This window comes from Ranitomeya imitator, chromosome 3 (genome assembly GCF_032444005.1).
Source record: "Ranitomeya imitator isolate aRanImi1 chromosome 3, aRanImi1.pri, whole genome shotgun sequence".
NCBI classification, from domain to species: domain Eukaryota; kingdom Metazoa; phylum Chordata; class Amphibia; order Anura; family Dendrobatidae; genus Ranitomeya; species Ranitomeya imitator.
This window is the reverse complement of record NC_091284.1, coordinates 831,352,694-831,492,378: the sequence shown is the minus strand read 5'-3', so window position 1 is coordinate 831,492,378 and position 139,685 is coordinate 831,352,694. Positions and strand designations below refer to the sequence as shown.

The 139,685-nt window shown below is 45.6% G+C and overlaps 1 protein-coding gene across 1 annotated transcript; it reads right to left on the bottom strand.

The window, feature by feature from the left end:
* Window positions 1-18,295: 18,295 nt before the first annotated feature.
* Window positions 18,296-116,536, bottom strand: LOC138671368 (oocyte zinc finger protein XlCOF22-like). The gene is made up of 7 exons (XM_069759474.1): window positions 116,418-116,536; window positions 70,007-70,156; window positions 69,698-69,877; window positions 69,492-69,615; window positions 69,311-69,408; window positions 69,024-69,114; window positions 18,296-22,085 (listed from the first exon to the last, which is right to left on the bottom strand). The coding sequence occupies exons 2-7, from the start codon at window positions 70,082-70,084 to the stop codon at window positions 20,809-20,811; spliced, it is 1,848 nt and encodes a 615-aa protein (XP_069615575.1). The 5' UTR covers window positions 70,085-70,156; window positions 116,418-116,536; the 3' UTR covers window positions 18,296-20,808.
* Window positions 116,537-139,685: the final 23,149 nt, after the last annotated feature.

Below are 139,685 nucleotides of genomic sequence, written 5' to 3'. Positions count from 1 at the left end.
CCCATTAGATGCTCCACACATTGAGGCCCCATTAGATGCTCCACACATTAGGGGCCCCATAAGATGCTGTATGCAAATAGCTGGGTAAATAATCCAATAAAGTGTAAATAGAGAAATAGCAATTGGATCCTATTAAAACTTAACCTTTAATATATAAGGTAATATAAAACCTGGAGTCGTACAAAAAATGCAAAAAAAATGCACCACTAAAAGAGAAGAAAAAGGAAGGGGAAACCTAGTGACGTGTGCCCTATAAACCGTACACAGAAAGAGAGGACATACAAAGCAAACAAATATAGAGGATAAAATGACAGTACTATTGACCCTGCTGGAAAAAATATATATACAGGGGGATGATATAAATTGTACAGTACAAGTGTACCTATAAAAGGTGCGCACGGTGTAGCCCACACTGTTGTGTAAGGAGGCTTAATGCCAATTGTGCTTGTACTAGTATAGACACCAAGGAGTGTTATTATGCTATATACCAAAATGTACAGATAGGGGCTATACTGATGTCTGTCAGAGAACCGGGTTGCAGCCTTACACTATATCAAGGAGTGCCCCCTATATTTCACATTAGTGTCTCATTTGACATATATACCCCTTAAGCAGAACATAGTCCGCAGTGTTTAGACAATGGTACACTTATACATAGATGAACCTAGGCGTCTTATCATTACCTTATAGTAACTGTCAGATATAGCAGCTAGAGAGCGAGAGACTTCCAATGCCGTAAATAAACATAACCCCAATGCAAACACAGAACACACATTGTTCTGGAACCATGCTGTCTCATCAATAATTAATGAGCGTTCCTTTGTGGTTGATTTGCGGGCAAAATGTATGTAAATTCATTAGTATGCCGGCCAATTTTGGAGCCGCATATGTAGGAAGAAAAAAAGCCACAAATGTGGGTGGATCTCACCGCATATAGGAGAGGTACTATTGAGCCTGTAATCTCTCATGAGCGATGAGACAGGAACATGGAAGCCCCAGCTTAGCGTTTCATCGTGATCGAATCATCAGGGGAGGTTGATATATTACATCTGCCGCTCTTACCGGTCCCCCCCGTTCTGTGTAATTTCAAGGTTTGGAGCCATGGCGCGTCAGGGAGGCTCCGCCCCCAGCGTGTGACGCGTCCTAAGGTTCAGAGAACTATTACCGGTATCATCTGGAGCGCACATCCGGGTAGAGGAGCGCACGTATCCCAGGGAGGTGGAACGCAAGCGTTCCCCCATACCGGGACACGGCGCTCGTACGGACTATTAGCTTAATTGCTCCTATACCTTGATATTGGGGGACATTTTACATGTACTGGTGAGTATCAAAACAGCACATGTTGACCCCAAATTGTACCGTGCACACATTAGTGAATGTCAGAATATACATAACAGGCATTCTTATGTGCACTGGACATTAAAGACAAGACCGGTGCCATATAAAAGCGCCTATTCTTGTGCCCATATGGCATGATTCAGGTTAATACCCACATCTGATTGCGACACTTACAGAAGCAGTCAGTGGTACCAGGTACAGAATATTGTTGTTGGATACGGTCTGGATAAGGATACGAGATTCTGAGAGAGGGATGGTCATAGTCATGGCCATCATGGGAAATAGTAATTAAAAATACTGCAATTAAATATTCCATATGACCTGTGTACGGGACACCACAGTATAAAAGGGAAAGAAAAACGGATATAGGGAGTGAAAAAGGGGAAACCGACAGCCTATTTTAACCCTATATATGTAGTGGCCTATTCTATCTATGCCCTGCCTATCGCGGAGGTTGGCACCCTAAAGAAGAAACCTGCGCATATGGCGCCCCCACTCGACGACGGCTGTCCCAAACTATATACCCCTGTTATTCCCTAAAAAAGGGGGGGACAGATCTAGGATAGTTTAGTATATAATGCAGCCGTAGATACATCTCAAGTAGCTCACAAATATATCATTCCATACCTAAAAACTGTTCCCTGCCTGACGCGGGGGTTGGCACCCTAAATTCCTACGCCAAGGGCGCCCCCACTCCACGGCGGCTATCCCTGAAAAAACAGTGCCCTAGGGATACAAATGTCATGAATATATAGGGAACAAAAGGTGACATGGCTAAAGAAAGCAGCTATAGGGTTGTAACTCATTCATGCCCAAAGGTTGGACTGTCCTAAGAGTGAAGATCCATCTGCTTTCTTTCTGTAGGATCAGTTTATCCCAATCCCCTCCTCTTTCCGGTGGTATTATTTTATCTATCCCCACAAAAAAGATTTTTTTCGGGTTACCCTGATGAAAACGGTTCATGTGGGTTGCTACAGGGGTTTCTCTCTTGTTGGCAATGTCACGGAGATGCTCTCCAATTCTTTTTCGGAATTCTCTTTTGGTCTTCCCAACATATTCCAACCCACACTCACAGGTAGCTTTATATATAACCCCTTTTGTGCGACAGTTGATAAAATGTCGAATGGAGTAGGTGGTATTCGTGACATTGCTACGGAAGACTTTTGTGGATGTAATTGCGGCACAAGCTTTGCATCCCCCACACTTGTAGCAACCTTTCGTTTGATTCATCAGGGTAGGTCTATTTGCCGGCTGAAAATGGCTGTGAACCAATCTATCTGCTAATGACCTGCCTTTTTTGTAGGTAATTTGGGGATAAGTTGAGATATGTTTCTTAATATCTCTATCCATCTGGAGTATGGGCCAATGCTTGAATAAAATATTTCTTATGTCATCGACCCCATTGGAGAACCTAGTGATGAACCGAATTATGTTCTCCCCATCAGGTTTGTCTTTTGGTGTCAATAGTTGTCTTCTTTCTTTTTGGACCGACTCTTTATAGGCCTTTTTCAAAATCCCTTCCGGATAGCCCCTCTCTAAAAATCTTTTTTTAAGGTCATCTGCTTGTTCATGGAAGGAGTCCATATCGGAGCAATTCCTCCGTATTCTCAGATACTGCCCCTTCGGGATGCCTCTTTTGAATGGGATGGGATGATTACTTTCCCATCTGAGAAGAGAGTTTGTAGCTGTCTCTTTTCTGTGAGTCTTAGTTTTTATCTCACCGTCTGTCATCTTTTCAATACAGATATCCAAAAATGCTAGCTTTGTTGGACTGGTCTCATAGGTAAAATGTAAGCCTATATTGTTAATGTTCAGGCCCTCGACAAAGCTGCCAAAATCAGCAGCATCACCTCGCCAAATTACCAAAACATCATCGATGTACCTTAACCACAGAACTATCCTCTCGTCTGGGCGGTACACCGAATCGTTAAAGACCACTGTTTCCTCCCACCAGCCCAGGAGCAGGTTGGCATACGAAGGCGCACAAGGGCTGCCCATCGCGGTGCCCCTGAGCTGGTGGAAGTACTTGCGGTCGAAGAGAAATACATTTCTGGTCAAACAAAATTCCAGGGCTTCTAAAACAAACTTGTTATGTTTTTCAAATTGAATGCCTCTGGTACTTAGATAGTGGTTCACAGCCGTAAGACCCTTATCATGAGGGATGGATGAGTATAGTGCCTCTACATCTATACTTCCAAGTATCATGTCAGGGTCTAGGTAAATGCCGTCTAATTTGCCCAGAAGGTCTGTGGTGTCCCGTACAAAGGAATTCAAGGAAACAACAAAAGGTTTTAAAATCTCGTCTATGTATATACCCAATTTTTCCGTCAGGCTATTATTGCCTGAGACTATAGGTCTCCCTTTCAAGGGATTTGTACCCTTGTGGATCTTGGGAAGACAATAAAAAGTTGGAACCACAGGATTGTTGGGTGTCAAAAAATCTCTCTCGTCTCTACCTATCACACCATCACTGTACCCTTTTCCGATGATAGACTTCAGTTCATCCAGAAAATCACCCAAGGGGTTTCTGGTTAGAACACTATAGTCTTCCTTATTGTCCAGTAGCGAAAGGCATAGAGTATGGTAATTTGTTGTGTTCATAACCACAACATTACCCCCTTTGTCAGAGGGTTTTATGGTAACATAGTAACATAGTTAGTAAGGCCGAAAAAAGACATTTGTCCATCCAGTTCAGCCTATATTCCATCATAATAAATACCCAGATCTACGTCCTTCTACAGAACCTAATAATTGTATGATACAATATTCTTCTGCTCCAGGAAGACATCCAGGCCTCTCTTGAACCCCTCGACTGAGTTCGCCATCACCACCTCCTCAGGCAAGCAATTCCAGATTCTCACTGCCCTAACAGTAAAGAATCCTCTTCTATGTTGGTGGAAAAACCTTCTCTCCTCCAGACGCAAAGAATGCCCCCTTGTGCCCGTCACCTTCCTTGGTATAAACAGATCCTCAGCGAGATATTTGTATTGTCCCCTTATATACTTATACATGGTTATTAGATCGCCCCTCAGTCGTCTTTTTTCTAGACTAAATAATCCTAATTTCGCTAATCTATCTGGGTATTGTAGTTCTCCCATCCCCTTTATTAATTTTGTTGCCCTCCTTTGTACTCTCTCTAGTTCCATTATATCCTTCCTGAGCACCGGTGCCCAAAACTGGACACAGTACTCCATGTGCGGTCTAACTAGGGATTTGTACAGAGGCAGTATAATGCTCTCATCATGTGTATCCAGACCTCTTTTAATGCACCCCATGATCCTGTTTGCCTTGGCAGCTGCTGCCTGGCACTGGCTGCTCCAGGTAAGTTTATCATTAACTAGGATCCCCAAGTCCTTCTCCCTGTCAGATTTACCCAGTGGTTTCCCGTTCAGTGTGTAATGGTGATATTGATTCCCTCTTCCCATGTGTATAACCTTACATTTATCATTGTTAAACCTCATCTGCCACCTTTCAGCCCAAGTTTCCAACTTATCCAGATCCATCTGTAGCAGAATACTATCTTCTCTTGTATTAACTGCTTTACATAGTTTTGTATCATCTGCAAATATCGATATTTTACTGTGTAAACCTTCTACCAGATCATTAATGAATATGTTGAAGAGAACAGGTCCCAATACTGACCCCTGCGGTACCCCACTGGTCACAGCGACCCAGTTAGAGACTATACCATTTATAACCACCCTCTGCTTTCTATCACTAAGCCAGTTACTAACCCATTTACACACATTTTCCCCCAGACCAAGCATTCTCATTTTGTGTACCAACCTCTTGTGCGGCACGGTATCAAACGCTTTGGAAAAATCGAGATATACCACGTCCAATGACTCACCGTGGTCCAGTCTATAGCTTACCTCTTCATAAAAACTGATTAGATTGGTTTGACAGGAGCGATTTCTCATAAACCCATGCTGATATGGAGTTAAACAGTTATTCTCATTGAGATAATCCAGAATAACATCCCTCAGAAACCCTTCAAATATTTTACCAACAATAGAGGTTAGACTTACTGGCCTATAATTTCCAGGTTCACTTTTAGAGCCCTTTTTGAATATTGGCACCACATTTGCTATGCGCCAGTCCTGCGGAACAGACCCTGTCGCTATAGAGTCACTAAAAATAAGAAATAATGGTTTATCTATTACATTACTTAGTTCTCTTAGTACTCGTGGGTGTATGCCATCCGGACCCGGAGATTTATCTATTTTAATCTTATTTAGCCGGTTTCGCACCTCTTCTTGGGTTAGATTGGTGACCCTTAATATAGGGTTTTCATTGTTTCTTGGGATTTCACCTAGCATTTCATTTTCCACCGTGAATACCGTGGAGAAGAAGGTGTTTAATATGTTAGCTTTTTCCTCGTCATCTACAACCATTCTTTCCTCACTATTTTTTAAGGGGCCTACATTTTCAGTTTTTATTCTTTTACTATTGATATAGTTGAAGAACAGTTTGGGATTAGTTTTACTCTCCTTAGCAATGTGCTTCTCTGTTTCCTTTTTGGCAGCTTTAATTAGTTTTTTAGATAAAGTATTTTTCTCCCTATAGTTTTTTAGAGCTTCAATGGTGCCATCCTGCTTTAGTAGTGCAAATGCTTTCTTTTTACTGTTAATTGCCTGTCTTACTTCTTTGTTTAGCCACATTGGGTTTTTCCTATTTCTAGTCCTTTTATTCCCACAAGGTATAAACCGCTTACACTGCCTATTTAGGATGTTCTTAAACATTTCCCATTTATTATCTGTATTCTCATTTCTGAGGATATTGTCCCAGTCTACCAGATTAAGGGCATCTCTAAGCTGGTCAAACTTTGCCTTCCTAAAGTTCAATGTTTTTGTGACTCCCTGACAAGTCCCCCTAGTGAAAGACAGGTGAAACTGCACAATATTGTGGTCGCTATTTCCTAAATGCCCAACCACCTGCAGATTTGTTATTCTGTCAGGTCTATTAGATAGTATTAGGTCTAAAAGTGCTGCTCCTCTGGTTGGATTCTGCACCAATTGTGAAAGATAATTTTTCTTGGTTATTAGCAGAAACCTGTTGCCTTTATGGGTTTCACAGGTTTCTGTTTCCCAGTTAATATCCGGGTAGTTAAAGTCCCCCATAACCAGGACCTCATTATGGGTTGCAGCTTCATCTATCTGCTTTAGAAGTAGACTTTCCATGCTTTCTGTTATATTTGGGGGTTTGTAACAGACCCCAATGAGAATTTTGTTACCATTTTTCCCTCCATGAATTTCAACCCATATGGACTCGACATCCTCATTCCCTTCGCTAATATCCTCCCTTAAAGTGGACTTTAGACAAGACTTTACATAGAGACAAACCCCTCCTCCTCTCCGATTTTTACGATCCTTTCTAAACAGACTGTAACCCTGTAAGTTAACTGCCCAGTCATAGCTTTCATCTAACCATGTCTCGGTTATTCCCACTATGTCAAAGTTACCTGTAGATATTTCTGCTTCTAGTTCTTCCATCTTGTTTGTCAGGCTTCTGGCGTTTGCGAGCATGCAGTTTAGAGGATTTTGTTTTGTTCCAATCTCCTCACTGTGGATTGTTTTAGAAATGTTCTTACCTCCCTTCTGAGTATGTTTTCCTGGGTCGTCTTTGTTCGAGTCTAATGTTTTTCTTCCCGTCCCCTCTTCTTCTAGTTTAACGCCCTCCTGATGAGTGTAGCGAGTCTTCTGGCGAATGTGTGTTTCCCAGGTTTGTTGAGGTGTAGTCCGTCTCTGGCGAGGAGTCCATCATACCAGTAATTCACACCGTGGTCCAGGAATCCAAATCCTTGTTGTCTGCACCATCGTCTTAGCCAGTTGTTTGCATCAAGGATCCTGTTCCATCTCCTGGTGCCATGCCCGTCTACTGGAAGGATAGAAGAAAAAACTACCTGTGCATCCAGTTCCTTTACTTTCTTCCCCAACTCTTCAAAGTCCTTGCAGATTGTCGGTAGGTCCTTCCTTGCCGTGTCATTGGTGCCAACATGTATCAGAAGAAATGGGTGGACGTCCTTGGAGCTGAAGAGCTTTGGTATCCTATCGGTCACATCCTTGATCATCGCACCTGGAAGGCAGCATACTTCTCTTGCAGTTATGTCCGGTCTGCAGATGGCTGCTTCGGTGCCTCTCAGTAGTGAGTCTCCCACCACCACCACTCTTCGTTGCTTCTTGGCTGTACTTTTTGCTGTCACTTGTTGCTGTGTGCCCTTTTCTTTTTTGCTTGCTGGTATTGCTTCATTCTTAGGTGTGCCATCTTCATCCTCTACAAAGATTTGATATCGGTTCTTCAGTTGTGTGGTTGGTGATTTCTCCATGGTCTTCTTGCTTCTTTTGGTCACATGCTTCCACTCATCTGCTTTTGGAGGTTCTCTGACACTTTTTTCACCTTCTGTGACCAGTAGAGATGCTTCTGTTCTGTCTAGAAAGTCTTCATTCTCTTTGATGAGTTTCAAAGTTGCTATTCTTTCTTCCAGACCCCGCACCTTTTCTTCTAAAAGGGCCACTAGTCTACACTTCTGACAGGTGAAATTGGATTCTTCTTCTGGTCGATCTGTGAAAATGTAGCACATGCTGCAGCTCACCATGTAGGTTGTCACATCTGCCATGTTGCTCCTAGATCCTGCTGACTTGCTGTGTGTTTTCCTTCTTGTGTAATCTACTCAGCCAAGCTCTCTTGCAATAATGTCCTACAGGCAAAAATTCGGTTTGGTGATGCTTTCGAAGCAGCTGGTCCCGGCTGTACCCAACGATCTTCTAGCTTAGGGAGACTTCGCTTCTCCCAGAAGGCACCTGGAATATGCAAATTAGCCTCCTGAAGCTTGAATCCCTGGTTTGGTGATGCTTTCGAAGCAGCTGGTCCCGGCTGTACCCAACGATCTTCTAGCTTAGGGAGACTTCGCTTCTCCCAGAAGGCACCTGGAATATGCAAATTAGCCTCCTGAAGCTTGAATCCCTGGTTTGGTGATGCTTTCGAAGCAGCTGGTCCCGGCTGTACCCAACGATCTTCTAGCTTAGGGAGACTTCGCTTCTCCCAGAAGGCACCTGGAATATGCAAATTAGCCTCCTGAAGCTTGAATCCCTGGTTTGGTGATGCTTTCGAAGCAGCTGGTCCCGGCTGTACCCAACGATCTTCTAGCTTAGGGAGACTTCGCTTCTCCCAGAAGGCACCTGGAATATGCAAATTAGCCTCCTGAAGCTTGAATCCCTGGTTTGGTGATGCTTTCGAAGCAGCTGGTCCCGGCTGTACCCAACGATCTTCTAGCTTAGGGAGACTTCGCTTCTCCCAGAAGGCACCTGGAATATGCAAATTAGCCTCCTGAAGCTTGAATCCCTGGTTTGGTGATGCTTTCGAAGCAGCTGGTCCCGGCTGTACCCAACGATCTTCTAGCTTAGGGAGACTTCGCTTCTCCCAGAAGGCACCTGGAATATGCAAATTAGCCTCCTGAAGCTTGAATCCCTGGTTTGGTGATGCTTTCGAAGCAGCTGGTCCCGGCTGTACCCAACGATCTTCTAGCTTAGGGAGACTTCGCTTCTCCCAGAAGGCACCTGGAATATGCAAATTAGCCTCCTGAAGCTTGAATCCCTGGTTTGGTGATGCTTTCGAAGCAGCTGGTCCCGGCTGTACCCAACGATCTTCTAGCTTAGGGAGACTTCGCTTCTCCCAGAAGGCACCTGGAATATGCAAATTAGCCTCCTGAAGCTTGAATCCCTGGTTTGGTGATGCTTTCGAAGCAGCTGGTCCCGGCTGTACCCAACGATCTTCTAGCTTAGGGAGACTTCGCTTCTCCCAGAAGGCACCTGGAATATGCAAATTAGCCTCCTGAAGCTTGAATCCCTGGTTTGGTGATGCTTTCGAAGCAGCTGGTCCCGGCTGTACCCAACGATCTTCTAGCTTAGGGAGACTTCGCTTCTCCCAGAAGGCACCTGGAATATGCAAATTAGCCTCCTGAAGCTTGAATCCCTGGTAATGCTTTTATCTTGCTCCAGATTGCACAGGCATGCCATTTCGCCCCTGGACAAATTATGTGGATTTCTATGCGGCCTTTCAGGTAAATTCATGATATCATCAGTGACTAAATTAAGGAAGATGTCTATGGAACTCAGATCCCCAGTAGGTGGGGGCATCTTGGAACTCTTATTTTTTAACTTTGTAAATGGGCCCCTCCCATCCATGTTGGGATCTGCATCTCCTAAATGGAATAGAAGATGTACATCCTGTAATAAGTCATCAGTGATGCCTAGTTCCGCACATTGTTTTTTGTCCTCTCTGAGAAAGAATTTCTTCCATTTTAAACGTCTGACAAATAAATTGAGGTCCTTGATTACCTCAAATGAATCCATATCAGAGGTTGGTACAAAAGAAAGACCTTTACTCAATAAATTAGATTCGTCAGCACTTAGTGGTCTTGCAGATAGATTAATTACTTGCATATTTATGTGGGTGGATTGGAGCGGCTTCTTAGGGGGTAACTGAGGTCTAAAAAACCACTCTTAGGGGGGATCTCTTGTTGTTCCCTCGTCCCCAATTGTTCCCCCTTCCTTTACCTTTGCCCCTTCCCCTCTGTCCACTTGATCTAGCTTCACTATCAGAGACCTCTGCTTCTGAGGAGGAAATGTCTGTCTCAACTCTTCGTGGAAACTTATTTGTTGAAAAAGAGTATGCTTTATTTTCTTTAAATTCTTGTAAATCCCTTATATAGAACTTGTGTTTTTTATCTTTAAGGTAATATTGAAACCTTTCTATAGTATTTTGCAGTTGAGTTTCTTTTTTAGAAAAATCTGGTTCTGATACAAATTTTTTTGTTATTTCAATATGTTCTTTCAATGACTCATTTAAAGCATTGAGATTCAGTTTTTCCTCCTCAAGCAGAAGTCTCATTAGTCTTAGCGAGCTATCTGTTGCTTCTTTCTCCCACTTTGCCAATAAACCGGGATTTTTATAGCGATATCCCGGTGCCAAGGTGATTCTCAAATGTCTCGGGACAATGTTTGATTTTATATAATTTTCTAGGCTCTGTACTTCCCACCAGGAAGCTATTTGATCTTTGAAAACCATAAGATGCTCCACACATTATGGCCCCATTGGATGCTCCACACATTGAGGCCCCATTAGATGCTCCACACATTAGGGGCGCCATTAGATGCTCCACACATTATGGGCCCCATAAGATGCTCCACACATTATGGCCCCATTAGATGCTCCACACATTGAGGCCCCATGAGATGCTCCACACATTAGGGTCCCCATAAGATGCTCCACAGATTAGGGGCCCCATGAGATGCTCCACACATTAGGGGCCCCATAAGATGCTCCACACATTATGGCCCCATTAGATGCTCCACACATTAAGGGACCCCATGAGATGCTCCACACATTAGGGGCCCCATGAGATGCTCCACACATTAGGGGCCCCATAAGATGCTCCACACATTGTGGCCCCATTAGATGCTCCACACATTAGGGGCCCCCTAAAGTTGCTCCACACATTAGGGCCCCATAAGATGCTCCACATATTATGCCCCATACGATGCTCCAAACATTTGCCCCATTTGCTGTTGCTGCGATTAAAATAAAAAAAATCACATACTCACCTCTCTTCGCTCAGGCCCCCGGCACTTGCGATATTAACCTTCCACGTTCCACCGCTGTGCGCTGCTCTGTCTTCCATCCTGCGCACTGACTGTTCAGGCAGAGAAAGACCTTTACTCAATAAATTAGATTCGTCAGCACTTAGTGGTCTTGCAGATAGATTAATTACTTGCATATTTATGTGGGTGGATTGGAGCGGCTTCTTAGGGGGTAACTGAGGTCTAAAAAACCACTCTTGGGGGGGATCTCTTGTTGTTCCCTCGTCCCCAATTGTTCCCCCTTCCTTTACCTTTGCCCCTTGCCCCTTGACACTAATCGCTTCATCGCGCCCTCTGACCTGAACAGTCACAACCAGAGGACTGAAGACAGAGCAGCGCGCAGCGGTGGAACGTGGAAGGTGACTATCGCGCAATGCTCCCCCTCCCCTGATATACTCACCTGCTCCCATTGCGGTCCCTGGCAGTGTCTGTCAGATGGTCTCCGGGAGCCGGCGGCATCTTCCTGTGTTCAGCGGTCACATGGTGCATATTCATTACTTTAATGAGCGGTACCACGTGACCGCTGAACACAGGAAGAGCTGCCCGGAGACCATGGGACATGCAGGGACCGTGCCAGGAACAGGTGAGTATATCACAGCCGCCGCTCCCCCTCACCCGCTGACCCCACACCGACACTGATTTGAGTATAAGCCGAGAGGGTCACTTTCAGCCCAAAAAAGTGGGCTGAAAATCTCGGCTTATACTCGAGTATATATGGTATATTTATTATATGTTAGGAATTGCACAGAGGATTTTCTGGATATGATGTAATTTAAGAAACACCATGCAAACATGTATGCACTTTGTCACTTGAAAAGAAATTGGAGTGCTGCCTTCTTTTTTTTCTATTTGGTATGTATTTTGGGTAGATGATGTGGACCATTCTAACTAGGAGGCCAGGCACCCGCTGGTGAGCATTGTGCTGTTCTGTTCTATATATTCTGTTGTGCTGTTCTGTTCTATATATATATATATATATATATATATATATATATATATATATATATATATATATATACTGTGTGTATATATATATATATATATAGAGAGAGAGAGAGCAAAACATTGATCATTTCACACAAAACTCCAAAAATGGGCCAGACAAAAGTATTGCCACCCTCAGCCTAATACTTGGTTGCATAACCTTTAGCAAAAATAACTGCGACCAACCGCTTCCGGTAACCATCAATGAGTTTCTTACAATGCTCTGCTGGAATTTTAGACCATTCTTCTTTGGCAAACTGCTCCAGGTCCCTGATATTTGAAGGGTGCCTTCTCCAAACTGCCATTTTTAGATCTCTCCACAGGTGTTCTATGGGATTCAGGTCTGGACTCATTGCTGGCCACCTTAGAAGTCTCCAGTGCTTTCTCTCAAACCATTTTCTAGTGCTTTTTGAAGTGTGTTTTGGGTCATTGTCCTGCTGGAAGACCCATGACCTCTGAGGGAGACCCAGCTTTCTCACACTGGGCACTACATTATCCTGCAAAATTTGTTGGTAGTCTTCAGACTTCATAATGCCATGCACACGGTCAAGCAGTTGAGTGCCAGAGGCAGCAAAGCAACCCCAAAACATCAGGGAAACTCCACCATGTTTGACTGTAGGGACCGTGTTCTTTTCTTTGAATGCCTCTTTCTCCCGTAAACTCTATGTTGATGCCTTTGCCCAAAAAGCTCTACTTTTGTCTCATCTGACCAGAGAGCATCCTTCCAAAACGTTTTAGGCTTTTTCAGGGAAGTTTTGGCAAACTCCAACCTGGCTTTTTTATGTCTCGGGGTAAGAAGTGGGGTCTTCCTGGGTCTCCTACCATACAGTCCCTTTTCATTCAGACGCCGACGGATAGTACGGGTTGACACTGTTGTACCCTCGGACTGCAGGGCAGCTTGAACTTGTTTGGATGTTAGTGGTGGTTCTTTATCCAACATCCGCACAATCTTGCGTTGAAATCTCTTGTCAATTTTTCTTTTCCGTCCACATCTAGGGAGGTTAGCCACAGTGCCATGGGCTTTAAACTTCTTGATGACACTGCGCACGGTAGACACAGGAACATTCAGATCTTTGGAGATGGACTTGTAGCCTTGAGATTGCTCATGCTTCCTCACAATTTGGTTTCTCAAGTCCTCAGACAGTTCTTTGGTCTTCTTTCTTTTCTCCATGCTCAATGTGGTACACACAAGGACACAGGACAGAGGTTGAGTCAACTTTAATCCATGTCAACTGGCTGCAAGTATGATTTAGTTATTGCCAACACCTGTTAGGTGCCACAGGTAAGTTACAGGTGCTGTTAATTACACAAATTAGAGAAGCAGCACATGATTTTTCCAACAGTGCCAATACTTTTGTCCACCCCCTTTTTATATTTGGTGTGGAATTATATCCAATTTGGCTTTAGGACAATTCTTTTTTCTGTTTTTTTTTCATTTAAGACAAATTAAATGAAGATAATAACAAAGAATTTGTGCTTGCAATGATTTTCAGGAAGAAACTGAGTATTATCTGACAGAATTGCAGGGGTGTTAATACTTTTGGCCACAACTCTATGGCTATCTGTTATATATTTATAGGAGTATGTACCTTTTCTAGGGGTCTGTATTTTGGGGATGCACTATTTAGGTGCTCACTGTCTCCTTCCTTTCTTGCCACCCTGTTGGTGTCATTTGTACTCCGTTCTTCTTTGTGTATACACCTGTTTGGAGTATTCCACTTTATTCGCTATAGGTTTTGGTGAATTTAGATTGGCAGAGGGGGCTTCCTCTTTCGGCCCATGTAAAATCTGCTTATTTGACTTCTGTTTATAATGTACGAACATATATGATGAATGATCTAGAAACACCCTATATAAGCATCATCTGTAGAAATAAAGTGCAAAAACGATGCGGCCACCTGGAAGAGCCGTCAGCGAAACTTGTGTCGGGATTTCAGCCGGGGCATCCGCACTCCACACATTATCCTCTGACTGTTTTTCTTCATTTCTATGGATATCCGTCATAACAACAGGCTAGACTGACCAATCACTCTCTGCACTTTATTTTGTGGTGCGTCCACCTCCGACGCCTCCTACCTCGCATACGTCCACCTCAGACGCCTCCTACCTCGCATACGTCCACCTCCGACGCCACCTACCTCGCATACGTCCACCTCCGATGCCTCCTACCTTGCATACGTCCACCTCTGATGCCTCCTACCTCGCCTACGTCCATCTCTGATGCCTCTTACCTCACATACGTCCACCTCTGACGCCTCCTACCTCGCATATGTCCACCTCTGACGCCTCCTACCTCGCATATGTCCACCTGACATTTCCTACCTCACATACAGTGGGGGAAATAAATATTTGATCCCTTGCTGATTTTGTAAGTTTGTCCACTGACAAAGACATGAACAGTCTATAATTTTAAGGGTCGGTTAATTTTAACATTGAGAGATAGAATATCAAAAATAAAATCCAGGAAATCACATTTTATAAACTATATAAGTGTATTTGCATTTTGTAGTGAGAAATAAGTATTTGATCCCCTACCAAGCATTAAGAGTTCTGCCTCCTACAGGCCAGTTAGACGCTCCTAATCAGCTCGTTACCTGCATTACAGACAGCTGTCTTACGTAGTCACCATTATAAAAGACTCCTGTCCACAGACTCAATCACTCAGACTCTGGTCTTGCCCATGTTGCAGAGGTTAAAGAGCTTCACAAGGATATCAAGGACAAGATCATAGACCTGCACAAAGCTGGAATGGGCTACAAAACCCTGAGTAAGACACTGGATGAGAAGGAGACAATTGTTGGTGCAATAGTAAGAAAATGGAAGAAATACAAAATGACTGTCAATCGACATCGATCTGGGGCACCATGCAAAATCTCACCTTGTGGGGTATCCCTGATCATGAGGAAGGTGAGAGATCAGACTAAAACTATACGGGGGAACTGGTTAATGATCTCAAGGCAGCTGAGACCACAGTCATTAAGAAAACCATTAATAACACATTACGCCGAAAAGGCTTCAAATCCTGCAGTGCCCGCAAGGTCCCCCTACTCAAGAAGGTACATGTGCAGGGCAGTCTGAAGTTTGCCAATAAACACCTGGATGATTCTGTGAGTGACTGGGAGAAGGTGCTGTGGTCAGATGAAACAAAAATTGAGGTATTTGACATTAACTCAACTCGCCATGTTTGAAGGAAGAGAAATGCTGCCTATGACCCAAAGAACACCATCCCCACTGTCAAGCATGGAGGTGGAAACATTATGTTTTGGGGGTGTTTATCTGATAAGGGCACAGGACTACTTCACCGCATCAATGGGAGAATGGATGGAGCCATGGACTGTAAAATCCTGAGTGACAACCTCCTTCCCTCTGCCAGGACATTAAAAATGGGTCATGGCTGGGTCTTCCAGCAAGACAATGACCCAAAACATACAACCAAGGCAACAAAGGAATGGCTGAAAAAGAAGCACATTAAGGTCATGGAGTGGCCTAGCCAGTCTCCAGACCTTAATCCCATAGAAAACTTATGGAAGGAGTTGAAGTTCCGAGTCGCCAAGCGACAGGCTCAAAATCTTAATGATTTAGAGATGATCTGCAAAGAGGAGTGGAACAAAATTCCTCCTGACATGTGCGCAAACCTCATCGTCAACTACAAAAAATGTCTGACTGCTGTGCTTGCCAACAAGGGTTTTACCACCAAGTATTAAGTCTTGTTTGCCAGAGGGATCAAATACTTATTTTTCACTGCAAATAAATTTATATAATTTATACAAGGTAATTTCCTGGGTTTTATTTTTTATATTCTATCTCTATCTTACAAAATCAGCAAGGGATCAAAAACTTATTTCCACTACTGTACATCCACATGTGACACTTCCTACCTCAGATGCATGTAAATAAGCTGCGGAGACACCATCACGTGTTTCTCGACGCAAGCAGTGAATAGCCAGGCCTTTCCCCGGGAAGGAACAACCACGGGAAGGGCAGCATCCTATGAAGGAAAGCCACCTATGCCAAGCATGGTATCCATCCACAGACAGCTGTTTCGGGGTTTTGCCCCTCATCAGTGTGGAGTAGGAATCTGGCTATTAGGAGCAGTGCCTAGTAAAAAGGCTATAAAGGCACAGATGATTGGCCTCGGGGAGACCAAAACATCCAACACCGCGGAGACACCATCACGTGTTTCTCAACGCAGTGATTCCAGAACACTGCCCCCATCCCTTATGGGAAATATGCAGATGCATGTAAATAAGCTGTGGAGACACCATCACGTGTTTCTCGACGCAAGCAGTGAATAGCCAGGCCTTTCCCCGGGAAGGAACAACCACGGGAAGGGCAGCATCCTATGAAGGAAAGCCACCTATGCCAAGCATGGTATCCATCCACAGACAGCTGTTTCGGGGTTTTGCCCCTCATCAGTGTGGAGTAGGAATCTGGCTATTAGGAGCAGTGCCTAGTAAAAAGGCTATAAAGGCACAGATGATTGGCCTCGGGGAGACCAAAACATCCAACACCGCGGAGACACCATCACGTGTTTCTCAACGCAGTCTGTGGATGGATACCATGCTTGGCATAGGTGGCTTTCCTTCATAGGATGCTGCCCTTCCCGTGGTTGTTCCTTCCCGGGGAAAGGCCTGGCTATTCACTGCTTGCGTCGAGAAACACGTGATGGTGTCTCCGCAGCTTATTTACATCTGCATATTTCCCATAAGGGATGGGGGCAGTGTTCTGGAATCACTGCGTTGAGAAACACGTGATGGTGTCTCCGCGGTGTTAGATGTTTTGGTCTCCCCGAGGCCAATCATCTGTGCCTTTATAGCCTTTTTACTAGGCACTGCTCCTAATAGCCAGATTCCTACTCCACACTGATGAGGGGCAAAACCCCGAAACAGCTGTCTGTGGATGGATACCATGCTTGGCATAGGTGGCTTTCCTTCATAGGATGCTGCCCTTCCCGTGGCTGTTCCTTCCCGGGGAAAGGCCTGGCTATTCACTGCTTGCGTCGAGAAACACGTGATGGTGTCTCCGCAGCTTATTTACATGCATCTGCATATTTCCCATAAGGGATGGGGGCAGTGTTCTGGAATCACTGCGTTGAGAAACACGTGATGGTGTCTCCGCGGTGTTGGATGTTTTGGTCTCCCCGAGGCCAATCATCTGTGCCTTTATAGCCTTTTTACTAGGCACTGCTCCTAATAGCCAGATTCCTACTCCACACTGATGAGGGGCAAAACCCCGAAACAGCTGTCTGTGGATGGATACCATGCTTGGCATAGGTGGCTTTCCTTCATAGGATGCTGCCCTTCCCGTGGTTGTTCCTTCCCGGGGAAAGGCCTGGCTATTCACTGCTTGCGTCGAGAAACACGTGATGGTGTCTCCGCAGCTTATTTACATGCATCTGCATATTTCCCATAAGGGATGGGGGCAGTGTTCTGGAATCACTGCGTTGAGAAACACGTGATGGTGTCTCCGCGGTGTTGGATGTTTTGGTCTCCCCGAGGCCAATCATCTGTGCCTTTATAGCCTTTTTACTAGGCACTGCTCCTAATAGCCAGATTTCTACTCCACACTGATGAGGGGCAAAACCCCGAAACAGCTGTCTGTGGATGGATACCATGCTTGGCATAGGTGGCTTTCCTTCATAGGATGCTGCCCTTCCCGTGGTTGTTCCTTCCCGGGGAAAGGCCTGGCTATTCACTGCTTGCGTCGAGAAACACGTGATGGTGTCTCCGCAGCTTATTTACATGCATCTGCATATTTCCCATAAGGGATGGGGGCAGTGTTCTGGAATCACTGCGTTGAGAAACACGTGATGGTGTCTCCGCGGTGTTGGATGTTTTGGTCTCCCCGAGGCCAATCATCTGTGCCTTTATAGCCTTTTTACTAGGCACTGCTCCTAATAGCCAGATTCCTACTCCACACTGATGAGGGGCAAAACCCCGAAACAGCTGTCTGTGGATGGATACCATGCTTGGCATAGGTGGCTTTCCTTCATAGGATGCTGCCCTTCCCGTGGTTGTTCCTTCCCGGGGAAAGGCCTGGCTATTCACTGCTTGCGTCGAGAAACACGTGATGGTGTCTCCGCAGCTTATTTACATGCATCTGCATATTTCCCATAAGGGATGGGGGCAGTGTTCTGGAATCACTGCGTTGAGAAACACGTGATGGTGTCTCCGCGGTGTTGGATGTTTTGGTCTCCCCGAGGCCAATCATCTGTGCCTTTATTACTTCCTACCTCAGAGTCAGAGATCAGCCACAGCCCTGGCTTCCTATTGATGTTCAATATGCCTGCACTGAAGGCCGAGCAGTGAAGTTGGCACTGATTGGGTACAGGGCTCGTGTAATGAATCAGCCTCACGTGAGCACCGGGAATGCGAGCTCCGACACTGCTGAAATGTCACCAACATAGGATGGGAGTTTGAGTATTTTTATTTTAACAACACCAAACATGAGGAATGTCAAGGGGTTGTAGTAGTGAACAACAACTTTAAGAAGATAGAATTTTCGGTTCAAACATTTCCAATATTCTGAACATGAAAAAGGCTTCTCCCTTGTGTGACTTTTCTAATGTTTATTAAGAGTTGATTTCTAAGCAAAATGTTTCCCACATTAAGAATATACAAAGGTTTCTCCACAGTTTGACTGTTTTGGTGTTTTCTAGTTAAAACATTTCCAAAATTCTAAAACATCTAAAAAGACTTCTACCCTGTGTGAGTTTTCTGGTGATTAACAAGAATCTATTTCTGGTTAAAATATTTCCCACATTGTGAACATGAAAATGGTTTCTCCCCTGTGTGAGTTCTCTGATGTGTACCAAGAGCTGATCTCTGTAAAACATTTTTCACCTTCTGAACAGGAAAAAGGCTTCTCCCTTTTGTGAATTATTTGGTGCTTTCAAAATTTTCATTTCAGTGCAATACATTTTCCACATCTTAAATATGAAAAAGGCTTGTCCCGTGTGACTTTTCTGATGTTTATTAAGAAATGATTTTGATGCAAAACAGTTCCCACCTTAAGAATATAAAAAGGTTTATCCACTGTGTGACTGTTCTGGTGACTAAGTGGTGTTTTCATAGTAAATATAGTTTTTTCTGACTTGAACGCCCCGCCATTCACCAAGCTGTGATTTTAACCCCTTCATGACCTTGGGATTTTCCGTTTTTCCGTGTTCGTTTTTCGCTCCCCTCCTTCCCAGAGCCATAACTTTTTTATTTTCCCGTCAATTTGGCCATATGTGGGCTTATTTTTTGCAGGACGACTTGTACTTTTGAACGACATCATTGGTTTTACCATGTTGTGTATTAGAAAACGGGAAAAAAATTCCAAGTGCGGTGAAATTGCAAAAAAAGTGCAATCCCACACTTGTTTTTTGCTTGCCTTTTTTGCTAGGTTCACTAAATGCTAAAACTGACCTGACATTATGATTCTCCAGGTCATTACGAGTCCATAGACTCCTAACATGACTAGGTTATTTTTTATCTAAGTGGTGAAAACAAATTCAAAACTTTGCTAAAAAAAAAAACTGTGCCATTTTCCGATACTTGTAGCGTCTCCATTTTTCGTGATCTGGGGTCGGGTGAGGGCTTATTTTTTGCGTGCCGAGCTGGCGTTTTTAATGATAGCATTTTGGTGCAGATATGTTCTTTTGATCGCCCGTTATTGCATTTTAATTCAATGTCGTGGCGACTAAAAAAACGTAATTCTGGCATTTTGAATTTTTTTCTCGCTACGCCGTTTAGTGATCACGTTAATGATTTTTTTTATTGATAGATCGGGCGATTCTGAACGCGGCGATACCAAATATGTGTAGGTTCGATTTTTTTATTGATTTATTTTGAATGGGGTGAAAGGGGGGTGATTTAAACTTTTATATTTTTTTTATTTTTTTCACTTTTTTTCACTTTTTTTTTTAACTTTTGCCATGCTTCAATAGCCTCCATGGGAGGCTAGAAGCAGGCACAACACGATCGCCTCTGCTACATAGCAGCGATCTGCTGTTCGCTGCTATGTAGCAGAAAATCAGGTGTGCTGTGAGCGCCGACCACAGTGTGGCGCTCACAGCTACCGGCGATCAGTAAGCATAGAGGTCTCAAGGACCTATATGGTTACTATTCAGAAGCATTGCTGACCTCCGATCATGTGACGGGGGTTGGCGATGCGATCATTTCCGGCCGCCCGGCCGGAAGCGGTAGTTAAATGCCGCTGTCTCCGTTTGACAGCGGCATTTAACTAGTTAATATGCGCGGGCACATCGCGATTCTGCCCGCGCCTATTATGGGCACATGTCAGCTGTTCAAAACAGCTGACATGTCCCGCCGCAGCCCGCATCAAAGCAGGGGATCTGACCTCGGACGTACTATCCCGTCTGAGGTCAGAAAGGGATTAATTACATCCAAACACAGTTGGTTCCGAGCTTCCTATAAATGCAGGCTTTACCATGTTATTAGCCATAGGTAAATGTTCACACTAGGCAGACAGGTCAGGTACCCATCCGATCTGAGATTACCTTGACGTTTGGTGGATGGGCTCAAAATTTTTGGCCAAATCTTGTGCTAAGCATCTTATGTTTTTTCATAGATTTCACAAGCCATTATGCTATTCACATTTCATGCATCGCACATTTCCTTGCTTTAGTACAGTAAATTGAGTGCAGCCATTTATCTATTTGCTAAGTGGTGTTTTCATCACAAACCATTTTCCACATTCTGAATATGAAAGTGGTTTCTCCTCTGTGTGAGCTCCCTGATGTGTAACAAGAGTTGATGTCTCTAAAACAACAGGAAAAAAGCTTCTCCCCTGTGTGAGTTCTCTGATGTTTGATAAAGATTTGATTTCTCTGTAAAACATTTCCTTATTCTGAACATGAAAAAGGCTTCTCCCCTGTGTGGGTTCTCTGGTGCTCAACAAAATCTGATCTACAGGTAAAACCCTTCCCACATTCTGAACATGAAAATGGCTTCTCCCCCGTGTGGGTTCTAAGGTGTGCAACAACATGTGATTGCTGTTTAAAATGTTTCCCACATTCTGAACATGAAAAAGGCTTCACCCCTGTGTGTGTTCTTTGGTGCTTATCAAGATGGGCTTTAAATATAAAACATTTCCCACATTCTGAACAAGAAAAAGGCTTCTCCCCTGTGTGTGTTCTTTGGTGCTTATCAAGATGGGCTTTCCATATAAAACATTTCTCACATTCTGAACATGAAAAAGGCTTCTCCCCTGTATGGGTTCTCAGGTGCTTAACCAAATCAACTTTATGTTTAAAACATTTCTCGCATTCTGAACATGAAAAAGGCTTTTCCCCTGTGTGGGTTCTCTGGTGGATAACAATATGTGATTTACGGCTAAAACCCTTCCCACATTCTGAACATGAAAAAGGCTTTTCCCCTGTGTGGGTTCTCTGGTGTATAACAATTTGTGATTTACGGCTAAAACCCTTCCCGCATTCTGAACATAAAAATGGCTTCTCCCCTGTGTGAGTTAACAGGTGACTAACAAGCTGTTTTTTCTGGCCAAAACGTTTCTCACATTCTGAACATGAAAAAGGCTTCTCCCCTGTGTGAGTTCTCTGGTGCATAAAAAAATTTGATTTATCTGTAAAACATTTCCCGCATTCTGAACATAAAAATGGCTTCTCCCCTGTGTGAATTCTCTCGTGTCTTACAAGAGATGATTTCCCTGTAAAACATTTCCCACATTCTGAACATGAAAATGACTTCTTCTCTGTGTGAGATCTCTGGTGACTAACCAGATGTGATTTCTGTTTAAAACATTTTTCACACTTGGAACAAGAAAATGTATTCTCCGCTGTGTGAATTTTTTGATGTTCAAGAAAAGACTTTTCGAGGGGAAAATTATTTACATATTCAAAACGTGAAAATGGCTCATTTGTTTTAGGAGCGGCTTGTTTTTTCATGCTTATTTTGTGACTTAGATGTTTTTTAGTAGTCAGTAATGACTCAGAAGACAAGACCTGTCTAAAAGGATCAGATGACAGATCTTTGCTGTGAAGGGATGATGGTATATCTGGAGTAATGGCATTCACTTCAGTTGTATCCTGTGGGATCTCAATTTCTTCTGATTTAAAAATTGAAGATGTCAGCTGTCCCTCTGATCTTCTGGTAGAGTCATCTGCAAAGAAGACATTGAATTATTATTTAATATAAAATATCTTCAAATTTTATATTTTTCAATATTTCTAGTGTAAAAATGGCAAGTTGTGTTAAGAAACTGAATTATTTACCTAAACAATGACAGTTCACGGTCTAACAGAAAACCTCATAGGATAAACTAGTGGAGCGTGGTGTTCAACTGTTTATTCATTCTGCCTCCCAAATATGGAATGAAAAAGCCACCAAAAAAAGTTACGTGGGAGAAAATAATACCAATAAAAACTTTACTCATCTCAGAAAAAAACAAGCCTCCACTCATGTCCATCTTCTGTCAGTGCAAAAAATATAGTTACTTACCGATAACGGTATTTCTCTGAGCCCATGACGGCCCCACGGAGAGAGGGGATCCGCCCATCAAGGACAGGAAACCTACAGCTAAAAAGGTGGTACATCTCTATCCCGCATCAGTTTGTTTACAGAGCATGAAGGGAATATAAAATTTAAATCCCATTGCGGGGCCCTCCGTAAGGGTAGGGGGTCTACACCTTTCTGCCGCTTTAATGAACCTGGAAATCCAATTATTTCTTGCTAGGTTGTAGTTAAACAAAGCTCCCAAGGCCGCGACCTGGACTTTAAGGGTATTTGTGGCTAGACCTTTCTCTAACCCATTTTGTATGAACTCCAATATAGCTTTAAGCGGGACTCCCTCAGACACAGAGCCTAAAGGTACCTTCACACTAAACGATATTGCTAGCAATCCGTGACGTTGCAGCGTCCTCGCTAGCGATATCGTTTAGTTTGACACACAGCAGCGATCAGAATCCTGCTGTGATGTCGTTGGTCGGGGCTAGAGGGCCAGACCTTTCTTTGGTCGCTGGCTCTCCCGCTGACATCGCTGAATCGGCGTGTGTGACACCGATTCAGCGATGTCTTCGCTGGTAACCAGGGTAAACATCGGGTAACTAAGCGCAGGGCCGCGCTTACTAACCCGATGTTTACCCTGGATACCATCCTAAAAGTAAAAAAAACAAACAGTACATACTTACCCAACGCTGTCTGTCCTCCAGCGCTGTGCTCTGCACTCCTCCTGCTCTGGCTGTGAGCGTCGGTCAGCCGGAAAGCAGAGCGGTGACGTCACCGCTCTGCTTTCCGGCCGCTGTGCTCACAGCCAGTACAGGAGGAGTGCAGAGCACAGCGCTGGAGGACAGACGGCTGTAGGTAAGTATGTAGTGTTTGTTTTTTTTACTTTTAGGATGGTAACCAGGGTAAACATCAGGTTACTAAGCGCGGCCCTGCGCTTAGTTACCCGATGTTTACCCTGGCTACCTGCATCGTTGGTCGCTGGAGAGCTGTCTGTGTGACAGCTCTCCAGCGACCAAACAGCGACGCTGCAGCGATCCGGATCATTGTCGGTATCGCTGCAGCGTCGCTTAATGTGAAGGTGGCCTTAAGGATGAAAGGAATTTCTTCCAGACTTTACCATATTGCTTGGTAGTTGTTAGTTTCCTACTTTGTAGGAGGGTTGATACTAGGCCTTGTGAAAACCCCTTATCTCTTAGCAACCCCCTTTCAAATTCCAAGCTGTCATGTGTAGCCTTGCCACTTGTGGATGTGATACTGGTCTTTGGGAGAGAAGATTGGGCAGGTCTGGGAGTACCCACGGGTCAGAGATGGACATCCTCCTGACCCAGGATAACCAAATTCTTTTTGGCCAAAAAGAGGCTATTAACACTACCCGAGCTCTGTCTTCCCGTATCTTCCTCAGAACCGCTGGTATTAATGCGATTGGGGGGAAATACATAAGCTAGCCTGTAATTCCATGGAATTAGAAATACGTCTAATGGCGCTATGGAACTGAAGGTGTCCACCTTCCGGTTCAGATTGTTCGCGAACAGATCTATATCTGGCGTCCCCCATTTCTCTGCGATCTGACTGAACACCAACTGGTTCAACTCCCATTCTCCTTGTCTTAGAGGAGATCGACTCAGGAAGTCTGCCCTGAAATTGTCCACCCATTTATGTGAAGGGCCGACAAGGACCCTAGGCTGTCCTCGGCTATCTGGCAGATTGATTTTGTTACTTCCATTAGCGACTGGGAACGGGTACCCCCCTGGTGGTTCAAGTATGCTACTACCACTCTGTTGTCTGAGAATATCCTTACGTGATGACACTGAAGGGAGCACAGGAATTCTAAGTGCAAATTTCACCACTAGTAGTTCTTTCATATTGGAAGATACTGGTCTTGTCGTTCGACCAAGTCCCCTGAGCCACCAAAACGTTTAGGTGAGCCCCCCAGCCCATGGGGCTTGCGTCCGTGGTTACCACCTTCGATATTGGGACTACCCATGGGATGCCCAGGGCCAAATTGCTTTTACCCACCACTCTAGTGAGAGTGTTGTTTGACGAGAAACTGAACTGACTTTCTAAATTTCCTCCTAGAGAAATTTCCTCTGACAGGATCTGCCACTGAAGTTCCCTCGTGTGTAGCTGAGCTCACTGAACTGCAGGAATACATGCTGTCATGGACCCCAGGAGGGACATTCACGTATCGTAGAGATATAGAGGGGAGCTCCCTTGCCAGAGATACCAATCCCAACATTTTTTAAATTTTCCCTGGGGGTAGGCGGCACTCTTGATGAATGGAATCTAGCGTGATGCCCAGATATTCCAGAACCTGGCTTGGTATTAACTTGGATTTTTCTAGGTTCAGAAGCCGGCCCAAGTCTTTTAAGGAACTCATGACTTTCTCCAATTGGGTTTTGCAATGTTGGGGAGAATTGCCAATCACCAGGAAGTCGTCTAGGTATGGGACGATTAGAGTGTTTTGTTCTTTTAGGGGTGCCATGACTTCGGCTACTTGTTTGGTGAACACCCGGGGGGCTATGGGGAGTCCGAAGGAAAGAGCTGCAAATTGGAAATGTCTTATGACCCCCCTGATTTGGATTGCTACTGTAAGAAATTTCTGGAAGTCTCTGTGAATGGGGACGTGGTAATATGCGTCCTTTAAATCTAGTACTGCCATAAAACAGAGCGGAAACAACATTTTTACCAACGTTTTTATTGTTTCCATTTTGAATGGCTGCACTATTAGGTGTTTGTTTAGACCGTTTCTACTATATAATTGTCTAAGGGTCACTTCCGTCTGTCCTTCTGTCTGTCTCAGATATTCATTGGTCGCGGCCTCTGTCTGTCATGGAATCCAAGTCGCTGATTGGTCTCGTCAGCTGCCTGTCATGGCTGCCGTGACCAATCAGCGACGGCCACAGTCCGATTAGTCCCTCCCTACTCCCCTGCAGTCAGTGCCGCTCCATACTCCCCGCAGTCACCGCTCACACAGGGTTAATGCCAGCGGTAATGGACCGCGTTATGCCGCGGGTAACTCACTACGTTACCGCCGCTATTAATCCTGTGTCACCAAGTTATTACTATTGATACTGCCTATGCAGCGTCAATAGTAAAAACATCTAATGTTAAAAATAATAACAAAAATAAAAAATCATTATATACTCACCTTCCGCCGCCTTTCCTGCTCCTCGCGACGCTCCGGTGACCGTTCCATCAAAGCGGCAGGTTCCAGTGGCAAGGATGGTATGCGACAAGGACCTGCCATGATGTCACGGTCATGTGACCGCAACGTCATCACAGGTCCTGCGCTCATACCAACCCTGGGACCAGAAGCTGGACTGCAAGGGGCCCTCGGAAGGTGAGTATATGTTTATTTTTTTTTTAACCTGTGACATACGTCACTGGGCGATATAATACGTCACTGGGCAATATACTACGTCGCTGGGCAATATACTACGTGGCTGGGCAATATACTGCGTGGCTGGGCAATATACTACGTGGCTGGGCAATACACTACGTGGCTCTGTGCTGTATACTACGTGGCTGGGCAATATACTACGTGGCTGGGCAATATACTACGTGGCTCTGTGCTGTATATTACCTGGCTGGGCAATATACTACGTCGCTGGGCAATATACTACTTAACTGGGCAATACACTACGTGGCTGAGCAATATACTACATGGCTGGGCAATATACTACAACGTGGTTGGGCAATATACTACGTGGTTAGGCAATATACTACGACGTGGTTGGGCAATATACTACGTGGACATGCATATTCTAGAACAGGGGTCCCCAACTCCAGTCCTCAAGGCCCACCAACAGGTCATGTTTTCAGGATTTCCTTTGCATTGCACAGGTGATGCAATTATTACCTGAGCAAGACTAAGGAAATCCTGAAAACATGACATGTTGATGGGCCTTGAGGACTGGAGTTGGGGACCCCTGTTCTAGAATACCCGATGTGTTAGAATCGGGCTACCATCTAGTCTACTATATAATTGTCTAAGGGTCACTTCCGTCTTTCTGTCTGTCACGGATATTCATTGGTCACGGCCTCTGTCTGTCATGGAAAAACGCCCACGACCAATCAGCGACGCGCACAGTCCGGAAGAAAATGGCCGCTCCTTACTCCCCGCACTCACTGCCCGGCGCCCGCATACACCCCACTGTGTTATGACCTGGTGGTTAGGAGCACCCGGAATGACCTGATAATTAACCCTCATACAAGACGAGCTCTGGGATGTGGGAGCTCTGCTGACCGCAAGCTCTAATCCTATCACACACACTAAAAATAGCCGTGGAGCGCTCCTGACCAGACCTAGGCGCCTCGTCACAGCCTAAGAACTATCTAGCCCTAGAGATAGAAAATAAAGCCTACCTTGCCTCAGAGAAATTCCCCAAAGGTAAAGGAAGCCCCCCACATATATTGACTGTGAGTAAGATGAAAGTCACAAACGCAGAGATGAAACAGGTTTCAGCAAAGGAGGCCAGACTTACTAAATAGACAGAGGATAGGAAAGGTAACTTTGCGATCAGCACAAAAACCTACAAAAGACCACGCAGAGTGTGCAAAAAAGACCTCTGCACCGACTCACGGTGCGGAGGGGCCACTCTGCATCCCAGAGCTACCAGCTAGCAAGACAAAATCATGAAAACCAGCTGGACAAGAAAACAGAGAACAAAATAAGACTATAAGGAACTTAGCTTCTGCAGGAGAAGGCAGGTCACCAGAGAGATCCAGGAGCGAACTGAACGAAATGCAAAAACATTGACAGCTGGCATGGAGTAACGATCTGAGAGGAGTTAAATAGAGCAGCCAACCAAAGGATAACCCACGTCACCTGTGTAAGGAACCTCAGAAGCAGCAGCTTCACTCAAAGTCACCAGAGGGAGCCCATAGACAGAACTCGCCGAAGTACCATTCACGACCACAGGAGGGAGTTCGACAACAGAATTCACAACAGTACCCCCATCTTGAGGAGGGGTCACCGAACCCTCACCAGAGCCCTCAGGCCAATCAGGATGAGCCAAATGAAAGGCACGAACCAGATCGGCAGCATGAACATCAGAGGCAAAAACCCAGGAATTATCTTCCTGACCATAACCCTTCCACTTGACCAGGTACTGGAGTTTCCATCTCGAAACACGAGAATCCAAAATCTTCTCCACCACATACTCCAACTCCCCCTCGACCAACACCGGGGCAGGAGGATCAACGGAGGGAACCATAGGCGCCATGTATCTCCGCAACAACGACCTATGGAACACATTATGGATGGCAAAAGAAGCTGGAAGGTCCAAACGAAATGACACAGGATTAAGAACTTCAGAAATCTTGTATGGCCCAATGAAACGAGGCTTAAACTTAGGAGAGGAAACCTTCATAGGAACGTGACGAGATGACAACCAAACCAAATCCCCAACACGAAGTCGGGGACCAACACAACGCCGGTGGTTAGCGAAACGTTGAGCCTTCTCCTGGGACAATGTCAAATTGTCCACCACATGAGTCCAAATCTGCTGCAACCTGTCCAACACCGCATCCACACCAGGACAGTCCGAAGGCTCAACCTGCCCTGAAGTGAAACGAGGATGGAAACCAGAATTACAGAAAAAAGGAGAAACTAAAGTAGCCGAGCTGGCCCGATTATTAAGGGAGAACTCAGCCAAAGGCAAGAAGGACACCCAATCATCCTGATCAGCAGAAACAAAGCATCAGATATGCCTCCAAAGTGTGATTAGTTCGTTCGGTTTGGCCATTAGTCTGAGGATGGAAAGCTGAAGAAAAAGACAAATCAATGCCCATCTTAGCGCAAAAGGACCGCCAAAACCTCGAAACAAACTGGGAACCTCTGTCCGAGATGATGTTCTCTGGAATGCCATGCAAACGAACCACATGCTGGAAAAATAATGGCACCAAATCAGAGGAGGAAGGCAATTTAGACAAGGGTACCAAATGGACCATCTTAGAGAAGCGATCACAAACCACCCAAATGACCGACATCTTTTGAGAGACAGGGAGATCAGAAATAAAATCCATGGAAATATGCGTCCAGGGCCTCTTCGGGATCGGCAAGGGCAAAAGCAACCCACTGGCACGAGAACAGCAGGGTTTAGCCCGAGCACAAGTCCCACAGGACTGCACAAAAGAACGTACATCCCGTGACAAAGAAGGCCACCAAAAGGATCTAGCCACCAAATCTCTGGTACCAAAGATTCCAGGATGACCAGCCAACACTGAACAATGAATCTCAGAGATAACTCTACTAGTCCATCTATCAGGGACAATCAGTTTATCCGTAGGACAACGGTCAGGTCTATCAGCCTGAAACTTTTGCAGCACACGCCACAAATCAGGGGAAATGGCAGACAAAATTACCCCTTCTTTAAGAATACCCGCCGGCTCCGCAACACCCAGAGAGTCAGGCACAAAACTCCTTGACAGGGCATCAGCCTTCACATTCTTAGATCCCTGAAGGTATGAAACCACAAAATCAAAACGGGAGAAAAAGAGCGACCATCGAGCCTGTCTAGGATTCAACCGTTTGGCAGACTCGAGATAAGTCAAATTCTTGTGATCCGTCAAGACCACCACACGATGTTTAGCTCCTTCAAGCCAATGTCGCCACTCCTCGAATGCCCACTTCATGGCCAACAACTCCCGATTGCCCACATCATAATTGCGATCAGCAGGCGAGAATTTTCTAGAAAAGAAGGCACAAGGTTTCATCACCGAGCCATCAGAACTTCTTTGCGACAAAACAGCCCCTGCTCCAATTTCAGAAGCATCAACCTCAACCTGAAAAGGGAGCGAAACATCTGGCTGGCACAACACAGGGGCAGAAGCAAAACGACGCTTCAACTCCTGAAAAGCCTCTACAGCCGCCGAGGACCAATTGACCACATCAGCACCTTTCTTGATCAAATCAGTCAACGGTTTAGCAATACTGGAAAAATTAGCGATGAAGCGACGATAAAAATTAGCAAAGCCCAGGAACTTCTGTAAGCTCTTCACAGATGTCGGCTGAGTGCAATTGTAAATGGCCTGAACTTTAACAGGGTCCATCTCGATAGTAGAAGGGGAAAAAATGAAACCCAACAATGAAACCTTCTGAACTCCAAAGAGACACTTCGACCCCTTCACAAACAAGGAATTCGCACGAAGGACCTGGAACACCATTCTGACCTGCTTCACATGAGACTCCCAATCATCCGAAAAGACCAAAATGTCATCCAAATATACAACCATGAATCTATCCAGGTACTCTCGGAAGATGTCATGCATAAAGGACTGAAACACAGATGGAGCATTAGAAAGCCCGAATGGCAGAACCAGGTACTCAAAATGGCCCTCGGGCGTATTAAATGCCGTTTTCCATTCATCACCCTGTTTAATTCGCACAAGATTATACGCACCACGAAGATCTATCTTGGTGAACCAACTAGCCCCCTTAATCCGAGCAAATAAATCAGACAGCAGCGGCAAAGGATACTGAAATTTGACTGTGATCTTATTAAGAAGGCGGTAATCAATACAAGGTCTCAAAGAACCATCCTTCTTGGCCACAAAAAAGAACCCTGCTCCCAATGGTGACGACGACGGACGAATATGACCCTTCTCCAAGGATTCCTTTATATAACTCCGCATAGCGGCGTGCTCTGGCACAGATAAATTAAACAGACGGCCCTTAGGAAACTTACTACCAGGAATCAAATTAATAGCACAGTCGCAATCCCTATGAGGAGGTAGGGCACCAGATTTGGGCTCTTCAAATACATCCCGGTAATCTGATAAAAACTCAGGGACTTCAGAAGGAGTGGATGGCGAAATTGACAGCAATGGAACATCACCATGTACCCCCTGACAACCCCAGCTGGACACAGACATAGATTTCCAATCCAACACCGGATTATGGACCTGTAGCCATGGCTACCCCAAAACGACCACACCATGCAGATTATGCAACACCAAAAAGCGAATATCCTCCTGATGTGCAGGAGCCATGCACATGGTCAATTGAGTCCAGTACTGAGGCTTATTCTTGGCCAAAGGCGTAGCATCAATTCCTCTCAATGGAATAGGATACTGCAAGGGCTCCAAGAAAAAACCACAGCGCCTGGCAAACTCCAAGTCCATCAAATTCAGGGCAGCGCCTGAATCCACAAATGCCATTACAGAATAGGACTACAGAGAGCAAATCAGAGTAACGGACAAAAGAAATTTATACTGTACCGTACCAATGGTGGCAGATCTAGCGAACCGCTTAGTGCGCTTAGGACACTCGGAGATAGCATGAGTGGATTCACCACAGTAAAAACACAGCCCATTCCGACGTCTGTGTTCTTGCCGTTCAGCTCTGGTCAAAGTCCTATCACATTGCATAGGCTCAGGCCTATGCTCAGAGAATACCGCCATATGGTGCACAGCTTTGCGCTCACGCATGAGCCGATCGATCTGAATGGCCAAAGACATAGACTCATTCAGACCAGCAGGCGTGGGAAATCCCACCATGACATCCTTAAGGGCTTCAGAAAGACCCTTTCTGAAAATTGCCGCCAGGGCACATTCATTCCACTGAGTAAGCACAGACCATTTTCTAAACTTCTGACAGTACACCTCCGCTTCATCCTGTCCCTGACACAAAGCCAGCAAGATTTTCTCTGCCTGATCCACTGAATTTGGTTAATCATAAAGCAATCTGTCACGATATGGTATGAAATATCATAAGTAGTTCTCTTGCTAGCCTGCGTGGGCTAAGCCCCCCTTCTTGGAGTAACAGTTTGTAGCTGCCAATTCCTGGCTTTCCTTCTCAGAGAGTGTGGGCAGTTTTATGGCCGAACGGAATTTACGACCGGCATTTCCTGTGTAAGCTCTTGTTCAGCTTTAAGGGAAGTAGAAACTTCAAGGATCCATGAAAGATTCTTTGTTTAGTTGTTGTTAGATATTAGGCAAACGATTTAAGCTAGAAATACGAAAATATATATTCGTATTCTCATTCGGTGTATCTACCCATCCCTTGAAACTCTGGCTTCTAACTCCATCTGGTAAAGAAGTAGGGATTTCTGTTATGGCTGGCAATCAGGCAACACAGCGTGCAGTAATCAGCGCACATACAGAGATCTGGCAATAACCAAAAACAATAGGACGAGCTCTGAGACGTGGAATCTCTGTAGACTGCAGTACCTGATCTATCCTCACACAACTATAAGCAGCAGTGGATTGCGCCTATCACTACCTATGCAACTCGGCACTGCCTGAGGAGCTGACTAGCCTGAAGATAGAAATACAAGCCTGACTTACCTCAGAGAAATACCCCAAAGGAATAGGCAGCCCCCCACATATAATGACTGTTAGCAAGATGAAAAGACAAACGTAGGAATGAAATAGATTCAGCAAAGTGAGGCCCGATATTCTAGACAGAGCGAGGATAGCAAAGAGAACTATGCAGTCCACAAAAAACCCTAAAACGAAAACCACGCAAAGGGGCAAAAAGACCCACCGTGCCGAACTAACAGCACGGCGGTGCACCCCTTTGCTTCTCAGAGCTTCCAGCAAAAGATAATAGCAAGCTGGACAGAAAAAACAGAAAACAAACTAGAAGCACTTATCTAGCAGAGCAGCAGGCCCAAGGAAAGATGCAGTAGCTCAGATCCAACACTGGAACATTGACAAGGAGCAAGGAAGACAGACTCAGGTGGAGCTAAATAGCAAGGCAGCCAACGAGCTCACCAAAACACCTGAGGGAGGAAGCCCAGAGACTGCAATACCACTTGTGACCACAGAAGTGAACTCAGCCACAGAATTCACAACAGTACCCCCCCCTTGAGGAGGGGTCACCGAACCCTCACCAGAACCCCCAGGCCGACCAGGATGAGCCACATGAAAGGCACAAACAAGATCTGGGGCATGGACATCAGAGGCAAAAACCCAGGAATTATCTTCCTGAGCATAACCCTTCCATTTGACCAGATACTGGAGTTTACGTCTAGAGACACGAGAATCCAAAATCTTCTCCACAATATACTCCAATTCCCCCTCCACCAAAACAGGGGCAGGAGGCTCCACAGATGGAACCATAGCTGCCACGTATCTCCTCAACAACGACCTATGGAATACATTATGTATGGAAAAGGAGTCTGGGAGGATCAGACGAAAAGACACCGGATTAAGAATCTCAGAAATCCTATACGGACCAATAAAACGAGGTTTAAATTTAGGAGAGGAAACCTTCATAGGAATATGACGAGAAGATAACCAAACCAGATCACCAACACGAAGTCGGGGTCCCACACGGCGTCTGCGATTAGCGAAAAGCTGAGCCTTCTCCTGGGACAAGGTCAAATTGTCCACTACCTGAGTCCAGATCTGCTGCAACCTGTCCACCACAGAATCCACACCAGGACAGTCCGAAGACTCAACCTGTCCTGAAGAGAAACGAGGATGGAACCCAGAATTGCAGAAAAATGGAGAGACCAAGGTAGCCGAGCTGGCCCGATTATTAAGGGCGAACTCAGCCAACGGCAAAAATGACACCCAATCATCCTGGTCAGCGGAAACAAAACATCTCAGATATGTTTCCAAGGTCTGATTGGTTCGTTCGGTCTGGCCATTAGTCTGAGGATGGAAGGCCGAGGAGAAAGATAGGTCAATGCCCATCCTACCACAAAAGGCTCGCCAGAACCTCGAGACAAACTGGGAACCTCTGTCAGAAACAATATTCTCAGGAATGCCATGTAAACGAACCACATGCTGGAAGAACAAAGGCACCAAATCAGAGGAGGAAGGCAATTTAACCAAGGGCACCAGATGGACCATTTTAGAAAAGCGATCACAGACCACCCAAATGACCGACATTTTTTGAGAAACGGGAAGGTCAGAAATGAAATCCATCGAAATATGTGTCCAAGGCCTCTTCGGGACCGGCAAGGGCAAAAGCAACCCACTGGCACGTGAACAGCAGGGCTTAGCCCTAGCACAAATTCCACAGGACTGCACAAAAGCACGCACATCCCGTGACAGAGATGGCCACCAGAAGGATCTAGCAACCAACTCCCTGGTACCAAAGATTCCTGGATGACCGGCCAGCACCGAACAATGAAGTTCAGAGATAACTTTACTAGTCCACCTATCAGGGACGAACAGTTTCTCGGCCGGACAACGATCAGGTTTATTAGCCTGAAATTTCTGCAACACTCTCCGCAAGTCAGGGGAGATGGCAGACACAATGACTCCTTCCTTGAGGATACTCGCCGGCTCAGATAACCCCGGAGAGTCGGGCACAAAACTCCTAGACAGAGCATCCGCCTTCACATTTTTAGAGCCCGGAAGGTATGAAATCACAAAATCAAAACGAGCAAAAAATAACGACCAACGGGCCTGTCTAGGATTCAAGCGCTTGGCAGACTCAAGATAAGTAAGGTTCTTATGATCAGTCAAAACCACCACGCGATGCTTAGCACCCTCAAGCCAATGACGCCACTCCTCGAATGCCCACTTCATGGCCAGCAACTCTCGGTTGCCCACATCATAATTACGCTCAGCAGCAGAAAATTTCCTGGAAAAGAAAGCACATGGTTTGAACACTGAGCAACCAGAACCTCTCTGTGACAAAACCGCCCCTGCACCAATCTCAGAAGCATCAACCTCGACCTGGAACGGAAGAGAAACATCAGGTTGACACAACACAGGGGCACAGCAAAAACGACGCTTCAACTCCTGAAAAGCTTCCACGGCAGCAGAAGACCAATTAACCAAAGCAGCACCCTTCTTGGTCAAATCGGTCAATGGTCTGGCAATGCTAGAAAAATTACAGATGAAGCGACGATAAAAATTAGCAAAGCCCAGGAATTTCTGCAGACTTTTTAGAGATGTCGGCTGAGTCCAATCCTGGATGGCCTGAACCTTAACCGGATCCATCTCGATAGTAGAAGGGGAAAAGATGAACCCCAAAAATGAAACTTTCTGCACACCGAAGAGACACTTTGATCCCTTCACGAACAAGGAATTAGCACGCAGTACCTGGAAAAACATTCTGACTTGCTTCACATGAGACTCCCAATCATCTGAGAAGATCAAAATGTCATCCAAGTAAACAATCAAGAATTTATCCAGATACTCACGGAAAATGTCATGCATAAAAGACTGAAAAACAGATGGAGCATTGGCAAGTCCGAACGGCATCACCAGATACTCAAAATGACCCTCGGGCGTATTAAATGCCGTTTTCCATTCATCTCCCTGCCTGATTCTCACCAGATTATACGCACCACGAAGATCAATCTTAGTACACCAACTAGCCCCCTTAATCCGAGCAAACAAGTCAGAAATCAATGGCAAGGGATACTGAAACTTAACAGTGATCTTATTAAGAAGGCGGTAATCAATACACGGTCTTAGCGAACCATCCTTCTTGGCTACAAAAAAGAACCCTGCTCCCAATGGTGACGACGATGGGCGAATATGTCCCTTCTCCAGGGACTCCTTCACATAACTGCGCATAGCGGTGTGTTCAGGTACGGACAAATTAAATAAACGACCCTTAGGGAATTTACTACCAGGAATCAAATCGATAGCACAATCACAATTCCTATGCGGAGGTAGGGCATCAGACTTGGACTCTTCAAATACATCCTGAAAGTCCGACAAGAACTCTGGGATGTCAGAAGGAATGGATGACGAAATAGACAAAAATGGAACATCACCATGTACTCCCTGACAACCCCAGCTGGTTACCGACATAGAGTTCCAATCCAATACTGGATTATGGGTTTGTAGCCATGGCAACCCCAACACGACCACATCATGCAAATTATGCAGTACCAGAAAGCGAATAACTTCCTGATGTGCAGGAGCCATGCTCATGGTCAGCTGAGCCCAGTACTGAGGCTTATTCATGGCCAAAGGTGTAGCATCAATTCCTCTCAACGGAATAGGACACCGCAAAGGCTCCAAGAAAAATCCACAACGTTTAGCATAATCCAAATCCATCAGATTCAGGGCAGCGCCTGAATCCACAAACGCCATGACAGAATACGATGACAAAGAGCACATTAAGGTAATGGACAAAAGGAATTTGGACTGTACAGTACCAATAACGGCAGAGCTATCGAACCGCCTAGTGCGTTTAGGACAATTAGAAATAGCATGAGTAGAATCACCACAATAGAAACACAGTCTGTTCAGACGTCTGTGTTCTTGCCGTTCTACTTTAGTCATAGTCCTGTCGCACTGCATAGGCTCAGGTTTACTCTCAGACAATACCGCCAGATGGTGCACAGATTTACGCTCGCGCAAGCGACGACCGATCTGAATGGCCAAGGACATAGACTCATTCAAACCAGCAGGCATAGGAAATCCCACCATTACATCCTTAAGAGCTTCAGAGAGACCCTTTCTGAACAAAGCCGCTAGTGCAGATTCATTCCACAGAGTGAGTACTGACCACTTCCTAAATTTCTGACAATATACTTCTACATCATCCTGACCCTGGCATAAAGCCAGCAGATTTTTCTCAGCCTGATCCACTGAATTAGGCTCATCGTAAAGCAATCCCAGCGCCTGGAAAAATGCATCAACATTACTCAATGCAGAATCTCCTGGTGCAAGAGAAAACGCCCAGTCCTGTGGGTCGCCGCGCAAAAAAGAAATAATAATCAAAACCTGTTGAATAGGATTACCAGAAGAATGAGGTTTCAAGGCCAAAAATAGCTTACAATTATTTCTGAAGCTCAGGAACCTAGTTCTGTCACCAAAAAACAAATCAGGAATCGGAATTCTTGGCTCTAGCATCGATTTCTGATCAATAGTATCTTGAATCTTTTGTACATTTACAACGAGATTATCCATTGAGGAGCACAGAGCCTGAATATCCATGTCCACAGCTGTGTCCTGAAGCACTCTAATGTCTAGGGGAAAAAAAAGACTGAAGACAGAGCTAAGAAAAAAAAATGATGTCAGGATTTCTTTTTTCCCTCTATTGGGAATCATTGGTGTGGCTCCTTGTACTGTTATGGCTGGCAATCAGGCAACACAGCGTGCAGTAATCAGCGCACATACAGAGATCTGGCAATAACCAAAAACAATAGGACGAGCTCTGAGACGTGGAATCTCTGTAGACTGCAGTACCTGATCTATCCTCACACAACTATAAGCAGCAGTGGATTGCGCCTATCACTACCTATGCAACTCGGCACTGCCTGAGGAGCTGACTAGCCTGAAGATAGAAATACAAGCCTGACTTACCTCAGAGAAATACCCCAAAGGAATAGGCAGCCCCCCACATATAATGACTGTTAGCAAGATGAAAAGACAAACGTAGGAATGAAATAGATTCAGCAAAGTGAGGCCCGATATTCTAGACAGAGCGAGGATAGCAAAGAGAACTATGCAGTCCACAAAAAACCCTAAAACGAAAACCACGCAAAGGGGCAAAAAGACCCACCGTGCCGAACTAACAGCACGCCGGTGCACCCCTTTGCTTCTCAGAGCTTCCAGCAAAAGATAATAGCAAGCTGGACAGAAAAAACAGAAAACAAACTAGAAGCACTTATCTAGCAGAGCAGCAGGCCCAAGGAAAGATGCAGTAGCTCAGATCCAACACTGGAACATTGACAAGGAGCAAGGAAGACAGACTCAGGTGGAGCTAAATAGCAAGGCAGCCAACGAGCTCACCAAAACACCTGAGGGAGGAAGCCCAGAGACTGCAATACCACTTGTGACCACAGAAGTGAACTCAGCCACAGAATTCACAACAGATTTCTCTGTAAATATGTATCCCAGATAGGACATATTTGATCTCATTAGAATGCTCACGTTAATCCGAGATGAATGATAGGTTGAGTCTGACTCTGTCATGTTTTGTAGCGAAGTTATAGCAAGTAGATAAATTTAAGATTGAAGTACTCAGAATGTAGAGAGAGGAGGGTCTGGATAAGCCAGCTCTTCTGTGATGTCAAAGCCTTAAGGTATTAAGTTGTGGCAGGCTCCCCAGCTCAGTCCTTCTGCTGGATTTCTTCTTCTGGACTCCTTGTCCTATTTTTCTGGAAGAGCTGAGTACATCCCATGGACTGGGATGTATGGAAACTGCACTAGCCTGGGGTGCCCGCCATGCTTTTAACATGTGAGTGTTATCTTTTCTCTTTTATTCCCTTTATGTTATAATTACCCATGTACATATTTGCAATTGTCTCATTTGTAACATCTTTATAAAATATTTTTGATAAAGCACTGCCTAATTTTTTTTAATGGGATATACTATTATATGTTAGTTCTTCTCCATGCTCTAAAAACCGTACCCTAAGTCTTCTGAAGGGAAATACGCTACTGTTACTGTTGTGTTGGGTTAGCTTCGGACCCGTTTAATCGAAGCTGGTGGCAGCGAGAAGTGTGCAGACTTTTGGGTTATGTTGTAGCGGCTGCGGCGTTAATAATTATTGTTCCTGCCTGAGTGGGAGTAGTTATCGCGTCGCTGCAGCGTGCCCAATAGCCAGTACATAGCAGGCAGCCTTTCTGGCGACTAATTACCCAGGGTGCAGTACCTAATCTGACCTGAGAGTAAGGGGGGCGCCAGAGAGCTGCAAGTGTTAAGTGGAACTGTAAGCGGGATATACATAAATCCCTGCAGTTTGTGGTATATTGAAAGCAGTGGGATACCTAGAATAAGCCCCTGCTGTAAACTAAGAGGTCAATAGTCTTGTGTGTGGTTTTTTCATCACATTGTTAGCAGTGGAGGGACAACTAAGATAAGCCCCCCTGCACATGTGATAGCCGTCTGTTGGCCTAAAGTCACCCCAACCCGTGACGTAGGGGTGACGGTCACGGTGTGAATCCTGACCCATTGGTGACAGCGGTCAGGGGAATCGTGACAATTGGTGGCAAGGCGGTGGGATATCTTAGAGCATTAGTGATTTGGTTTGAGTAATCATTCCTCTCACTAAAAACTTGCAGAAAGTTCTTGCGAGGACTCTGCGCAAATAAGTTTGGAGAACGAACTCAGTGTTTTATTAGTCTTGAGACAATTGCGTACTGGTAATTATCCCCTCCATTCCTCTTCGTTTTTCTATCCTATCTTTTATTTGGCAACCATGGCTGCGAAAGGGGAAGCCTGGTACAACCAGCAGAAGAAGGACTTTCTTGCTGGGATATGCACGTGCCATGGCCTGAACCCCCAGGGTAAGACCAAGACTCAAATGGTCGCTGAACTGGTGCAATTTGAAGCAGACTAAGCCAGGCCACAGAGCCCAGAGGCCGCAGAAGCCAGCACAAGCGAACATGGTGCTGCAGCAGAGGTCCAACCACTGAATACGGACCCTAATGGCAACCAGGGGGGCGCAGACCTCCTCCTGCAGCTGGCTCTGCAACAATGCTCCGCAGATGACCTAGAGAGACGGCTGCAGCTGATCCAGCAATACCGGCAGGAGGCCCAGCAAGCCGAGAGAGAGGCCCGAGCCGAGCGAGAGGCCCAGGCCCAGCGAGCCGAGCGGGAGGCTGAGCGAGCCGAGCGCCAAGCCCAGCGAGAACATGAACTGGAGATGCTCCGGCAGGGGGGGATGCCCTCCACCGCCCAGAGACGTGAGCCCAGCAGCGCTCAGATACCTAAGCCCCGGCCCGATCACTTTCCTGTTATGGAGAAGGACGGGGACTTGGACACTTTTCTGCGGGCCTTTGAGAAAGCCTGCAGACAGTACCAGCTGCCTACAGATGAATGGGCACGATACCTGACACCAGGGCTGAGAGGTAAAGCTCTGGAGGCATTTGCTGCCCTCCCTCAAGAACAAGATGGCGACTATGAGGCCATCAAGCAGGCTCTGGTAGCCAAGTACCAGCTTACACCCGAGGTGTACCGTAGAAAGTTCCGGACCCTCCAACGTGGCCCACACGACAGTTACAGTGATGTGGTGCATGGACTGGGGACCCACTTTGACCAGTGGACCCAAGGACTGTCAGTGACCACCTTTGCACAGCTGCGAGACCTGATGATCAAAGACCAGTTCTTTCATCTTTGCCCAGCTGAGGTGCGACAGTTCGTGATGGACAGAGAACCCAAAGACGTGACGAAAGCAGCGCAGATTGCCGATGCCTATGAGGCCAACCGTAGATCGGAAGCGCGGAAGCCAGTCACCACCAGCTGGAGAGGGGGTAAGCCTGCAACCAACGCCAGTACCCCTGCCAGCCAGCACACCAGAGGTCCTGTCCCCGTAGCCAACAGCACCAGACCTACCACCGAACCTCGCAAGTGTTACCACTGCAATCAGACTGGTCATATCAGTACCTACTGCCCAGCCAAGCAGAAGAACACCCCAGCCAAGGCCCCAGGGCCTAATGCAGCAGTTCTTTTGGTGGGTGGTATGGTTGGGAGGGTGTGTGACAACGTACAGCACGTCACTGTGGGAGGCCATGTTGCTACAGGCCTCAAGGACACCGGGGATGAACGAACCCTCATCCGACCCGAACTGGCGGCCCCTGAAGAAATCATTCCGGGGAAAACCCTAACTGTCACTGGGATTGGGGGCATCAGCTGTCCCTTACCGATGGCCCGGGTTTTTATTGATTGGGGTGCTGGGAGCGGGGTGAAGGAAGTGGGGCTGTCTAATAATTTGCCCACTGATGTTTTGTTGGGGACTGATTTGGGGAGGATGTTTGCATACTACGTTCCTGACACCCCTCCCCAATCTACTAATGACGGTAAAGTTAACCCTGATGATGATGATGATGATGATGGGAAATCGCATGTGTTACCTGACCATGCTTTATCTTGTAATGATGCATCTAATAACCATTTTTTTCCTAGGATTGATGGTGAAAATGTTATACATGTGCCAGCTGAACCTGATAATGATTTTTCTGTGAAGGTTAATGTGTCCATAGGTACAGGCGTGCCCAGCCACGTCCCTCTACGGAGTGAGACGGCTGAGGAACCCCTAACAGGGACAAGTGTCGGTGCTACAGGAAATGGGGAGATGCATGGGAACTGTGAGGAAGGTGATGCCATGAAAGTGACCAGTGCCACCGAGGAAGGTAACTGGCCCATAAGTAGCACTGCCCCTGGAGTGTTGGGGGTGGATGGGGAGGTAGAGACCATAGCAGCGCCGGCTGATGGGACTGTAGAAACCCCCGGGGAGACAGCCTACGTAGCTGCTGTCACCCGCAGTCAGAGTGCCCGGAACGCAGATAACTGTCAGCCTTCCGGACCCTCCTCAGTCACCACTGTGACTGAACCAGAGGTGGACCCAGAGCAGGTCCAGGAGGGTTCCCGTGGGGAAGGGACCCTGACATCGCTTTTGGCTTCCCCTAGCCAGGAGTTTCAGGCCGCTCTGCACACAGATGCGAGCCTAGAGAGTTTGAGACAACTCGCCGGGACGCGCTTCTCCGAGACTGATAAGGAGAAGGTGTTCTGGGAACAAGGAAGGTTGTACCGGGAGACAGTACCCGGAGAATCACAAAAGGAATGGTTGAGGGAAAGACAGCTGGTCGTCCCACAGCAATTCCGGGGTGAGTTGTTGCGGATTGCCCATGAGATCCCGCTAGCTGGACACTTGGGGATCAGCAAAACTAAGGCCCGGCTGTCTCAACACTTCTATCGGCCTAAGATGGGGACAGATGTGTCAAACTTCTGCCGCTCCTGTATCACTTGTCAAAGAGTGGGGAAGGCGGGGCCTGCTCTTAAGGCTCCCCTGATCCCTTTGCCAGTGATAGAAGAGCCTTTCCAGAGGATCGCGGTGGACATTGTGGGCCCGCTGGCCGTCCCCAGCAGCTCTGGAAAGCAATACATCCTTACTGTGGTAGACTATGCTACCCGGTACCCAGAGGCAGTAGCTCTGTCGTCAACTAGGGCAGATAAGGTGGCGGATGCCCTGTTGGCCATCTTTTCACGTGGAGGATTTCCCAGGGAAATGCTTACTGATCAAGGGACCCAATTTATGTCTCACCTAATGGAGACTCTCTGTAAGAAAATGCAGGTGAAGCACCTGGTATCGAGTGTGTATCACCCACAGACCAATGGCTTGTGTGAACACTTCAATGGTACCCTCAAACAGATGCTACGCATGCTGGTTGAGACTCAAGGGCACGACTGGGAGCGGTACCTCCCACACCTGCTGTTCGCTTACCGAGAGGTTCCGCAGGCCTCGACGGGGTTCTCCCCCTTCGAGCTCCTGTACGGCAGGCGAGTCCGGTGACCCCTTGGGTTGGTAAGAGAATCCTGGGAAGAGGAGCCGAACCCTTCTGAAGTGTCCATAGTGGAGTATGTCATGCGCTTCCGTGACAAGATGCAGACCTTGACGCAGTTGGTACATGACAACATGACGCAGGCTCAGGCTGATCAGAAGCACTGGTACGACCAGAACGCCCGGGAGCGGACCTACCACGTGGGTCAAAAGGTGTGGGTGCTGGTCCCCGTACCAACGGATAAGCTTCAGGCCGCCTGGGAGGGCCCGTACGTCGTCCACCAACAGCTCAACCCGGTCACTTACGTGGTCACGCTTGACCACGCTCGGGGTAGGCGAAAGGCCTTTCACGTCAACATGATGAAGGCTCATCACGAACGTGAACCTTTCGTCCTACCGGTCTGCAGCTTGCCCGAAGACGGTGAGGAAGACACCCTCCTGGACTTGCTGGCCCAAGCCAAGGCCAATGGGTCCATCGAGGATGTGGAGGTAAGCGCCTCGTTAACTGAACCCCAGCGGGTGCAGTTGCAAACCACACTGGAACCTTTCCGGGTCGTGTTCTCCAACCGACCTGGGAGGACTGAGTTAGCAGTCCACGAGGTGGACACCGGGAATCACGCCCCACTACGGCGAACACCCTATCGAATCTCTGACCAGGTGCAGCAGATTATGCGCCAAGAGATTGATGAGATGTTACAGCTGGGGGTGATTCGACGGTCAAAGAGTGCGTGGGCCTCACCTGTAGTTCTCGTGCCAAAGAAGGACCGGACCACCCGGTTCTGCGTGGACTACAGGGGGCTCAACGCCATTACAGCCTCTGACGCGCACCCCATGCCGCGCATCGAGGAGCTGCTTGAGAAGTTAGCTGGCGCAAAATACCTGACAATAATGGATTTGAGTAGAGGATACTGGCGGATTCCCCTGAGCCCCGAGGCGCAGGAGAAGTCCGCCTTTATCACGCCCTTCGGACTGTACGAGTCCACGGTCATGCCCTTCGGCATGAAGAATGCCCCTGCCACTTTCCAGCGGATGGTCAACCTCCTGCTTCAGGGACTGGAGACGTACGCTGTGGCGTACTTGGATGACATTGCCATCTTCAGTCCTTCCTGGAAGGAACACCTGCAGCATCTCGAGGAGGTGCTCAGGCGAATTCACCAAGCAGGACTGACTATCAAGCCGGGAAAGTGTCAGATGGGCATGAGGGAGGTTCACTACCTGGGGCACCGGGTAGGCGGGAACACCCTGAAGCCAGAGCCTGACAAAGTGGGAGTGATCGTGAACTGGCCCACTCCCGTGACCAAGAAAGAGGTGATGTCCTTCTTGGGCACTGCAGGGTACTATAGGCGCTTCGTAAAGCACTATAGTAGCCTGGCAAAACCTTTGACGGACCTCACCAGGAAGAAGCTACCTCACATTGTCAACTGGACAGATGGCTGTGAGGGGGCCTTCCAGGCATTGAAAACCGCACTGTGCAACGCCCCTGTGTTGAAAGCAGTCGACAACAGTCGACCGTTCTTGGTACAGACCGACGCCAGCGAGTTTGGCCTTGGTGCTGTGCTCAGCCAGGTTGACTCGGAGGACCAAGAGCACCCCGTTTTATACCTGAGCCGGAAACTTTTGCCGAGGGAAGTGGCCTACTCCACCATCGAGAAGGAGTGCCTGGCCATAGTCTGGGCCCTGCAGCGCTTGCAGCCCTACTTGTACGGTCGCCCCTTCACTGTGGTGACCGACCACAACCCTCTGCGCTGGCTAAACACCATGTGTGGAACCAACGGCAGGTTGCTACGCTGGAGCCTTGCCCTTCAGCAGTTTGACTTCACCATTGAACACAAAACAGGCAGGGAGCATGGAAATGCAGATGGACTCTCCCGCCAGGGTGAACCTACTGAGGTGCCCATGGAGGCATACCGTGAGGTACTGCCTCCCTAGCGCACACCAAAAGGGGGAGGTGTCACGATATGGTATGAAATATCATAAGTAGTTCTCTTGCTAGCCTGCGTGGGCTAAGCCGCCCTTCTTGGAGTAACAGTTTGTAGCTGCCAATTCCTGGCTTTCCTTCTCAGAGAGTGTGGGGAGTTTTATGGCCGAACGGAATTTACGACCGGCATTTCCTGTGTAAGCTCTTGTTCAGCTATAAGGGAAGTAGAAACTTCAAGGATCCATGAAAGATTCTTTGTTTAGTTGTTGTTAGATATTAGGCAAACAATTTAAGCTAGAAATACGAAAATATATATTCGTATTCTCATTCGGTGTATCTACCCATCCCTTGAAACTCTGGCTTCTAACTCCATCTGGTAAAGAAGTAGGGATTTCTCTGTAAATATGTATCCCAGATAGGACATATTTGATCTCATTAGAATGCTCACGTTAATCCGAGATGAATGATAGGTTGAGTCTGACTCTGTCATGTTTTGTAGCGAAGTTATAGCAAGTAGATAAATTTAAGATTGAAGTACTCAGAATGTAGAGAGAGGAGGGTCTGGATAAGCCAGCCCTTCTGTGATGTCAAAGCCTTAAGGTATTAAGTTGTGGCAGGCTCCCCAGCTCAGTCCTTCTGCTGGATTTCTTCTTCTGGACTCCTTGTCCTATTTTTCTGGAAGAGCTGAGTACATCCCATGGACTGGGATGTATGGAAACTGCACTAGCCTGGGGTGCCCGCCATGCTTTTAACATGTGAGTGTTATCTTTTCTCTTTTATTCCCTTTATGTTATAATTACCCATGTACATATTTGCAATTGTCTCATTTGTAACATCTTTATAAAATATTTTTGATAAAGCACTGCCTAATTTTTTTTAATGGGATATACTATTATATGTTAGTTCTTCTCCATGCTCTAAAAACCGTACCCTAATTCTTCTGAAGGGAAATACGCTACTGTTACTGTTGTGTTGGGTTAGCTTCGGACCCGTTTAATCGAAGCTGGTGGCAGCGAGAAGTGTGCAGACTTTTGGGTTATGTTGTAGCGGCTGCGGCGTTAATAATTATTGTTCCTGCCTGAGTGGGAGTAGTTATCGCGTCGCTGCAGCGTGCCCAATAGCCAGTACATAGCAGGCAGCCTTTCTGGCGACTAATTACCCAGGGTGCAGTACCTAATCTGACCTGAGAGTAAGGGGGGCGCCAGAGAGCTGCAAGTGTTAAGTGGAACTGTAAGCGGGATATACATAAATCCCTGCAGTTTGTGGTATATTGAAAGCAGTGGGATACCTAGAATAAGCCCCTGCTGTAAACTAAGAGGTCAATAGCCTTGTGTGTGGTTTTTTCATCACATTGTTAGCAGTGGAGGGACAACTAAGATAAGCCCCCCTGCACATGTGATAGCCGTCTGTTGGCCTAAAGTCACCCCAACCCGTGACGTAGGGGTGACGGTCACGGTCTGAATCCTGACCCATTGGTGACAGCGGTCAGGGGAATCGTGACACAATCCAAGCGCCAGAAAAAACGCATCAACATCACGCAATGCAGGATCTCCTGGCGCAAGGGAAAATGCCCAGTCTTGAGGGTCACCACGTAACAAAGAAATAATGATTTTTACCTGTTGAACAGGGTCACCAGAGGAGCGGGGTTTCAAAGCTAGAAACAGTTTACAATTATTTTTGAAATTCAAGAACCTAGATCTATCCCCAGAAAATAAGTCAGGAATAGGAATTCTAGGCTCCAACATAGGATTCTGAACCACAAAATTTTGAATGTTTTGTACCCTTGCAGTGAGATGATCCATACAAGAGGACAGATCTTGAATGTCCATATCTACACCTGTGTCCTGAACCACCCAAAGGTCTAGGGGAAAATAAAGACAAAACATAGTGCAAAGAAAAAAAAATGGTCTCAGAAGTTCTCTTATCCCTCTATTGAGATGCATTAATACTTTGGGCCAGCTGTACTGTTATGACCTGGTGGTTAGGAGCACCCGGAATGACCTGATAATTAACCCTCATACAAGACGAGCTCTGGGATGTGGGAGCTCTGCTGACCGCAAGCCTTAATCCTATCACACACACTAAAAATAGCCGTGGAGCGCTCCTGTCCAGACCTAGGCGCCTCGTCACAGCCTAAGAACTATCTAGCCCTAGAGATAGAAAATAAAGCCTACCTTGCCTCAGAGAAATTCCTCAAAGGTAAAAACCTACAAAAGACCACGCAGAGTGTGCAAAAAAGACCTCCGCACCGACTCACGGTGCGGAGGGGCCACTCTGCATCCCAGAGCTACCAGCTAGCAAGACAAAATCATGAAAACCAGCTGGACAAGAAAACAGAGAACAAAATAAGACTATAAGGAACTTAGCTTCTGCAGGAGAAGGCAGGTCACCAGATAGATCCAGGAGCGAACTGAACGAAATGCAAAAACATTGACAGCTGGCATGGAGTAACGATCTGAGAGGAGTTAAATAGAGCAGCCAACCAAAGGATAACCCACGTCACCTGTGTAAGGAACCTCAGAAGCAGCAGCTTCACTCAAAGCCACCAGAGGGAGCCCATAGACAGAACTCGCCGAAGTACCATTCACGACCACAGGAGGGAGTTCGACAACAGAATTCACAACAGTACCCCCCCCCCCTTGAGGAGGGGTCACCAAACCCTCACCAGAGCCCCCAGGCCGATCAGGATGAGCCAAATGAAAGGCACGAACCAGATCGGCAGCATGAACATCAGAGGCAAAAACCCAGGAATTATCTTCCTGACCATAACCCTTCCACTTGACCAGGTACTGGAGTTTCCGTCTCGAAACACGAGAATAAAAAATCTTCTCCACCACATACTCCAACTCCCCCTTGACCAACACCGGGGCAGGAGGATCAACGGAGGGAACCATAGGCGCCACGTATCTCCGCAACAACGACCTATGGAACACATTATGGATGGCAAAAGAAGCTGGAAGGTCCAAACGAAATGACACAGGATTAAGAACTTCAGAAATCTTGTATGGCCCAATGAAACGAGACTTAAACTTAGGAGAGGAAACCTTCATAGGAACGTGACGAGATGACAACCAAACCAAATCCCCAACACGAAGTCGGGGACCAACACAACGCCGGCGGTTAGCGAAACGTTGAGCCTTCTCCTGGGACAATGTCAAATTGTCCACCACATGAGTCCAAATCTGCTGCAACCTGTCCACCACCGCATCCACACCAGGACAGTCCGAAGGCTCAACCTGCCCTGAAGAGAAACGAGGATGGAAACCAGAATTACAGAAAAAAGGAGAAACTAAACTAGCCGAGCTGGCCCGATTATTAAGGGCGAACTCAGCCAAAGGCAAGAAGGACACCCAATCATCCTGATCAGCAGAAACAAAGCATCTCCGATATGTCTCCAAAGTCTGATTAGTTCGTTCGGTTTGGCCATTAGTCTGAGGATGGAAAGCCGAAGAAAAAGACAAATCAATGCCCATCTTAGCGCAAAAGGACCGCCAAAACCTCGAAACAAACTGGGAACCTCTGTCCAAGACGATGTTCTCTGGAATGCCATGCAAACGAACCACATGCTGGAAAAATAATGGCACCAAATCAGAGGAGGAAGGCAATTTAGACAAGGGTACCAAATGGACCATCTTAGAGAAGCGATCACAAACCACCCAAATGACCGACATCTTTTGAGAAACAGGGAGATCAGAAATAAAATACATGGAAATATGCGTCCAGGGCCTCTTCGGGATCGGCAAGGGCAAAACCAACCCACTGGCACGAGAACAGCAGGGTTTAGCCCGAGCACAAGTCCCACAGGACTGCACAAAAGAACGTACATCCCATGACAAAGAAGGCCACCAAAAGGATCTAGCCACCAAATCTCTGGTACCAAAGATTCCAGGATGACCAGCCAACACTGAACAATGAATCTCAGAAATAACTCTACTAGTCCATCTATCAGGGACAAACAGTTTCTCCGTAGGACAACGGTCAGGTCTATCAGCCTGAAACTTTTGCAGCACATGCCGCAAATCAGGGGAAATGGCAGACAAAATTACCCCTTCTTTAAGAATACCCGCCGGCTCCGGAACACCCGGAGAGTCAGGCACAAAACTCCTTGACAGGGCGTCAGCCTTCACATTCTTAGATCCCTTGAAGGTATGAAACCACAAAATCAAAACGGGAGAAAAAGAGCGACCATCGAGCCTGTCTAGGATTCAACCGTTTGGCAGACTCGAGATATGTCAAATTCTTGTGATCCGTCAAGACCACCACATGATGTTTAGCTCCTTCAAGCCAATGTCGCCACTCCTCGAATGCCCACTTCATGGCCAACAACTCCCGATTGCCCACATCATAATTGCACTCAGCAGGCGAGAATATTCTAGAAAAGAAGGCACAAGGTTTCATCACCGAGCCATCAGAACTTCTTTGCGACAAAACAGCCCCTGCTCCAATTTCAGAAGCATCAACCTCAACCTGAAAAGGGAGCGAAACATCTGGCTGGCATAACACAGGGGCAGAAGCAAAACGACACTTCAACTCCTGAAAAGCCTGTACAGCTGCCGAGGACCAATTGACCACATCAGCACCTTTCTTGGTCAAATCAGTCAACGGTTTAGCAATACTGGAAAAATTAGCGATGAAGCGACGATAAAAATTAGCAAAGCCCAGGAACTTCTGTAAGCTCTTCACAGATGTCGGCTGAGTCCAATCGTAAATGGCCTGAACTTTAACAGGGTCCATCTCGATAGTAGAAGGGGAATAAATGAAACCCAAAAATGAAACCTTCTGAACTCCAAAGAGACACTTTGACCCCTTCATAAACAAGGAATTCACACGAAGGACCTGGAACACCATTCTGACCTGCTTCACATGAGACTCCCAATCATCCGAAAAGACCAAAATGTCATCCAAATATACAACCATGAATCTATCCAGGTACTCTCGGAAGATGTCATGCATAAAGGACTGAAACACAGATGGAGCATTAGAAAGCCCGAATGGCAGAACCAAGTACTCAAAATGGCCCTCGGGCGTATTAAATGCCGTTTTCCATTCATCACCCTGTTTAATTCGCACAAGATTATACGCACCACGAAGATCTATCTTGGTGAACCAACTAGCCCCCTTAATCCGAGCAAATAAATCAGACAGCAGCGGCAAAGGATACTGAAATTTGACTGTGATCTTATTAAGAAGGCGGTAATCAATACAAGGTCTCAAAGAACCATCCTTCTTGGCCACAAAAAAGAACCCTGCTCCCAATGGTGACGACGACGGACGAATATGACCCTTCTCCAAGGATTCCTTTATATAACTCCGCATAGCGGCGTGCTCAGGCACAGACAAATTAAACAGACGGCCCTTAGGAAACTTACTACCAGGAATCAAATTAAAAGCACAGTCGCAATCCCTATGAGGAGGTAGGGCACCAGATTTGGGCTCTTCAAATACATCCCGGTAATCTGATAAAAACTCAGGGACTTCAGAAGGAGTGGATGGCGAAATTGACAGCAATGGAACATCACCATGTACCCCCTGACAACCCCAGCTGGACACAGACATAGATTTCCAATCCAACACCGGATTATGGACCTGTAGCCATGGCTACCCCAAAACGACCACACCATGCAGATTATGCAACACCAAAAAGCGAATATCCTCCTGATGTGCAGGAGCCATGCACATGGTCAATTGAGTCCAGTACTGAGGCTTATTCTTGGCCAAAGGCGTAGCATCAATTCCTCTCAATGGAATAAGATACTGCAAGGGCTCCAAGAAAAAACCACAGCGCCTTGCAAACTCCAAGTCCATCAAATTCAGGGCAGCGCCTGAATCCACAAATGCCATTACAGAATAGGACGACAGAGAGCAAATCAGAGTAACGGACAAAAGAAATTTAGACTGTACCGTACCAATGGTGGCAGACCTAGCGAACCGCTTAGTGCGCTTAGGACACTCGGAGATAGCATGAGTGGATTCACCACAGTAAAAACACAGCCCATTCCGACGTCTGTGTTCTTGCCGTTCAGCTCTGGTCAAAGTCCTATCACATTGCATAGGCTCAGGCCTATGCTCAGAGAATACCGCCATATGGTGCACAGCTTTGCGCTCACGCATGCGCCGATCGATCTGAATGGCCAAAGACATAGACTCATTCAGACCAGCAGGCGTGGGAAATCCCACCATGACATCCTTAAGGGCTTCAGAAAGACCCTTTCTGAAAATTGCCACCAGGGCACATTCATTCCACTGAGTAAGCACAGACCATTTTCTAAACTTCTGACAGTACACCTCCACTTCATCCTGACCCTGACACAAAGCCAGCAAGATTTTCTCTACCTGATCCACTGAATTTGGTTCATCATAAAGCAATCCAAGCGCCAGAAAAAACGCATCAACATCACGCAATGCAGGATCTCCTGGCGCAAGGGAAAATGTCCAATCTTGAGGGTCACCACGTAACAAAGAAATAATGATTTTTACCTGTTGAACGGGGTCACCAGAGGAGCGGGGTTTCAAAGCTAGAAACAGTTTACAAATTTTTTTGAAATTCAAGAACCTAGATCTATCCCCAGAAAATAAGTCAGGAATAGGAATTCTAGGCTCTTAAGGTACCGTCACACTAAGCGACGCTGCAGCGATACCGACAACGATCCGGATCGCTGCAGCATCGCTGTTTGGTCGCTGGAGAGCTGTCACACAGACCGCTCTCCAGCGACCAACGATCCCAAGGTCCCCGGTAACCAGAATAAACATCGGTTTACTAAGCGCAGGGCCGCGCTTAGTAACCCGATGTTTACCCTGGTTACCATCGTTAAAGTAAAAAAAACAACCACTACATACTTTCCTACCGCTGTCTGTCCCCGGCGCTGTGCTTCTCTGCTCTGGCTGTGAGTGCCGGGCAGCCGGAAAGCAGAGCGGTGACGTCACCGCTCTGCTTTCCGGCCGCTGTGCTCACAGCCAGAGCAGAGAAGTACAGCGCCGGGGACAGACAGCGGTAGGTAAGTATGTAGTGGTTGTTTTTTTTACTTTAACGATGGTAACCAGGGTAAACATCGGGTTACTAAGCGCGGCCCTGCGCTTAGTAACCCGATGTTTACCCTGGTTACCAGCGAAGACATCGCTGAATCGGCGTCACACACGCCGATTCAGCGATGTCAGCGGGAGATCCAGCGACGAAACAAAGTTCTGGACTTTCTTCCCCGACCAGCGATATCACAGCAGGGGCCTGATCGCTGCTGCCTGTCACACTGGACAATATCGCTAGCCAGGACGCTGCAACGTCACGGATCGCTAGCGATATCGTCTAGTGTGACGGTACCTTAACATAGGATTCTGAACCACAAAATCTTGAATGTTTTGTACCCTTGCAGTGAGATGATCCATACAAGAGGACAGACCTTGAATGTCCATATCTACATCTGTGTCCTGAACCACCCAAAGGTCTAGGGGAAAAGAAAGACAAAACACAGTGCAAAGAAAAAAAAAATGGTCTCAGAAGTTCTCTTATCCCTCTATTGAGATGCATTAATACTTTGGGCCAGCTGTACTGTTATGACCTGGTGGTTAGGAGCACCCGGAATGACCTGATAATTAACCCTCATACAAGACGAGCTCTGTGATGTGGGAGCTCTGCTGACCGCAAGCCCTAATCCTATCACACACACTAAAAATAGCCGTGGAGCGCTCCTGTCCAGACCTAGGCGCCTCGTCACAGCCTAAGAACTATCTAGCCCTAGAGATAGATAATAAAGCCTACCTTGCCTCAGAGAAATTCCTCAAAGGTAAAGGAAGCCCCCCACATATATTGACTGTGAGTAAGATGAAAGTCACAAACGCAGAGATGAAACAGGTTTCAGCAAAGGGAGGCCAGACTTACTAAATAGACAGAGGATAGGAAAGGTAACTTTGCGATCAGCACAAAAACCTACAAAAGACCATGCAGAGTGTGCAAAAAAGACCTCCGCACTGACTCACGGTGCGGAGGGGCCACTCTGCATCCCAGAGCTACCAGCTAGCAAGACAAAATCATGAAAACCAGCTGGACAAGAAAACAGAGAACAAAATAAGACTATAAGGAACTTAGCTTCTGCAGGAGAAGGCAGGTCACCAGAGAGATCCAGGAGCGAACTGAACGAAATGCAAAAACATTGACAGCTGGCATGGAGTAACGATCTGAGAGGAGTTAAATAGAGCAGCCAACCAAAGGATAAACCACGTCACCTGTGTAAGGAACCTCAGAAGCAGCAGCTTCACTCAAAGCCACCAGAGGGAGCCCATAGACAGAACTCGCCGAAGTACCATTCACGACCACAGGAGGGAGTTCGACAACAGAATTCACAACACCTCTGGTCACCGCTCACACAGGGTTAATGCCGGCGGTAACGGACCGCGTTATGCCGCGGGTAACACACTCCGTTACCGCCGCTATTAACCCTGTGTGACCAAGTTTTTTACTATTGACGTGGCCTATGCAGCGTCAATAGTAAAAACATCTAATGTTAAAAATAATTAAAAAAAATAAAAAATGATTATATACTCACCTATGCCGCCTTTCCCGCTCCTCGCGATACAAGCGGCACGTGCCGGTGGCAAGGATGGTCTGGCAGAAGGACCTGCCGTGACGTCACGGTCATGTGACCGCTACACGGTCATGTGACCACGACGTCATTACAGGTCCTGCGCGACAAGGACCTGCCGTAACGTCACGGTCATGTGACTGCGACGTCATCACACCCTAGGACCGGAAGCTGGCGCCTGCACCCCACACAGGCGACAGAGCTACAATGCGCCTGCGGAAGGTGAGTATGTTTATTTTTTTAACCTGTGTCATACGTGGCTGGGCAATATACTACGTAGCTGGGCAATATACTACATGGGCAGTGCAATATACTACGTGGTTCTGTGCTGTATACTACGTGGCTGGGCAATATACTACGTCACTAGGCAATATACTACGTCACTGGGCAATATACTACGTCACTGGGCAATATACTACATCACTGGGCAATATACTATGTCAGTGTGCACTATACTATGTGGCTCTGTTCTGTATACTATGTCACTGGGCAATATACTACGTCAGTGGGCAATATACTACGTCACTGGGCAATATACTACATCACTGGGCAATATACTATGTCAGTGTGCACTATACTATGTGGCTCTGTGCTGTATACTATGTCTCTGGGCAATATACTACGTCAGTGGGCAATATACTATGTAACTGGGCAATATACTACGTCACTGGGCAATATACTACGTCGCTGGGCAATATACTACGTGGCTGGGCAATATACTATGTGGCTGGGCAATATACTACATGACTGGGCGATATATTATGTGGCTGGGCGATATACTACGTGGCAGGGCAATATACTACGTGACTGGGCAATATACTACGTGGCTGGGCAATATACTACGTGGCTGGGCAATATACTGTGTGGCTGGGCAATATACTACGTGACTGGGCAATATACTATGTCACTGGGCAGTATACTACGTCACTAGGCAATATACTACGTCACTGGGCAATATACTACGTCACTGGGCAATATACTACGTCAGTGGGCACTATACTATGTGGCTCTGTGCTGTATACTATGTCACTGGGCAATATACTACGTTAGTGGGCAATATCCTACGTCACTGGGCAATATACTACGTGGCTGGGCAATATACTATGTAACTGGGCAATATACTACGTCACTGGGCAATATACTACGTCGCTGGGCAATATACTACGTGGCTGGGCAATATACTACGTGGCTGGGCAATATACTACGTGGCTGGGCGATATACTACATGGCTGGGCAATATACTATGTGGCTGGGCAATATACTACGTGACTGGGCAATATACTACGTGGCTGGGCAATATACTATGTGGCTGGGCAATATACTATGTGACTGGGCAATATACTATGTGACTGGGCAATATACTACGTGGCTGGGCAATATACTATGTGGCTGAGCAATATACTACGTGGCTGGGCAATATACTACGTGGCTGGGCGATATACTACATAGCTGGGCAATATACTGCGTGGGTTGTGCAATATACTACATGACTGGGCAATATACTACGTGGCTGGGCAATATACTATGTGGCTGGGCAATATACTACGTGACTGGGCAATATACTACGTGGCTGGGCAATATACTATGTGGCTGAGCAATATACTACGTGGCTGGGCAATATACTACGTGGCTGGGCGATATACTACATGGCTGGGCAATATACTGCGTGGGTTGTGCAATATACTACATGGCTGGGCAATATACTACGTGGCTGGGCAATATACTACGTGGGTTGTGCAATATACTACGTGGCTGGGCTATATACAGTTAGGTCCATATATATTTGGACAGAGATAACATTTTTCTAATTTTGGTCATAGTCATTACCACAATGAATTTTAAACAAAACAATTCAGATGCAGTTGAAGTTCAGACTTTCAGCTTTCATTTGAGGGTATCCACATTAAAATTGGATGAAGGGTTAAGGAGTTTCAGCTCCCTAACTTGTGCCACCCTGTTTTTGAAGGGACCAAAAGTAATTGGACAGATTCAATAGTTTTAAAATAAAATGTTCATTTCTAGTACTTGGTTGAAAACCCTTTGTTGGCAATGACTGCCTGAGGTCTTGAACTCATGGACATCACCAGACGCTGTGTTTCCTCCTTTTTGATGCTCGGCCTTCACTGCGGTCGTTTCCAGTTGCTGTTTGTTTGTGGGCCTTTCTGTCTGAAGTTTAGTCTTTAACAAGTGAAATGCTGCTCAATTGGGTTGAGATCAGGTGACTGACTTGGCCATTCAAGAATATTCCACTTCTTTGCTCTAATAAACTCCTGAGTTGCTTTGGCTTTATGTTTTGGTCATTGTCCATCTGTAGTATGAAACGACAACCAATCAGTTTGGCTGCATTTGGCTGGATCTGAGCACACAGTATGGCGGCTCTGAAGACCTCAGAATTCATTTGGCTGCTTCTGTCCTGTGTCACATCATCCATAAACACTAGTGACCCAGTGCCACTGGCAGCCATGCATGCCCGCGCCATCACACTGCCTCCGCCGGGTTTATGCATGCCCGCGCCATCACACTGCCTCCGCCGTGTTTTACAGATGATGTGGTATGCTTTGGATCATGAGCCGTACCACGCCTTCACCATACTTTTCTCTTTCCATCATTCTGGTAGAGGTTGATCTTGGTTTCATCTGTCCAAAGAATGTTCTTCCAGAACTGTGCGGCTTTTTTAGATGTTTTTTAGCAAAGTCCAGTCGAGCCTTTTTCTTCTTGATGCTTATGAGTGGCTGCACCGTGCAGTGAACCCTCTGTATTTACTTTCATGCAGTCTTCTCTGTATGGTAGATTTGGATATTGATACGCCGACCTCCTGGAGAGTGTTGGTCACTTGGTCGGCTGTTGTGAAGGGGTTTCTCTTCACCATGGAGATTATTCTGCGATCATCCACCACTGTTGTCTTCCGTGGGCGCCCAGGTCTTTTTTCAGTGATGAGTTCACCAGTGCTTTCTTTCTTTCTTTCTTTCTCAGGATATACCAAACTGTAGATTTTGCCACTCCTAATATTGTATCAATTTCTCAGGTGAGTTTTTTCTGTTTTCGCAGCTTAAGGATAGCTTGTTTCACCTGCATGGAGAGCTCTTTTGACCAGATGTTTACTTCACAGCAAAACCTTCCAAATGCAGCACCACAACTCAAATTAACTCCAGGCCTTTCATATGATTAATTGAGAATGACATAATGAAGGGATTGCCCACACCTGTCCATGAAATAGACTTGGAGTCAATTGTCCAATTACTTTTGGTCCCTTTAAAAACAGGGTGGCACATGTTAAGGAGCTGAAACTCCTAAACCCTTCATCCAATTTAAATGCGGATACCCTCAAATGAAAGCTGAAAGTCTGAACTTCAACTGCATCTGAATTGTTTTGTTTAAAATTCATTGTGGTAATGTCTATAACCAAAATTAGAAAAATGTTGTCTCTGTCCAAATATATATGGACCTAACTGTACTACGTGGACATACACATTCTAGAATACCCGATGCGTTAGAATCGGGCCACCATCTAGTAAGTTTATAATTATCCTGAAGGACCCGTGTTTTTATCCTGAGGAAAACCGGTGAGTAAAACCCTTTCCCTCTTTCTTGGGGGGTAACTTCCAGGAGAAATCCCTTCTCTAGTAGTGCAGTGACCTTCTGTTCCAGAGCTAGTTGTTCCTCTACTGAGGATCTTCGGGATGTTAACAGGAAGGATGGTTGAGGCGGAGTGTGAAATTTGAAATTTAGTCCCGACTTTATTAAGTCCAGAATCCAGGCGCTGCTGGTTATCTTCTCCCAGGCTGAGAGGAAGAGGGACAATCTTCGTCCCACCTGGGGCAAGAGTTCATTGGGGGGGGTTAGTATCGGTGGGGCTTTTGTTGAACATAAACCCCTTGTTCTTATTCTTTTTATCTTCCCCTCTGTCTTAAAGGGACACTGTCACCCCTCCAGCCGTTATAAACTAAAAGAGCCACCTTGTGCAGCAGTAATGCTGCATTCTAACAAGGTGGCTCTTTTAGTTTTTGCTTCTGTTATTCCCTCAATAAAGCGTTTTATAGTTTTCCCCAAATACCTATCTTTGTACCTGGAGGCGGGTCTGAAGCCTCCTCTGTGAAGCGCCCAACTGCCATCACTCATCTCTTCTGGTCGCCCCCCCTCAGCGCTGTGCAGCTGATCCATCCTTGCAGGAATATACAAGTATCCTTGCCGGCGATTGGAAGGAGGATGGATCAGCTGCACAGACCGACGCTGGAAGGTGGGGGACCTGGGGGAGCATCTGACAAGCGCAGTGCACATGCCCAGGAATCCCAGCCCCGCACTGTGCATAATGCATAACACAGTGCGGGGCGGGGATTCAGTAACAGGGTGGCCACACTGCCCGCGCAGTCGCAGTCAGGAACCCGGCATCTGAGCTATGATGGCCAATGAACACTGCGCCTGCCCCAGGCAGGCACGCACAGCGCAGGCGCCGGATTTAAGAAGAAAAAAGCGCTGAGGGGGTGGCGACCATCGCCCCAGAAGAGATGAGTGATGGCAGTTGGGCGCTTCACAGAGGAGGCTTCAGACCTGCCTCCAGGTACAAAGATAGGTATTTGGGGAAAATTATAAAACGCTTTATTGAGGGAATAACAGAAGCAAAAACTAAAAGAGCCACCTTGTTAGAATGCAGCATTACTGCTGCACAAGGTGGCTCTTTTAGTTTATTACGGCTGGAGGGGGTGACAGTGTCCCTTTAATGGCGTTCTACGGATGAATCTTTTACTCCGAAAGGGCTGCTTATAGGATGGGTATGAGAGGACGGGGAAGGACTTTTTCTTATCCCCTGCCTTGTCTAGGATAGTAACATAGTAACATAGCAACATAGTTAGTAAGGCCGAAAAAAGACATTTGTCCATCCAGTTCAGCCTATATTCCATCATAATAAATACCCAGATCTACGTCCTTCTACAGAACCTAATAATTGTATGATACAATATTGTTCTGCTCCAGGAAGACATCCAGGCCTCTCTTGAACCCCTCGACTGAGTTCGCCATCACCACCTCCTCAGGCAAGCAATTCCAGATTCTCACTGCCCTAACAGTAAAGAATCCTCTTCTATGTTGGTGGAAAAACCTTCTCTCCTCCAGACGCAAAGAATGCCCCCTTGTGCCCGTCACCTTCATTGGTATAAACAGACCCTCAGCGAGATATTTGTATTGTCCCCTTATATACTTATACATGGTTATTAGATAGCCCCTCAGTCGTCTTTTTTCTAGACTAAATAATCCTAATTTCACTAATCTATCTGGGTATTGTAGTTCCCCCATCCCCTTTATTAATTTTGTTGCCCTCCTTTGTACTCTCTCTAGTTCCATTATATCCTTCCTGAGCACCGGTGACCAAAACTGGACACAGTACTCCATGTGCGGTCTAACTAGGGATTTGTACAGAGGCAGTATAATGCTCTCATCATGTGTATCCAGACCTCTTTTAATGCACCCCATGTTCCTGTTTGCCTTGGCAGCTGCTGCCTGGCATTGGCTGCTCCAGGTAAGTTTATCATTAACTAGGATCCCCAAGTCCTTCTCCCTGTCAGATTTACCCAGTGGTTTCCCGTTCAGTGTGTAATGGTGATATTGATTCCCTCTTCCCATGTGTATAACCTTACATTTATCATTGTTAAACCTCATCTGCCACCTTTCAGCCCAAGTTTCCAACGTATCCAGATCCATCTGTAGCAGAATACTATCTTCTCTTGTATTAACTGCTTTACATAGTTTTGTATCATCTGCAAATATCAATATTTTACTGTGTAAACCTTCTACCAGATCATTAATGAATATGTTGAAGAGAACAGGTCCCAATACTGACCCCTGCGGTACCCCACTGGTCACAGCGACCCAGTTAGAGACTATACCATTTATAACCACCCTCTGCTTTCTATCACTAAGCCAGTTACTAACCCATTTACACACAATTTCCCCCAGACCAAGCATTCTCATTTTGTGTACCAACCTCTTGTGCGGCACGGTATCAAACGCTTTGGAAAAATCGAGATATACCACGTCCAATGACTCACCGTGGTCCAGCCTATAGCTTACCTCTTCATAAAAACTGATTAGATTGGTTTGACAGGAACGATTTCTCATAAACCCATGCTGATATGGAGTTAAACAGTTATTCTCATTGAGATAATCCAGAATAACATCCCTCAGAAACCCTTCAAATATTTTACCAACAATAGAGGTTAGACTTACTGGCCTATAATTTCCAGGTTCACTTTTAGAGCCCTTTTTGAATATTGGCACCACATTTGCTATGCGCCAGTCCTGCGGAACAGACCCTGTCGCTATAGAGTCCCTAAAAATAAGAAATAATGGTTTATCTATTACATTACTTAGTTCTCTTAGTACTCGTGGGTGTATGCCATCCAGACCCGGAGATTTATCTATTTTAATCTTATTTAGCCGGTTCCGCACCTCTTCTTGGGTTAGATTGGTGACCCTTAATATAGGGTTTTCATTGTTTCTTGGGATTTCACCTAGCATTTCATTTTCCACCGTGAATACCGTGGAGAAGAAGGTGTTTAATATGTTAGCTTTTTCCTCGTCATCTACAACCATTCTTTCCTCACTATTTTTTAAGGGGCCTACATTTTCAGTTTTTATTCTTTTACTATTGATATAGTTGAAGAACAGTTTGGGATTAGTTTTACTCTCCTTAGCAATGTGCTTCTCTGTTTCCTTTTTGGCAGCTTTAATTAGTTTTTTAGATAAAGTATTTTTCTCCCTATAGTTTTTTAGAGCTTCAATGGTGCAATCCTGCTTTAGTAGTGCAAATGCTTTCTTTTTACTGTTAATTGCCTGTCTTACTTCTTTGTTTAGCCACATTGGGTTTTTCCTATTTCTAGTCCTTTTATTCCCACAAGGTATAAACCGCTTACAGTGCCTATTTAGGATGTTCTTAAACATTTCCCATTTATTATCTGTATTCTTATTTCTGAGGATATTGTCCCAGTCTACCAGATTAAGGGCATCTCTAAGCTGGTCAAACTTTGCCTTCCTAAAGTTCAGTGTTTTTGTGACCCTCGTTCCCAAACTGTAACTCCTATTGGTGGAGACAATGAGGAAGATGATGATGTGACTGAGATACCTGATTGGAACGAAAACTTGACTTTTTGGTCGGGGCAGGAAGAAGTTGGCTCTGAGGATGACGGGTGTGAGAACACACAGGATGATGATGACGAGGTTGTAGACCCCACTTACTGTCAACCCCCAGTCCACCAGTCCATGAGGTCAGCAGAGGAGGTGGAGGAGGATGCTAGTGACGAGTCTAACGACGAGGTAACGGTGCGCCTTTCTGGACAGAGACAGAGTACTGGAAGCACGGCAACAACTGCATCCTCAACCCCAATTGTGCCTCAGACCAGAAGTCATGGTGGCTCTTCAGGTCGCACGGGCTCTAAGCCTTGCATAGCCTGGGCATTTTTTGACATCTCAAAGGATGACCCAACTCATGTTGTCTGTAAGATTTGTCAACAAAATCTCAGTAGAGGCCAAAAAATGACTAGCTTGAGTACTTCATGCATGAACCGTCACATGGATATGAGGCATAAGTTGCAGTGGGAAGCTCACTGTGCTACAATGCAGCCTAGTGGGCCGGGTCAACCACCGTCTGCCCCATCAAGTGCATCCGCATCCTCTTCATCCTCTGTGACTGTGGGGACAGCAGTCGCACATGGTTTTGGAAGCAGACCTTCCACCTCTTTACCCGCAACAGCCAGTGTGATTGGCAGGTCGTCAGGACATTTGCAAGTGGAACACCTGCTGGTGTTGAGCGCTCTCCCACATCGACACCACATTTTGATCAAGGCAACATAACATCTCCGCCTGCACCTTCCTCACAGACCAGCAGTTTGCCGGGGACACCCTACTCAACTCCGTCTAAGCACGGCAGCCAGCCCTCAGTCCCTCAGATGTGGACAAGTAAAAGACCATTTCCTCCTAGCCATGACAAAGTTAAGAGGTTGAATTTCTCCATCTGCAAGCTGTTGGCTACAGAAATGCTGCCTTTCCGCCTGGTCGACACAGAGGATTTTCGAGACCTTATGTCCGTCGCAGTGCCCCAGTACCAGATGCCCAGTCGCCACTACTTCTCAAAGAAAGCTGTGCCTGCGCTACACCAGCATGTCGCACACAACATCAACACTTCCTTGAGAAACTCTGTGTGTGACAGGGTGCATTTCACCACAGACACTTGGACGAGTAGACATGGACAGGGGCGTTACATGTTGGTGACTGGGCACTGGGTAACTACGGCGACATCAGGAGAAGGGGCTGCTGTCCAAGTCTTGCCGTCCCCATGAGTTGCTCGTCAATCCTCTGTATCTAGAAGTTCCTCCACTGCTCCTGCCTCCTCAACCTCCTCTCGGTCCTCCACCTGCACCCAAAGCCTGTCTGGTAATGCCACACACGTTGTAACTGCGCAGAAGGAATCTTGCACACCTCCTCACTATGCTGTCACCAGGGCTCAACGGCATCAGGCAGTGTTTACATTGAAATGTCTGGGAAATGTGAGTCACACAGCTGAGGAGTTGTGGTCAGCTCTGGAGACCGAGTTCCATCAATGGTTGTCTCCACTCAACCTGCAGCCAGGGAAGGCTGTGTGCGTCAATGCTGCAAACCTGGGTGCGGCCCTTCGCCGGGGCAATGTCACACACGTGCTTTGTATGGCTCACGTTTTGAACCTGGTTGTCCAGCAATTTTTATCCCACTATCCTGTATTAGATGGGCTTCTGCAGAGGGCACGGTCGCTGTTTGCTCACTTCCGCCGTTCGCATCCCGCAGCTCGACGACTTGCATCTCTACAGAAGTCGTTGGGCCTGCCAGTTCACCGGCTGAAATGTGATGTGCCCACACGGTGGAATTCAACTCTGCACATGTTGCAGCGACTGTGGCATGTTGTGCATTCTGTGGCAGAGCTCCCTCCTGTGGTCACAAGTGGTACTTCGGCTGATTCTGTCTGTGAGCTTCCGTTGGTGGAGGAGAGTGGTACTGCGGCTTCTGAGTTTCCTTCCTCAGGTGATGTGGTGAAGTCGTTAGGTGCTGCTCTATTTAACTCCACCTGGTGCTCTGATCCTGGCCTCCAGTCAATGTTCTAGTATAGGACTTGCTTCCTCCTGGATCGTTCCTGTGGCCTGCTGCTCTGCATAGCTAAGTTCCGCCTTGGTTATTTTGTTTGCTGTTTTTTCCTGTCCAGCTTGCGTATTTGTTTTTTCTTGCTTGCTGGAAGCTCTGGGACGCAGAGGGTGTACCTCCGTGCCGTTAGTTCGGTACGGAGGGTCTTTTTGCCCCCTTTGCGTGGTTGTTTGTAGGGTTTTGTGTTGACCGCAAAGTTATCTTTCCTATCCTCGCTCTGTTCAGAAAGTCAGGCCTCACTTTGCTAAATCTATTTCATCTCTACGTTTGTCGTTTCATCTTAACTCACAGTCATTATATGTGGGGGGCTGCCTTTTCCATTGGGGTATTTCTCTGAGGCAAGGTAGGCTTATTTTCTATCTTCAGGCTAGCTAGTTTCTCAGGCTGTGCCGAGTTGCATAGGGAGCGTTAGGCGCAATCCACGGCTGCCTCTAGTGTGTGTTGGAGAGGATTAGGGATTGCGGTCAGCAGAGTTTCCACGTCTCAGAGCTCGTTATATGTTTTTGGGTTATTGTCAGGTCACTGTATGTGCTCTGGCTTCTATGTCCATTGTGGTATTGAATTGCCTTAACATAACAGTGGCAGCACCGACGAGCCCTGGTGCAATATGTTATGATGTATAGCCTGGGCCAATGAGATCAAGAGGTGGGGCAAATCACGCTGCAGGAGTGGTCTCAGATCAGGGACCTATGCACCCTTCTGCACAGTTTTGAAATAGTAACGAAGATGTTTAGTGCTGACGATGCCATTATCAGCATGACTATTCCGGTGATTTACATGCTGGAGCACACCTTACACAGTGTTCGGAGTCAGGTGGTGGAACAAGAGGAGGAGGAGGAGTAGGAGGAACAGGAGTAGTCGTATGCGGAAGGGATCATATCTCCAAGGTCAAGAAGGTTGGCAGCACCAAGGCGGCTGGCATTGGAGGCTGGGGGAGAGGGATTACCGAGGGCACATGGTAGCAGCCAAACTGTTGAGGAAGGTGCAGGAGGTGAGGAAGAAGTGGAGGACGAACTGGTGCTGGGCATGGAAGACTCATCAGATGAGGGAGACCTTGATCAAATTTCTGTTGTGCGAGGTTAGGGGGGAGGGCAGACGATGGAAACATGATTCTCACCTCGCCACCACCAAGACAACAAGGACTTGATCCTCCTGGGTGCGCAAGACACATGAGTGCCTTCTTGCTGCACTACCTGCAACATGACCCTCGGATTGTCAGAATCCGAAGTAATGCCGACTACTGGGTTGCCACACTCTTAGATCCCCGGTACAAAAGCAAATTTGGCAAAATAATTCCTGCCATAGAAAGGGATTCACGCATGCAGGAGTATCAGCAGAGACTGTTACAGAATCTAACATCTGCTTTTCCACAAAACACCAGTGGTGCACGTAGTCAATCTCTGAGTTCTAACTTGCCAACTGTGGGACTATCGAGTCATCACTCTAACCGTAACAGTATCATCGTATCTGGTGGTAACAGCAATTTTTTCCAATCGTTTTAAGATTTTTTTAGACCATCCTTTGCAAGGCCACAGGAGACAAGAAGTCTGACGCACAGCCAGCGCCTAGAGAGGATGGTACAAGAGTATCTCCAAGTTAACATCGATGCCATGACTGTGGAACTGGACCCTTGCTCATTTTGGGCTTCCAATCTTGGAAAATGGCCTGAGCTCGCCACTCACGCCTTGGAGATCTTGTCTCGTGCCCCGCAGCCAGCGTTCTCTCTGAACGTGTGTTCAGCGCTGCTGGTGGTGTGCTGACAGATAAGCGCACGCGGCTGTCCAGTGACAATTGTGATGCAGTGACCCCTGTTTCAGCTAGGGGGCACTGCATGTGCTCCTCAGGATATGCATGGAGGCATATCTGTAGTTGTAAAGGTTGAAATAGCCACACACGCCTCCCACATAGGGGTGTGGCTGCAAGTATATAATGTGACCATGTGGGTCACATGAGAGCACATGGGGAGGCCTTGGACCTGGGGGCCTGTGTGTTGGATGGTCCCAGATGGGGATGGACATCCTGAATAGCACACAAAGAGGACGCGTGTGCAGAGTCTGTGATGGCACTGCGTTTGGGGAAGCTACAGCCCGTCTGAGGATCTGGACTGTCAGGTGGCCTGGTGATCAAGGCATTGTCCAGGACGGTGGTCCCAGTTCGGCAGCTTCCCTGTGAGAGAGAGTACTGACAGGAGTCAGCACGTGGAGCAGGAGCTCCTAGAAGGTAACCCAGCGTATGGGGAACCGTGCAGTCACCCATGGCAACTGGACAGAGTAAGGTCCAGCATGATTAGAGACTGCAACCGTAATATTGTATGTTGATGCCTGTTGTGCTCCATGGAGACTAATGAACTGTATGGCGTGTGGTCACCCACGATAACTGGATACAGAGGTTCGGCGTGTTTAGTGACTGCGTTTAATAGCCATATACTATAATGTGAAGAATTGATGTAAAGACTGTTTGCTTGTACATATTTCTCTGGCTTATGACTCCATAATAAACCACATGGACTGTTTAAGTGAAAACCCGTGCCTAAGTGCTTGAATCCCGTGCCAAGCGAGTGTCCCCCAATACACTCAGTAAGAGCAATCTTACACAATGTAGACAGACTAACGTTCATCAAGATGAAAAAATCCTGGATCCGCAAGGACTTTTCTACCCCGGTGTCATCTTGGGGAGACTAAAAGCTTGATGATTTTTGAAAATCACCTCACCAACCGTTTTAAAAAAACTCTGGCGAAATTGATGCCACTTAATTGGTGTCTGTGGCCGAATTTTTGGAAAAAATGGAGACTCTTTGATTTAGTCTCCTTGAAGAGTTTTACATGACATTGCCATCGTCAATTCCAGGTGGGTGGAGTCGTCTGCAGAGTTGTTTACTCATACTATGGCCTGGGATTCAGAGGTCTGCTCCAAAGCTTCAGTGTCTGCTAGTCAGCAGAGTAGCCCAGCCACCCACCGCCTGTTTACCTAAGTACTATTTTTAACAGCATCTGGCCCAGGAAATCCTTTGGGGCCTAGTAGAATTTGGTTCTACTCAGCAGCGTACTCCACCCATGAAGCAAGCTACACCGCCTGTTTACCTAACTACTATTTTGTAACGGCATCTAGCCCGGGAAATCCTTTTGGGCCTAGTAGAATTTAGTGCTACTCAGCAGAGTACCCCACCCCTTGAAGCAAGCTACACCGCTTTCTTTCTTTCTCAATCTAACCCCTCGGCTCTGGGGTGTCCACTCTCCCTCCAGCTCTTTCCTTCTCACAGGTGGACTACCGCGTGTTTTCACACTGTGGCGAATCTTTTGGGCCCAGGCATAAGAAGTCGTCAAGGTAATGGATAATATTTTCCGCCTTACAAACGTCCATGACAACACATTCGAGGAAGCAACTAAACGCCTCAAATAGTGAGCAGGATATGGAGCACCCCATGGGCAAACAGCGATCTACGTAGTATGCTCCTTCACAGAAGCAGCCCAATGGGAGAACACTATTTGGAGGCACAGGTAGTAACCAGAACGCCCCCTCAATGTCTGTTTTGGCCATTAGGGTGCCCCTTACCAACTTCTTGACCCGCCTGATTGCCTTGTCAAAGGAAGAACAGTACATAGTACTGTACTTGGTTCCGCGTCGATGTTGTCGTTTACTGACCTGCCCCTTGGATATGACAAATGGTGGATTAGTCTGAATGTATTGGGTTCATTTTTTGGCACAACTCCCAACGGGGGTACCACTACGTCTCTAAGGAAAGTGTTCTGAATAGACCCGCCGCCATTCTACCTAAAGATATTTCTTTTTTTGTCAAGACGTCTGGGTGTTGGTAGAGTGAGTTTAGATTTTTACTCCAGCCTTTCTTGATTTTAGAAGGGCATGACATGCCTATGTCTGTGTCTCCTCCTCCTTTTACTCCTCCACCTCTTTTCTTTTCACATGACTATATGTAGTTGTGACTTTTCCATGTGTTTGTTGTGTCTTCTGAGCAGTTTATCAGCTATTGGACACCTTTTAAGGTGTTTTCTATGTGTTTTCCATGTGTTTGTAGTGCAGCGCCCCAGAGTCCTGGTCGTTGCAGTAATGTCGCTCTGCCATTAAGGGGAGTGATGTTACGTCTGATTGCATTAAAAGAGTTCACCTGACCAAGTATCACACTCACACACTACACTTCACACTCCGGCCACCAGGGGGAGCAAAGGGTTCTATGTATTAGGCCACTCCTCACACTCTGGTAAAACTGGGGGTTGGAGGGGGAAGTTAGAGGAGAAGCTGACTGGCTTTGTGTCAGGGTCAGGATGAAGCGGAGGTGTACTGTCAGAAGTTTAGAAAGTGGTCTGTGCTTACTCAGTGGAATGAATGTGCCCTGGCGGCAATTTTCAGAAAGGGTCTTTCTGAAGCCCTTAAGGATGTCATGGTGGGATTTCCCACGCCTGCTGGTCTGAATGAGTCTATGTCTTTGGCCATTCAGATCGATCGGCGCATGCGTGAGCGCAAAGCTGTGCACCATCTGGCGGTATTCTCTGAGCATAGGCCTGAGCCTATGCAGTGTGATAGGACTTTGACCAGAGCTGAACGGCAAGAACACAGATGTCGGAATGGGCTGTGTTTTTACTGTGGTGAATCCACTCATGCTATCTCCGATTGTCCTAAGCGCACTAAGCGGTTCGCTAGGTCCGCCACCATTGATACGGTACAGTCGAAATTTCTTTTGTCCGTTACTCTGATTTGCTCTCTGTCGTCCTATTCTGTCATGGCATTTGTGGATTCGGGCGCTGCCCTGAATTTGATGGACTTGGAGTTTGCCAGGTGCTGTGGGTTTTTCTTGGAGCCCTTGCAGTATCCTATTCCATTGAGAGGAATTGATGCTACGCCTTTGGCCAAGAATAAGCCTCAGTACTGGACTCAATTGACCATGTGCATGGCTCCTGCACATCAGGAGGATATTCGCTTTTTGGTGTTGCATAATCTGCATGATATGGTCGTTTTGGGGTTGCCATGGCTACAGGTCCATAATCCAGTGTTGGATTGGAAATCTATGTCTGTGTCCAGCTGGGGTTGTCAGGGGGTACATGGTGATGTTCCATTGCTGTCAATTTCGCCTTCCACTCCTTCTGAAGTCCCTGAGTTTTTATCAGATTACCGGGATGTATTTGAAGAGCCCAAATCCGGTGCCCTACCTCCTCATAGGGATTGCGACTGTGCTATTAATTTGATTCCTGGTAGTAAGTTTCCTAAGGGCCGTCTGTTTAATTTCTCTGTGCCAGAGCACGCCGCTATGCGGAGTTATATAAAGGAATCCTTGGAGAAGGGTCATATTCGTCCGTCGTCGTCACCATTGGGAGCAGGGTTCTTTTTTGTGGCCAAGAAGGATGGTTCTTTGAGACCTTGTATTGATTACCGCCTTCTTAATAAGATCACAGTCAAATTTCAGTATCCTTTGCCACTGCTGTCTGATTTATTTGCTCGGATTAAGGGGGCTAGTTGGTTCACCAAGATAGATCTGCGTGGTGCTTATAATCTTGTGCGAATTAAACAGGGTGATGAATGGAAAACGGCATTTAATACGCCCGAGGGCCATTTTGAGTACCTGGTTATGCCATTCGGGCTTTCTAATGCTCCATCTGTGTTTCAGTCCTTTATGCATGACATCTTCCGAGAGTACCTGGATAGATCCATGATTGTATATTTGGATGATATTTTGGTCTTTTCGGATGATTGGGAGTCTCATGTGAAGCAGGTCAGAATGGTGTTCCAAGTCCTTCGTGCGAATTCCTTGTTTGTGAAGGGGTCAAAGTGTCTCTTTGGAGTTCAGAAGGTTTCATTTTTGGGTTTCATTTTTTCCCTTTCTACTATCGAGATGGACCCTGTTAAAGTTCAGGCCATTTACGATTGGACTCAGCCGACATCTGTGAAGAGCGTGCAGAAGTTCCTGGGCTTTGCTAATTTTTATCGTCGCTTCATCGCTAATTTTTCCAGTATTGCGAAACCGTTGACTGATTTGACCAAGAAAGGTGCTGATGTGGTCAATTGGTCTTCTGCGGCTGTAGAGGCTTTTCAGTAGTTGAAGCGACGTTTTGCTTCTGCCCCTGTGTTGTGCCAGCCAGATGTTTCGCTCCCTTTTCAGGTTGATGTTGATGCTTCTGAAATTGGAGCAGGGGCTGTTTTGTCGCAAAGAAGTTCTGATGGCTCGGTGATGAAACCCTGTGCCTTCTTTTCTAGAAAATTCTCGCCTGCTGAGCGCAATTATGATGTGGGTGCGTCCTATCCACACTGGGGGACGAAGAGAGAGAACATCAGAAACAGAGACAAGAGTTGTGAGGACTATCCAGTGGTGCTCAGCAGGGAGGTTCTACAACACACAGGCGCAAGTAGGAAGGCACTGATTTCCACCTGCAAAGGGAACTCTGGATGTGCCTTCGGACCGGCCGGTCTCAGCCAGCCCTGTTAGCAGTGCTCTGGATTGCGGATCCCGAAGCCTTCAGTAAAAAGGTAAAGAGACTGCAACCCTGTGACTTCGTTATTCATCGCGCCGTGCATCACCACCCATCTTCCTTTAATTGGACGCCCCTTAGCAGGACCACAGGCCAGGTCTAGCCACCGTGACATCCCCAGAACTGAGACTGAGAGACCCGGTACCGAGTACCCCGGGGCCCTGCGTCTGGGGGCGCTCCAGTATGTGTTTGTGTTTGCCTGCCATTGGTTTCAATGGGGTCCGACGTGTACGTCGAACAGTTCGACGAACAGCTCGGAGAACATCTGCCTGTTCGACGAACCGAACCGAACCCGAACACTAGGGAGGTGGCTTATCTCTAATCGTAATAATGATTAAAAGCCTGATGTTACCATTTTACCACAGTAAATTTATCACTTCAACATGAGCCATGTATGAAGAAGTCGGAGTCGTGGGAATTGAGGAGTCGGAGGTTTGGCTTACCGACTCCACAGCCCTGATTACAGCCACGCACAGCTTAGAGATACATCATGGCACAGGTGTAATGTTTTTGATGTACTTTATCACAATCCGGTTTGAAGTTACTTGATTTTAAAAGAAATTGAAAAGTCAAAATAAAGGGAAACTTATTATTGTACAGAAATTCACACTTGGCCTCACTGCACATTTAGCCTGCAGTCACACTATCAGTATTTGGTCAGTATGTTACATCAGTATTTGTAGCCAAAGCCAGGAGTGGAACAAATAGAGGAAAAGTATAGTAGAATCATATGCACCACTTCAGGATTTATCACCCACTCCTGGTTTTGGCTACAAATACTGATGTAAAATACTGACCAAATACTGCTAGTGTGACGGCAGCCTTAATGTTGCCGATTACATAAGCAAAGTTTTGCCAGAAAGACTGGACCTGGTCTTGTAGGGACCATATGATCACATTCAGCGGCACAGAAGGGAGATTCATCCGATAAGATCGCAGGGTTCTAGGAAGCCAACAGCATCATTACCCTCCACTTTCTCTTACAGGCCCATTATAATATTTTTCCTCAAGTGATTTCCTAACTTGTCAGCACATTCTACGTACGCTGTCATTTGGCTTTGTAGTTCACAGATCTGGGCAGGTAACAGCGTCTCCTAAACCAAGGGGGTAGGTGGATCTACCAGGTTGTAAGTTCTATAGAAAAGGGCTTTCAATGCCCAAAGTCATTTGAACAGTTTTGGGTGGAGGAGAATGTTGTGGTTTAGAGGCAAAATGGTGATCATGGTAATAGGGCCGGACTACACCACCGATAAAGCAGCCACAGCCGGTGACTGAGAAGAATCTGTGACGTCTCTGCATTTAGTGGTTACTACTCACCTGGGTAGTCATATGTGGGAATCTCCTCTTTACACCACTCATCCCCCCTCACATACGTCTCTGTAGTATTAATATGGGTCAGATCTTCACCCTGAAACAAATAGTGTAAAAGTCACCGACAGATGGAGAAGTCACATCTATGATCAGCTCTAATCCTGCCATCTCCACCGTTCTCATTACACAAGTATAAAACATAATACTGGTGGATAAAACAAGACCGAGCACAAGACCTTCACCTGCGTCTACACATCATAGGGGAGATCTCCTGACACCTTCTCTCCATCTACCTGATGATCCTGAGGAGAATTGGGATCTTCTTGTTTACAGTCCTGTGGAAGAAGAGAACTGGGGCATCTTTCTGGTGTTGTCCTCTCACTGGATAGATCTGGAGGAAACACATACAGGGACTGAATTCATTCTATATATACAGATAATTATAGGCCGTGTGTATCTAGTCCTGTCTATTACCTGGAGATGTGAGCGGCTGGGGAACCTCCATCATGATGTCCTTGCACAGATCCTTGTGTCCTTCTAAATACTCCCACTCCTCCATGGAGAAATAGACAGCGACATCCTGACACCTTATAGGAACCTGCCACATACAATGATACCGTCATCCCCCGATCTCTTCGTAGCGTTACTGTATAATGTCCCAGCATTCCCAGCAGTGTCACCTCTCCAGTCAGCAGTTCAATCATCTTGTAGGCGAGTTCTAGGATCTTCTGGTCATTGATGTCCTCATGGATCAGGGAATGAGGTGGAGGCCCCGTGATTGGGCTCAGGGGTCTTCCCCATCCCTCAGACACAGGGTCCTGACAGCGATCACTAGACGTCTTCTTCACCACTGTGTAATCCTGGTAATGGAGAGACACATTAATAAATCTCACTGCAGACATTTCCAGAGTCCTCACCTCTCCAGTTCTGTCCATCTGTTATTCCCATAGATAAGAATGATGTAATGTGACGTCATCAGAATCCCTCACCTTTCCAGTAAGCCGGAAGAGGATTTCTAGGGTGAGGTGTAATATCCTCTCCGCCATCTTGACTCTGTCCATATCCATCTTGGATGGGTAAATCAGGAAAATTCTCTTCTATAGAAGATCTTCACTGAGAGGATCCGATATTGCAGAGACCTGAATGAGAAGATGAGCCGATGTAACATCATAATAATCCTGTGTAATAATACAATTACTAAAGATAATAAGGGAAATATATGAGGAGATTATTTTACAGTTTCCTCCTTTACATGTACTAATAAAACCTATATATTTAGGCCACAGACAACAAGCAGTTACTTCCTCGGAGTCGGCAGCTGAATACGTTCCTCATAGACTCATCTTCCATAACGCTAATTCTCGTCTCATTTACCGACCCTGGAATCGGCATTAGCAATACCGCAGGAGATATTCATTACACGCGACATGAGAAATAACTACTTCATGGTGAGGACGACATCTTCATCTTCTACTGTGGTTCTAGAAACAGATTAGGCCAGAGTCGGTCACTGACTCCATCACCGCCGGCCTCTATATGAAGGTTTCCCGTCTTCCCCGCACTGTGATCTTCTATCACGTTAGATCTCAGCTCTGATTCACACATTAGAAAAGATTTTTTTAGTTTCAACATGTTTTTATTTTTCAAAGAAAAACCAAGAAAGTTTCACAACAAAATCCCACGCAGGGGAATATACACAAGTGCAGTCAAATTCTAGATTAACCTTGATAGTATTAAACAATACAATTAAACACGCAGACAAGGACAGGTGGTTGAAAAAGGCAAGAGGAGGTGAAGGGGGGGAGTAAGAGATCCATTACTGCATCAGAGTACTATCAATGGTCGGGCATAAGGGGCGAGTCCAAGGAAGTCTATCGGACACTAAATTGGCCTCATAGTGATAGTGATAAGAGTTGGTCAAGATTACTGCTAGAGTTCCTTTCGATCCACGGCCTCCATATTTGATAGTAAGGCTCCCATGAGTCATCTCTTGTAGCTTGTATTCGTTCACAAAGCATGATACTGTTCATCTTGTCAATTACTGAAAAAAGAGATAGGGTAGTTGTTTTCCATTTCGTTGCAATATGTAGCTTAGTGGCGAGGAACAGCTGATTTACTAAATTATGAAGTTTGTTGGAGAAGCCCGGGTATCTAGCCCCCAGTAGGAACACCATTGCATCTAATTGAATCACCCCACCATGTAGCTCCTCCACAATAGATTTAATCTTTAACCAAAGGGCGGACACTAGGGTTGAGCGACCTTGACTTTTTTAGAGTCGAGTTGGGTTTCGCGAAACCCGACTATCTCAAAAGTCGAGTCGAGTGGAATCGGCCGATTATCGCGAAAAGTCGGGGATCGACCGAAACACGAAACCCAATACAAGTCAATGGGGGAGCATAGTCGGCAGTGAGTGGAGGCCAGGAAAACACCTACAGTGCCCATTTTAATGGCAAAAAACATACATTCTTGTTACTGAAGCTTGTCAATCTAAATTTACCTTATAATAATAGTAAGGCATTGGAAATTGGGGGTCATTTGGCTAAAGTTGTGGGGGGTAGGGCTGGTTCAAGTATTTAGTGGGCCCAGGAAATCTGGACCACATCACGGCAGTGGAGCAGGGAGAGGTATTTCAACTTTGCAAGTGCTGTGATCCTGAGCAAGCAGGGGGGCCCACTCGTTGGCATTGGCACTGGCACAGGGGCCCTCAAAGTACGGCGGTGTGTTTGCACGGCGGGGGCGCCTCCCACCGGCAGCGACACTTTTGCGTACTATGAGGGGCCCTGTGCCAGTGACGTCGCCAACGAGTATTCCTCCCCCCACCTGATGAAGGAACCTGCACCTTCATCTGCACCTTCCTCTTTGTCCCCGTGTAAGGTGGTATGGTATGCGGGAAGGGGAATCTGACTTTCAGCCGGGTCACAATCTTGCAGTGTAGCGTGCACGGGGAATGTTGCGTTATGGGTCAATGTACCAGCAGACTCATCTATCACTGGCTGGGCAATGGGCAGGATGAGGGGGAAACAGATATGGTGTTAGGACTGGCGGAACGCACCAAGAAAGATGATGTGGATGCGTTCGCAGTCCGGGGTCCACTGTGCAGGTAAAACCTGCTGCTAGTAAATGGCTGACTATATGGCGGTACCCAAAAGTATACACACGTGGGTTAAACCTCACCCAGTGTGAAGAAAGCGATCCTGTTAGCGTCACAGGACCGCGGTACCACACTTAGAGCGCGAGCAAGTAGTCAGCGAACTAAATCCCAACTGGGATAGAAGTCCGATTAGACCCTTGCTGGCACAACACCGAAACTAGGTGTATAAAAAACCTTATAACATAATATGAGCACAAAAGTGCATGCTATGCCGCACTGACGGACGCCACTAACCACCCAGACTTGGGAATGGAAAGCGCAAGGCAAGCGCACGGCGCCGTACTGGCGGACACAGCAAAAGGACGCTGTGAAGTGTGTATCGTGCAGATGGTTAGTCGGGCGCTAGAGAGCTACCATCATCCGCGAGCAGACAACAACTCTAGGGAGGGATACTTAGGAGCTTTCATCCTTCGACATCCATCCATCTACACACACACCACATAATAATATACTAGCGCATGGCCGTACGGTCATGCGCAGTTTATATAGTTGCAGCACAGGAAGTGCCCTTCCAAGACCTGCCAAGAGGACCAATGGAACGTGCTGCAGAGCCTGAGCACATGACCCTCGATCTCCAACAGGAGATCTTGCCCTGGGCATGCTCAGTGTGTGCAGACAAGGACTTAGTCCCAGAGAAGTCCGCTCGCCGCTGACCAGCACTGGCTTTAATGGCAGGGGCTGAAGAAGCAGCAGTAACTCTCTGTACAGAGTGAGACCGAGCAAGACGCTGGGACCGTCGTCCTTGCTGAGCAGACTCCACTGCGGCTGGACAAGAATGGGAGACCGCAGCGGAGATGGCTCGAGATTCCCCCTGTGCAGAAGCGGGAACTCGAGACCTAACATATGGGCCCAAAGAATAAAGTGGGCTAAATGCAGTTGAAAATTGGTAACAGGACTAACCAGGGGGCATTGCTTTGTTCAGTGGAGGACAACTGGAATGAGAGGCTGACACAGAGAGTAGGCCCAAATCAGTAAGTAGTCTAAATGCAGTTCAAAATTGGCAACAGTAGTAAACAGGCGGCACAGCTTTGTTCACTGGAGGAGAACAGCAAGGAGCGGCAGACACCGATATAAGGCCCCAACCTAACTAGTAGGCCCACTGCAGTTTTAAAATTCCGATAGGCTGAAAACCAGATAATTGTAGGTCATTTTTTGTAAAGAGGACAGCTGTATTGAGTGGCGCAGCCAGACACTACAAGTAGGCCTTACACCACAAAGTTGGCTCGCCGCAGGTTTAAAAAAGGTTACATGGGTACACGGTCTGCATTGGTGTGCTCAGTGGAGGACAATTGAAAGGAGGGACCGCAGAAAGACTTAGTAGGCGTAAAATAACAAAATAGGCTCTATGCAGCTTCGATTATGTGGCAACCTGGAGAACACCGTGGAGCGGCAGACACCGTCTCTACGACCCAGACCCAACTTGTAGGCCAAATGTAGTGTTGTTTCAACAACTACTTAAGACGAGCATGAAGATTGAAGCAATGGAGAGGCAACCTGGAGAACACCTTGGAGCGGCAGACACCGTCTCTACGACCCAGACCCAACTTGTAGGCCTAATGTAGTGTTGTTTCAACAACTACTTAAGATGAGCATGAAGATTGAAGCAATAGAGAGGCAACCTGGAGAACACCTTGGAGCGGCAAACACCGTCTCTACGACCCAGACCCAACTTGTAGGCCTAATGTAGTGTTGTTTCAACAACTACTTAAGATGAGCATGAAGATTGAAGCAATAGAGAGGCAACCTGGAGAACACCTTGGAGCGGCAAACACCGTCTCTACGACCCAGACCCAACTTGTAGGCCTAATGTAGTGTTGTTTCAACAACTACTTAACACGAGCATGAAGATTGAAGCAATGGAGAGGCAACCTGGAGAACACCTTGGAGCGGCAGACACCGTCTCTACGACCCAGACCCAACTTGTAGGCCAAATGTAGTGTTGTTTCAACAACTACTTAAGACGAGCATGAAGATTGAAGCAATGGAGAGGCAACCTGGAGAACACCTTGGAGCGGCAGACACCGTCTCTACGACCCAGACCCAACTTGTAGGCCAAATGTAGTGTTGTTTCAACAACTACTTAAGACGAGCATGAAGATTGAAGCAATGGAGAGGCAACCTGGAGAACACCTTGGAGCGGCAGACACCGTCTCTACGACCCAGACCCAACTTGTAGGCCAAATGTAGTGTTGTTTCAACAACTACTTAAGACGAGCATGAAGATTGAAGCAATGGAGAGGCAACCTGGAGAACACCTTGGAGCGGCAGACACCGTCTCTACGACCCAGACCCAACTTGTAGGCCTAATGTAGTGTTGTTTCAACAACTACTTAAGACGAGCATGAAGATTGAAGCAATGGAGAGGCAACCTGGAGAACACCTTGGAGCGGCAGACACCGTTAGTAGGCCCTACCGAAGTAGTAGCCCCAATGCAGTTTTCAAATTCCTATAGGCTGAAAACCAGACTATTGACGCTCAGCTTTTTTCAGAGGAGGACAGCTGTATTGAGTGGCGCAGACAGACACAGGTAGTAGGCCTTAAACACAAAATTTGGCTCAATGCAGTTTAAAAAAGAATACAGGGGTACACAGGCAGCATTGGTCTGTTCAGTGGAGGACAATTTCAATTATGGACCGCAGACAGACTTAGTATGCCTACAATTAAAAAAGGATGCTCTATGCAATTTAAAATAGGTTCCAGGGGTACACGGGCAGCAGTGGTCTGGTCAGTGGAGGACTAGTGGAAGGAGGGACCGCAGACAGGCTTAGTAAACCTAACATAACAAAAGTGGGCTTCAGGCACTTTAAAATAGCTTCCAGGGGTACACGGGCAGCAGTGGTCTGGGCAGTGGAGGACTAGTTAAAGGAGGGACCGCAGACAGGCTTAGTAGACCTAACATAACAAAAGTAGGCTGTAGGCACTTTAAAATAGGTTCCAGGGGTACACGGGCAGCAGTGGTCTGGTCAGTGAAGGACAATTTCTATAATGGACCGCAGACAGGCTTAGTAGGCCTAACATAACAAAAGTGGGCTGTAGGCACTTTAAAATAGGTTCCAGGGGTACACGGGCAGCAGTGGTCTGGTCAGTGGAGGACAAGTTGAAGGAGGGACCGCAGACAGGCTTAGTAGGCCTAACATAACAAAAGTGGGCTGTAGGCACTTTAAAATAGGTTCCAGGGGTACACGGGCAGCAGTGGTCTGGTCAGTGGAGGCCTAGTGGAAGGAGGGACCGCAGACAGGCTTAGTAGGCATAACATAACAAAAGTAGGCTGTAGACACTTGGAATTATCTTGCTGGGGTACACGGGCAGCATTGGTGTTGTCAGCGGAGGCCGATTGTAATGAGTGTCTGACAGTTAGTACTCACAAAAAATAAATAGATGTTAATGTGTCGCAATACAACAAAAACAAAACACAAAAGGGTGGCATACTTAGGTACAGGGGTGGGCTCCTCTGCTGAGTTTCAGACCTAGTAATTTGGTGCAAAGTATTTACTGGTGTAAATATAGGACACTGGCCCTGACTATTTTAAGTAGCATCATACATGTCAACACATTGGTATTGTCAGTGCCAGGCATTGAAGGATGTCAGTGCATAGACTAAACATCGGTGGAGCTGTGAGAGATAATTTTGCAAGTGGTAGAGCACTGTTTGAGCTAGGGGGGAACTCTCTTGTGGCCGGCGGTACAGGCCCAGGGCCCCTCATGTTACAACGGTGTGTCTGACGTTGGGTGCGCACCACCACCGCCAGAGACACTTTATTGTACTATGAGGGACCCAGTGGCAGTGCCGTCGACCAAAAGCGTGCACACCCACCTCTTCAGACAAACGGCACTCTCACGGGTGCTTGCGCCAAGTGGCGAGACCACGGCCCCGTGGGGGGGAGTTTGGCCATTTAGGGAGGTGTAAACATGTCGTATGCTGGACAAACAGCTGCTGCAAATTACGAGATTGGAAAAGTCAGTCAGAGCAGTCCACAAGCAAGACCTTTTCATAGGAAAGCTAGGTGTCAGCCGGGAAAGGTGGGGCAAAAGAATTCGAAATCCAGTTGTGGTTCATTTTAATGAAGGTTAGATCATCAACATTTTGGGTAGCCAGACGAGTCCTTTTTTCGGTTAATATTGAACCTGCAGCACTGAATACTCTTTCTGAAAGCACACTAGCTGCTGGGCAAGCAAGCTCCTGCAATGCATATTCTGCCAATTCTGGCCAGGTGTCTAATTTGGATGCCCAGTAATCAAATGGGAATGACGGTTGAGGGAGAACGTCGATAAGGGATGAAAAATAGTTAGTAACCATACTGGACAAATGTTGTCTCCTGTCACTTTGAATTGATGCTGCAGTACCTGTCCTGTCTGCGGTCATAGCAAAATCACTCCACAACCTGGTCAGAAAACCCCTCTGTCCAACGCCACTTCTGATTTGTGCACCTCTAACACCTCTGGCCTGCTGCCCCCTGCAGCTCGTGTGATAACGCTCACCGTCGCTGTGTGCTGGGAATGCCTGAATCAAACGGTCAACAAGAGTTGATTGTTTGGTTGCTAATATTTGTTCCAGGTTCTCATGTGGCATAATATTTTGCAATTTGCCTTTATAGCGAGGATCAAGGAGGCAGGCCAACCAGTAATCGTCATCGGTCATCATTTTAATAATGCGTGGGTCCCTTTTCAGGATACGTAAGGCATAATCCGCCATGTGGGCCAAAGATCCAGTTGTCAAATCTGCAGTCGTGCTGGGTTGAGGGGCAGTTTCTGGCAAATCTACGTCACTTGTCTCCCTAAAAAAACCTGAACCCGGCCTTGCAACGCCACCAGTTGCTATTGGCCCCGGAGAAGCTTCCTCATTAAAAAAATACTCATCCCCATCATCCTCCTCGTCCTCCTCCTCTTCCTGTTCACCCGCTACCTCGTCCTGTACACTGCCCTGACCAGACAATGGCTGACTGTCATCAAGGCTTTCCTCTTCCTCTGCTGCAGATGCCTGCTCCTTTATGTGCGTCAAACTTTGCATCAGCAGACGCATTAGGGGGATGCTCATGCTTATTATGGCGTTCAGAATAAAGAGAAAAAAATGCAATCGCACAGCCGCTATACGCTAGACCCTTACTGCTCCAGGGGCAGAAAAATGCACTATTAAAGCCTTTTGTCAGAAAACAAACTAAACAAAAAACCGCTAAAAAGATTATACCTTGGTGCTGCTTAAGAAAAACAGATCCAACAATAATAAGATACATAAGAAGAGACTGAAAGCGCACTCACCGGTATATGAACAATCAAAGCGGTTTATTCACATGAGATCATGCGGTGCAAGGAGGGTATGTGAATACAAAAGAGGATGACAGATCCAATGCAAATCTGTTGAAGTGCTCACCTAGCACGAAACAGCTGTCATCCTCTTTTGTATTCACATACCCTCCTTGCACTGCATGATCTCATGTGAATAAACCGCTTTGATTGTTCATATACCGGTGAGTGCACTTTCAGTCTCTTCTTATGTATCTTATTATGGCGTTGTCTGCACTAACCAGCCATGTGCATTCCTCAAAACACTGAAGGACTTGACACATGTCTTGTACCTTCGACCACTGCACACCTGACAACTCCATGTCTGCCATCCTACTGCCTGCCCGTGTATGTGTATCCTCCCACAAAAACATAACAGCACGCCTCTGTTCACACAGTCTCTGATGCATGTGCAGTGTTGAGTTTCACCTTGTTGCAACGTCGATGATTAGGCGATGCTGGTGAAGGTTCAAAGACCGCTGATAGGTCTGCATACGGCTGGAGTGTACGGGCGAACAGCGGATATGCTAGCAAAGTCCGCGCACTTTGAGGAGCAGGTCGGATAACCCCGGATAACTTTTCAGGAAGCACTGCACCACCAGGTTTAAGGTGTGAGCCAGGCAAGGAATGTCTTTCAGTTGGGAAAGGGAGATGGCAGCCATGAAATTCCTTCCGTTATCTCTCACTACCTTGCCTGCCTCAAGATCTACAGTGCTCAGCCACGACTGCATTTCTTTCTGCAAGAACTCGGACAGAACTTCCGCGGTGTGTCTGTTGTCGCCCAAACACTTCATAGCCAATACAGCCTGCTGACGCTTGCCAGTAGCTGCCCCATAATGGGACACCTGGTGTGCAACAGTGGCAGCTGCGGATGGAGTGGTTGTGTGACTGCGGTCTGTGGACGAGCTCTCGCTTCTGCAGGAGGACGAGGAGGAGGGGGTGCGAACGGCTACAGCCAACTGTTTCCTAGACCATGGGCTAGGCAGAACTGTCCCAAAATTGCTGTCCCCTGTGGACCCTGCATCCACCACATTCACCCAGTGTGCCATGATGGACACGTAACGTCCCTGGCCATGCCTACTGGTCCATGCATCTGTTGTCAGGTGCACCTTTGTACTCACAGATTGCCTGAGTGCATGGACGATGCGCTCTTTAACATGCTGGTGGAGGGCTGGGATGGCTTTTCTGGAAAAGAAGTGTCGACTGGGTAGCTCGTAGCGTGGTACAGCGTAGTCCATCAGGGCTTTGAAAGCTTCGCTTTCAACTAACCGGTAGGGCATCATCTCTAATAGTCTAGCTATGTGGGCGTTCAAACCCTGTGTACGCAGATGCGAGGCTAAGTACTTCCTTTTTCTAACGAGAGTCTCATGTAGGGTGAGCTGGACTGGAGAGCTGGAGATCGTGGAACTAGCGGGGGTGCCAGTGGACATGGCAGACTGAGAGACGGTTGGAGACGGTATTCTTGCTGGTGCCCTCCATGCAGTGTTTCCAACTAAGAAACTGGTGATTCCCTGACCCTGACTGCTTTGGCCTGGCAACGAAACCTGCACAGATACTGCAGGTGGTGCGGAAAATGGTGGCCTTACAGTGACGGAAGGGATGTAGCGTTGCTGACTAGCTTCATTGGCCGAGGGTGCTACAACCTTAAGGGACGTTTGGTAGTTAGTCCAGGCTTGCAAATGCATGGTGGTTAAATGTCTATGCATGCAACTTGTATTTAGACTTTTCAGATTCTGACCTCTGCTTAAGGTAGTTGAACATTTTTGACAGATGACTTTGCGCTGATCAATTGGATGTTGTTTAAAAAAATGCCAGACTGCACTCTTTCTAGCATCGGATACCTTTTCAGGCATTGCAGACTGAGCTTTAACCGGATGGCCACGCTGTCCTCCAACAGGTTTTGGCTTTGCCACGCTTTTTGGGCCAGATACGGGCCTGGCAGATGGAACCTGTTGCGATGTTGATGCCTGCTGCGGCCCCTCCTCCTCCGCTTCAGAACTACTGCCGCCTGCACCCTGTTCCCCCAATGGCTGCCAATCGGGGTCAACAACTGGGTCATCTATGACCTCCTCTTCTATCTCGTGTGCAACTTCGTCTGTGTCACCATGTAAGCCGGTGGTATAGCGTTTGTGACGGGGCACCATAGTCTCATCAGGGTCTGATTCTGGATCAGTACACTGCGAGGGCAATGTGGTGGTCTGAGTCAAAGGAACAGCATAGTAATCTGGCTGTGGCTGTGCATCTGTGCACTCCATGTCCGATTCAACTTGTAATGGGCATGGCCTGTTAACTGTTTCACTTTCTAACCCAGGAACGGTATGTGTAAAGAGCTCCATGGAGTAACCCGTTGTGTCGCCTGACGCATCCTTCTCTGTTGTTGTTTTTGCTGAACAGGACAATGGAGCGACTTGTCCCTCAGCGTGAACATCCACTAACGGCGCGCTGCTTTTACATTTACTAGTTTCAGAAGAGGAGGCAAAAGAGCTAGAGGCTGAGTCAGCATGGAAAGCCAAAACTTGCTCTTGCTGCTCCGGCTTTAAAAGCGGTTTTTCTACTCCCAGAAAAGGGAGCGTTCGAGGCCTTGTGTAGCCAGACGACGAACCTGGCTCCACAGCTCGAAACTTAGGTGCTATATTGTTTTTCCCACGACCACCCGATGCTCCACTACCACTACCATCATTACCGGCTGGCAATGAACGCCCACGGCCACGACCTCTTCCACCAGACTTCTTAATTGTTTTAAAAACGTAACCAAAGTAACGGTATTTGTTACTGTAAAACAACTTACAAGGTGAACTCAAACTTCTGTAGGATTTAGATATCCCTTTATAGGTGGGTGAGACTGCAAGGAAAATCAGGCACAATGTTACACACTCGGTTTTCTGTGGCACAAAAAGAGACAGATGCCACACACGCAGGACTGGCACAGAAGCACAAATGCCAATATTAATCTCCCACTATTTTTTTTTTTTCAGGGAGAATTTAAACCCCCCCAAAAAAAAACAGACACTAGGCTTTCTGTGGCCCACAATTTGAGAGAGATGCCACACACGCAGGACTGGCACAGAAGCACAAATGCCAATATTAATCTTCCGTTTTTTTTTTTTTTCAGGGAGAATTTAAAAACCAAAATTAAAAAAAACAGACACTAGGCTTTCTGTGGCCCACAATTTGAGAGAGATGCCACACACGCAGGACTGGCACAGAAGCACAAATGCCAATATTAATCTTCCGTTTTTTTTTTTCAGGGAGAATTTAAAAACCAAAATAAAAAAAACAGACACTAGGCTTTCTGTGCCCCAAAATTGGAGAGAGATGGCACACACAGGACTGGCACTCTAGCAGAAATGCCAATCTTAATCTCCCACTACTTTTTTTTGTTAGGGAGAATTTAAAAACCAAACAATAAAACAGACACTAGGCTTTCTGTGCCCCAAAATTGGAGAGAGATGGCACACACAGGACTGGCACTCTAGCAGAAATGCCAATCTTAATCTCCCACTACTTTTTTTTTGTTAGGGAGAATTGCCAAGAAATCAGGGCCAGTATTACACACTAGGCTTTCTGTGCCCCAAAATTGGAGAGAGATGGCACACACAGGACTGGCACTTTAGCAGAAATGCCAATCTTAATCTCCCACTACTTTTTTTTGTTAGGGAGAATTTAAAAACCAAAAAAAAAACCAGACACTAGGCTGTTAGGAGTCGAGTTTCTTCTGCTGCACAGGGGGAATCTCGAACCGTCTCCGCTGCGGTCTCCCATTCTCCTCCAGCCGCAGTGGAGTCTGCTCAGAAGGGACGTCGATCCCAGCGTCTCGCTCAGTCTGACTCTGTGCGAAGAGTTGCTGCAGCTTTTCCTGCTTCTGCCATTAAAGCCAGTGCTGGGCAGCGGCGAGTGGACGTTTCTGGATCTAAGTCCTTATTTGCACATACTGAGCATGCCCAGGGTAAGATCTCCCGTTGGAGATCGAGGGTCATGTGCTCAGGCTCTGCAGCACGTTCCATTGGTCCTCTTGGCAGGTCTTGGAAGGGCAAAAGTTCTGTGGCCACTTCCTGTGCTGCAACTATATAAACTGCGCATGACCGCACGGCCATGCGCTAGTATTGTCTCATAATGTTATATGTGTGTGTGTAGATGAATGTATGTCGATGGATGAAAGCTCCTAAATATCCCTCCCTAGAGTTGTTGTCTGCTCGCGGATGTTGGTAGCTATCTAGCGCCCGACTAATCATCTGCACGATACACACATTACAGCGTCCTCTTGCTGTGTCCGCCTGTACGGCGCAGTGCGCTTGCCTTGCGCTTTCCATACCCAAGCCAGTGTGGTTGGTGGCGTCCGTCAGTGCGGCATTGCTCGCACTCCGGTGCATTTATATATTTATACTTAGTTTCCTTACACACCCAGTTGCGGTGTAGTGCCAGCGAGGGTCTAATCGGACTTCAATCCCAGTTGGGGTTAAGTACGCTGACTACTCGCTCGCGCTTTAGGTGCGGTACCGCGATCCTGTGACGCAACAGGATTGCTCCCTTCACGCTGGGTGAGGTTGAACCCACGTGTATATACTTTAGTGTACCGCCATATAGTCTGTATTTACTAGCAGCAGGTTTTCACCTGCACGGTGGACCCCGGACTGCGAAGGCATCTATATCACCTTTCTTGGTGCGTTCCGCCAGTCCTAACATAGGCTTTCTGTGCCCCAAAATTGGAGAGATGGCACACACAGGACTGGCACTCTAGCAGAAATGCCAATCTTAATCTCCCACTACTTTTTTTGTTAGGGAGAATTTAAAAACCAAAAAAAAAAAACAGACACTAGGCTTTCTGTGCCCCAAAATTGGAGAGAGATGGCACACACAGGACTGGCACTCTAGCAGAAATGCCAATCTTAATCTCCCACTACTTTATTTTTGTTAGGGAGAATTGACAAGAAATCAGGGCCAGTATTACACACTAGGCTTTCTGTGCCCCAAAATTGGAGAGAGATGACACACACAGGACTGGCACTCTAGCAGAAATGCCAATCTTAATCTCCCACTACTTTTTTTTGTTAGGGAGAATTTAAAAACCAAAAAAAAAAAAACAGACACTAGGCTTTCTGTGCCCCAAAATTGGAGAGAGATGGCACACACAGGACTGGCACTCTAGCAGAAATGCCAATCTTAATCTCCCACTACTTTTTTTGTTAGGGAGAATTTAAAAACCAAAAAAAAAAACAGACACTAGGCTTTCTGTGCCCCAAAATTGGAGAGAGATGGCACACACAGGACTGGCACTCTAGCAGAAATGCCAATCTTAATCTCCCACTACTTTTTTTTTGTTAGGGAGAATTGCCAAGAAATCAGGGCTAGTATTACACACTAGGCTTTCTGTGCCCCAAAATTGGAGAGAGATGGCACACACAGGACTGGCACTCTTGCAGAAATGCCAATCTTAATCTCCCACTATTTTTTTTGTTAGGGAGAATTGCCAAGAAATCAGGGCCAGTATTACACACTAGGCTTTCGGTGCCCCAAAATTGGAGAGAGATGGCACACACAGGACTGGCACTCTAGCAGAAATGCCAATCTTAATCTCCCACTATTTTTTTTTTTGTTAGGGAGAATTGCCAAGAAATCAGGGCCAGTATTACACACTAGGCTTTCTGTGCCCCAAAATTGGAGAGAGATGGCACACACAGGACTGGCACTCTAGCAGAAATGCCAATCTTAATCTCCCACTATTTTTTTTTGTTAGGGAGAATTGCCAAGAAATCAGGGCCAGTATTACACACTAGGCTTTCTGTGCCCCAAAATTGGAGAGAGATGGCACACACAGGACTGGCACTCTAGCAGAAATGCCAATCTTAATCTCCCACTACTTTTTTTTTGTTAGGGAGAATTGCCAAGAAATCAGGGCCAGTATTACACACTAGGCTTTCTGTGCCCCAAAATTGGAGAGAGATGGCACACACAGGACTGGCACTCAAGCACAAATGCCAAGATTAATCTCCCACTATTTATTTTTTTCAGGGAGAATTAAAAAAAACAAAAAAAAACTGTCCTATAATTACTATCTCCCTGCAGTAATCTCAGCAATGTATGGCAGGCAGCAATAACAAGGAGTGGACTGCTGCACATGTTAAATCAAAAGTGTGGACAAACAAACAAGATAGCTGTGCAGAAAGGAAGGAACAACAGGATTTGTGCTTTGAAAAAAGCAGTTGGTTTGCACAGCGGCGTATACACAGCAATGCAGCTATCAGGGAGCCTTCTAGGGCAGCCCAATGAGCTACAGCGCTGAGGAAAAAAAATGTAGCATCCACTGTCCCTGCAAACAAAAGGTGGTGTTGGACAGTGGAAATCGCTACAGCACAAGCAGTTTGGGGGTTAATGGACCCTGCCTAACATTATCCCTGCTTCTGACGAAGCGGCAGCAACCTCTCCCTATGCTCAGATCAGCAGCAGTAAGATGGCGGTCGGCGGGAACGCCCCTTTATAGCCCCTGTGACGCCGCAGACAGCAAGCCAATCACTGCAATGCCCTTCTCTAAGATTGTGGGGACCAGGACCTATGTCATCACGCTGCCCACACTCTGGGTCCACCTTCATTGGCTGAGAAATGGCGCTTTTCACGTAATTGAAACGCGACTTTGGCACGAAAGTCGCGTACCGCATGGCCGACCCCACACAGGGATCGGGTCGGGTTTCATGAAACCCGACTGTGGTAAAAGTCAGCGACTTTTGAAAATGAACGATCCGTTTCGCTCAACCCTAGCGGACACAATCGGGCAATCCCACCACGTGTGCCTCAAGTCGCCCAGGGCTCCACACCCCCTGAAACACCGATCCGATAAATTTGGGTAGATGGCATGTAATTTGCTCGGAACCAAATATGTCCTATGTAGGAGCTTGATGGATGTCTCAACTAAAGAGGTTTGGAGACTACCCTTAGAGAGAGAGCAGCAACATTTTTGCCACTCCATTGGGGACATTATCATATTAAAGTCTCTTTCCCATTGAATCATATATTTGAGTTTTACATCCTCTGATATTGCATTCAGGGTTGAGTATATTAATGAGATAGCTTCCCTGCCCAGCGGGTCATTCAAACATATTTGCTCAAAACCTGATGGTCGGTGGGTGACACCATGTCCTAAAATTTGTTCAGCAAAGTGAAAGATTTGGATGATACGCAATATTTCAGAGTTTGGTGGGGAGTACTTTTGGATGAACTCTTGTTTGTTGAGTAGAGTGTTAAATGGCGAGGTAAGATGTTTAAGGGTAATTAAACCCCCAGATACCCACCAATGGAAAGAGCGAGGTTCCAACCCTGGTGGAAAAGCTGGATTATGAAAAATATGCATCATTAAGGAAGTTTTGGATTGTAGGGAATGTTTAAATCTTTCCTTCCTCCATAACATCATGGAATGCGCTGTGAATGGAGCTGATGTATGGATCCCTTTCGGAAGTCTCTGCAACGACCACATGAGGCCTGGTAGAGTGAATGGAGTCAGGAAGTGAGATTCGAGATTCACCCATCTAGGTGTGCTATGTTTGTCTGCGTTGGCACTTATTAGCTGGGCTAGTTGGGCCGCTCTATAGTATAAAGTGAAGTTGCGCAGAGACATACCTCCTCGTCTTCTATTAATAAACATGGTTTTAAGTCTTATCCTAGGTCTTTTCCCCTGCCATATAAATTTAGAGATCGTGTTATGGATATCTAGTAACGTTTTGGAAGGTAGAGGAATGGGCAAAGAGCGGAAAATATACAGAAATCGTGGTAAGGAAACTATCTTAATGGCGTGTAGTCTACCTAACCAGGATAGGGACATAGCTGACCATCTGGTAATGTCCGACCTGTGTTAAATATTAATTATTCTTATTTTTATGCTGTACTGAGCACATTGCTTCTTGCGGACACTACCAAAAGCTATTTCTGTGTATGTAGCTCAGAGCATAAGTTATCACCATATACTGGGAACACGTGATCTGTGTTGGACATATAAATAACGTCTCTAAGGAGGGTGGGGGGCTTTTTGTCACGTGGGGGTTGCCACCTCCTGCCTGCACATCATTCTCCATGGATATTAGACAAGTCACAAGGAACAACAGCTGTTAGCCATGCCATGATTCTACTCCATGCCATGATGCCTGCAACGTTCAGACAGTCGGTTTTACCATTCAGGACCTTGGGAAAGATGAGTAACAAGACAAGCGCTGATATTTACCCATGGACAATCTGTTCGTAACTATTTCATCTACTTTTATGTTTTTTCTGCAATGGTGGATAATTCAATAAACCACTATACTTTTCATCAGAATATCATGACATTTTTCTTTTAAGAGTAAGCACCTGGTGAATAGTCCTGATTAAATATTTTTGCGAAATAACCATTTTTAACATTGGCCAAGCCAGCCAGTTTTGATTTTTTGTGCTATTTTTGCGTGAATTTCCTTCAATCTTGCACACGGGGGAGGAGAGAAGAGCTCCGCTAAATGTTATGCAAGTTTTCCGAAATTTCACTTCAAAACTTCAAGTCACAAAGATCTCATACAAGAACCTACGAATTAAGGAGACTTTAACAGGTGTCAGACGGATTGACAAGCAGTAACACTGGAAGTGCTGAAGACAGACGTGCTGAAAATAGCCGTGCTGAAGTCCAGAGTCCAGCGTTGTATAGACAAGCTGAGATATTTCAAAGGAACTCAAGGTAAGAAATGGATTTGATAAATTCATATGCTAAATCAAGTCAGATAGAATTTGTAAGTTTGTACAAATCTAGCTTAGAAATATTTTGGCTTTCTTTATTTGCAGAATGCAAAATGGCAAATTTAAAGTTAGATTCTAAGCTAATGTCTAGGAAAAAAGAAAAATATTTAGAATTGAGAGTCCTCAGTGGTTGATACCTTTTAATGGCTAACTGAAAAGATGGTAACAAATTGCAAGCTTTCGAGACTACACAGGTCTCTTCATCAGGCAAAGACTAAAACAAATTCTGAAGAATCACATATTTATGCACAACATAGTATAGGAAAAAAAAAAAAAAAAAAAGAGGGGAAAAAAAACCATGGATAAGCCAGGTGACATGAAGCAGAATTACCATGGGTGATAAACAGTTACGTCCATAAATATTGGGCCAATTCTTAGATAAGGATTGTTTTATTGTCCTGTGATTCGGGTCTCTGTTGTAATGACCCTTCATGGTCTGAGGGGCAAGTTCCTTAGTTGATGTAAAAAGACATAAATCCATGTGACACATTTATTCCTGCATTAAGAGTGTCAAAGGTCGTCATCAGTTTATATTCCCAGACTCTCCTGTCTTTCTGCGATTTGAAGTTTCCTTTCAATACAAGTAATTTCATGTCCATAATGTTATGATTTGGGAGACAGAAATGTATTGCCACCGGTAGATCCATTCTTTTTTCTCTTATTGTATGGCGATGGGAGTTCATTCTTGTTCTAAGCTTCTGCCCTGTCTCCCCCACATACAGACCCCCAGTTGGACATTTAGTACATATAATTAGGTATGCCACATTAGAAGTGACACAGCTGAAAGTACCTGGGATCTTGTAGTCCTGATGTGAATTGGGGATCTTTATCTTGTCCGTGGTCATTATAAATGGACAGGTTTTACATTTTTTCTGGTTGCAAGGAAAGGTTCCTGCAGCTGTTGGAGAGGACAGGGAGCTCTTGACAATGATGCTTCTTAGATTTGGGGGCTGCCTAAAACACAGTAGTGGGGGGTCTGGAAAAATGGATTGTAAGCGGGCATCTTTTTGCAGTAAAGGTTGCAATTTCCGTGCAGCTCCCCTCAGCACCTCCAGATTTGGATTGTAGGTAACTACTAGAGGTACCCGGTTATTTTCTTCTTTAGTTTTGTAATGTAGCAGGTGATTCCTTGATATTCTGGTGGTTCTTGTGATCTGATTTTCAATTGTTCTTGGATGGTAGCCCTGATTCAAAAAGATCTTTCTGAGGCCACCAAGGTGTTCATCCCTATCCATGGGATTGGAACAAATACGATTGTATCTGATGGCTTGGCTGTAGACAATAGAGTTTTTTATGTGTTTTGGATGGAAACTGTCCCATTTAAGGTATGTTGGGGGGTCGATTGGCTTCTGATACAGGAATGTCTCTATTTTATTGTTCTGCAGCTTAATGATGGTGTCCAAAAAGTTAATTTCCGTGCAGGAGTAGTTGAGTGTCAAGTTGATGGTAGGGTGAAATTGATTAAACTGATCATGGAACGTCTTTAGCTGCGGCTCAGACTCCGTCCAGATGATTAAAATGTCATCAATGTAACGGTAGTACGCCAGAGGCCTGATGGGGCATGAGGATAAAAAGTCGCTTTCAAGCTTGGCCATGAAAAGATTTGCATACTGTGGGGCCATTTTGCTTCCCATTGCTGTGCCAGTCTTCTGTAGATAGATCTTCTTGTCAAACTCAAACTAATTGTGGGTGAGGATGAATTTTATAAGTTTCACCACAGAATTTGCATCAGTCCCTGCGTTTTCCAGGAAGAATTTGCAGGCATTTAATCCATCCTTGTGTGGGATATTGGAGTACAAAGATTCCACATCCATGGTGGCCAGGATGGTTGCTTCTGGTAGAGGACCTATTGCTGATAGTTTATTCAATAGGTCAGTTGTGTCCTGAATGAAGCTGGGTGTATCTTTTACCATTGGTTTAAGAATACCCTCTACCCATCCAGATACCTGCTCAGTAAGGGTGCCCACACACGAAATAATTGGTCTTCCTGGGTTTCCAGATTTGTGGATTTTGGGAAGCATGCAGAATGCCCCTGTTCTTGGACTTTCTGGTATCAGGTCATTGGTTCTTATGGATTCGTCGGGCAGACAAGATACCAACTCGTTTAGTTCATTGTAATAATCCTGTGTAGGATCCGACTCCAATTTTTTGTAGTAGCGTGTGTCCATAAGTTGTCTGTTTGCTTCCTTCATATAGTCTGATGTGTTCATCATGACTATTGCACCGCCCTTGTCAGCAGGTTTGATGATGATTTCTTTGTTGGTTTTCAGAGACTGTATGGCCTTTCTCTCCTGGGCACTGATGTTGGATTCTTGTCTCCTGTTAGTATCTATGATGGTGGATTTTATCAATCCTTATCTAAGAATTGGCCCAATATTTATGGACGTAACTGTTTATCACCCATGGTAATTCTGCTTCATGTCACCTGGCTTATCCATGGTTTTTATTCCCCTCTTTTTTTTTTTGTTTTTCCTATACTATGTTGTGCATAAATATGTGATTCTTCAGAATTTCTTTTAGTCTATGCCTGATGAAGAGACCTGTGTAGTCTCGAAAGCTTGCAATTTGTTACCATCTTTTCAGTTAGCCATTAAAAGGTATCAACCACTGAGGACTCTCAATTCTAAATATTTTTCTATCCACTGGCTAACACGGTACCAGGATATATTTCTTTCCTGTAGGAAAAAAGAAAAAGAGCAACTGAAAAATATTTTACATATGGTTTATGTATTTAACGAGTTTGTTACAGAGAAGTCCAAAAAAGATTGTGTACAAAGAATTTCTAAGGAAATGGAAATTAATGATGTTCCCAAAATTGACTGTAATTTGAAGGGTGAGCAAGAGGTGACGCACGTGTCTGTTATAACCACCCAAGGTGACTTTGTCTCTCATGATGATGAAAAACAAGATGGAGGAAGCGTAAGAGACATGACAACTGACAAAGATGATGTACGAGGGACAGATGTACAAGGGCCACTAAAAATAGAAGACGAGGCCCAACTCCAACCTAAATCTAGGAAAATCTTGTTAAAATTATGCAAAATCATTCCTGCATATGATGATAAAATCCATGTGTGCAGAAATTCAGAGATATTTGAGAGTTTTGCTGATAAGTTTGATTTGACTAATCAAGAGAAAAATCAATTGTTTAAAATGTGGCTGCCAGTAACTTTTATCAGGAGATTTTCATTAAAAATGCAGAATGATGAGTTCCATGAAGACATGACTGATGTAGAAAGATTAAAAATTTTGATATTCTCTGGATTAAAAGAAAATTATCCAGATCTTGATATTCTCCTAAAATTGAAGATTGGCCGGGAAGAATGTACGTTTACTTTTATGGCCATTTTTGAAAGGGTTTATAAATTGGTCTGTACGAATTTCAATAAACAATCCATGATAAATTGTTTTGTAAACAAGTTTAAATTCTTAAATCCTGCATCTCGTGTTATTGCGTCACAAAAAGATTCTTTATATGAATGTGCCCAATCCCTTGATTTTTCTAGAAAACACGAGAATCTTGAAAGGAAAACAACTCATGCTAAGTTTTTTAAAACATGCAGAATTATATCTTATGAGAAGCCAAACTCAAAATCTCCAAAACTGACCCAAAATCAAATCTATGAAGTACGAAGAAAATTACATATTTGCTACAAACCCTATGAAACGATTCAGGAGTCTATTAAAGAAGTTCCTCTGAAAGGGTTAAAAGCTGAAGGCTCAGATCTGTCTGTAAAGATGGCGGAAATTGACAAATGGAAGCAGGTGAGTATCTCAGGGCGCTCAGCTGAACACTTCATTATCACAGCTCTTCAAAGAGTCCATAGGGTTAAAAATGACCTTATTAAGTAGCGCTTTCCAACAAATTATTGACAGGGAGTTGAGATTTGGTTTAGGAATTGGCTAAAAATGTAATTATATGATGTGTAAATGAGTTATACAATGTATTATTTATTAATGTAATTATTTTATTCAATATAATTCTGCAGTTACATATATTAATATAATATACAGTAAATACTGTAGCATATTTGTATAAGTAGAGATTATATTAACTGTATTTTTATATGTATAGTGAAATAATTAAAATTTACTCCAGTAAAAATATTTAGAATTGCATTAAATACATTTATTAAATATATACATATGTATAAGATATTTAAATTATTTTGTTTTTAAATAAATATGAAATTAACCTTTATCTTATTTTTCCTTAGAGTTCTCATTTCAAAACAGGAATTGGAAAAAAACACCTCTTTCAAGAATTTATGTCTTATTCACACAGGAAGTTATATTAATTGCATGATTTTTATATATTTAACACTTAAAATAAATAATATATAACTAACAACCTAAAATTTGTGTTATTGTAAGTTTTTCTGTAACATTATAGTTTTTTTTTCCCCACTGCATGGTGCATGACATGTAGCATATGTGAGCTGAAAATAAAAATATCATATAGCCTTGTTTTACTAAGAAGAAACTTTAGGAATTCCTCAGCCTTTACATTCAAATGGATTTGGTTGCAGGCCCTGTCCTATCTATAGGTTAGAACATTCAACTCAAGTTTCTTATGGAGCCTATATACAAGTTAGAACATAGTGTTAGATAATATTTGGGGAATATTCAAAGGAATATTAGAATACTAAATTTGATAGTTAAAATGCGCATTGATAATTAGGATACAATATTTTGGGTTAATATATACATGTATTTTTATTCTTTGTATGTGAAATATGTAGTTTCAACGTCTATGTGTGTCACAGTCTGAGTGACAGATGACAGAAGAGTATGAGCAGCTGCTGAGAGTGAACCTAATGCTGTGAGTGCAACGTAAGAGTGGAGCGTGGAATGTACGCACAGTATGAAACAGGCCTTATGATTCATGGTATGTTGGAAAGAAAAAAAAAACACTTGTGTTTATGAGAAAATAAGATTCAGTTAAATTATTAGAACATTAAGATATATTTAAATATTATTTTTTCAACATATTTTTCTATATTTCTTTAGTAATTATTATTTCTTGATTTAGTTAATAGTGAATAAGTGCAATCACACATCAATATGGTTTATCAAGAAAATCTACATTTGGAACATTTTTCCTAATGATAATTTTATGATATTCAGTGTTTTGTTTTTTTAATGGTTACATAGATGAGTACACATCTTCAAACAAATATAAGTCATAAAGCTGATATGACAGTTATAAAAATAACTATTTTTCACTTGGGTTTTTACAAATTAATTTTTTCACAAAATAATATTTTTTGATATTAAGGGGGAAATGTGTTTTTGATCCTGATCACATCATCACATTTCATCAATACCTCTTCTTCACACATTTTAATAAAGAAGAAATATTAATAAGGTATTATTGGGTATAATAACATTAAGTGTTCTAAAAGTTATTTTTTTCCTCTAATGAAGGGTATTATATGCAAAGCTGCATAATTTCAATATTTTGGTAATCCAAGGTTATGACAATATCTAGATGATGAAAATATTAAGGAAATGTGTTACTGAGACATAACCTCAGCATTTTTCCATAAACATATAAAGGCCTTATTTTTATTTTTTATTCTCATTTTTATTTTTCATTTTTTCTTAATTTTTATTTTTCATTTTTCACTTTTTCTTCAATTTTTATCCTTAATTTTTTATTTTTTATCTCAAGAAGGAAAAAATCAATATTTAATAAAGTAATGTCTATACAAGAATATTGCTTTATTAAATATGATCATAAGGTTTCATTATATAAGAAATGTTTCAATCCTGAGTTAAATACAACAATTCTTTCACTCATTCATTCATTCATTCATTTATTCATATATGTATTCCTATTTTGGTTCATGGCTATACATACTTACATATTATTGGTTTAATAAAAATAAATTATTAATAAAGTTTCAGTAAAAGACACACTGATATCTATTGGTTCAAAAAGAAATTACACCTATGACATAAAAATGTCCAATCACATGAAGAATATGGATAATAATATGTTATTATTTATTTATTATTATTATCATCATTTATAATTATTATTATTTTATTTTTTAAATATGAACTCCATATAAATATAATTTAATAATTATATGGATATTATTGATTGCTATGGTATGCTATGATATTATAGGTTAGGAAAATTACCAGATTTGGTATAGAATAGGGAATGAAGACTTCAATCAAGTTACTGAAATTACATTAATAAAGTATTTTCATTTTTCTAAATTCAATTGATCCTTAAAAGTTGCAAGAAGAAAAGCCGTTATCCAGAAGTTCCACAAGGTAACAATGCTATGATTTCTGAGTAATAATAGACTGTGTCAAATATAATACATGTCACCACTCACGACTGCAGCATCCATCACTGACAAGTATGAGTACAGTATCAAAGATGAACTGTGTTATTACGTTTTTTATCACGTTCCAGTGGTTTCCTATCACCTATAAGACTTCCATGAAAGCTGGTGAACACTCAGGTAATTGTCAGGATGTTACATCCCTGACATGTGTCCTGTGCACTAAGGACTGGTTATGGTGCTATGTTTAGCAGGGAAGAGTCAATGTAACCCTTGCTGTGCTGACCAAAGACGTCACACCTGTTCCAAGACCAGTGCGGACGATATGGAAGGATTCCAGATGATTTCCAAGGCGAGCCAATGTAAATCCAGGTCTTTAAAGGTGACACTGCACAGATATTAAAGCTACATTTCATCTATGAACTTTGTTTTCTTATCAACATTTGAATTTATGGACTTTGATTGACACATGACACACAGTCTCTACATATCTACATGCTATCATCTATTTCAAAAGAATTATAATAAAGATTGTTTTAAATGAACCAAGAAGAAAAACCAAGATGAAGACCAGATGACATCAGATGACATCAGACCTGAGATGCTTCAAGTAGATATAGGGAAGTATAATTATATATTTTATATGAATATTAGTCACGGCTTACCATAACATTAATTTATATATCATTATATTATTGAAAACATATAACAATATTATTATTGATATTATTATTTATTACATTATTTTGCCAAAGAAGAAAGTAGATCTTATTAATATTTTTAATTTGAGGGTTCCAATCAATGTCTGTCACCCTCAAAAGGAGGAATTGTTAAATATTAAATATTAATTATTGTTAAATATTATTGTTAAATATTAATATTGTTAAATATTAATTATTCTTATTTTTATTCTGTACTGAGCACATTGCTTCTTGCTGACACTACCAAAAGCTATTTCTGTGTATGTAGCTCAGAGCATATACATATAAATAACGTCTCTAAGGAGGGTGGGGGCCTTTTTGTCACGTGGGGTTGCCACCTCCTGCCTGCACATCATTCTCCATGGATATTAGACAAGTCACAAGGAACAACAGCTGTTAGCCATGCCATGATTCTACTCCATGCTATGATGCCTGCAACGTTCAGACAGACAGACGGTTTTACCATTCAGGACCTTGGGAAAGATGAGTAACAAGACAAGTGCTGATATTTACACATGGACAATCTGTTCATAACTATTTCATCTACTTTTATGTTTTTTTCTGCAATGGTGGATAATTCAATAAACCACTATACTTTTCATCAGAATATCATGACATTTTTCTTTTAAGAGTAAGCACCTGGTGAATAGTCCTGATTAAATATTTTTGCAAAATAACCATTTTTAACAACCTGAGATTTCTAATTAAGGGGGCATACTTCCATTTAAATAGAGTCGACCTATGGGAGGTTAGATTGATGCCGAGATAGGTTAAGTACTGCTCATTTCTGGTAAACTTAAATTGTGCTGTTATGTTGTTTTGTGTTTCCCTGAGGGTGTTAATGAACAAGGCTTCAGATTTGTCAACGTTAATCTTGAGGCCAGAGACCAGTTCAAATTCATGGAGGGCAACGAAAAGGTTTGGGAGTGTAATAGTGGGATTAACTATGGATAATAGTAGATCATCTGCAAAAAGGCTAGCCTTGTATTGATCACCTCTGATTATAGGTCCATTAATGTTGGGGTTGGCTCTAATAGCTTCCGCCAGGGGCTCCATGGCTAGGGCAAATAAGGCTGGGGATAGCGGACATCCATGCGTGGTACCACGTTGTATATTAATAGGAGTAGGCTGGTTTGAGGGTAATTTCAGATAGGCCGTGGGGTGATCATATAGAAGTTTAAGGCAGGAGATAATACTGCTCGGGAAACCAAACTTAGCAAGAACTTTGAACAAGTATGACCATGACACCGAGTCAAAGACCTTCGAGCGCTAGCAAGAGCAAGGATTGCTTGGAGTGGTTAGCTAAGTGTATTAAATTAAGGTTTCTCCTAATATTGTCAGGGCCCTGTCTTTTGGGGATGAACCCTACCTGGTCCCGGTGGATTAGAGTGGGCAGTAATTTATTTAGTCTGGCCGTGATTGTGGATGTGAAAATTTTTAAATCTATGTTTAGCAATGAGATAGGCCTATAGTTTTTGGGGTAGAGGTGATCCTTCTTCGGTTTTGGGATTACAGTTACGTGAGTGATGTAAAATTCAGGTGGCATTTGAGCTCCGTTTAGTAGAGCATTACAAAAGCTCTGTATATGAGGTATAAGTAAGCTGTCAAATTTTTTGTAGTATAGTGCCGTAAGCCCATCAGGCCCGGGGGCCTTGTTTTTTTTTAAATTTTTAATCGTTGCTTTTATTTCGTCAGAGTTGATTGGTACTTGGAGATGTGCTATGTCTGAGTCCGGTAGTTAGGTAGTGTCAGATCTTTGAGGAAGCTCTGGATGCGTGGCGGGGAGGGGGGCTGCGGAAGGGAGTATAGGTTTTGATAATATTGCTGAAACGTTTTATATATTATATCTGGGAGAGGGGATATTATTCAGAAGCTCTCTACTCCTAAGTTTACGAGCCAACATGCTGCTTGGTTTGTTAGCATATTTGTGAAAAGTAGATTTAGTCCATGTCAGGGCCCTTTCCGATCTATTTGTTAAAATGGTATTGAGTTGTAATTTAGTTTAGAAAAAATTTTTTGTTTCCACAATCAACGCGGACAGAAACGATCTGATCCCAAAGTCTCCATGTACAGGGATTTATGGGGTTTATTTCTGGCCTTAGGCTTTCCTATGTTACAGGAAAAACACCAGAAAAAGCAGATATTAAAATGTTTCTAAAGAAAATTGGCTCCAACAATTCTTACAAAAAGAAAAAAAAAACATTGAAAAGGCAGAAAACATTTTATTTTTTAACACAAAAAATTGTTTTAAAAAAATTAACTCTTTATCTGATTTGGTGGACTTCAATATTTAGCTTAAAGGGAGGGTGCCGTGATTTTAGTTTTTGTATTAATAATTATTGATTATATAATCAATTATTTTTAATACAAAAGTAAATGTAGTACTTTAATACTTTTTTATTTATTCATTTTTACTTTTGCCACTGGAGGCCGCCATTTTCATTAGTGTGGGTGTGTGTGTCTGGGCACAACACTTGCACACCTCACTTATGGCAGCCATGGGCATAGGAGCCAACAGTCGGGCTCCGACCGCTCCTCCTGCCTCTCAGCTGTGACTTGGGCACGCCCACTGAGCTGCTACGTCACAGCTGTGAGAGGAGATCGCGGCCATTTTGTTTTTTTCCTCTGTCATCGCACACACAGCTCAGTGTGTGCGATCATAGCAGGAGCTGCCAGGGAGAAGCTGCTGCTGGGAGTGAGGTCCGGGGTGAGTATCTGCAGCCAGGAGCTGTGATTGCAGCCTGTACTTAGTATTACAGCACAGGCTGCAATCACTGCTCACTGCCGTTCAGAGCAGAGCAGGGAGATGTCACACTGCTCTGCCCTGAACATGACTCAGCACTTCCTGGAAGAGGACTGAAGGTAAGTACAGAGTTTTTATTTTCTTATGCATCTACCACTGCTACCTGTCCCTATATACCACTGCTACTAGCCCTTATATACCACTGCTACCAGCTCCTATATACCACTGCTACTAGCCCTTATATACCACTGCTACCAGCCCCTATATACCACTGCTACTAGCCCTTATATACCACTGCTACCAGCTCCTATATACCACTGCTACTAGCCCTTATATACCACTGCTACCTGCTCCTATATACCACTGCTACTAGCCCTTATATACCACTGCTACCTGCTCCTATATACCACTGCTACCAGCCCCTATATACCACTGCTACCTGCTCCTATATACCACTGCTACTAGCTCTTATATACCACTGCTACCAGCCCCTATATACCACTGCTACTAGCCCTTATATACCACTGCTACCAGCTCCTATATACCACTGCTACTAGCCCTTATATACCACTGCTACCTGCTCCTATATACCACTGCTACCAGCCCCTATATACCACTGCTACCTGCTCCTATATACCACTGCTACTAGCCCTTATATACCACTGCTACCAGCCCCTATATACCACTGCTACTAGCCCTTATATACCACTGCTACCAGCTCCTATATACCACTGCTACTAGCCCTTATATACCACTGCTACCTGCTCCTATATACCACTGCTACCAGCCCTTATATACCACTGCTACCTGCTCCTATATACCACTGCTACTAGCCCTTATATACCACTGCTACCAGCCCCTATATACCACTGCTACTAGCCCTCATATACCACTGCTACCAGCTCCTATATACCACTGCTACTAGCCCTTATATACCACTGCTACCAGCTCCTATATACCACTGCTACTAGCCCTTATATACCACTGCTACCTGCTCCTATATACCACTGCTACCAGCCCCTATATACCACTGCTACCTGCTCCTATATACCACTGCTACCTGTCCCTATATACCACTGCTACCAGCCCCTATATACCACTGCTACTAGCCCTTATATACCACTGCTACCAGCTCCTATATACCACTGCTACTAGCCCTTATATATTACTGCTACCTGCTCCTATATACCACTGCTACTAGCCCTTATATACCACTGCTACCTGCTCCTATATACCACTGCTACCAGCCCCTATATACCACTGCTACCTGCTCCTATATACCACTGCTACTAGCTCTTATATACCACTGCTACCAGCCCCTATATACCACTGCTACTAGCCCTTATATACCACTGCTACCAGCTCCTATATACCACTGCTACTAGCCCTTATATACCACTGCTACCTGCTCCTATATACCACTGCTACCAGCCCCTATATACCACTGCTACCTGCTCCTATATACCACTGCTACTAGCCCTTATATACCACTGCTACCAGCCCCTATATACCACTGCTACTAGCCCTTATATACCACTGCTACCAGCTCCTATATACCACTGCTACTAGCCCTTATATACCACTGCTACCTGCTCCTATATACCACTGCTACCAGCCCCTATATACCACTGCTACCTGCTCCTATATACCACTGCTACTAGCCCTTATATACCACTGCTACCAGCCCCTATATACCACTGCCATTAGCCCTCATATACCACTGCTACCAGCTCCTATATACCACTGCTACTAGCCCTTATATACCACTGCTACCTGCTCCTATATACCACTGCTACCAGCCCCTATATACCACTGCTACCTGCTCCTATATACCACTGCTACTAGCCCTTATATACCACTGCTACCAGCCCCTATATACCACTGCTACTAGCCCTTATATACCACTGCTACCAGCTCCTATATACCACTGCTACTAGCCCTTATATACCACTGCTACCTGCTCCTATATACCACTGCTACCAGCCCCTATATACCACTGCTACCTGCTCCTATATACCACTGCTACTAGCCCTTATATACCACTGCTACCTGCCCCTATATACCACTGCTACCTGCTCCTATATACCACTGCTACTAGCCCTTATATACCACTGCTACCTGCTCCTATATACCACTGCTACTAGCCCCTATATACCACTGCTACCTGCTCCTATATACCACTGCTACCTGCTCCTATATACCACTGCTACCTGCTCCTATATACCACTGCTACTAGCCCCTATATACCACTGCTACTAGCCCCTATATACCACTGCTACTAGCCCTTATATACCACTGCTACCAGCCACTATATACCACCGCTACTAGCCCCTATATACCACTGCTACCAGCTCCTATATACCACTGCTACTAGCCCTTATATACCACTGCTACCAGCCCCTATATACCACTGCTACTAGCCCTTATATACCACTGCTACCAGCTCCTATATACCACTGCTACTAGCCCTTATATACCACTGCTACCTGCTCCTATATACCACTGCTACTAGCCCTTATATACCACTGCTACCTGCTCCTATATACCACTGCTACCAGCCCCTATATACCACTGCTACCTGCTCCTATATACCACTGCTACTAGCTCTTATATACCACTGCTACCAGCCCCTATATACCACTGCTACTAGCCCTTATATACCACTGCTACCAGCTCCTATATACCACTGCTACTAGCCCTTATATACCACTGCTACCTGCTCCTATATACCACTGCTACCAGCCCCTATATACCACTGCTACCTGCTCCTATATACCACTGCTACTAGCCCTTATATACCACTGCTACCAGCCCCTATATACCACTGCTACTAGCCCTTATATACCACTGCTACCAGCTCCTATATACCACTGCTACTAGCCCTTATATACCACTGCTACCTGCTCCTATATACCACTGCTACCAGCCCCTATATACCACTGCTACCTGCTCCTATATACCACTGCTACTAGCCCTTATATACCACTGCTACCAGCCCCTATATACCACTGCTACTAGCCCTCATATACCACTGCTACCAGCTCCTATATACCACTGCTACTAGCCCTTATATACCACTGCTACCAGCTCCTATATACCACTGCTACTAGCCCTTATATACCACTGCTACCTGCTCCTATATACCACTGCTACCAGCCCCTATATACCACTGCTACCTGCTCCTATATACCACTGCTACCTGTCCCTATATACCACTGCTACCAGCCCCTATATACCACTGCTACTAGCCCTTATATACCACTGCTACCAGCTCCTATATACCACTGCTACTAGCCCTTATATATTACTGCTACCTGCTCCTATATACCACTGCTACTAGCCCTTATATACCACTGCTACCTGCTCCTATATTCCACTGCTACCAGCCCCTATATACCACTGCTACCTGCTCCTATATACCACTGCTACTAGCTCTTATATACCACTGCTACCAGCCCCTATATACCACTGCTACTAGCCCTTATATACCACTGCTACCAGCTCCTATATACCACTGCTACTAGCCCTTATATACCACTGCTACCTGCTCCTATATACCACTGCTACCAGCCCCTATATACCACTGCTACCTGCTCCTATATACCACTGCTACTAGCCCTTATATACCACTGCTACCAGCCCCTATATACCACTGCTACTAGCCCTTATATACCACTGCTACCAGCTCCTATATACCACTGCTACTAGCCCTTATATACCACTGCTACCTGCTCCTATATACCACTGCTACCAGCCCCTATATACCACTGCTACCTGCTCCTATATACCACTGCTACTAGCCCTTATATACCACTGCTACCAGCCCCTATATACCACTGCTACTAGCCCTCATATACCACTGCTACCAGCTCCTATATACCACTGCTACTAGCCCTTATATACCACTGCTACCTGCTCCTATATACCACTGCTACCAGCCCCTATATACCACTGCTACCTGCTCCTATATACCACTGCTACTAGCCCTTATATACCACTGCTACCAGCCCCTATATACCACTGCTACTAGCCCTTATATACCACTGCTACCAGCTCCTATATACCACTGCTACTAGCCCTTATATACCACTGCTACCTGCTCCTATATACCACTGCTACCAGCCCCTATATACCACTGCTACCTGCTCCTATATACCACTGCTACTAGCCCTTATATACCACTGCTACCTGCCCCTATATACCACTGCTACCTGCTCCTATATACCACTGCTACTAGCCCTTATATACCACTGCTACCTGCTCCTATATACCACTGCTACTAGCCCCTATATACCACTGCTACCTGCTCCTATATACCACTGCTACCTGCTCCTATATACCACTGCTACCTGCTCCTATATACCACTGCTACTAGCCCCTATATACCACTGCTACTAGCCCCTATATACCACTGCTACTAGCCCTTATATACCACTGCTACCAGCCACTATATACCACCGCTACTAGCCCCTATATACCACTGCTACCTGCTCCTATATACCACTGCTACCTGCTCCTATATACCACTGCTACCTGCTCCTATATACCACTGCTACCTGCTCCTATATACCACTGCTACCTGCTCCTATATACCACTGCTACCTGCTCCTATATACCACTGCTACCTGCCCCTATATACCACTGCTACCAGCCACTATATACCACTGCTACCTGCTCCTATATACCACTGCTACTAGCCCCTATATACCACTGCTACTAGCCCCTATATACCACTGCTACTAGCCCCTATATACCACTGCTACTAGCCCCTATATACCACTGCTACTAGCCCCTATATACCACTGCTACCTGCCCCTATATACCACTGCTACCTGCTCCTATATACCACTGCTACTAGCCCCTATATACCACTGCTACTAGCCCCTATATACCACTGCTACCAGCCCCTATATACCACTGCTACTAGCCCCTATATACCACTACTACCAGCCACTATATACCACTGCTACCTGCCCCTATATACCACTGCTACCAGCCACTATATACCACTGCTACCAGCCACTATATACCACTGCTACCTGCCCCTATATACCACTGCTACCTGCCCCTATATACCACTGCTACCTGCCCCTATATACCACTGCTACCTGCCCCTATATACCACTGCTACCTGCCCCTATATACCACTGCTACCAGCCACTATATACCACTGCTACCTGCCCCTATATACCACTGCTACCTGCCCCTATATACCACTGCTACCTGCCCCTATATACCATCTACGACTGCTACCTGCCTCTGTATACCACCTACCACTGCTGCCTGCCTCTATATACCACCTACCACTGCTGCCTGCCTCTATATACCATCTACCACTGCTGCCTGCCTCTATATACCATCTACCACTGCTGCCTGCCTCTATATACCATCTACCACTGCTGCCTGCCTCTATATACCATCTACCACTGCTGCCTGCCTCTATATACCATCTACCACTGCTGCCTGCCTCTATATACCATCTACCACTGCTACCTCTGTCCTGTGTAGCTAATCTAGTCTTGTGTAGCTAATCCTGTCCTGTGTACAGTATCACACAAGATAGGATTAGATACACGGCGCAGCACAGTATCACACAGGACAGGATTAGATACACGGCTCAGCAGTCAGTATCTAATCCTCTCCTATGCACTCCTCTCCCCCCTGCGTGTCTTTCCCCATTGTGGTTTATTATTTTTGTTGTGGGAGATGAGGGAGTCGAGGATTATGCGTTCGGTATGGTATAAAAAAGATTAATAAAGGACTTTATTCTGGCCGAGTCTTTATTTACAATACATGTGAGATCTATGTGGCGACATTATGGGTGATCTATATGGCGGTATTATGTGAGAAGCATATGGTGGTATGTGAGAACACTGGCGGTATTATGTGTGATCTATATGGTGGTATGTGAGAACACTGGCGGTATTATGTGTGATCTATATGGCGGTATGTGAGAACACTGGCGGTATTATGTGTGATCTATATGGCGGTATGTGAGAACACTGGCGGTATTATGTGTGATCTATATGGTGGTATTATGTGAGAACTGTATGACAGTATTGTGTGATCTATTTGATAGTATTGTGTGTGATTTATATGGCGGTATTATGCGAGAACACTATGGCAGTATTATCTTCAGAAAGCGGACCCATTCTATGGTGGTTCTGGCTGAGCACCTGCACGCGGGTCTGGGGTAATAGAGGGGGCAGCATGACCTCCAGTTAGGTGTAGTCAGGGGAAGGCTGGTGAGGCAGCTGAAGAGAGGGGTCTCATTTTTATCGTTACTATATGGCTACATTTCCTTCCCAGCGTCACCCCGGACTGCGCCTGTCGCCTCGCTTTCACACATCGCCAGGACAGGATGGAGAAGACAGGATCTGAGGAGGGAATGGGGTCTGTATGCAAAGTCTGGATCAGACCAGGCCATCAATCCGCAGAAATGTTTCCTGGATTTCTGAGGAGCAGACGGTCCATCCATGTGTATAAAAGACAGCGCCCTATGTACAATCCCTGGCTGCTCCGCGCACCAAACAGGGGGCCCCTATAGACCAGCACACTGCTCTCCTGAAATACTCTGTGCTGCTGTCACCCTGCTCCCTCCACCACATATCTCCCAGAATCCTTGCTGCCTGCCATCCTTGGTGACCGTAGACTTGTCAGTATAAGGCTGCCTTCACACTATCAGGATTTGGTCAGTATTTTACCTCAGTATTTGTAGCCAAAACCAGGAGTGGGTGATAAATGCAGAAGTGGAGCATATGTTTCTATTATACTTTTCCTCTAATTGTTCCACTCCTGGTTTTGGCTTACAAATACTGAGGTAAAATACTGACCAAATACTGCTAGTGTGACGGCAGCCATACTCTGCAGTCACCAACAAAATGGCTGCTCACTGGGTTCCTGAATATCATCCTCTCTAATCCCTTAGCAAACACCCAGAAGGGGAGGAGAGGAGACATCACACACGTCAGCAGACTCCGCCCAGAATTACTGCAGTGCAGTAATGTGAGCTAGTTGTACACTAGGTTTTTCTGAAATTTCAGCAGCTGCTCCCCCTAGTGTTGAAAAGTGGAAATTCCAAAACTTTTCAAATTATTTTTCATATTTTACTAAATTATAAACAAATGATAATATTTTTTAAGAAAATGTAATCATTAATTCTTTACATTTTTACAATTTCTGAAAAAAAATTTTTTTTGATGGCACCTTCCCTTTAAATAACGTAAGTACCTAAGAGGATTCCTAGTCCACTTGATATTGTTTTTTAATGAGCCGAGCTTTCCCTCCAACAAGTCTTAGGGTCTCCCCAGGCGGTGTTCCTGAACGCAGCAAGCTTTCATAGATTTCATATATTACGGAGCTTTTTTAGTATGTTTTGAATTATTTTTTGTATATTACTCTACTGTGTACCCTTTGAAGGCTATTTGCAAAACGGTACGATTAATACTGTTTATTTTTGGTGCCGATATAAAGCAAAACTTAATTCAGTGTAAATTTACAGAGGCTTGCTGGTCTCTCCCCTATTTTTATAGGGGTTTCCTTTTATCTCTTTCCCTTTTTCTTTTCCTAGTTATACATGTTCCTTCCCTCTCCCACTGTCCCCTACCCCTTCAAAATTTTATAAAACCATTAAAAATTATTGGAAAAGAAAAAACATTAACTCTTTTCGGCACCAGAACATAGATGTGCACCGCAAGGGCGGCACAGGAGCGGCTGCAACTAAAACCCTGGCAGTTTAACCACTTGCTGCTGTGAAAAGCAAACATGGCGTCTAGGAAGGTGTGAGAGTTCGGCTGAACGCGCCTCCGGCCCCCAGTACTCGATAGTATCAGACGGTCTAGTTATTACAGTACTTACATGTGTAATGATAATGGTATGAAGGTCTATTAGGCCCGGCCAGAGGCAGCGTCCAATAACCTTTCATCGCCCCCATGCACATTAGACTAAAGTTCCATGAAAGCACTGGTTTTGGTCGTTTGGGTGACTATAGAATGCATTTGGGGGCCTCCCGACAGATGTTGTCAGCGCAGAGAATCATCTGGCATCCTGAATTTCAGAGGATAACTTACTTTTGAAATTAAAAACAAATCTGAAAACAAAACTATGTAAAGCAGTGAATACAAGAGAAGATAGTATTCTGCTATAGATGGATCTGGACAAGTTGGAAACTTGGGCTGAGAGGTGACAGATGGGGTTTAACAATGATAAATGTAAGGTTATACACATGGGAAGAAGGAATCAATATCACCATTACACACTGAACGGGAAACCTCTGGGTAAATCTGACATGGAGAAGGACTTGGGGATCTGTTATGATGCGGTGGTCTAGGAGCAACATGGAACGAGCTCTGAAGGAAGTGGTAACTGTACTGACCGCAGTCCCTAAGCTCAACACAACACTAGAAGTAGCCGTGGAATGCTCCTAACTCTCCCTAGGCATCTCGTCACAGCCTAAGAGCTAACTACCCCTAAAGACAGAAGCAGGAAAACTATCTTGCCTCAGAGAAAATCCCCAAAGGATAGATTAGCCCACCACAAATAATGACTGTGAGTGGAGAGGAAAAAGACATACACAGAATGAAACCAGGATGAGCACAGGAGGCCAGTCTAGCTTGATAGATAGGACAGGATGGAATACTGTGCGGTCAGTATTAAACACTACAAAAATCCACGCAGAGTTTACAAAAAAAATCTCCACACCTGACTAAAGGTGTGGAGGGTAAATCTGCTTCCCAGAGCTTCTAGCAAGACAGAATTAATTCATACTGATAATGCTGGACAAACATAGAAAGCACAGAATGGATAAGTCCACAATCTATGGACAGAAAAGAGCAAGCAAAAACTTAGCTTTGCTGAACTGGTCAGAATAACAGGGAACTCCAAAGAGATGTGAATCCAACCAGGAACCATTTACAAGTGGCACTGGCTGAAGGAACAGCCAGGCCTAAATAGGCGAGCAGAAGAGACGATAAGTGGAGGCAGCTGATGACAGCTAACTCCAAGGAGCAGCCATACCACTTGAAACCACAAGAGGGAGCCCAAGAGCAGAATTAACAACAGTACCCCCCCCCTTGAGGAGGGGTCACCGAACCCTCACCAGAGCCCCCAGGCCGATCAGGATGAGCCAAATGAAAAGCACGAACCAAATCGGTGGCATGGACATCGTAGGCAACAACCCAAGAATTATCCTCCTGGCCATAACCCTTCCACTTGACAATATACTGAAGCCTCCGCCTCGAAAAACAAGAATCCAAAATCTTCTCAACCTTATATTCCAACTCTCCCTCAACCAACACCGGGGCAGGAGGGTCAACCGAGGGAACAACGGGCACCACATATCTCCGTAACAAAGATCTATGGAAAACATTATGGATGGCAAAAGAGGCTGGAAGAGCCAAACGAAAAGACACCGGATTAATAATTTCAGAAATTTTATAAGGACCAATAAACCGAGGCTTAAACTTAGGGGAAGAAACCTTCATAGGAACATGACGAGAAGACAACCAAACCAAATCCCCCACACGAAGCCGGGGACCAACACACCGACGGCGGTTAGCAAAACGTTGAGCCCTTTCCTGAGACAATGTCAAATTGTCCACCACATGAGTCCAAATCTGCTGCAGCCTGTCCACCACAGAATCAACACCAGGACAATCAGAAGGCTCAACCTGCCCAGAAGAAAAACGAGGATGAAAACCAAAATTACAAAAGAAAGGTGAAACCAAAGTAGCCGAACTAGCCCAATTATTAAGGGCAAACTCGGCCAACGGCAAGAAAGACACCCAATCATCCTGATCAGCAGACACAAAGCATCTCAAATAGGTCTCCAAGGTCTGATTAGTTCGCTCAGTTTGGCCATTAGTCTGAGGATGAAACGCCGAAGAAAAAGACAAATCAATGCCCATCCTAGCACAAAAGGCCCGCCAAAATCTAGAGACAAACTGAGAACCTCTGTCAGAGACAATATTCTCCGGAATGCCATGCAAATGAACCACATGCTGAAAAAATAATGGAACCAGATCTGAGGAGGAAGGCAACTTAGACAAAGGTACCAGATGGACCATTTTAGAGAACCGGTCACAAACAACCCACATAACAGACATCTTCTGGGAAACAGGAAGATCCAAAATAAAATCCATGGAAATATGCGTCCAGGGCCTCTCAGGGACCGGCAAAGGCAAAAGCAACCTACTAGCGCGGGAACAGCAAGGTTTGGCCCGGGCGCAAGTCCCACAGGACTGCACAAAAGCACGCACATCGCGCGACAAGGAAGGCCACCAAAAGGACCTAGCAACCAAATCTCTGGTACTAAAAATCCCAGGATGACCAGCCAACACTGAACAATGAACCTCAGAAATAACCTTACTTGTCCATCTATCAGGAACAAACAGCTTCCCCACTGGACAGCGGTCCGGCCTATCAGCCTGAAATTCCTGAAGCACCTGCCGCAAATCAGGGGAGATAGTAGAAAGAATAACCCTCTCCTTAAGAATGCCAACTGGCTCAAGGACTCCAGGAGAATCATGCGAAAAACTCCCAGAGAGGGCATCAGCCTTAACATTCTTAGATCCCGGAAGATACGAGACCACAAAATCAAAACAGGAGAAAAACAGGGACCATCGAGCCTGTCTAGGATTCAGCCGCTTGGCCGACTCGAGGTAAATCAGATTCTTATGATCGGTCAGGACCACAACGCGGTGTTTAGCTCCCTCAAGCCAATGTCGCCACTCCTCAAACGCCCACTTCATAGCCAAGAACTCCCGATTGCCGACATCATAATTGCATTCCGCAGGCGAAAACTTTCTGGAAAAAAAAGCACACGGTTTCATCAAAGAACCATCAGATTCCCTCTGAGACAAAACGGCCCCTGCCCCAACCTCAGAAGCGTCGACCTCAACCTGAAAAGGAAGAGAAACATCCGGTTGATGCAACACAGAGGCAGAAGTAAATCGGCGTTTAAGCTCCTGAAAGGCCTCAACAGCCTCAGAGAACCAATTCGTCACATCAGCGCCTTTCTTCGTCAAATCAGTAAGGGGCTTAACCACACTGGAAAAGTTGGCAATGAAACGGCGATAGAAATTAGCAAAGCCCAAAAATTTTTGAAGGCCCTTCACAGATGTGGGTTGGATCCAATCATGAACAGCTTGGACCTTAACCGGATCCATTTCTATAGACGAGGGAGAAAAAATAAAACCCAAAAAAGAGACCTTCTGAACTCCGAATAGGCACTTAGACCCCTTCACAAGCAAAGCATTATCACGAAGGATCTGGAACACCATCCTGACCTGCTTCACATGAGACTCCCAATCATCGGAAAAAATCAAAATATCATCCAAATATACGACCATGAATTTATCAAGATAATTGCGGAAAATATCATGCATGAAAGACTGGAACACAGATGGAGCATTAGAGAGCCCAAATGGCATCACAAGATATTCAAAATGGCCTTCGGGCGTTTTAAATGTAGTTTTCCATTCGTCACCCTGTTTAATACGAACAAGATTATATGCCCCTCGGAGGTCAATCTTAGTAAACCAACTAGTCCCCTTAATCTGAGCAAACAAATCAGTAAGCAAGGGCAAGGGGTATTGGAATTTGACCATGAAATTTTAAGAAGACGATAATCAATACAGGGTCTCAAGGAGCCATCCTTCTTAGCAACAAAAAAGAAACCCGCTCCCAATGGTGATGAAGAGGGCCGAATATGCCCCTTCTCCAAAGACTCCTTAACATAACTTCGCATGGCGGCATGCTCTGGCACAGACAGATTGAAAAGTCGGCCCTTAGGGAACTTGCAACCAGGAATCAAGTTAATAGCACAATCACAGTCCCTGTGCGGAGGAAGGGAACTGGACTTGGGCTCATCAAATACATCCTGGAAATCCGACAAAAACTAAGGGGCCTCAGAAGAGGGGGAAGAGGAAATTGACATCAAAGGAACGTCACTATGTACCCCTTGACAACCCCAACTAGTCACCGACATAGTTTTCCAATCCAGCAACGGATTATGTTCCTGTAACCATGGGAAACCCAGTACAACAACATCATGCAGGTTATGCAACACCAGAAAACGGCAATCTTCCTGATGTGCTGGAGCCATGTACATAGTCATCTGTGTCCAGTACTGAGGTTTATCCTTGGCCAAGGGTGTAGCATCAATACCCCTCAAAGGAATAGGGCTCTGCAAAGGCTGCAAGGAAAAACCACAGGGCAGCGCCTGAATCCACAAATGCCATGACAGAAAAGGACGACAATGAGCAAATCAGGGTCACAGATAAGAGACATTTAGGCTGTATAGTACTAATGGTAACAGACCTAGCGACTCTCTTAGTACGCTTCGGGCAATCAGAGATAACATGAGCAGAATCACCACAGTAAAAACACAGCCTATTCTGACGTCTGAATTCCTGCCGTTCTGTTCTAGTCAAAATCCTATCACATTGCATAGGTTCTGGACTCTGCTCAGAGGATACTGCCATATGGTGCACAGCTTTGCGCTCGCGCAGACGCCGATCGATCTGAATGGCTAGAGACATAGATTCGCTCAAACCGACAGGCGTAGGAAAGCACACCATAACATCTTTAAGGGCTTCAGAAAGACCTTTTCTGAAAATCGCAGCCAGAGCCTCTGCATTCCATTTAGTGAGCACAGACCATTTCCTAAATTTCTGGCAGTATAACTCTGCCTCTTCCTGACCTTGACACAAGGCCAACAGGGTTTTTTCTGCAGGATCCACAGAATTAGGTTCATCATACAATAATCCGAGTGCTTGAAAAAAATGCATCAACATTCAATAATGCCGGATCCCCTGTTTCAAGTGAAAAAGCCCAGTCTTGAGGGTCACCACGCTGCAAGGATATGATGATTTTTACTTGCTGAATGGGATCACCAGAAGAACGGGATTTCAAAGCAAAAACAATCTACAGTTATTTTTAAAGTTCAAAAACTTGGATCTGTCCCCAAAAAACAAATCAGGAGTAGGAATTCTAGGCTCTAAAGCCGGAGTCTGGACAACATAGTCCTGGATGCTCTGTACTCTTGAACATCCATGCCAAAGCATATATCCTGAACCACCCAGATATCAAGAGGAAAAAAAGACAAACCAGAGCACAGAAAAAAAATGGTTCAGAACTTTCTTTTCCTTCTTTTGAGATGCATTTAATTCATTTTTGGGCCACTTGTACTGTTAGGATGCGGTGGTCTAGGAGCAACATGGAACGAGCTCTGAAGGAAGTGGTAACTGTACTGACCGCAGTCCCTAAGCTCAACACAACACTAGAAGTAGCCGTGGAATGCTCCTAACTCTCCCTAGGCATCTCGTCACAGCCTAAGAGCTAACTACCCCTAAAGACAGAAGCAGGAAAACTATCTTGCCTCAGAGAAAATCCCCAAAGGATAGATTAGCCCACCACAAATAATGACTGTGAGTGGAGAGGAAAAAGACATACACAGAATGAAACCAGGATGAGCACTGGAGGCCAGTCTAGCTTGATAGATAGGACAGGATGGAATACTGTGCGGTCAGTATAAAACACTACAAAAATCCACGCAGAGTTTACAAAAAAATCTCCACACCTGACTAAAGGTGTCGAGGGTAAATCTGCTTCCCAGAGCTTCCAGCAAGACAGAATTAATTCATACTGATAACGCTGGACAAACATAGAAAGCACAGAATGGATAAGTCCACAATCTATGGACAGAAAAGAGCAAGCAAAAACTTAGCTTTGCTAAACTGGTCAGGATAACAGGGAACTCCAAAGAGATGTGAATCCAACCAGGAACCATTTACAAGTGGCACTGGCTGAAGGAACAGCCAGGCCTAAATAGGCGAGCAGAAGAGACGATAAGTGGAGGCAGCTGATGACAGCTAACTCCAAGGAGCAGCCATACCACTTGAAACCACAAGAGGGAGCCCAAGAGCAGAACTCACAAAAGTGCCACTTACAACCACCGGAGGGAGCCCAAGAGCAGAATTCACAACAGGGATCCTAGTTAATGATAAACTTACCTGGTGCAGCCAGTGCCAGGCAGTGGCCACCAAGGCAAACAGGATCATGGGGCACATTAAAAGAGGTCTGGATACACTTGATGAGAGCATTATACTGCCTCTGTACAAATCCCTGGTTAGACCGCACATGGGGGACAGTGTACAGTTTTGGGCACCAGTGATCAGGAAGGATATAATGGAACTAGAGAGAGAGTACAAAGGAGGGCAACAAAATTAATAAAGGTGACAGGGGAACTAAAATACCCAGAGAGATTAGCAAAATTAGGATTATTTAGTCTAGAAAAAAAGACGACTGAGGGGCGATCTAATAACCATGTATAAGTATATAAGGGGACAATACAAATACAGTGGGGCAAAAAAGTATTTAGTCAGTCAGCAATAGTGCATGTTCCACCACTTAAAAAGATGAGAGGCATCTGTAATTTACATCATAGGTAGACCTCAACTATGGGAGACAAACTGAGAAAAAAAAAATCCAGAAAATCACATTGTCTGTTTTTTTAACATTTTATTTGCATATTATGGTGGAAAATAAGTATTTGGTCAGAAACAAAATTTCATCTCAATACTTTGTAATATATCCTTTGTTGGCAATGACAGAGGTCAAACGTTTTCTGTAAGTCTTCACAAGGTTGCCACACACTGTTGTTGGTATGTTGGCCCATTCTTCCATTCAGAAAAAATGTTTTTTTTGTTGGGGAGTTATAAGGGTTTAAAGTTGACCAGCAATTTCTCATTTTTTACAACACCATTTTTTTTTTAGGGACCAAGTGTGACACCATTCAAAAAACTGCACCCCTCAAGGTGCTCAAAACCACATTCAAGAAGTTTATTAACCCTTCTGGTGTTTCACAGGAATTTTTGAAATGTTTAAATAAAAATGAACATTTAACTTTTTTTCCCCAAAAAATTATTTCAGCTCCAATTTGTTTTATTTTCCTAAGGGTAACAGGAGAACATGGACCTCAAAAGCTGTTGTACAATTTGTCCTGAGTACGCCGATACCCCATTTGTGGGGGTAAACCACAGTTTGGGCGCATGGCAGAGCTCAGAAGCGAAGGAGCGCCATTTGACTTTTCAATGCAAAATTGACTGGAATTGAGATGGGACGCCATGTTGCGTTTGGAGAGCCCCTGATGTGGCTAAACATTGAAACCCCCCACAAGTGACACCATTTTGGAAAGTAGACCCCTTAAGGAACTTATCTAGATGTGTGGTGAGCACTTTCACCCATTAAGTGATTCACAGAAGTTTATAATGCAGAGCCGTAAAAATAAAAAATCATATTTTTTCACAAAAATGATTTTTTGCCTCCAATTTTTTATTTTCCCAAGGGTAAGAGAAGAAATTGGACCCCAAAAGTTGTTGTACAATTTGTTTTGAGTACGCTGATACCCCATATCTGGGGGTAAACCACAGTTTGGGCGCATGGGAGAGCTCGGAAGGGAAGGAGCGCCATTTGACTTTTCAATGCAAAATTGACAGGAATTGAGATGGGACGCCATGTTGCGTTTGGAGAGCCACTGATGTGCCTAAACATTGAAAACCCCACAAGTGACACCATTTTGGAAAGTAGACCCCCTAAGGAACTCATCTAGATGTGTTGTGAGAACTTTGAACCCCCAAGTGTTTCACTACAGTTTATAACGCAAAGCCGTGAAAATAAAAAATCTTTTTTTCCCACAAAAATTATTTTTTAGCCCCCAGTTTTGTATTTTTCCAAGGGTAACAGTTGAAATTGGACCCCAAAAGTTGTTGTCCAATTTGTCCTGAGTACGATGATACCCCATATGTGGGGGGGAACCTGTTATGATCTGGTGGCCTTGGAGCAGCATGAGACGTACTCTGGAGAAGGTGGAACCTATACTGACCGCAAACCCTGAACTTAACAGCGCAACTAGAAGTAGCCGTGGGGGGTACCTAACACTCCCTAGACCCCTCGACACAGCCTAAGAAATAACTACCCCTAAAGACAGAAACAGGAAACCTATCTTGCCTCAGAGAAAATCCCCAAAGGAAAGACAGCCCCCCACAAATATTGACTGTGAGAGGAGAGGGAAATAACATACGCAGAAATGAAATCAGGATTTAGCATAGGAGGCCATACTAGCTAAAAAGAAAGAATAGGACAGAGTACTATGCTGTCAGTATCAAAACACTAGAAAATATCCACCACAGAAGATACATAACACCACATCTGACTAAAGACATGGAGGGTATATCTGCATCTCCAGAGAAATAGCTAGGCTGCAAAAAATCCTTCACAGACAAAGCTGGACAAGACAAAAACATGAAAAGTCACAGAACTATAAGGTCCACAGCAGGTGGACAGCAAAAACAAAGCCAGGACTTATCTTTGAAGAAAAGCACAGCAAACAGGAGAGACCAGAAGGGATGTGAATCCTCCAAAAACAATGGACAACTGGCACTGAATAAAGGATCAAGCAAGGCTATATAGCCCAGCCCAAATTGCAAAAAATAGATACACGTGATAAATGCTGCGAACCAACAACCGCAGCACTACCACTCATAACCACCGGAGGGAGCCCAAGAGCAGAATTCACAACAGGAACCACCGTTTGAGCGCATGGCAGAGCTCGGAAGGGAAGGAGCGTCATTTGGAATGCAGACTTAGGTGGATTGGTCTGCAGGCATCACATTGTGTTTGCAGAGCCCCTGATGTACCTAAACAGTAGAAACCCCCCACAAGTGACCCCATATTAGAAATTAGACCCCCCAAGGAACTTATCTAGATGTGTTGTGAGAACTTTGAACTCCCAAGTGTTTCACTACAGTTTATAACGCAGAGCCGTGAAAATAAAAAATCTTTTTTTTTCACAAAAATTATATTTTAGCCCCCAGTTTTGTATTTTCCCAAGGGTAACAGGAGAAATTGGACCCCAAAAGTTGTTGTCCAATGTGTCCTGAGTACGCTGATACCCCATATGTTGGGGTAAACCCCTGTTTGGGCGCACGGGAGAGCTCGGAAGGGAAGGAGCACTGTTTTACTTTTTCAACGCAGAAATGGCTGGAATTGAGATCGGACGCCATGTCGCGTTTGGAGAGCCCCTGATGTGCCTAAACAGTGGAAACCCCACAATTATAACTGAAACCCTAATTCAAACACATCCCTAACCCTAATCCCAACCATAACCCTAACCACACCCCTAACCCTGACACACCCCTAACCCTAACCCTATTCCCAACCGTAAATGTAATCCAAACCCTAACCCTAGCCCCAACCCCAACCCTAGCCCTAACCCTAACCCTAGCCCTAACCCTAGCCCTAACCCTAATAGGAAAATGGAAATGAATACAATTTTTTTATTTTTCCCCTAACGGGGTGATGAAGTGGGGTTTGATTTACTTTTATAGTGGATTATTTAGCGGATTTTTATGATTGGCAGCCGTCACACACTGAAAGACGCTTTTTATTGCAAAAAATTTTTTTTGCGTTACCACATTTTGAGAGCTATAATTTTTCCATATTTTGGTCCACAGAGTCATGTAAGGTCTTGTTTTTTGCGGGACGAGTTGACGTTTTTATTGGTAACATTTTCAGGCATGTGACATTTTTTGATTGCTTTTTATTCCGATTTTTGTGAGGCAGAATGACCAAAAACCAGCTATTCATGAATTTCTTTTGTGGGAGGCGTTTATACCGTTCCGCGTTTGGTAAAATGGATAAAGAAGTTTTATTCTTCAGGTCAGTACGATTACAGCGACACCTCATTTATATCATTTTTTTTATGTTTTGGCTCTTTTATAAGATAAAAACTATTTTATAGAAAAAATAATTATTTTTGCATCGCTTTATTCTGAGGACTATAACTTTTTTAGTTTTTCTTTCATGACGCTGTATGGCGGCTCCTTTTTTGCGGGACAAGATGACGTTTTTAGCGGTACCATGGTTATTTATATCTGTCTTTTCGATCGCGTGTTGTATGTGTACTTTTATTGTTTTTTTTTATTTAGATAAAGAAATGTATTTATAGGAACAATATATATACATATATATATATATACATATATATATATATATATATATATATATATTATATACATATACATATTTATATATATATATTTATATATATATATATATATATATATATATATATATAAATATATATTCACACATGTGAATATTTTTTTTTTTACACTGTAACATTGCCCCGGGGGGGGGGGGGAGCATCATGTTATAGTGTAAGATTGCTGATCTGACACTTTGATGTGCACACCTCCGTGCTCTGAGCAGGCGCTGTGAAGCCACCTCCCTGCAGGACTTGGATGCAGCAGCCATTTTGGATCTTGGCCTGCTGCAGGGAGGAGAAGGTAAGAGACTCACGGAGCAACGCGATCACATCTCAGGGAAGCACGCAGGGAGCCCCCTCCCTGCGCAATGCTTCCCTATACCGCCGGAACACTGCGATCATGTTTGATCGCAGTGTGCGGGGATTAATGTGCCAGGGCGGTCCGTGACCGCTCCTGGCACATAGTGCCGGATGTGTGCTAGGGGCGGTCTGTGACCGCTCCTGGCACATAGTGCTAGATGTCAGCTGCGATAGTCAGCTGACATCCGGCCGCGCTCCCCAGTGAGCGCGGCCGATCGCATATGACGTACTATCCCGTCGGTAGTCATGCGGGCCCACCCCACCCCGTACGTCGGTAGTCATGCGGGCCCACCCCACCCCGACGGGATAGTACGTCTAATGTCAGAAGGGTTAAGGACGCCCCAGACCCATATGACTTACCCATGGCCTTCTATAGATGGATGGTAGGACTGAATAATACCTACACATGTACATGGGCAGACTTAGAATCCATCTTGATGGGGAAAATTGGGGACGCAAGAATGGCGTCAGTTCTGGAGGCAATAATTAGGGCAGGGAGATCATATCGTTTAGGGCTCATTTCCACTTGCGAGACACACGTCCGTGTCTCGCAGGTTAAAGCCCTCCTCTGGCACCGGCACTTGGGAGTGGAGCGTGCAGCTCCATGTGTTGCTATGCGGCCGCATGCTCCGCTCTGGAGTGCTGGCGCCAGAGGAGGGTTTTAACCTGCGAGACACGGACATGTGTCTCGCAAGTGGAAATGAGCCCTTAGAACGAGAGTTGGGAGCACAGTATGTCAGAACTGTAGATTCGGGAGTACACTTCCTACAGGGTCTACATACATGGTGCCAGAAAAAGGTGGGGGAATCCACAATTTCCCTACTGGATGTAGTACAAGGTCCTAATGACACAGTAGAACTCTTCTGGGGGAACTTGAAACTGAGACATGCAGATTTGGGTTATGAAGACATGAGAGATGCAGATAGGAAGCTTTTCCATGGGGCATTTATAGCAGGGCTTAGGCTAGTTTCACACTAGCGTTTGGAGGAGCTGCGGAGGGCTGTGGACATCCTCCGTGAAGCCCTGCCCTCGGCCGCACCTCCGCCGCTAGCTCCGCCTACTTCTGCATGCGGCCGGCATGCGGCCTGTGTACCTATCTTTAACATTAGGTACGCAGGTCGTGCCGCTGTATGCGGATGCTTCCGCATGCGTCGTTTTGACGATTCGGAAAAAAAAAAATTGCTGCAAGCTGCGTCCTACGCTGGTCACTGCATCGTCAAAATGACACATGTGGAAGCGTCCGCATACAGCGGCACGACCTGCGTACCTAATGTTAAAGATAGGTATGCAGGCCGCATGCCGGCCGCATGCAGAAGTAGGTGGAGCTAGCGGCAGAGGTGTGGCCGAGGGCGGGGCTTCACGGAGGAAGTCTGCAGCCCTCCGCAGCTCCTGCAAATGCTAATGTGAAACCGGCCTTAAACCACAGCTTAGGCAGAAGGTCCAGGCAGCTAAGCCCAACTGGAGAATATGACCAATAGAAGAATTGGTGCGGGTGGCAAAAGGGGTGGAATTAGATCAGAAGACAAAGCCAATACAGATACATTACACTTCCAATGACGTTCAGGACGGTCTGAGGACAAATTCTACCAAAAGGGACCGGCGACAGATTGAGTGTTATAACTGTGGGAAAAGGGGGCACATCAGCAGTCGTTGCAGGGCACCCAGAAAAGAGACTCAGCCCAAGACGGACGCTCCAACCCAAAACTCACAATAGGAAATAGGCAACCCTGTAGCCATCTACCCCCTTAGGGCACCCACACACCCAAGCCCACAAGGTGTAGTCCCAGTACATCTCCCAGATGGTAGAAAAATCCCATTCCTGGTGGATAGGGGGGCAGCCAAAACAGTAATCCGCAGGAACATGTCAAATCATCAGACATATCAGACGACACCGTCTACACTCAAGGTTTTGAGGGACTGATCCAAGAATGCAAATTGACTAAACCACTGCCCCTCCGTTTAGTTGACCACACCTGTCTTGCAAGGCTACTGATTAGTGACAAGTCACCGGTCAATTTGCTAGGTTCAGATGTACTACAAGCAATACAAGCACACATCATGTACGAACCTGACGGTACCGTTAAGTTGACAGCTGGAATTCCGGAATCCGCACTGTGTAAAGTGCTGGTGTGCCTGCACATCTCAGACTCCCTCTCCCCTCCTGAAGCACATGAGACACTCGCACAGGTCCCAGACGTGCTATGGGCAAAGTCCAAAACTGATATGGACATATGCCAGCTCCTCCGGTAATTATTAACTTGAAGCCAGGAGCAAAGCCACCTGGTTAGACAGTACCCTTTAAGTGCTGCTCAGGAAGAAGCAATAGGAAAGAATATCACAGATCTAATTGCTTCTGGGGTTATAAAACCTACAAAGTCTGTAGCGAACACTCCCCTATTTCCAGTAAAGAAATAGGGTAGGAAAGGGGAGCCGGTCACCTACAGAATGGTCCATGATCTAGGGCCATAAATGCAGTCACTGAGTTACTCACACCAGTGGTACCAAACCCACATACAATCCTGTCACAAATCCCGACCACGGCAGCTGGTTTCACCTGCACTGACCTTGCAAATGCTCACTTCTCTGTGCTGCTACACCAGGACTGTCAGGCCATGTTCACACGTTCCTGATTTCCCTGCTGTTTTTTCTGCACTAAAAACCACAGCTCTTGGCAGAAAATGCAGGTGCGTTTTTTGGTGCGTTTTTTGATGCGTTTTTTGATGCGGTTTTTAGTGCGTTTTTTTATGCAGTTTTCTCTGCAGAGTCTGTGTGTTTTCTAGGAAGTTTTTTTTAGGGTTAAAATGGCTGAAAATACCCTAACCCTACCCCTAACCCTACCCCTAACCGTAGTGGGGGAAAAAAAAAAATTCTTTATTTTATTATTGTTACTACCTATGGGGGTGATAAAGGGGGGGGGGGTCATTTTTTTTTTATTTTGATCACTGTGAGGTTATCACAGTGATCAAAATGTGCCTGGAACGAATCTGCCGGCCGGCAGATTCGGCGGGCGCACTGCGCATGCGCCCGCCATGTTGGAAGATGGCGGCGCCCAGGGAGAAGACGGACGGATGGACACCGGGAGGCCCGGTAAGTATAAGGGGGGGGAGATGAGGGCACGGGGGGGTGGCATCGGAGCATGGGGGGGTGGGATTGGGGCACGGGGGGACAGCCACACTCCGCCCACGCACTTCCTGCTGCAGCGGTTCTGCAGCACAAACCGCAGAAAACCCGCAGATATTTTTTTCGTCTGCGGGTTTTACTGCGGGTTTGACCCTCACAATGGAGGTCAATGGGTGCAGAACCGCTGCAGTTCCGCACAAAGAAGTGACATGGTCCTTCTTTTTACCGCAGCTATTCAGCGCAGCTTTTTTAGTGAATTTCCGAAATGTGGGCACAGCGGTTCCTGTTTTCCATAGGGTACATTGTACTGTACCCTGCATGGAAAACAGCTGCGGACCCGCAGCGGCAAAATCACGGCGGTTCCGCAGTAAAAAACGCATTGTGTGAACATGGCCTCAATATCTTTGTGCTTTCACTTTCAGGGGCCAGCAGTATACTTGGATGGTGCTACCGCAGGGGGCTCAAAACTCTCCAACCCTGTATACTGCTGCATTGCAACTAGTTTTGCAGGATTGGATCATTCCACATGCTGAGGTAGTCCTACTCCAGTTGTCAGGACTCTGAACATTTTTTATTACTTTTTATGCATTACTGCCCTTTTTCAAGATGGTGTCTTTGGTCTCATGTGCACTTGTCTTCCTGCTATAAACTCCACCCCAGTCTTCAGTCTCTGCTAGAGTATTCTGCTTTACATCCAGCTCCTGATTACTCCCTGGCCTTGCACCTGCACCTGCACCTGCACCTGCACCTGCACCTGCACCTGCACCTGCACCTGCTCCTGCTCCTGTGAACCTGTGTTGGGGATCCTGCCACTCTGCTCTGAGTTCCTGCTGCATACACGAGTTCCAGGAATCCTCCTTCATCTGCTGCTCGTGTTACTTCCATCTGCATTTGCTGGACATGTAAGCTGTTTGCTGCTCTGCAAAACCTGAGACTATTAATCAGGCCTCCCTGGTTGAGCCAAGTTATGATTTGAACTTCCTTATAAGCATATCTATCTGTGTCTGGACTAAGACAAGGATTTATTCGTGTAAAGTATCCTCATGAATAATTGTGCTTTATAGACTTTGTTTGCTTGCATCTACCTCTGAAGTTTTTTATAGACTGCTAAGCTGCGTTTAATATTTACACCAAGTGTTGTGGACTTGAGATTCTCTCTGCACCTGTTTGAAGCACCGTGTGATAATATAAACTTTACCACTTATAAACTGTGTCCTGTCATCTTGTTCCACGCAAAGAGTCTCCTGAGTTATCCCCTATAATTATTACAGGATACTCTAGCCTTAAAAAAAAAAAAAAGGGAGACTGCTGGAACAATGACTGCAGAGAGCAGATAAGAGCAGTTGTTTTCCATAATTAGATCACTGCAGAAAGATGTGGAAGGTCTGCAAAAGAAGTTTGGAAGCTTTGAACACAATCAACAAGTGTTTGGACAATCTTTGCAGGACTAAAGGTACCTTCACACTGAGCGACGCTGCAGCGATCCAGACAACGATCCCGATCGCTGTAGCGTCGCTGTTTGGTCGCTGGAGAGCCGTCACACAGACAGCTCTCCAGCGACCAACGATGCCGGTATCCAGGGTAAACATCGGGTTACTAAGCGCAGGGCCTACCCTGGTTACCATCGTAAAAGTAAAAAAAAAACAAAAAACACTACATACTTACCTTCCGGTGTCTGTCCCCGGCGCTGTGCTTTCCTGTACTGGCTGTGAGCGGCCCTGCGCTTAGTAATGTTACCAGTGAAGACATAGCTGAATCGGCGTCACACACTCCGATTCAGCGATGTCTGCAGGAGATCCAGCGACGAAATAAAGTTCTGGACTTTCTGCAGCGACCAACGATGTCACAGCAGGATCCTGATCGCTGCTGCCTGTCAAACACAACGATATCGCTATCCAGGACGCTGCAACGTCACGGAGTGCTAGTGATATCGTTCAGTGTGAAGGTACCTTAAAGCAATCGCATGGCAGCCCAGGAAAACAAACTTGCTGGCATAGAGTCCCAGTATGGACGGGCTTTTCAGGACATAAGCACGCAAATAGCTGCACAAGTGACTTTACCCTCTGGGCAACCGCCACCAGCTAGCCCACCTAAGTTGCCTCCATTTAGATTTAATGGTGATCATGACAAATTTTGTGGCTTTGTGAATCAATGTATGCTATATTTCGATGTGCATGCTGACCGTTTTCCTACTGATAGATCCAAAGTATTGTGTGTAATAATGCTACTGACCTCACGAATGCTCGCCTGGGCGAATCCGATGATTGAGTCTCGTGACCCACGGTTAAATGACTTGGATGATTTCTTGGCCACTATGGCATTAATGTTTGATGACCCTAATCGCCGTGCAACCGCTGAATCTGCTTTGTTGTCTTTACGCCAGGCTAAACGTTCTGTTATTGAGAATGCCACTGAATTCAGGAGATTAGCGGTAGATACCAATTGGGACAGTTATGCACAATTGCCTATTTTTAAAAGGGGTCTGTCTAATTTTATAAAAGATGAACTAGCTCGCTCTGAGTCACCTCAAGAGCTAGAGACATTTATACAGCATTATGTACGCATAGACATTCGCCTTACTGAGCGTAGGCAGGAGAAATTTGCTGCATATAATCGTATTTCTAACTTTTCCCTTCCTTCCAAAGAGACTGCCGGTTAAAACATCTCGGGAGGTGGAGGAGGTGCCCATGCAAATTGATTCCGTTCAGAGGCACGAGATCAATGAGTGCCGGGAGCATGAAAGTCTGTTTCTCAATTGATCAATTGTCCTAAGTGTCCTAGACGGCCTAACAAGGTGCTAGCAGCAGTAGGAGAATATGACAACTGTGATGATGAATCTGTCATCTCTGAATGTAGCCTGCCTTTAAACGCTGTATTCCATTCACTTTCTATGACTTCACCCCCCAAGGAGCTGAAGGAAAAGAACTCTCACTGTTCTCTCCCTATTAAGATCCTGTGTTCAGGAAAGTGGATTTCCAGTTCAGCTATCATTGACTCTGGTGCAGGTGGCAATTTCATGGATATCGCATTTGCCAAGGAACATGGTATTGAAATTCAGCAAAGAGCTTCTCCAATTACCATGGAAACAGTGGATGGGTCACCTTTAATCTCTGGGCCTGTGGATCAGGAGACCGTACCCCTTGAAATTTTGTTGGAGCCTAATCATCAGGAGCAACTTTCTTTCTTGCTAATTTCTTCCCCTCATTTTCCTGTGATTTTAGGCATTTCTTGGTTGCGTTCTCAGGACCCAATAATCAACTGGGAGACAAAGGAGATTATCTTTCCAACAAGGAGCAACTCAGCGTGAACAGAAGCTGTCCCTGAGTCCACGGCTATGGAACCACATGTACAGGTATTTTCTTTACCTCCAGAATATAAGGAGTTCTCTGACCTCTGTGACAAGAAGAATGCAGATCAGCTTCCTCCACACAGGCATTATGACTGTCCCATTGAGCTGCTTCCTGGGGCAGATATTCCTTTTGGTCACGTATACCCTTTGGCGGCACCTGAGCTTCAAGCCTTAAAGGAGTATATTGATGAAAATCTGGCCAAAGGCTTCATACGTCCTTCTTCCTCACCAGCAGGGGCACCCATTTTTTTTGTAAAGAAGAAGGATGGGACCTTGAGACCCTGTGTTGACTATCAGGAACTCAATAAGGTAACCGTACGAAACCGTTACCCTTTGCCTCTGATTCTCGAATTACTGGAAAGAGTCCGCCATGCTAAGGTGTTCTCTAAGCTGGAACTTCGTGGGGCTTATAATTTGGTGCATATTCGTCCAGGGGATGAGTGGAAGACAGCATTCAGATGCCGGTATGGACATGTTGAATCTCTTGTGATGCCCTTCGGGCTTTGTAACGCCCCTGCAGCTTTTCAACACCTTGTTAATGACATCTTCAGAGATTTGTTGGACCAGTTTGTGGTGATCTATTTGGACGATATACTAATCTTTTCTGACTCTCTACAGGAACATGAAGAACATGTCAAAACTGTTTTAAGACGTCTGAAAGAGAACCAACTGTATATCAAGCTGGAGAAATGCGAGTTCCTTCGTTCTGAGATACAGTTCTTGGGTTATATCATCTCTCCCCAGGGGCTGAACATGGAATCTGGTAAGATTCAGGCTATCCTTGACTGGCCGGTACCCAAGAACGTTAAGGAGGTCCAACGTTTTATTGGTCTTGCAAATTTCTACAGATGCTTCATTCGAAATTTTTCTGATATTGTCCGTCCCATTACTTCCTTGACAAAGAAGGAAAAGCCCTTTAAGTGGTCATCACAGGCTCAAGAAGCTATTGATCGGCGTAAGATCTGTTTCACATCAGCACCGCTGTTGATGCACCCAGATCCAACACTTTCTTTCATTGTGGAGGTGGATGCTTCTGATAATGCTTTGGGGGCTGTTCTCTCCCAAAGAACTGGAGAGAAGGGTCTGCTACATCCTTGTGCTTTCTTTTCCGTAGACTAACCTCAGCAGAGAAGAATTACGACGTGGGAGACAAGGAATTGCTGGCTATTATTGCAGCTTTCAAAGAATGGAGGCATCATCTGCAAGGAGCTGCACAGCAGATCATAGTGTTAACTGACCATCGCAATTTAGAGTTCCTTAGATCCGCTAGATGTCTTTCTCCTTGTCAGGCTCGTTGGAACTTATTTCTAATTCAATTTAACTTTGTTATCTCGTACCATCCAGGTTCTCGTAATGGGAAGGCTGATGCTTTATCCCGAATCCATGCTGCGGATTCCGTACCTGGAGCCCCGTCCTAGACCATTCTATCTGATGCCAATTTCATCAGAGTTATCCACGATCAGGACTTGTGGACGGAGTGCAGGGAGGCCTATGAGGGTGACGTATTTCTGGCCAACCCACCTGTGGATAGTAATCTTGTCTTTAAGGGTGGCATGTGGTTCAGAGATCAACGTATCTACGTCCCTGAGGTCGTCTGTCTGCAGATCCTCAAGTTGGTGCATGACTCCAAGTTGGCTGGTCACAGGGGGGTACAGAAGACACAAGAGTGGCTAATTTGCATATTCCAGGTGCCTTCTGGGAGAAGCGAAGTCTCCCTAAGCTAGAAGATCGTTGGGTACAGCCGGGACCAGCTGCTTCGAAAGCATCACCAAACCGCGCGCCGAATTTTTGCCTGTAGGACATTATTGCAAGAGAGCTTGGCTGAGTAGATTACACAAGAAGGAAAACACACAGCAAGTCAGCAGGATCTAGGAGCAACATGGCAGATGTGACAACCTACATGGTGAGCTGCAGCATGTGCTACATGTTCACAGATCGACCAGAAGAAGAATCCAATTTCACCTGTCAGAAGTGTAGACTAGTGGCCCTTTTAGAAGAAAAGGTGCGGGGTCTGGAAGAAAGAATAGCAACTTTGAAACTCATCAAAGAGAATGAAGACTTTCTAGACAGAACAGAAGCATCTCTACTGGTCACAGAAGGTGCAAAAAGTGTCAGAGAACCTCCAAAAGCAGATGAGTGGAAGCATGTGACCAAAAGAAGCAAGAAGACCATGGAGAAATCACCAACCACACAACTGAAGAACCGATATCAAATCTTTGTAGAGGATGAAGATGGCACACCTAAGAATGAAGCAATACCAGCAAGCAAAAAAGAAAAGGGCACACAGCAACAAGTGACAGCAAAAAGTACAGCCAAGAAGCAACGAAGAGTGGTGGTGGTGGGAGACTCACTACTGAGAGGCACCGAAGCAGCCATCTGCAGACCGGACATAACTGCAAGAGAAGTATGCTGCCTTCCAGGTGCGATGATCAAGGATGTGACCGATAGGATACCAAAGCTCTTCAGCTCCAAGGACGTCCACCCATTTCTTCTGATACATGTTGGCACCAATGACACGGCAAGGAAGGACCTACCGACAATCTGCACGGACTTTGAAGAGTTGGGGAAGAAAGTAAAAGAACTGGATGCACAGGTAGTTTTTTCTTCTATCCTTCCAGTAGATGGGCATGGCACCAGGAGATGGAACAGGATCCTTGATGCAAACAACTGGCTAAGACGATGGTGCAGACAACAAGGATTTGGATTCCTGGACCACGGTGTGAATTACTGGTATGATGGACTCCTCGCCAGAGACGGACTACACCTCAACAAACCTGGGAAACACACATTCGCCAGAAGACTCGCTACACTCATCAGGAGGGCGTTAAACTAGAAGAAGAGGGGACGGGAAGAAAAACATTAGACTCGAACAAAGACGACCCAGGAAAACATACTCAGAAGGGAGGTAAGAACATTTCTAAAACAATCCACAGTGAGGAGATTGGAACAAAACAAAATCCTCTAAACTGCATGCTAGCAAACGCCAGAAGCCTGACAAACAAGATGGAAGAACTAGAAGCAGAAATATCTACAGGTAACTTTGACATAGTGGGAATAACCGAGACATGGTTAGATGAAAGCTATGACTGGGCAGTTAACTTACAGGGTTACAGTCTGTTTAGAAAGGATCATAAAAATCGGAGAGGAGGAGGGGTTTGTCTCTATGTAAAGTCTTGTCTAAAGTCCACTTTAAGGGAGGATATTAGCGAAGGGAATGAGGATGTCGAGTCCATATGGGTTGAAATTCATGGAGGGAAAAATGGTAACAAAATTCTCATTGGGGTCTGTTACAAACCCCCAAATATAACAGAAACCATGGAAAGTCTACTTCTAAAGCAGATAGATGAAGCTGCAACCCATAATGAGGTCCTGGTTATGGGGGACTTTAACTACCCGGATATTAACTGGGAAACAGAAACCTGTGAAACCCATAAAGGCAACAGGTTTCTGCTAATAACCAAGAAAAATTATCTTTCACAATTGGTGCAGAATCCAACCAGAGGAGCAGCACTTTTAGACCTAATACTATCTAATAGACCTGACAGAATAACAAATCTGCAGGTGGTCGGGCATCTAGGAAACAGCGACCACAATATTGTACAGTTTCACCTGTCTTTCACTAGGGGGACTTGTCAGGGAGTCACAAAAACATTGAACTTTAGGAAGGCAAAGTTTGAACAGCTTAGAGATGCCCTTAATCTGGTAGACTGGGACAATATCCTCAGAAATGAGAATACAGATAATAAATGGGAAATGTTTAAGAACATCCTAAATAGGCAGTGTAAGCGGTTTATACCTTGTGGGAATAAAAGGACTAGAAATAGGAAAAACCCAATGTGGCTAAACAAAGAAGTAAGACAGGCAATTAACAGTAAAAAGAAAGCATTTGCACTACTAAAGCAGGATGGCACCATTGAAGCTCTAAAAAACTATAGGGAGAAAAATACTTTATCTAAAAAACTAATTAAAGCTGCCAAAAAGGAAACAGAGAAGCACATTGCTAAGGAGAGTAAAACTAATCCCAAACTGTTCTTCAACTATATCAATAGTAAAAGAATAAAAACTGAAAATGTAGGCCCCTTAAAAAATAGTGAGGAAAGAATGGTTGTAGATGACGAGGAAAAAGCTAACATATTAAACACCTTCTTCTCCACGGTATTCACGGTGGAAAATGAAATGCTAGGTGAAATCCCAAGAAACAATGAAAACCCTATATTAAGGGTCACCAATCTAACCCAAGAAGAGGTGCGAAACCGGCTAAATAAGATTAAAATAGATAAATCTCCGGGTCCGGATGGCATACACCCACGAGTACTAAGAGAACTAAGTAATGTAATAGATAAACCATTATTTCTTATTTTTAGGGACTCTATAGCGACAGGGTCTGTTCCGCAGGACTGGCGCATAGCAAATGTGGTGCCAATATTCAAAAAGGGCTCTAAAAGTGAACCTGGAAATTATAGGCCAGTAAGTCTAACCTCTATTGTTGGTAAAATATTTGAAGGGTTTCTGAGGGATGTTATTCTGGATTATCTCAATGAGAATAACTGTTTAACTCCATATCAGCATGGGTTTATGAGAAATCGCTCCTGTCAAACCAATCTAATCAGTTTTTATGAAGAGGTAAGCTATAGACTGGACCACGGTGAGTCATTGGACGTGGTATATCTCGATTTTTCCAAAGCGTTTGATACCGTGCCGCACAAGAGGTTGGTACACAAAATGAGAATGCTTGGTCTGGGGGATAATGTGTGTAAATGGGTTAGTAACTGGCTTAGTGATAGAAAGCAGAGGGTGGTTATAAATGGTATAGTCTCTAACTGGGTCGCTGTGGCCAGTGGGGTACCGCAGGGGTCGGTATTGGGACCTGTTCTCTTCAACATATTCATTAATGATCTGGTAGAAGGTTTACACAGTAAAATATCGATATTTGCAGATGATACAAAACTATGTAAAGCAGTTAATACAAGAGAAGATAGTATTCTGCTACAGATGGATCTGGATAAGTTGGAAACTTGGGCTGAAAGGTGGCAGATGAGGTTTAACAATGATAAATGTAAGGTTATACACATGGGAAGAAGGAATCAATATCACCATTACACACTGAACGGGAAACCACTGGGTAAATCTGACAGGGAGAAGGACTTGGGGATCCTAGTTAATGATAAACTTACCTGGAGCAGCCAGTGCCAGGCAGCAGCTGCCAAGGCAAACAGGATCATGGGGTGCATTAAAAGAGGTCTGGATACACATGATGAGAGCATTATACTGCCTCTGTACAAATCCCTAGTTAGACCGCACATGGAGTACTGTGTCCAGTTTTGGGCACCGGTGCTCAGGAAGGATATAATGGAACTAGAGAGAGTACAAAGGAGGGCAACAAAATTAATAAAGGGGATGGGAGAACTACAATACCCAGATAGATTAGCGAAATTAGGATTATTTAGTCTAGAAAAAAGACGACTGAGGGGCGATCTAATAACCATGTATAAGTATATAAGGGGACAATACAAATATCTCGCTGAGGATCTGTTTATACCAAGGAAGGTGACGGGCACAAGGGGGCATTCTTTGCGTCTGGAGGAGAGAAGGTTTTTCCACCAACATAGAAGAGGATTCTTTACTGTTAGGGCAGTGAGAATCTGGAATTGCTTGCCTGAGGAGGTGGTGATGGCGAACTCAGTCGAGGGGTTCAAGAGAGGCCTGGATGTCTTCCTGGAGCAGAACAATATTGTATCATACAATTATTAGGTTCTGTAGAAGGACGTAGATCTGGGTATTTATTATGATGGAATATAGGCTGAACTGGATGGACAAATGTCTTTTTTCGGCCTTACTAACTATGTATGAGTTCCTGAGCCGATTCTTCTGGTGGACAACTTGCCTGAAGGACACCAAGGACTATGTTCTCTCTTGCGAGGTATGTGCTCATTACAAGACTCCTCATGTGGCACCTACGGGTCTTCTACAACCATTACCTGTTCCGTCCCGCCTTTGGGGGTCTATATTGATGGACTTTATTGTGGAGCTGCCTACATCAGGGGGCATGAATACAATCATGGTGGTAGTTGATCGCCTGACTAAAGCTGCTCATTTTGTTCCGTGCACCGGCCTCCCCTCAGCTAAAGATACAGTGAACTTGGTTATACAGAATGTCTTTCGGTTGCATGGGGTTCCGGATGAGATCATCTCTGACTGTGGAGTACAGTTCACTTCAAGATTCTGGAAGGGGTTTTGCTCTGCACTCAATATTAATGTCTGTTTATCGGTCGTCCATGACAGCACTATGGAGAGAGGGGATCCGTCCTTCAGGAACAGGAAAACCTACAGATACATAAGGGTGGCACCTCTCCCACGCATCAGTTGGTTTCCTGTTCCTGGAGGACAGGATTCCCTTCAGATACGACTTCGACCACCTATCAACACCCAGGCCGGCTGTCCGACCCAGGTAGCGAGGGGATCTCCTACCTCGGGCAGTGCGGGTCCCCGGAAGCGCCACGGTCGGTCCGGGTAGGACTCCACGACAGTGAGCGGTGCAGCATGAAGCGGCGTCTGGTGGAGGTCCATCCCCAGTGGCAGCGAGGTAGCCCCCCTAGGCCTCGGTCTTCCCCACCTCTGATCCCCGTCGGTGCGGTGCAGCGTCCTGTGCGCTCCTTCCGGGGCGGGGGGGCCGGTCTGGAGCCGGGGGTCAGTCGCCAGCTTTTGCCGCAATCGCCGCTATGCTGCGGCCGTGGGCGGCAATAGTGTGGTGGCGGGCGGCTGGGGGGTCCGGCAGTGCCGTCCCCGGGCTTCCGGGCGCGTCCCTGAGCTCTCTGCCCGATACCGGAAGTGACGCGCGGGGGGGCGGGGCCTAAACCGGATGTGAAACGCCGACCGTTTTAAAAAAAAAAAAAGCCGCTATCCTGCATGCGGCGGGGGCGGGAGGGGGGCGGTTGAGGGCGGGGGGGTGTCGCAAGGATCTGCAGGTGCGGGGGTGGATTTAGCCACGCACCTGCACATGTTCCGGACCTGGGGGAAGGGCTATATATAGCCATACAGAGCGCTGCAGGGCTGCTTGTGAGCAAGACAGATCCTCGGAGAGGTCCCATGCGAACCCCCAGCCGAAGACCCGCAGACGCAGTAATCAGCCTAGTCGCAGATCTAAACAAAAGAATCTGGACCGACCCCTCCCCCCCCCCCCAGTGATCCAGTACCTACCGCTACTGCCCGGGTAAGAGATCTACGTGAACGTACCCTGATGCAGTTTTTTCCTATGTTTATTCCCGTAGGAGAACAAATGCGCTGGTAAAGTTAAAAACGGAGTGCGCGCTATGCGCTTGCCCTTTGCCAGACGCCTACCCTAAGAGACTTTGTCAGTCGTGTGTGCGGCAGACGGTAGGAAATAAATTGATGGGACGGTATAGCGGTAGCACCGGGGTAAAATTACATAGCCCTTTTCTCCGCTCCCATAGGTGGCGGAAGAATCTCCTGATTTTACGTCAAACCTTAGGGAGATTATCAGGAAGGAGGTGAAAGATTCCCTGAAATCCCTGTCCCGGGGGGAGCCTTCCAAAAGAAGAAAGGAGCCTAGCACCTCAGATTCGGATTCGTCCGCTGGCCCTAGTAGGGTAAATGATTCAGACGCCTCTGGCTCCTCTGCGTCCTCTTCGGAAGAGGAGTCTAACCGTTTCTGTTTTCCGTTGGACCAAATGGACAAACTGATTAAATCAGTTAGATCCACCATGGGGGTGGCTGACGAAAGGCCAGAACTTTCAGCGCAGGACCTAATGTTTGGCGGTCTAGACCCAAAAAAGCGTAGGTCTTTTCCGCTCAATGACAAGGTTCAGAACCTCATCAAAAGGGAATGGAAGAAGCCAGAGAAAAAAGGCTCCTTTCCACCGGCAAAAACTACAACAGGAGGAAAAAAAAAGGAGGAAAAAACCTCCACTATTCTAGAAAAAACACCACAGAAAAACAGGCAAAGGTGCTTACCTGTCTAGGCCTCAAATCAAATGCACTCTCATGGTGCAGTGGGCCCAAGTAAAGATGGTGACTACACAGGTGTGATAATACCAAATAAGACAGCCAGCCTACAATCAGGGAATAGCTGCTTGGCACACCAGTGCAAATAAATAATCTGCAGCAGTGTTCACACAGAGTATGCACAGCAACTGGATCCTAGCCGATTAGTAACGCCATGTGGCGGGCTGACCAGCGCTAACTGTAATGCGTCACGCTATAGTATCCCTCGGATGGTGGCTAGACCGAGAGAACCTGTCCACGGGGGTCCCCTGGGAATATAATGTAACTCGTATAGTCACCTCGGACGCCAGCCCTTCTGAGTGGGGGGCTCACATGGGGGATACATTGGTCCAGGGGCTTTGGGATCGGTGTCAGATGGAAATATCCTCTAACCTGAAGGAGTTAACGGCAGTAGAACAGGCAGTTAAAACACTCCTTGTCTATCTACAGGGCCACCACGGGCGGGTATTCTCGGACAATCGGGTCATCGTGGCGTACATAAACCACCAAGGCGGGACCCGTTCCAAATCCCTAATGTGCGTAGCAGACCGTCTGTTCCAGCTAGCAGAGCAACATCTTCTCTCATTGACCGCTCTTCACATAAGAGGAGCAGAAAACACTATGGCAGATTTCTTAAGCCACAACACATTGAGGCAGGGAGAGTGGTCCCTGAACGGCTCCATCTACAACCTCATCGTGGAAAGGTGGGGTCAACCAGAGGTAGACCTGATTGCCACAAAAGAAAACAGAAAAGTGACTCAATTCTGCTCTCTGAACCCCAGAGAAAATCCTCTGTCAGTAGACACCCTCCTCATAGACTGGAACTTCAGGCTAGCCTACGCCTTTCCTCCCCTGTCGCTACTTCCTCTGATGGTGAGGAAAATCAGGAAGGACAAAGCCACAGTGATATTAATTGCCCCCTTCTGGCCCAGAAGGACGTGGTTTCCATGCCTAAGAGCTATGTCGATATCCGACCCATGGGTCTTACCAGACATCCCGGATCACCTATCCCAGGGCGTGGATTTTGAGCTGGCGCTGTTAAAGGATAGGGGGTTCTCTCCGGCCCTCATTAACACTCTGCTGAAAAGCAGAAAAACAGAAAAACAATCACCACAAAAATCTATGTCAGGATCTGGAAGAGATTTCTTCAGAACTCGGGGGTAAGAGCAGGGCAGTCAATACCGATTGACCAGATCTTGGAATTCTTACAGAAGGGGTTAGATATGGGGTTATCCCCGAATACTCTTAAAGTGCAGGTATCAGCCTTAGGGGCCCTCTTTGGCTGTAATATTGCTGAGAATCACTGGGTCAGCAGATTCATCAGGGCGATTAAACGGTCTAGGCCAATGGTGAAAAATAGGGTCATGCCATGGGACCTGAACCTAGTCCTCTCAGCCATGACAGAGGCCCCATTTGAGCCGATTTCTTCAGCTTCTATTAAAAACTTATCTCTTAAAGTAGCCTTCCTGGTGGCCCTAACATCGGCGCGTAGGATAGGCGACATCCAAGCATTATCCAGGGTTCCCCCTTACATACAGCTTAGGGATAATAGAGTGATACTATCCCCTGATCCAGCATATCTTCCTAAGGTAGTATCCAGATTCCACAGAACACAGGAAATAGTTCTTCCATCTTTCCTCCCCAATGCTACTAACGATAAGGAAAGGAAGCTACACACTTTAGATGTAAAAAGATGTATCTTGGAATATCTAGCAGTAACCGATCCCTGGAAGATAGGACACGAATAGGGCGTAATCTATCAGGGTAGTAGGAAAGGGCATAGAGCATCGAAATCTACCTTAGCTAGATGGATTAGGGAGGCTATCTCGCTGGCATACATCTCAAAGGGAAAGCCGGCGCCTGAAGGTCTTAAAGCGCATTCCACAAGGGCTATGGCGGCTTCGTGGGTGGAAAGATTGGAGGTGTCGATCGACCAGATTTGTAAGGCTGCTACTTGGTCTTCTCCAAACAGTTTCTATAACCATTATAGATTGAACCTGGGTGCCTCTTCTGACCTCTCTTTTGGTGTAAGGGTGCTGCAAGCTGTAGTCCCTCCCTAGTTAGTTACTCTCTGTAATTCTCTCCGTAGAGCTGTCATGGACGACCGATAAAATCTTAGTTACTCACCGGTTAACGGTGTTTCTCGGAGTCCATGACAGCACCTGTACATACCCTCCCGTCTTCTTAAGTTCTGGGTGTACACCTCTTCCTTTGTTTATATAATTCACGGGTAGTGAATAGTTAGTTATTGTATTATTGTTTATTATGTATGCTATTAACCTTGGTGGTCCTCTTGTGTTCTGTAAACCAACTGATGCGTGGGAGAGGTGCCGCCCTTATGTATCTGTAGGTTTTCCTGTTTCTGAAGGGCGGATCCCCTCTCTCCGTAGTGCTGTCATGGACTCCGATAAACACCGTTAACCGGTGAGTAACTAAGACTTTCTCTTCCGCTTACCATCCCCAGACAAATGGTCAGACTGCGCGTACCAACCAGACGCTGGAACAATATCTAAGATGCTATGTCAGCCATCTCCAGGATGATTGGTTGGAGTTGCTGCCGTTAGCCGAATTTTCAAATAACAATTGTCAGAGCGCCTCCACTAAATTTACACCTTTCTTTGCCAATCTTGGTTATCATCCGTGTATCTTACCTAGGTCTCCAATTAATAATCCGGTTCTGGCAGTGGAGGAAAGGCTGACTGCGATGAGAGAAAATCTGGAGGTTCTGAAGGAATCCCTGACCACAGCTCAAGAACGTTATAAGAGATCGGCTGATAGATTCCGTAAACCTGCACCCATGTTCAAGGTAGGAGATTCCGTGTGGTTAGCAACTAAGAATCTGAAGTTAAACGTTCCTTCACAAAAACTTGGACAGAAATTCATTGGCCCCTTCAAGATCAACGATATTTTGAGCTCTGTGGCCTGCCGGCTGAAGCTCCCTAGGTCAATGAAGGTACACCCAGTCTTTTATGTATCTTTACTAAAGCCTGTATCTCCTAATACCTTCCAGGGACGTGTTGTGCCACCTCCGCAGCCTGTGGTGATTGATGGGCAAGAACAATTTGGTGGAGGAAATTAATGATTCCAGGATTCGCGGGAATCGGCTCCAATATATGATAAGATAGCAGGGATATCCCCCTGAGGAAGACTCTTGGGAACCTGTGGAAAACATCAATGCCCAACAGAAGATTTCTCATTTTTATCAGAGATTCCCTGAGAAACAAGGTCCAGGATCGTCCTGAGGCTGCTTCTAAGGAGGGAGTAATGTCAGGACTCTGAACATTTTTTATTACCTTTTATGCATTACTGCCCTTTTTCAAGATGGCGTCTTTGGTCTCATGTGCACTTGTCTTCCTGCTATAAACTTCACCCCAGCCTTCAGTCTGTGCTAGATTATTCTGCTTTGAATCCAGGTCCTGATTACTCCCTGGCCTTGCACCTGCACCTGCTCCTGTGAACCTGTGTTGGGGATCCTGCCACTCTGCTCTGAGGTCCTGCTGCATACACCAGTGTTCAGGAATCCTCCTTCATCTGCTGCTCGTGTTACTTCCATCTGCATTTGCTGGACATGTAAGCTGTTTGCTGCTCTGCAAAACCTGAGACTATTAATCAGGCCTCCCTGGTTGAGCTAAGTTATGATTTGAACTTCCTTATAAGCATATCTATCTGTGTCTGGACTAAGACAAGGACTTATTCGTGTCAAGTATCCTCAAGAATAACTGTGCTTCATAGACTTTCTGCTTATTTGCAGTTTCCTCTGAAGTTCCCTATAGACGGCTAAGCTGCGTTTAATATTTGCACCAAGTGTTGTGGACTTGAGATTCTCTCTGCACCTGTTTGAAGCACCGTGTGACAATATAAACTTTACCACTTATAAACTGTGTCCTGTCATCTTGTTCCACGCAAAGAGTCTCCTGAGTTATCCCCTATAATTATTACACCGGTATGTGGATGACCTGCTCCTTTGTACCCCAAACAGAGATGTATGCTGTGAAGCTACAATCTCACTGCTCCTGCATCTTGCTTCCAAAGGGTGTAAAGCTTCGAGAGAAAAGTTACAGTTTTGTTAACTAAAAGTTGTGTTTCTGAGACATTGCATATCACAGGGACCACGCCACTTGACTGAGGACAGGAAAAGGGAAATTCAGCTGCTAACTCCTCCCACACAGATTCAACATCTACGCACTTTCTTGGGGTTGGTATCATATTGTAGGCTTTGGATTCTCTCTGCATATATTCTCATGCAGCCACTCTATGATTGTCTACCCACACAGCCTTTTCACCTCAGTCAGGAAGCATTAGACAGTTTCTACTCACTCAAATTGGCAATTGTCTCTGCTCCAGCCCTAGGTACCCCAGACTATGCAAAACTGTTCCTTCTGTATTGCACAGAAATGCAGGGACATGCTACAGGGGTCCTAGCCCAGAAACATGGTCAACAGAACAGGCCTGTTGCACATACCTCCCAACCGTCCCGGATCCAGCGGGACTGTCCCAATTTTGACAGTCAGCCCCGCGATCCCGGGCGGGACATTAGTTGTCCCACAGTGGTTAGGAGGTGTGCTGCAATATCAGGCGGTCAGCGGGGGGGAGGAGTCAGGGGTCACATGATCGGGACCTCCGTGGATTGCAGGACTCGGCTGTGCTGGTTGCCAACGTGCCATGGTGCTGCTGGATGAGGTAAGTAGCTGCCTTGTGTGGGGTCAGGAGGTGTTTACAGTGTGGATGTAGCAGTGTGTACGAGGTCAGGTGTATGGAGCAGAGCCATGTTTGTGCATGAGGTTTATCGTGTGGAGCTGAATGTGGTAGAGGTGTATGGAGCGGAGCTGAATGTGGTAGAGGTGTATGGAGCGGAGCGGACACGTGTGTGCAAAGTGTACGGAGCGCAGCCGAGTGTGTAGGAGTAGCTATGTGTGGTCATTATACAGTATGAAGTATCATGTGCGGCCAATAAACAGTATGGAGCATCATGTGCAGTCATTATACAGTATGGAGCATCATGTGTGGCCATTACACAGTATTGAGCATCATGTGTGGCCATTATACAGTATGGAGCACTATGTGGCCATATTTTTTTGTTTATGATTATTCTTTATGAAACAGTGTGATCAGCAGTGCTAAATGGGTGTGGTTGGACGTGGATATGGGTGTGACTAGTTATGAATGGGTGTGGTCAGAGGCGTGGCCTAAAATTTGCCATGGCGCACGTTGCACGACACAAACTTTATCCCTCTTTCCTGTCTTCAAAAGTTGGGAGGTATGCCGTTGCATACTACTCTGCCAGTTAAGATCCTGTAGCCCCATCATGTGTTCGAGCAGTAGCAGCCGTCTCTGCTAGACAAGGCATCAGAGATTGTACTTGACTATCAAGTAACTGTCTACACTCCACATGATCTACACAGCATACTCAGCTAGTGTCACACCGTTAACGGCGATAAAGGGGCAGGACGGCGTACTGAAACCCGCACCTGTCCCTGCCACTATAAAGGGGCCCTGGCTTTCCCTTATCTCAGGGGTACCTATAATAGTTAGGAGGCCTGAGCCGCCAGCGTATCCCTGTCTCCTGTGCAGGCCCTATAAGTGGCCCCCTCTCCCCCCAAAGAGGAGGACAGCACCAGTGTATTAATGACAAGTAAACAGGGTATGCAGACAAGGTAACTAAAATCTCAAACTCACCAAATGCTCACACAGCCACAGAGGAAACACAGAGAAGGGAAGAAGGGGGAAAAACTAGGAAGAAAAACAGGTTTAAAATGCAACCAAAACAGCAGACAACAATCTCTGTAGATAAACCTCCAAGCTCCAAACAACATGCTCCTTCCCACTTCAAGCCGGGCAGCAGAACTGATCACTGACACCAGTTGAAGTCAGAGCTGAGTCTATATAGGAGAGGAGATTACAAAAACCAAATCAGCTGAGAGACCAGGCTCTCAGCAACAAGGTTTAACTCCTGCCCTGCTGGCAGAAGACAGCCAGGTCAGAATTCAGGAGAAGAGCTTCTGTTCATCGTGTGTGAATGAGGCCCAGAGCGCTGCGGTTCTCTGGACCCTGTCTGTCGCGGTAGCCCCGTGACAGTACCCCCCCTTCTATGAGGGACCTCCGGAACCTCAGGACCAGGTTTCTCAGGATGAGCTGTATGAAATGCCCAGACTAACCTAACCGCATGGACATCGGCTGCAGGTACCCACATCCTCTCCTCAGAACTGTACCCTTTCCAATGTACAAGATACTGTAGAGACTGGCAAACAAATCGAGAATCCATGACCCTGGCTATCTGGAATTCGAGATTTCCATGAACAAGAACCGGAGAGGGAGGTAAAGGTGATGGATTAGGTGATGCCACAAACCTCGAGTAAGGAGCGATGAAAAACATTATGGATCCTAAACGACTGAGGTAAAGCCAGCCGAAATGCAACAGGATTGACGACGGCCACAATCCTATAAGGGCCAATAAACCTAGGGCCCAATTTCCACAAGGGAACTCTCAGTTTAATATTCTTTGACGACAACCAGACCCAATCACCCACACATAGGTCTGGACCTTTCATACGTCTCCGATCAGCCGCATTATTATATCTGGAACTCATCCTCTTTAATTTATCAAGAACCCCTTGCCATACAGACGTGATGGACTAAGAAAACCTCTCCTCTTCAGGCACCCCTGAGGAATCCTTCCTATTAAATGAACTGAATTGAGGATGAAAACCGTATGCCCTGAAAAACGGGGACTTACCAGTAGACTCATGAGTACAGTTGTTTATTGCAAACTCTGCCAATGGTAAGCACTTAACCCAGTCCTCCTGATTTTCTGAAATGAAACACCTGAGATAAGTTTCAAGATTTTGATTTACACATTCTGTCTGACCATTGGATTGAGGATGAAAAGCTGAAGAAAATGACAAATGAATCTCCAGCCGGCTGCAGAAAGCCCTCCAAAACTTAGAAATAAACTGCACCCCACGGTCTGAGACAATATCTGAAGGAACCCCATGCAATCTCACAACCTCCTTGATAAAGATCTGTGCCAGAGTCTTGGCATTAGGTAACGCGGGAAGGGCAATAAAATGTAACATCTTGCTAAAGCTGTCAACTACGACTAAAATAACTGTATTACCCTCAGAAACCGGTAAGTCGGTGATGAAGTCTATTGACAAATGGGTCCAAGGTCTATTGGGAATCTCCAGAGGTTGGAGAGACCCGGACGGGTGAGTATGAGGGGTCTTGGAACACGCACACACACTGCAGGCAGCGACATATTCCTGTGCATCATGATTTACCCTAGACCACCAAAAACACCGAGTGAGAAGGTCCGTGGTAACTTTACTTCCAGGGTGTCCGGCCAAAACCAAATCATGATGTTCATTGATGACCCTAAGACGAAGATTAGCAGGAACAAAGTCTACCTAAAGGACAGGCTGCTGGGGCGTCCCCCTGCGCCTCTACCACCTCTCTCTCAAGATCCGAATTAATTGCGGCGACAATTACACCCTTCTGCAGTATAGGACCTGGCTCACAATTATCCCCATCCCCTGGAAAACAATGGGATAACGCATCAGCCTTGACATTCTTGCTTCCTGGCCTATACGTAATGTAGAAATTGAACCTGGCAAAGAACAGAAACCACCTAACTTGCCTAGGTGTGAGACGCTTCGCAGATTCTACATACAACAGATTCTTGTGATCTGTGATCACCATGACTGGGTGAAGAGCTCCCTCCAAAAAATGGCGCCATTCTTCAAATGCCCATTTAATTGCCAACAGCTCCCTGTTACCAATATCATAATTCCTCTCAGTAGGAGATACATTTTTCGAGAAGAATGCACATGGACACCACTTACTCGGAGAAATCCCCTGTGACAATACTGCTCCCACCCCCACCTCAGAGGCATCCGGCTCTACCACAAATGGCTGCGTGATGTCAGGCTGTATTAGTATGGGTGCAGTGGAAAAACACTTCTTCAAAGTTTCGAAAGCCTGACAGGCCGCTCTGGCCCAGACAGAGAAGTCCGTGCCTCTTTTGGTCATGTCTGTTAAAGGTTTGGCTACTACTGAAAAATCTTTAATAAATTTGCGATAGTAGTTTGCAAAACCTAAAAACCTCTGTAAGGCCTTAAGGTCCTCAGGACGTTCCCACTCCAAGACCGCCTTGACCTTAGCCGGATCCATACGAAATCCTGTGGAGGACAAGAAATAACCCAAAAACGGAATCTCTGATGGCGAACATGCATTTCTCAAGTTTGGCAAATAGTTTATTGTCCCTGAGTACCTGAAGGACCTGCTTTACATGAACCTGATGGGACTCGAAGTCAGGGGAATAAATTAATATGTCATCGAGATATACACCACAAACCTACCTATCAGGTGACTAAGTATATCATTGACAAAGTGTTGAAACACAGCAGGAGCATTACATAACCCAAAAGGCATAACCATGTTCTTGTAATGTCCCTCTGGAGTATTAAACGCCGTCTTCCATTCATCCCCCTCCTTCATCCGAATGAGATTATATTCCCCCCTGAGGTCTAATTTGGAGAACCACTTAGCCCCCACAATCTGATTAAAGAGGTCCGGAATCAAAGGGAGTGGAATAGAATCCCGGACCGTAATCTGATTTAATTCCCGGAAGTCTAAGCATGGGCGTAAACCCCCGTCCTTCTTTACAAAGAAGAATCCAGCAGCAATGGGTGATGACGAGGGTCTGATATGACCCTTGGCCAGACTCTCCGTGATATAGTCCTTCATGGCCTGTCTCTCTGGGGCAGAGATGTTGTATAGCCTACTCTTAGACAGTTTGCGCCATACGTCTCATTCCTGGTGCTAATCGTAAGGGCGGTGTGGAGGTAGCTCTCGACTCCCCTCCTCAGAGAATATATCCTCAAAATCTGAGATGAACTCTTGCAGAACCTGAGAACTCAACCTGGCCAGCCGAGTGCCCAGGCAATGTTCCTGACAAAACTCACTCCATCTAGTAACCTCCCGAGTCTGCCAGTCTAACACTGGGTTGTGTAACGTGAGCCATGGTAAACCGAGAACTACAGGCGACGGCAATCCCCCAACACATAACAATCTATTGATTCGGAGTGCAACGCCCCTATTTGTAGGCTCACACCACGGACGATCTGAGTGAAAGTCCCCTGGCTCAAAGGTGCAGAATCAATAGCAATTATAGGTATGGGTCTAGACAACTCTTGAGTTTTAAGCCCCTGTGCCTGAACAAACCCAGCATCAAATAAATTAAACCCTGCCCCAGAGTCCAGGAAGGCAGAGATTATGAGCTTACTTTTACCAAGACGAATCTCAGCTGGTAAGAAAAATTGTGGCTTACCTATGGAGGAAACAAGTACACCCGAGTTGCCAACCTCCCCGCAACCCGGGCTTATAAATAATAATAATAATAATAATAATAATTTTATTTATATAGCGCCAACATATTCCGCAGCGCTTTACAAATTATAGAGGGGACTTGTACAGACAATAAACATTACATCATAACAGAAATACAGTTCAAAACAGATACCAGGAGGAGTGAGGGCCCTGCTCGCAAGCTTACAAACTATGGGGAAAAGGGGAGACACGAGAGGTGGATGGTAACAATTGCTTTAGTTATTCGGACCAGCTATAGTGTAAGGCTCAGGTGTTCATGTAAAGCTGCATGAACCAGTTACCTGCCTAAGTATGTAGCAGTACAGACACAGAGGGCTAATACTGCATAAAGTGTATGAGAACATGATGCGAGGAACCTTTTTTTTTTTTTTTTTTTTTTTTATTATAAATAGGCCACACAGGGATCGTTAGGTTAATGCATTGAGGCGGTAGGCCAGTCTGAACAAATGAGTTTTTAGGGCACGCTTAAAACTGTGGGGATTGGGGATTAATCGTATTAACCTAGGTAGTGCATTCCAAAGAATCGGCGCAGCACGTGTAAAGTCTTGGAGACGGGAGTGGGAGGTTCTGATTATTGAGGATGCTAACCTGAGGTCATTAGCGGAGCGGAGGGCACGGGTAGGGTGGTAGACTGATACCAGGGAGGAGATGTAGGGTGGTGCTGAGCCATGGAGTGCTTTGTGGATGAGGGTAGTAGTTTTGTACTGGATTCTGGAGTGGATGGGTAGCCAGTGTAATGACTGGCACAGGGTAGAGGCATCGGTGTAACGGTTGGTGAGGAATATGATCCTGGCTGCAGCATTCAGGACAGATTGGAGCGGGGAGAGTTTTGCAAGAGGGAGACCGATTAGTAGAGAGTTACAATAGTCCAGACGAGAATGAATAAGTGAAACAGTCAGAGTTTTTGCAGAGTCGAAATTAAGAAAAGGGCGAATTCTAGAAATGTTTTTGAGATGCAGGTAAGAAGAGCGAGCCAGTGATCGGATGTAGGGGGTGAATGAAAGGTCAGAATCAAGGATGACCCCAAGGCAGCGGGCATGTTGCTTTGGAGTAATGGTGGAACCGCACACGGAGATGGCAATGTCAGGCAAAGGTAGGTTAGTAGAGGGAGAGAACACGAGGAGTTCAGTTTTTGACAGGTTTAGTTTCAGATAGAGGGAGGACATGATGTTAGAGACAGCGGTAAGACAATCACTGGTGTTTTCTAAAAAGGTCGGTGTGATATCGGGAGCAGAAGTGTATAATTGGGTGTCGTCAGCATAGAGATGGTACTGGAAACCAAATCTACTGATTGTTTGTCCAATAGGGGCAGTATACAACGAGAAGAGTAGGGGGCCTAGGACTGATCCTTGAGGAACCCCAACAGTAAGGGGAAGGTGAGAGGAGGAGGAACCAGCAAAACATACAGTGAAGGATCGGTCAGAGAGATAGGAGGAGAACCAGGAGAGAACGGTGTCCTTGAGGCCGATGGAGCGGAGCATA

Bases quoted from the DNA above. Each gene is read 5' to 3' on its own strand.
- LOC138671368 (XM_069759474.1), bottom strand. From the start codon at position 70,084: ATGGATATGGACAGAGTCAAGATGGCGGAGAGGATATTACACCTCACC. The intron at 69,878-70,006 runs GTGAGGGATTCT...CTCCATTACCAG, and splicing joins TCTTCCGGCTTACTGGAAAG to GATTACACAGTGGTGAAGAA. The intron at 69,115-69,310 runs GTAGATGGAGAG...TATTTGTTTCAG, and splicing joins ATTCTCCTCAGGATCATCAG to GGTGAAGATCTGACCCATAT.